The following is a 141,316-nucleotide window of genomic DNA, read 5'->3' on the forward strand; positions in this document are numbered from 1 at the left end:
AACAGATAGCAGTGGCTCATCTCCTCTTCAGCGCTCCACACAAACACAAACACAGCCATTGCCTCGGTTATAAATGTTTGCTGATAACCTTTAGGATTCCCTGAACAGCAAAAACTACAAATTCTCTCCCATTATTCATCCATGGAGGCCCATATTTATTGACATACAGATCCACTTGACGTGTGATGGTGCAATCTACTTCATAGTGCCTCCTCTCCCTCCTAATCTCAGAGGCTTGTAACAAACTGGTAATTGCCTCGGATCATGCGTCTAGATGTCACTTTAGAAATTGATGGCAGCTTTGATCTTTGATATCGTAACTGCTGTGTTGTGATAATTGGCCCTATCATGCCAGATGTAGTGGTGTGTATTTGGCTGATATGGACAGACTGCTAGTGCTGAGCCAGCTGTTCTGAATTTATATGCCTTAATCAAGCAAAAGACAATAACCACTCCGTTGATAGAGGATTATGGGGCATGGAATCACTTAACACCTCCTCCCAAAGTCACTATGCTTCATCCTTAAGGGAATAAGGGATGTCTGTACAACGTTTTACGGCTATCCATCCAATAGGTGAGATATTTCGGTCTGGACCAAAGTAGGGGACCAACCTACTAACCAGCAGACCAACTGCAGTTCATGCAGCCATGCTACTTCCATGGCTTAAAAACAGAACAATGTTAAAAAATGTGTAAGAGAGAGACCTTTAGACTTAAATGTTAAACACATTAAGTATTCACAGCGGTGACATTTTAGCTCAGATATTTTTCTTTTCATGTACTATGAACTTTGGAGATTCTAGTCTGCAGAAAAGTGGAAAGCAATGGAGTGTGTTGATCCCTTCAGACTCATCACGTTGCAATGCTTGAAAACTTTCACGAATGCCTACAGTGGTTGGTAGTGCAGAAAAAACTCATGTTAACATTTTGAGGACCTCTGCACTTTAAGTTATGCTGAAACAAACACGTTTGTTTCACGTTCGGTTCACTCTTCATTTCCAGCATCACAAACTGTGCAGAAAACCTGGACTATAGCCAAGTGTTTACAGCCGACTGTGAATATAATACAAAAGTTTTACAAGTTAATAGTTTTAAGGATTAGTCTAATCTTCTGTTGTCGCACTATTGGCTTCATCACAGCTCTGTGTATACAAACTCTCTGCTGGATATGTTTGTGTGTCATTATTGGCAGAGATCTTTTATTGCTTCTGTGAACCATTTGGACTTTAAAAAAAAAAATCGCACCCCCTGCTTTATGTGTCATTTGTTGTTTCATTTCCAACCCAACCAAATGCATTAGGGGGACCTATTAGGCAAAAACATGTGAATATTTCAGAGCATAATTAGAGCTCTAATTACAATTCATTATTCATAAAATGTGTGAACCGAACTGCAGTACTACTGCAAAGGTTTCAAACATGGACTATTTGGATCCCAATTAGAATATATATGATATTCCCAAAATCATATTGTATTACTGTTAGCACTAAACAGAGATAAGCTTGTATATTATTTTTACATAAAGTCGATTTTAAGAGCTGCGTTTATTCAACAAAGAATATTACTCAAGTTCTACAACAAGTTTACTGCAGTGTACTCAAACAACCAAACAAAAATGTAGAACAGCTTCGAAGTACTGTGACTGCATGCAGTGGCCACTTTCCTCTGTGGACATCTGCATCTTGCAGTATAGTAGTCTGTTGAAGCAAATTGTTCCATCTCTCACTCTGTGGCTTTCTCTGATATCTTCGGAACCCGGTCGTCTTTGTTGAGGTTCTGCTTGAATCATACTGCCTCGTCTCCATCTCTTTCAGCAGGATGCTGAGTCATCTTATGCATCCCCCTTTGTAGCTGCCGGGGTCACCAAGGCATATTTGCCAGTTTCAAATTGTCTTTCATTTTAAAATCTCTTCTTTTAGAGTTTGTTGCTCTCAATAGTTGCTGGAATAAATCTTCAGCACGTTGGTACATCGCAGGTCGGAGCTGCATGGCACAGTTGTCAAGTCAGGAACTCAAGGACAGAGAAGATTAGCACAGGCAGAGCCGCGACGGAGAGATCTAGCGTGCAGGATTCAAAGTGATCATTGTAGTATTTTAGAAACGGGTGAAGGAACGCCCTTCTTCAGGTTCTTGCTTCTCTGTTGGTCTGGATGTCCTCTCAGCCTGTGGACATACAGTATTTCTGCTCGCAGAGAGCCTTCGAGCCTGCAGACAGATAAACTGCCCGCTTCCCCTTCCGAGGCCTGACGGCAGGGGTGGGGGTTCAGAGGTCACCCTTTAGCGTCAAAGTCCAGGGTCAAGGTTCAGCGTAGAAGACAAGATAGAGGAATCCTCTTAGCTTAAACTTCTTGAGAAAGGGGGGCAGTTTTAAGGCGGGAACGGCATCACTCCCATATTAACCACTGTATTATTTTCATTTCATTTTTTAGTTTGTCCAGGCAAATAGTAAATTGAGAGTCTAACCATATCGTGCCCTATATGTTTATGAAGGCATTCTCTGGACAAAGTGTATTAGTTCAGATTGGGACATTTCAGTTTTATCAAGAGAATTCTGTGGATATCCGCTACACTCATATTCAGTCATTTTAAATACATGGGATCAATGCAAATCCCAGGTCTTAGACAAAATTGAAATTTGGACTGTCCCTGCCCACTCAGCCCTAGACCCTAATTACCTATCACAGTTCTTAGATACTAGTGTATAGTCAGAACCCCCTATCACATCCACCAAAATGTTTTATAAAATGTTGCATTCATTTCTCCTCCCCAATCTAAACTGGTAAAACAACTCTCACCCTGGTGTTTTTACTAACCTTCCAGGTGGAAATGATTGACAAGTGTAGTCAACCATGCAAGAATGTTGTATACAAATGCAACACTTGCCCCTTTGCAAATTCATTGGCTATGAATCCCATTAACATTCCCGTAAAGTTTCTGTTTTCCTTATTCATGAGCTGTGGATCGGAGTCCGTATCCAATAGAAATTAAAAATGTGATTCTGAGTCTGGGATTGCATCGCTGAGCTTGAGAATTAATAAATAATGTCTGGCAGTCAGTGCATAGGCTCTGTTTCACTTTTATTACACAATGTAAACACTGATCCCCCTCCCCATGTTATTTCAGTGTCAGCATAGTTTCTGAAAAGAGGGTTCTTTCATTAGTCACGGTGAACTCATCTATTCCCATATCATATTCATGTGTATTACACTATGTAGTCCTGTCATGAAGGAATTAAACAGACATATCTTCACATTGATTGAATTGGCTCCTAGTGTGCATCCTAATGAAATTGTAGCTTGTAGAGTGCGAAGCAAACTCATATCTGCACTCCTGCTATTTTGAAAGTTGATGCAGTGCAGCGTCAAGCGGCAGGATAATTTGCGTGTTCAGTTGCATTATGGGTAGCAGAACACCTGCACTGTGAGTAATGAGAATCTTGCCTAGAGGTCTTGCTGATCAGAGCTCAGCTCTTCACTGCTTCCAGGCTTTGCCCCAGGGGAGTCAAGCTGAGAAAGATCCACAGAATGCATCTGCAGAGAGCGAGCCAGTGAATAATGACTATATGTAGTCACTATATGTAGACAGCGCTTCTTTTGGATCATCGCCATGTTGCAAATAAGTAGAGTTGCATTGACTGACTTTGCACATTTACAGCTCCCCAAATGACAATGAGCGTCTTTACACAGTGACTGACCTTGATGCTGGAGTGCACAATTATACTTTATTACATTAGTCTGTGCAGGCTTAATGATTCATGGCTACTGATTTCATAGTGCTTTGTAGACCATTTGACAGTGCTGAGTTTTAGAAATTGAAAAAGTCTACGACGGAGGAGTGGCTATAGCAACTGAGGATAACTGCTTTTGTTTTAAATGGCATTTGGTGTCAAAAAGTAGAGTTAAGATTAGACCATGGCCCACACAAATACTAACAGAATGACAGCATGCTAAAACAATCCCTTGCCCCCTCTTGGCCCTGTCTTTACTTTCTTCTCTCCATAAATGGAAAAAAAAAAAAAAAAAAGTTGCAAACATCAAGATACCCACTTGGTACATTTTAGAGAAGGTCACATTTTGAGGGAATGTGGAGCAACACATACATCACAGATGCTATTAGTTTTAATATCAACACTTGCAGTCTCACTAATGGTGCATATTCAAAAAGTGGAGCAGTAGAATAATCATTGGGAGCAACATACAACACAAAATGTACTGATGCTCCCAATGGCAAATAGGCTATATATCATTGTCACCCTTTATGCTCCTTTTTTGAATATCCCATCTGCATTGCACACTGGTTGTAAAAGATTTGTCCCCTGTGGATTACTTTATTATTTATTTATGCTACAGTATGCATGGATTCCTATAGATGTCCGCTAGATGTGACTTAGCTGATAATTCTGTTGATCTGTTAAACTAGGTTAAGGAGACACAAGTCATACATTTGAGTTGGATCATTAGAAGATGTTGTAATGAAAAATGTGTTAACGTCAGTGAGAGACTCCAAGTTTTGTTTTTGGATGAGCAATATGCTTTTGGGGATTTCAATCTTTATTTTATTCAATATGTAATCTCATTTGAATCATTGGCTGCATATATTCTGCTGCAATGGTTCTGTTTTTACAGAGAAAATACTATCTCGGATACCCTTGAGCTCAAAACTCTGCAGTTGTGGCAAAAAGAGCTCAAAGATATCTCATCATAAAGTATGTAAAGTGATGAGCATAACTGTTGTGCTGCAGTACAATCAATTAAAATAGCTTGTGGCGGGTATGTTTTAAGGAGATTGGTGTACACAGCCATTACAGAGTAGTTATTTCCATTATCTTAAGTGCAAGTGATTTTGTTTAGGTCAGCATTTTTTGGGAAACAAGAAACATCTATTATGGGAAAATCTGCCCATATAAGCATCTGAAACCACAAACTCTAATCAGACATCATTGGTGAGGAAATTATGCGTCCGTATCCCTGGCATATCCCCTTTGCCAGGGATATTGATGGATTTTCTCCCTGGAGTCTTCAAGCTCTGCTTTCTCGTTTGGTTCAGGATTTATGCCGCTCCACAATATCCCCACTCTAGAACCGCAGTTACCCACTTTCCCTTTGTGTGCCAGAACTTCCTTGAGGACAAAATAAAGTCCTTCTCCATAATCTACCTGCACTGGCACATCTTGGGTTTTTGCTTTGGCAACCGCCGCAACTGCAGCCCTTCTAGCCAACCGGTACCTTGTTGTTTCCGTAGACCCCTAGACCAGCGAAGCCTGAAAGGCCCCCCTTCTTCAGCCTGACAACCTCCTTCTTATGCTGTCTTGACAAGCTCTGATAACCTTCTCCACAACTCCTAGTAGCACCTCGACAATGGAGGTTTTGAACATGTCCCACTTGGATTCCATGTCCCCAGCCTCCCCCGGGATGCTTAAACAATTCTTCTGGAGGGTTGGAGACCCAACAGACACGGGCCCCAGCCAGACTTTCTGGTTCACCCTCACTACAAGGTCTGTCCAGCAGCCTACCAGCTACCTGATCCAACTCACCAACAGATGGTGATCAGTAGAGAGCTTTTCACCTCTCTTCACCCGAGTGTGTCGTAGACCGACACCCGCAGAACTGATGATAGGAACATAAAGTAAATCATCGATCTCCCCAGACCCGCCCGGCACCTATCACTCTGGGCAACTATGGAAAGGTTAGAGTCCAGCCCCTCTCCAAGAGTGTTATTTCAGAACCAGTACTACTAGTGCAGGTGAGTCCAACTATATATAGTAACACTCCAGCTCCGGTTCCTTCCCCGCCAGAGAGGTGACATTCCACGTCTCTTGAGCCAGTCTGCAATAGCATGCGCCCGTCTCTGCCTTTTGCCTGCCGCCCTGCTCACAATGAACCCTAGCCCAATTCCTATCCCTACAAGTGGCGGTTCCACACTACCTATATTTCTGGCTGTGCCCCGCCTTGCCCCATGTGTCAAGGCGTGGACACCAGACGTACCTGGGCAAGCGCCCCTCCCTGGTCTTCATCTGCAATTATGAAGAAATAACAGATGTAAAAAGATGCAAAAAATGCAAAAAAGATGCACAGTTTGAATGCAGGATCTTCAAAGGCTGTCACATTTGACAGCTCTGAAAAAATTGCATTTAATATATGAGTAACCAGGCAACATTATTGCAACATTTTACATTAAAAGACATCCTTCTTGGATTCTAGAAACTCTTAAAAAGGAACAAGAGCAGTTGTACTCAATATGACGGTCCTTTACTGTCAGACACTTTAATAGATTCCTTTAGCAACCCTCCTTTGATATGCTTTGATCTCCCCTTTGACCAGCTGGTGTCCTAATCAAAGTTCTTCCCCACAACCACTACCTCACTTTTAGATCAGGAATAAATTTGCTTACCAAAAAAATCTGTAATCAGTAAAAGATAACTGGTTAGCAGCTGGTAGAGACTGAGTTGGCAAGTCACACTAAAGAATAAGCATGGGTCTTTATCAAAACTGAACCAATACTTCTTAGTTTAGACAGCTTGGTGGTACTCAACTGAAATATTACTAATATCCAAGCCTACTGCAGGGGTTACCATTTCTTAGTGTATTTTGTTTGTGTGTTCTTTTGGAAAAAATTAATCATACTCTCTCAGGTTTTCTAATTATATTGTAAGCAGAATGGGCATCTACTACTGTACTGGATACTTAATTATATTGTTGCGTTATGCAAAATAGAATTAAATTAAATGCAATTTTGTTATTTTATTACCCAGCATGACCCATAACATTCTGCTGCTCTGACAAAAGACAAGTGGGTGTGCCACAGTACGCTTTATAGCACAGATCGTCTCTATTCATCCTATTATTAGATAAAATAAGCATAGTGTATTGTAGGGGTCCAAACAAATGGTAGCAGTCTCTAATATTCTCTTTTATTATATTGCCTAGTCCTTTTTCTGACACACGCACATGCTCACCTCATTCTATTATAAAAAAGGTCTTGTAGGCATATTGTAAATTAGATTCCATTCAACAGGGAGAGTGAATTGAAACGCTCAGCTAATATTTCTTTTGATGATCCGAAACACAGAGGGACCTGATAGCCATCCATTGGAATCAGATTGTTGGACTAATGCATTGCATTAATTCTACCAATGATCCACTGGGCTCAATATTTCTTTCAAATATCCCATCCTGTTTAATTTCCTATATCTTTGGAGATTTTTGATGAGAGTCAGAAAGATGTCCACACAAAAAATTCTGTCACAAAAAAGGTACTGGTAGAGGGTTTGGTAAGATAAACATGCTGATGTTAATATAAGAAATATTAAATACAAGATATAATACATTTACTGATGGTTTAAGATCTGCAATTAAAGATGGTGCATCACTGGTTTGCCATGTTGTATGTTTGACATAAATACAGGTTTAACTTTGTATAAATGTACATTTCCAAGGATGTACCATAGCAGGTGCATAATGAGTAAAAGTAAAGTGCCGTCATGAGAGCAGAAGCATAATTTTGATCCATCCTAAAGATCTTGTTGGATTTAATTTCTCAAATACTTGAAGTATTGATTGGTTGATGTTATATATTTCTTTATGCCTTTCAATCACAAAATGTTTGTGTTACTTATCTTCCTTATTGTTACTTACTCCTTAACCTTTTGTCTTCCTCCTTTGTTCCAACCTTTCTGTGTGGTAGATACTGGTATGCATTTTATTGGTATTTATAAAAAAAACACAATGTAATTTATGTTTTTTAATCTACAAACAAACATTTGTCAAATACACACAAGAGTTTACCGACAGCCATATCAGGGAAACCTAGTAATGTGACAATATGAAATAAAACTATGTAGATAAGCACATCTCAGGCAATTCCCAAAATGTGGAGTGGGTGTAATGAGAGCAATATGGTGATGAACAGCTGTGATAAGGCCTATGAAGCGTACATCAATAAGGCTTTATTCGGCTTCTACAGCCTCTAGACATGCATTGGCGGACAACTTGACATCCACTAGTGTCTTTTAAGAGAATGATGGACATTATTACATATCATGCCCCATTCACTCTAATGTTCCTATTAATCTCCTACAAGCCTTTAAAATACTCTGACCTGGCATACACTAAAAAAGGTCAAATGGTAAATGTGTTAATTTAATGCAAATATTATTTTGTATCATACAAATTGAAATAATGTTAATCTCAGACAGACAGGTTAACCAATGAAACTGGCTTTTAACGATTAATCTTAAAGTCAGTGATGATAAGGGAGGTGATTCTGTTGGTTTGTGAAGGAAAGCTATCACACAACACATCTCCTGTTAATCATTGGAGCTTCTTGTGTGGTGCAATAATACTTAACACTGGCGTATCTCATCTGTAGTATGCTGCTGCATTTGCTGGATACATTATGGGGTTCATAATGTGGTGAGATGGATCAGGCAAATAAAAAGCAATGAATTTTATCTCCCATTGTAACAACACGAACATGGCGGGTGATGAACAACTCTCCCAAAGCTGTATGACCTTCGGCTACACTGAGATTGAGCCTGACATAACTGTGGATCACAACCCATCACCTGCTATTTACATTGGGCTTCACATTAAAATACCAGGGATGCTATGCGACCATAATGTCTTACATTCCACAACGCCCTGTCATCTGCAAAACAGGCAATTATTTTTCCGTAGTGACTGTTTAGCCGGGTATGCGGATATAGTATGTCAAACAAACAACCTGTCCCCTAACACTGCTCTAGCATGACACCTTTGGGGCTTTGCTTAAGAAGCAAATACATTGTCTGTTTCAGAGAAAAGATAAAACTGGTCTATGAGATGTCTATCAGGGAAAGAGGAGTGGAAAAGGGAGTGGAAGCTGATGTGTCTGTCAGGAATCAAAATCAACACCCTAAATGAGGGGGAAAAATTGCAAATTAAATTCACCTGTCAATCCACATCTGTGTGATCCTGTCTCCCTGTCAGTCTACATCAAGATTCCTCACAACATTATTGCAAGACTAGAAAAGGGGCATGCTAAGTGTATTCACACGTGTTAGTCTGCCTCCAGCCAGCTGTAATGGAAAAGAAAGATTTGTTTCCCTTTGTTGAAAGGATGCCGCAAAATGTGTCATTGCCTCCAAATCATCTTCTGAATTGTAAGATAGCGTATTATAAACGTGGTAATATATCTTTATCAGCGTATAAGTCATTCCTGACCTCCACATGCTCCCTCGCATGTCTTCCTGGTGCCTCAGATGTTGCTGCCTTTGTTTTTGTTACCTCCTTTCCATTTGGTGTCCCATATCATTCACAAAACCATAGGTTTAGGCAGTGAGCTTTACAAAAACAATGTAACCCTTTGTATCCTAATTGAATTATTTCGCTCCCTCTCCCTTTGGGGTAAAGTCACAATCACCCACATTATATGGTGAGAATGACAAGTGGCACATACTTCCAACCGGATGCACATCAGTTTTGCAGATATAACGTCAACCGCGTTGTGAATAGCGAGATCCCTCCTTGCGGTCTTTGATGGAAGGCCATGCAATATTAATTTCACAACAGCTGTCTGGGGCGCACCTTTATTTGACGTGGGCTGTCAGCCTTCTAATAATCTTCCTGCTTTTTGTCTCATTTGTGTGTCCCCATCGAGGTGCCTGTAATCTCCTTCATTATTAATCTCACAGAGCAGAAATGTCATGCCGGCAGCCTCGGTGCACACTCGGCATCATTTAATTCTTGTTTACCAGCCTTCCTCTTTCGCCCCAGTGAAGCCGCCCGCCACTGCCACAGCAGCATGCCTTCCCTAAAGAATAGTCTTTTCATTCTGTCAAGAGACAGAGAATTTGCATTGAGATCTATAGTCTTCTCCCTGACACACACCCCTCTTATCATTCCCCTAATGGATCACAACAGCCATTGTGCCTTGCATCTGTTTGTGTTAGTGTGTGTTTGGCAACTGTTTGTGTGAAGATACCTTTAGAGTCCCTTGAGGAAATTTTCTGAGCTGAATTTACCCTCTTGTTGAATGTCCTACTTCCTGCTCCCCTATCTATTTTCCAGATCCCCAGACTCTCGCCGCTTTAATGTGACATCACAGGGTTATGTACCTGGCCGGGACCCCCGGGTTGGAGTGAATACAGATGGAGCTTGGCTGTTTGTCTGTGGTTTTTGTGTCATTTATCATAGGTATTACAGATTGAGGTTGAAAAAAACTGGAGCAGAAGGTGATTGATGGAGATATAAGGTTTAAACAAGGAATATTACTGTGTGCTCCTGGATTTGAGCCTAGTTTTAGCCTCCATTCATTTTTTTTTATTATTTATTTCCACATATCTTATATGTATTATAAGCTGGACTAATCATAATAAAGTCCCAGCTGAACAGAAGGTAGTGTTTTTAGCTTCTGAACTGTAGCGTATTCCCAAGTGAAACGGAATATTTGAGCTGTGTGCAGTCACAAGAGGGATTTAAATTAAATCCTTTGCATTTATTTGGCCCTTTAAAAAGTGTGCAGGCTTAGAATGTAGTTGAAACGGAGCTACAGTGGCTCAACAACATGGATGTAAAAAGAGAACTGGACACATGGTTGAAATGACAGTGTTATGTGAAAGGGGTTAGAAGCCACAGAGAACTGTCAACGTACCCCTCAGCTTTAACAAAGGGTTTCAGCATCTTTTAGCTCATCATTTTGGTTTCAAGGCCCTCAACTGTATTGATTTGATTCAATCTCCCAACCTTCAATGACCTGGTTTCCAAACGCAGCTGTTTTTAGTAAAAATGTTCTAAACACCCACAGTGTGCTTCTGGACAAACACCAAACAGCAGACAAAGTTAGCGACTAGCTAGTAAACACTGAAAAGCATTTGCTACAGAGCCAGATTTTTTTCTCAGGAGATCGTAGAGATCATAGCAGAGCTAGAAGGAGAATGAACTGAGTGACTTTGATTAGCTTAGGAGGCCAGTAACACACAGCTGCAAATTAATGCTAATGTGTGTGCTGGATGTGTAAATAAGCAATTTGCAATATTACTTTATAAGGTGACAATATTTCAATGTTGTTTACAGCATGCCCCACTGCCCTAAGAAGGCTGCACTATGCACATTGATAATGAACCATTTCAGTAAATCAATTTTGTTCTTCAAATTTCTGAAACCACTGTGTCTGTGTCCACGGCCCGTGCAGACAGGCATGCATGTAGCTCATCATGTCTTTTTCCAATTACATGCCAGCTGTGCCTGTATGTTTGGCCTGAATCGGCTTTTGGATGAAAGTATGGCAACACAGCTGGTTGAGGTATGAACCTAGATTTCAGTTTAAGACAGCAAGCCTGCCTGGAGGTCCTAGAGGGGCTGAAAGCTGAGGTTGAGCATGCCACCTGAGAGTACATATGTATACTACAGAGACCTCTGCAGTTCATTGGGCCTGTATATTAGCACTCACCAGCTGTTCTTTCTTATATGCCAACTCCTCTTTTGTTTGCTGACAGGCTCATTGGCAGCTGCATGTTGGATGGGGAAAGGCACCTGTCAGAATTATACATGGGGCCTCAGAAGCTCCACAAACAACCCAACAACAGATGGGGAATGCTGAAATGTGTGTTTCAAATCTCTTACTTTGAAATGTATTATGCACACACAGCATTGGCACGTGCCACATAGATCTGGGAAATGAAGTTTGCACAGTGGCTCCATGAGGTTGATCTTTAGAGTCAAGCATCTGTTACTGAGTATACTGATTCTACTGTAAGCTATTTCTGAAATTCAAGAATCTCCCCCAGATCCTTTTTTTTTTTATTAGCATGCCTACAGTGCTTGAGCTGAAATGCGTGACATCACTCATGCCCCAGAAAACCCTCTGAAACATTATGATATGAGCAAAAAGAAAGTGACAAGAAATGTTTTTCAAAAAAATAAACATTTGCATGCATGATAAAAAAAACACCATAGATGGTTTAAAAGACAGTGAGAATAAGAAAGGGGGTTTCATTTCCTGTAATATACCAAGAAGATTAGGTGAAGCTGGTATCTTTCAGCTGACATTTTTTTCTTTATTTAACCATGATTAGTTCATGCAAGTCATGCACACCACATCAGGTGTCCATCAACTGACACAAACAATCTCCGGTCATGTTTGACTTGTATATTCTGGAAATATTAAAATCTTCTTGTGTCTACATTGCTAGATGCTGTTGCTTACTGCTTTACATTCACACTCTGTGGTAACTGTTTACACTGTAACTCCCATATACATATTGTTGTTTCTCTCTCTACAACCAGCCTCCAGCCTCCCCCTGTCTGGTTTCTTATTAACCATACTATCGCAGCATCTCCTCTGCATGTATATTCCATATCTCAATGATATGTGGACTGCAGTGCTCTGTCTGAAAATCTCTGGGGAATACAGTCTTCTTCACTCACAGTCTTCATTGAATCTCCGAATGCTGCTAGGCTTGATATTGGCAGCAATACAGAGAACAGATCCTGTACATCCAAATGAAACTGTATTGACATTCATACTTATTGATTTCATTTTGACAGGGCTTTTCCTGACTGACAGTTTCTTTTGATTTGGGTTAGCATTTAAAAAGATTCAGTATGCAGATCAGATTAGACATTTGAACCAACCAAAACTGGTAATTTGTGCACTTAGCTTTATAATTTGTTGTAACAAATTATTAACACATGCTCATAATTTAATGAATAATTTTTCAAGCAGGGTCTTGTTTTAATCAGCCAATTTAAAATTGATTTCAACCACAAGTTGATTTTTTTCTCATTGCATTCATTCATTTTGTTTATAATTAGCCTGCTGTTTTGTTGAATGAATGTATGATTCAATAAGCCTTTTTAAAAGGTATAATGCATCAGGAGGTGTCAAGCATTACTTCAGGTAAAAAGCTCAGGGGAGGAGTTATTAAGTCATTGCCTACTGACAAGGCTTGTGATGCTAAATGTTACTGTTAGAACAAAACAGTACACAAGGATAATCAGCACTCCCATCAATATGCAGATTTGAGTGATGTTACAGACTTTGAACCTCTCCAACTCTCAGAGAGATTCTATTCTATTACTACCACAACTCTATTTTTCATACGAAATACATGCAACTTGCAAGTTCCATAAGTTTATGCATACACACAATAATGTTTTGGGGGAGAAAATTGGTGCTTAAATTCCAAATGGTTCTTAAACCTGTCATAATGAGAAATACCAGAGGAGCTTCAATGTAATTAACTTTTGATGTGTATCCTGTAATTCCAATTATAGTAAATGCTCTCTATTCTTACTGTTTACATCATAAATATCTAGACTTGGCCTATTCAATTGGCGGCCCATGGGCCCCATTCGGCTCCAAATGGCCCATCATACAAAAATCGCCATTTTATTTTACGTGACCCAGTTCCGATCACTTGGTAGCTTTTTTAAAAAAGATCTGGCTATTGACAGTCACATTAGACACGTGCTCTACTATATGTGTCTGTGTGTGGGTTGCTAGTTTTTACTAGATTAATTTGCATTCGTTTCAAATTCGTCATCACCAAAAGCTTAAAACTTAAAAAGGTTTTAAAATAGGTCACTGAAAATGTCTGGCCCACCTTTATTCGTGATTTTAAAATCTGTCCCTACTTTCCAATTGAATAGCCCTAGACCTTAAGGTGACTGTCTGGGAGGCATTAGTTAAAAGCATTCAGTTTTCAATATTGACACAGCAGTGTTGAAGCTTGGAGAGAAAATATAATGAGTGTCCAGTTGTCTGTTTCGTTTTTTCTATTACTGAATTCATTTTCAGCTATTGCAAACAATGTGCTTTTATGCGTATTTAACACACATGTTGCCCCTCATATGCACCTCATAGCTCAATAAGAGCATCCATGCACATTTGGGCTTATTTGGGCTTTTACAGATAAATATGCCTTGCATGGAGCATTGATAATGAACTTCTCATAGATGCTTACGCCTCATGTTGTTATTCAATCTCTGTGAGAATGTTATGGAGAGAATACTCTGTTGGTAAGGCTTATTACAACACCATTATCCCATTAGAAGCCTCTGAACTGGGTTTGTTGACTGTGGATGAAAGAGAAATATTAAAGGCCCTCATGAAAAGATCTGACACTATTTTAACTGACTGCAAGACAGCCGAACGATACCTCTTACAACAAGGAATAAGCGCGGGAATGAAAATACGCCGCGAATAATGAATGTACTGAAATGGTGTGGAATAATGAGCCTTTTGATGAAGGGATGCACTATCATTTGTTGTCAGCCGTGGCTCTCAGACAGAGGCACTATTCAAAGATATCATCATTTCATTCAACCTGTCTATTCATATTCAGAAAACCCAGGAGGCGAAAAGAGCAGGGGAACACGTGTCTGAAGTAGAATATGCAGGAACACCATTGTCTGTAAGAAGCCAATCTTTTCCAAATACATTCTCTGTCAAATGACTCCGATATCAGGATGTAATGAGACAGATAGGCAGTTCAATAAAGCTCAGACAATAACCCAGTCGCATCTGATATCTAGGTAGGTATGCTTAAGTAAATATGGTAATATGAAGGATTTGATAATCTGATGCCCGCACAACAACAAACTCGGTCTGCTTTGATATTATCTGCATTGGAAGAGCCAAGATGCATCAGATAAAATGAGCAAAGCATTGGCCTATAGTGGTAATCCTTTGAAAGGTAGCATTGCTGATTCCACTGTGAGCCTCACAGATGGTCTGCACCTCTCCATCCCTGTGAAGCCTACAGAAAAACGAGCAGATAATGATAATGAATAGCCAGGTCTATGTGACTTGATTGCCCGAGCTGCTTTCATCAATACATCTAATAAAAGAGTCACACCTCCTGCTGGGATAGAACGGACCCGTGATAGAGAAACAATGAAAGAGTTTTTATCTTATCTGCAGCACAATTCAAGTCCTGTTTTCAGACACAGTGAAGCAGTAACTGCAGTAAAAAGATAGCAATTGTTTGTTAGTTTCTAATTCATATCCAGCAGCAGACCTTAATAAATATTCATAGGGTTCAATTATACTAAGGTAAAATATTTAAATCAAGTCCTTTAGGCCTTGGATCAGCTGAAAAATGTACTTGGGTGATAACAACTGGAGGGCATGCCAGCAGAGATTCCTGCTTCCATGGCCTTTAACAGAGATCTTACTATGCTGAAACATAGAGGTTGGATTAGCTCTCTCCATGGCAAGCTCAATCACATACTTTTATGCCAGCAAAATAAAATACAAATTGCTAGCTGATTTTGTTGTACCTATCTCTTTGGGCATTAAGAAGTGAACTGAATAGGTTAAAGGCTGTTTTATTGCCGGGAGGCGAATTTGGAGTCCTATACCTGTTCTGATATGTCAGCCAAGTCAGAAGCAAACATCTAAAAGATCATGGACCCCTTCCTATGTGGTCTAAGAGATAATTGGTACAATCCACCAATACTAGGAAAGCACAGTTGCTGTGATGCAATTCTTACCCTTAGTGTTTTAGGGGCACAATATGTTAGGACTTTTTCTACCATAACAAAAGTCAACTAATGCCCTCACTATAGACAGCCTTGTCACTCTATGCTATTTGTTGGACATTGTTGGATGAATGAAATATACTGTTGGGGAAATATAATTGTTTTGTGACTGGCCTCAAATGGACAACTTGCTCCACTCATTAGGATATACAGGCCCTCATTATGGTAAATACTGACACAGATGTCAAACTGTCTGCAAACAACAACTGGATTTTGTTACAGACCAAATCGTTAAACTCTTACCAGATATAATAATAGGGAATAGTGGTGACTGAGAGGTAAACTTCACATCATTATTCCTGCATTCAGTGAAAATAAGAAGCACAGAAAACTACATTTTGTAAATCTTAATTAATTCTTAATTTCAGTCTCATCATTGTGAAATCAGAAATTCAATTTTGTTTAAGAACATGGAATGTTTTATAATTAATGTTCATTTTTCCCAAAAGGAGATTTGCAGTTTGAAAGCCCCTACACTTGTTGCCAGTTTATCAGATACATCTAGCCAAACCTAATGCAGTCTAATACAACAGTTCTGTTGATTAAAATGTATGGTCAATTTGGGAGATGTAGTTTGTGGTGCTGTTGAACTGTTATGCAATACAATTCACCATTTTCACAACAACATCCTCCAAAAAAACGAGTTAATAAATGCCTCCCTTTCAACAAAAACGGAACAATATAGCCTTCATTAAGGTAGCATTTATTTGAACAACTGTTGTATCAAACTGCATTAGTCTTAACTAGATATACCTAATTAACTAGCACAAAGTGCACATCTGTAAACCTGTCTGACATTAATTCTGTATGCTACCTTTGAAATCCAAAACAACTGAAATCAGTAATTTTATAGGCCTCACTTCAAACTAGCAACAAATAAAGAATCAGCAACTTGTTTTTGGTGACCAGAGGAGAAAAACAGACAACTTACTGCTGAGACGAATTGCTATGTGAAGAGGTTTGAATGGGACTTTGAGGCTGCATGCTGGTTCTTCAACGGACTAAGTGTCAAAGAAAAAAAAAAAAGAAAAACCTGTTTGTGATTACTGGATATTGATGTTTGCCCATCTTTCTGTCCTTTATCCACAGCTTCCTTTAATTTTCCGGTAAAGGGCTTGAGAAAATGAGTAACCCATTGTATCTGAGCATGACTGTTGATGGTTAAGGTACTTGTCATGATGATTCATTGAAGTTAATTACCTTTCTAATCAATAAGAGGCTTTAACCTTTTGTGACCTCTATGTTGTTGTGATTCCATTTAAGTTAAACTCGGGGGAATATAAACGTTTCTAAGGAAGAGTAATTATTACATTCTCAATATTGACAAATTGTATTTCCCCTAATGCTGAAATGTCTAATGTATCCACAACAAAAGCAAAAAGCTACATATTAATTATTATTTAAGTCTATTTGATGAAGTCCATGAGGTAACATATCATAGATGCATGACTTCTAAGCATGCACAAATATATATAACATCACCACAAAGCTTATACTCTGATACCAGTACAGAGATCAGTGCATAATACTTAAAAGACTGAACACTAACACCATTCACAGATCTAAAAGTTTATGTTAACATCAAATAGTATCAATGCAAGTATCAAAAACATGACTAACACACTCTTATGCTTACAAAGGAAACGCTATCACACTGACAGTATTATAGTAAGCTAATTACTCACTATACAGCATAGCTTTTAAAACAACATCCAGCAGAACATCTGCACACATTAATTCACAAATACCACACAATCAACATGTGGCTGAACAACCAACTATTACAAAATAGCACAAATACCAAATTATTCATAGAAGGCTCTGTCCCTGCAAATGTGTCAGTGGACTGTAGAAAGTAACTGCAATTCCACAACTGCTTCTTTGGCAAACGAGATACAATTCAGATGACTTCCATAGCACCCACAAGAGTACAGCAAGAACAGCACACATACCGACACAGTAAGGCAAGGAGACATTAAGGTCGTTATCGGAAAAGAAACCAGCCCACAAAGAGATATACGCATGCAGACAGACAGAATATATCTCACATAATTCGACATCAAGGCCCGTTTTCTTTCCTGTTGAGATGAAGTCCATTTCCATGTCGTGTAAGTCCCACTGCACTGGTTGCTGTGACGGTTATTTTGTTCGTATTTTTGTAGAACTCCTCTTCAGCCCTGCTAAACTAGCAGTATTCAAAACACACAGTAAATTATATCATTACCAACACTGGAAAACAATCTGTCTACCTCGGGTTGACATTGAAATTATGTTAACTTTCTATTGGGGGAAATGGGGAAGATATGGCGGCGACCACATAATACATTTAAAGTGGTTGCTTTTTTTTTAATTGTTTGAGTGTTAACAGGAAAGACATCACAATTTGCAAAATTGGGCAGACAAGCAGCAACTGGCCAATCAGGAGGCAGCTAATGAACAGCAGGTGTTTGTGATAAACTCATCAAGGGGCTGGAAGGAGCTTTCCATGAGGTCATCAGATAGATAAGATAAGATAAGATAATCCTTTATTAGTCCCGCAGCGGGGAAATTTGCTAATCAGGGGAAAGGTGTAGTAAAACAATGTGTGATTGATTATACAAACAGTAGGGCTATAGTACAATCACATATAGACTCAGTGGACACTTTATTGGGTTGGCTTATAGCCCACAATAATATATCTACTTTTATAATGCCTATTATAATTTTAAGGTTTTTTTTACACTGATATAGAGGTGTTATTTTAATTATATGTATGCATTGAGGTCCTATTTAGTGGTGGTGTTGTACTGGATTGCTCTAAAGATAAACACCTCTCAATATAATGTAGTGCAGTACAGTACAACACCACCAATATTAACTCAGTTATAATAATAAATAAATAATTACATATATATACTTTTCTGTTAATAATACTTTTGCTTGTTAAATTTTACACGTGCTGGTAAATATTTTAAGTCTGGTCATTACGCCAGCGCATTAGTAGCAAAATGAATATTTCAGAAGTCAATTTTAAATCAGATTAAAGTCTGATGATGATTAAAAGTATTATTCAATCAGTAGCTTTCTTTGCGCTCTAGTAGGAATGTAGTTTGTAGGAGTTTCAGTTGCTCAGTTCTCTGCAGGATTCATTGCCATGGGTATTTAAAGTCAGTGTTGTGTTTTTAAGGTTGAAGAGTAGACCGCTGTACGAAGAGCTCCCTCCTTGACTATTATACTCAAGCTCCTCTGCACGATGTATTCTTTTTCAGGAGGGCCATTTGCTCGAGGCTTCATCGTTTTATGCACATTCTCCCCAGATTTTCCACACAGCCGTTTAACAGTTCTCTCTTTAATATGTCAGTTTTGTCTCCGGTTGAGATTTTTTTAAATTCATTCACCATGCTTCTATCCCCATTGGAGCATGACTGAGAGAGAGCAACACTAAGAGTACAAAAGAAGTACAAAAGGTTCTCTGGCTTGAAGGCATTTGTACAGAGATAACTATATCTCTAGTTTGAATTTGTAGCATTTGCTGCACACATGAACCAGAGAATAAAAAGGCATTTTATAGAGCAAATCAGTTTGCTGCGCGACTTTGCTTACTGCTACAAGGTAGTATTTCTATTGAATAATTGTGAGCTAAATAGATGAAGAGAAATTACTTTATTGCAGCAACAGATCGGTTGTTGAAACCTTGGACATTTTCACTATAGACACAGATTTCACTATAGAATTCCATGCAGATTACAGCGATTTAAATGGGGGGATATGAACAATTGCCAACCATAAAAGGTTGCATCCACACAACAATATCTCTTTTACTGGTATTGCAACTAATGATCAGTGATTAGAATTACAGCTTGCTGTAGAAAAACCATCCTGTGTTAGACTGAACCTTTGTTTGTAGGTTACATCTCCTCTTCATGTGGAGGCCATCTCAAAGACCAAACACTTTAAGGTCAGCTGGATCGTAGACTCTAAATTTCCCACAGGTATTAAGTGTGTTTGTCTGCCAATTGGTGTTAGCTCTTTGATGGATGGGTCACCTGTCCAAAGTGTTTCCCCACCTTCCACTTAATGCATTTGGGGATATGTGTAATTGAATTTCTAAATATGGTCTATTTTTCTTATTGCCACAAACCTCATGAAAATAGCAAAGCCACAGTAAATTGAATCTTTAAAACAATTATTGTCTGTGTACCCAAAACGTGATAAGGTGTATTCCTCATCTGATTTAGCGTATTGCAAAACTGTTGCACTGAAGTACCAAATGGTATTGATCTGCAGATGAAAATATTCTCAAACAAATACATTACTTACTCCTGTTTGACAGACGTATTCTAAAACCAACAACGCTCAGCTGTTTTAGGAAGGTATTTAACCTTTTCAAAGTATTTAGTTATGACTTGTTTTTAAAGATTCACATATTTAGTAGAAAAAAGTGGGCTGGGGACCTGGAAAAGTATTGAGAGACGAATTATCACATTGATGGTTTTGGTCTTTTTATATACAATGTTACCAACCTTTACCTATACCTTGACATTTACCAACCTTTTTGTCATAGAGAAAAATAAGTTGGGGTTAATGTTAGAGTGTATGGATTTTAGTTAATTTTAGTTATATAATAGCAGCCTTTCCAGTAAACTTTTTCAAGTTTTCATGAACAGCTGAAAGAAGAGAAAAACTACATCTGGGTTGTCAGTCAAGAACAACAATGCTGTGTAACACCATCACTTCAATGAATATTATATTCACATTTGTGGTATTTGTTCAGTCAATGGTATTTTATCTGCATACTAACAAAAGTGAGATGAAGTAGCTACTAATACTGTCGTAGTGCATTATTGCTGTATTACTGCTTTAGTCACATTATAATCACATTTTTGAATATGCGTGTAAATGTGGCCAAAGACTCTGCTGTCGTTTCACAGTAATAGAGGAAGTTTTCTATTCAACCAGTATGCATGTTGTTGTCACAGACTGCATGAGTGGCCAGAAGCAAAACAGAGAGAGATAGTGTTTGTTATTTGTATTCACTGTATAATGGAGGAGTATGTGGGGAAAAACAGGAGATGCGGACTCAGATGGGAGGATTTCTCCTGGGACACCAACTCCTGAATAATAATGACACACACTGACAATTGAGAGGAGAGGAGTGGTTTATGTGAACCAGCCCCGTCACAACAGAGCCAAAAACAATGGCATTTTAAGTAGAAGGGATTATAGCTTTTAGCCGTTGTGGCAATATTGGTTAATTCCCAGAAGGAAACATGGGGAGAATAGAGGTCTTGCAATTTGTGGATCCTCTCTTCCTTCACAACATAATTGCACAAAGTAAGTGGACAGAGGGGCACAGCAAGAAGAATGCAATTCTATGCCAAGAGTTTCACATTTTCAGTTAATTCTAACCTTGAAATCCATATTTAATTCTATTTGCTCATGAGTATATCTCCTCTCTTTATGTAAGATTGTGAATGATGCATGAATAATGCAAGTCCAAGAAAAATAATAATGAAGCCTCCGCTGTTGATTATTATCCAACTCTGTCTATTGCTGGCTTCACCTCAGCTGTGTCTTCTCTGCATTTCACACCTTTAGTCTAGCTGATGGAGATAACAATCATATGAATGATTGCTTTTAACTTGTGTGGAGTAGCAATCCAGCCTTCACTTGGAATCAGGGAAATAGATTGTAATATGAATCTCTAAGTGCTGTGGAAGATTAAATGGGACTGTGCTCTTTGTGGACAAGCCATATAAATGCCAGACTGTATAATTATGATTAGGATAAGGTATCTCCCCAAAATGTTAATTGAATTAGGAATTTGGATAGGGCCCTGAATAGCTCGCGATGAATGTGTGATGAATTAGACCTAAATCTATTGCTGAGAAAGGCATGTGCTGATTTTAATTTGATCAAAACCATGCGGATGTTAAGTAGATAGTTCTGTGGAGTTTTTTTTTTATTTCCTATCTCGTCGCATTCAAACATTTTCCAATGAAATTAAAGGAAAGTGCAGTGGAATGAAAGGTTGTTCAAAGTGGTAGCATGAAGCCAAATTATGCTTTTATGACTTTCTGAAAGAAGGCAGCGGAAAGCTTTTGAGGGAAAACTCTGCTATATTATATGTAATATATAATCAGAGAGAGTACTGTCATGTCATAACGCATGACAAGCCCGTCCAGGCTGACACCTGGAAGGTGATGTGTACATCTTTAACCTGTATTTCAATGAATTTGCATTTAATTTATGAAGGACCAGTCAGGTTTCCTCTTCTAATTAGAACTGTAGAATGAGAACTATTTTTCACCTGCGTGCTTTCTCATATCCATTACTGGTTGGTTATGAGAATGATCATGTTGCCAAACAAGGATCTTATGCAGGTTCTCAAACAATATTTACAATCCAAGAAGATCAGTTGTTTACTCCTCATCTCAAGGCAACCAGCAGCTCATGCTCATAGCACCGCTAAATTTCTGTTTTCTTTCTAATCAGCTTTACACAAATGAACTACCACACAATGGTATCACTACAACAGCTGTAGGAAACACAAAAACGTGCTTTGCTAAATCTCTTAATGTGCAAAAATGGAAAAAGCTGCTTGCAGCATAATCCCCTAATAGTATTGTTTTCAGAAATTGATAAAAGGAAAGGAAATCAGATCCCAAAGAAGTTGCATTAAAGTCATCCAAAGCATAGTGTTAATGTATTTGGATTTGATTCCCTATGCAAATGCTCAGCTGGAAACTTAAGTCTTAAAGTTTGGTAGTTTGTTGACATCTTCTTATGCCTTCAGATTCTCCAGAGGTGAGGTCAACAGACACTAATAACTTCCTCCAGGAGCTGAAAGCTATACAACCACAGTCTTGTCTGTTGTGCCTCTGAGCAGCTCCACTGGTGCACTTGAGGTGGAGGGTCGTACTCAAGACCCCTTTAACGGTGGTAATGAGGGGGTGGGGAAAATGCCGCCCTTCCTTTTTCCCCATCAAGATTTATCCTGCCAAAAATTGTATCGAACATTTCTTTTTTTTTCTTTCTACCTTTTTATTTGTATAGTTGTTTGCTTGGATGCTGGCATGGTGTAATAACCACATACCTACACACTAAACCTTGGAAACTTTCGATTATGTGCTGAGTGAATGTTGCTGCTTTTTGCTCATTTGGCTCTTTGGCTGTTTAGTGTGACATCAATTAGCCTACATATGTTTTATTCTAACAGTACGTGAGTTAAACACCTCAATATACAGTTAATTCTAAGCAAAAATAATGACACAAAATATTATGATACCAACGTTTGTGTGTTGTTAAGATAATGATTGGAAAAGCCTCCTGGATTATCCGCCAATGTCACACAGCAGACCTTGGTGATATGCAAACAGGATTAGAACGTAATCTTCTTATTAAATTGTCATTCACATGTTATATAAAGTCACAACACTTAAATCCAAAATAAATTTGTTCTTTATTAGAAATGTCACATATTACCGGCTTTCTGCATGGATTTGTTTTGTTTGGACTGTGAATTGCTTCGTCACTTTTGTCTAGAATGAAGCCAAGCACAAATAATTGATCTTGAATTGTTGGTTTTGTGTCAAATAGTGACCCGTTGATAACCTAGGTTTGAGGTCAAACAATCTCCCAGCTGCTATCTTAATTTGAAGTAACACTTTGAGACTTTTCATGTTCATCAAGTTGCTCCCAAAGGCTTGCCATCGGTGTGGACTGGATGTTGCATGAATGTTAGTGTTGATGTAAGTCTGATGGTGGCACCTTGCATGGTAGCCTGTCATGAATGGGTGAATGATATGAAATATACTACTGATTGTAAGTCGCTTTGGATAAAAGCGTCTGCTAAATGACTGTAATGTAATAATGTAATGTAATTTTACATTGTGTAACATCGTGTTGCTACAGTAAAAGTCATCAATTTATAAAAACTAAGCACAAAGTGTAAGTGTTTCACTGTGAATTGACTCAACATCACAGCTCTTCAATTGATTTATCTTAAACACTTCCATAGGTAGAATATTGAGTGAACGGAACACTGAATGGCTGCCGGGGAAAGGTAAAAGGAAATCCATGCATGCAGGAGGGAGATAATGAAATAGAGTGAAGTCGGGCCCTTAAGGCAAATACCAGTGACTCGCTCTGGGTCCCATGACAATCAAGATTTTCCCCATTAATTGAAATCTTGTTTTTCTCTAGTCATGATGGACAACTTCTTAAATAAAGGCAGTCTCTCCTCTCTTCTTGACTGTGTCGTTTCAGTGACACAGTAATGGCTGCTCCAGTTTGAAGTACTCTAGCTTTACTGTAATGTCTGTCTCATGTTTACTATTCATTTTATTGTTGATGTTTGATATGATATGTTTAAAGGACACAAAAAATTCAAATTTCATTTTGCTGAGGAAGCCAGTTGAGTTCAGTTGCTCTGGCTATAATACTGTGACACCAGAACATGGTTGGGGGAAAACATGTTGGAGTCCTTGAGGTGTTGGCAAGTTGGCATTGAGTTCTAACAGGTGGTAGAAAGTTCGACTCCACAAAATGTATTTGACTGATGGTTATTAGTAATACTTAAGTTATACCACCTGAGCCCAAAACAAGAGTACAATTTAAATATTAATAGTTTGATAATGATATATATATAATAATGCTTCAATCACAGGGGCCAATTTCTGCCTAACCAGTATTTTATATTATTACATTTTGCTGAATATACTATTGTACATTAACTACAGTAGAGGACTTTGACCTGTAATGGAGCATTTTTACAGTGTTGTACTGGTACAAAAAAGGGCTGCTTCAGTAAAGGATCTGACTACAATGTGGAAGTAGCTGTGATGGCCCTTGGGGAACACTTTTCTCTGGATGCTGCTCCTTAAAACCACAGAATATCTTTGACATTGATATTGCTGCTTGTTTACTGGATCAGAACACAGAAGCTGCTGTGAAATCCACAATCCAGATAAAAAGTCTTTCTTGAAAGAGATGAGGATTTTGAGGTATAGCTCACTTTAGAAAAATGACACCTGCTTCAGTCAATTAGTTTTCTTTATTTATGTCTAATCGACACTCACCTACTATCAGTCATTTCACTGTAGAATTAGGCCCGCAGTTGTTCCATGCGTGCATAATGGTTATTATGACTTACAGGATCTTGGATGAGGAAGCATCTCTGGATTTTGGTGGTCAAAGTGCCCTTGGAAATAATAAAGGGGTCTGAAAAAAAATTGCTTTCTCAGAGCAATTTGTGCTATATTCTGACTGTAATGCATATTCCTTGGTTGGAACCATAAAGCTTATTATGCATTTTGCAGCTTGGTAACCTTAAATTGCATTGTTGCTGTAATGAGTCTGATTAATCTATTTCAGTGTTACAAATGCTTCAGAGTGCAAGAAATAGAATGCTAAATTAGTTTGAGATTAGGTTTTTATAATAGGTTTCACATGAGGGGCATGTCTTTGTTTTTTTCTCCAGAAACCCCAGCTCATTTAACACTTCCATCGAAGCCAACAGTTCACGAGGTGGAGAGAGACTTGTGGTAAATTGTGGAGTTTGTGGAACAGGCCATTTAGCCCTGGGGATTTTCTTTGAATATACTTTCAACTCCAAATGAGAGAGTCTTCTCCCCTCTAAAACCAAGCTTGGAAATCCATCCATTAAAAAATGTGTTTGTCTTTGCCGCATTTTGAAAAAGTTCTCATTTGACCATGAAGGTTTTCTAGATATACAAGGATTGTCCTCTTCCGTGTCAGAGATAAATGCTTTGGCAAATCCATCATGTGTCGACGGCTGTCAAACTCTGGGAAAAAACAATTAAAGGTTCCACACACAGGTCGAGCTGCTCCAATAGTCAATGAAGCAACCTCTGTGTGTGGGCCCAGGGACGGTACATTCATTAGGAAATGCCAGTGAAGGAGGGATGTGGAAGACAATTAAATGACCTATAGCATATGAGGTTGAGGACTCATGGGACTGAAAAGATGAAGGGAAAAAGGCAACTGTTATGAAAAACAAGAGTACAGAACAAAGTTTACTCAGGTCACTGTAATTATTAAGCAATTAAAGCAGCTTGGGTCAAAACAGCAAATGACAGATTGTAATATGTAAGTCATTGTGGTGATAGAAAGTCATACAGGCTACAGGAGGTCCAGGAGAGCTTCAGTAAACAAACTTAATCTGTGAGCCAAAGCTAGCCCTGTGTCTTTGGCATGCCTCCCAAAAGTCAACAGTCACCCACAAAGACATAACCATGCATTAATTTGCATGCAAGCAGACAACACACACATTCTTGGCATTTGGCCAAGTCACAGACAATTTATGGCCACTGATGCTGCTGTCATGCTGGTGCGTGAAAGTGGATGCCCGTAATAGCCCGTGCAGTCAATCAGTTACCATGAATCACATGCTCGGCCCATTAATGCTGCTTGTCAGTGGTGTCTACAATGCAATCAAGAAAGTGCGGAGTATTGAATCATGGTGCATATTGTTCACTAACAATACTTGGCATTGCAGTGATTTCAACCAATAGTCCTTTAGCCCTCAGGCACTGAGATGCGGCTCATTGATGAGACACTTTATCAGGGGAAAAAAAGGTCAGTTCAAGTGATTGATACCCTCTTTTATGAGTGGTAATACAGATGGTATTACTTGTGCATTTTGAATGCTCAATCTCAATGACATTTGCTCCAACTGGGCCATAAAAAGCCAATATAAGAGTGAGACTGAGTAATAACGTCCTTATTTTTGTGTGTTTGAATGTTATGCATCTATAAAACATGCCATGCTATCTTGTATGTGACGGCAGTGGAGGCAAGAGCCCTTGGGGTCAATGTGGAAGCTCCTTGAGCTGTTGTTTATGACTGTTGAGTGAGAGGAGAGGAGCCGGTGCCCGGGGTATGGATTATTTGTTGAAACATTGATCCAGACAGTGTAGCTGTAAGTCTGTATGTCATTAATCTAGTTTACCCTTCTGTTCTTTGAAGAAGAGATACAATAATTAGCTTGAATGGGATTTGAATTACAAGTTTGGAAAAGTAGATCCAGAATTGCCCTCAAATGTGGCACAGACATTCACGTCCTCCTCAGGACGCCTTGTAATATCTTTAGCTCGATACATTTCTTTTAGCATTATTAGCAGGTCAAGATTTTTATTTGTCCAACACTATTGTTTACAAAAAAACACAACAGGTGACATTTTCATCAGCCTCAGCTGCGAATCGGTTTTAGTGCTAATTAGCAAAGGTAAGCATTCTAATTTAGATGGTGAACATGGAAGCATTACACCTGTTAAACATTAACATGTTAGCATTGAGATTTTTTGTATTTTGCCATGCTTACTAAAGCATTGCTGTGCCTAGTGCGACTGCATTCTCTTAATCTGGTTCCAACAAAGTTAAACTGAAATTAGGAAGAATCTTAATTTACATTACAGTCTATCAATAATTGTTAAGTGACAGGATGATATCCATACTTTACCAAAGGCACTGAACTAACGATTTCATTTCATTTCCATATGCATATTTCTCATCTTGTTCTGCTTACAGGGGCAAATTCACTTCTCAGCATGATTCTGAAGGAGCCATGCATGGGTAATGCCTAACGGTAAATTACATTAATTGTATTAACCCCTGACATATTAGCACAAAATACCTGTCTCAGCAGTGCTGGCGAATGTAATATTGATCAAAATGTTCAGTACTTAAATTATATCCTTCTGCACCAGGAAAGACAGAGAGCAGAGAGATAGGTGCAAAAGTGGAAAACAGATTTTACCTGGTTCATTTAACTGGAGATTAACTTCATACTTTCTTCCCATCCCCGCTCTCTTTTTGTCACTTTGCTCTGTTAATCAAACTGACAAGATGCATGACTCACTGTCAGGTTCATGTCTTGACTAACTATCAACTTGGACTCAAGGATGAATTGATTAGAATTGGTGGTAAAAGGTCAAAGGTTGAGGTCACTGTGACCCAATAAATACTTTTTTGGCCTTAAATAAATAATTCAGATGATAATTATGAATTTTACACAAATGTCTTATAGAATGAACAATGAAGTGACGAAATTTTGGACAGACATGGATGTAGACTACAATGGTAATTCTAGTTTATGACATAGTTTACTTTGACTTTTTGGACATTACTTTTTATAACATATAATGACATACTATACTATGACTTTTATGACATACTGTACCATGCCTTTTTTGTGACCTACTCTAAATGACTCCTTTTTATGACAAATTATGCTTTGACATTTTTATAACTAACTATGCTATGCCGTTTATTCTGACATTTTCTGATCTTTTTATGACATTTTCATGTTATTTTATGAAATGCTACACTGTGACTTTTAATTATTCTCAATGACATACTATTCTTTGTCATTTTAAGAAAACATGTGGTGTTAATATGACATTGATTTGACAAGCTATAATATTACTTTTTATGACATTTTTGAGGTATTTCATGACGTGTTTATGACATCTGTATGACATCCTATGCTATGCCTCTTTTATAACCTACTATACTGTGACTCTTTTTACATTTTCATGACATATTATGCTATGACTTTTTTTATGACATTTTATGACATACTATACAATGACTATATTGACATACTATACTATGACCTTTTTTTTTACTTTTTTTCATGACATTTCCAATCTTAAATGGTATACATACATATACATATATTTTTACATGTTATGTCATACTATACTATGCCTTTTTTTTTTTACATTTAATATGACATACTGTAGTTTGCCAATTTTTGATGTTTTTCAAGATGTTTCTATGACATTTATTTAACGTAGTATACTATGACTTTTTTTTAACTTTTATGACATACTATACTATGATTTTTTTAATTTTGCTGACATACTATACTATGACTTTTTTTAATGACATACTATACTATGACTTTTTTTAGTTTTTATGACATACTATACTGACTTTTCTTTACTTTTTATGACATACAGTACGGTGACTTTTTTTACTTTTCACGACATACTATACTATGACTTTAAAAGTTTTGATGACATACTACACTATGCCTTTTTTTTTTTTACTTTTTATGACATACTATACTATGACTTTTTTACTTTTTATGACATACTATACTATGACTTTTTTATTTTGATGGAATACTATACTATGACTTTGTTTTTACTTTTAATGACATACTATGACTTTTTTTACTTTTCATCACATACTATACTATGACTTTTTTAGAAGTTGTCATGTCCTGACAGAATATTTCTTAGAGGGCTGCAGTTTGATGAAGAGTATTAAATGTACGCTCTGAAAGAGAAAGCATTGAATTTTTCATTGCATCCTATACTCTGCCTTATTTTGACATTTCATAAGGTATACTATGACTTTCTTTAATTTACTATACCAAGCCTTTTTTTTTTTTTTTTTTTTTTAGGCATTTTTCTGACACACTTAACAAGACTATAACATTTTTAAGACATAATATTCACAACTTTTTTATGATATTTACTTATATATATATATATATATACTATACTTTGACTTTTGACATTGTTTATGACATGCCTTTATGACAAAGTGTAATATGATTTTTTTCGGTTACTTTCTGATCTGTTTATACATTTTTCTGACATACCTTGTTTTGACATTTTATGATCTTTTCATCACATATTTATGACAAACTATATAAATTAAGTATTTTCATGAAATACTATACTTTTTTATGATATTTGATTGATTTTGTTTGACATTTTTGACGTACTTTAATGACTTTTCATCACATTTTTGTATGACTTACTATTTTATTACTTTTTATGAAATTTTCATGACATACTTTATGATGCCATTTTTACTATTTACTATGACTTTTATGACATACCCTACAATAACTTTTTATGACATTTTCATGATATATTATACTACAACGCTTTTATGACATACGGTGCTTTGACTTGTTATGACTTTTATACATACTATCCCATACCTTTCCATGACATTTTCATGACATGCTAATAATAACATACTATACAATTACTTCTTTATTACATGAAAGTTTTTTTTATTAATTTATTTATTATGGCACACTGTACTATGACTTTTTTAGGACGTACTCTCCCATGCTATCCTATCACTTTTTTATTAACATTTTGTACCATATAATGTACTATGATTTTCAATACCATACTTTTTGATGCCTTTTTTACAACATACTATAGTATCACTTTGCTATGACATTTTTTATCATATACTATACAATTACTTTTTTATGACACAGTATACATTTCATGACGATGTTATGACATTCTTTACAAAATATTTTTACAAAGACATACTCTACTATGGCTTTTTTACAACATAGTATGACCTTTGAATAACATTTCTTATCATTACATGTTTATTTTATGACATTCTATACTATTACATTTTTTTCTGACATTTTGTACATACTATACATATTACTTTTTTATGGCACACTTTCCTATCACTTTTTCTGACATACTACAATATTACTTTTTTATCACTTAGTATACTATGATTTTGTATGATATTTTCTTGACATACTATACCCTGACCTTTTCTTGACATACATAGTATGACTTACTTATGACAAACTCTACAACTACTGTTTTAAGACATTCTTATAACATACTATACTGTGACTTTTTATCACATTTTTATGACATACTATTTAATAACTTTTGTATTCTTTTTTCTGACTAACTATACTATAAAATTAGAAATTTTGTATACTATGAATTTTTAAGTACGCTTTTGTTACATACCACACTTGGATTTATATGACATTTTTATGACATACTTTGAAAGAATAGCATAAGATTAGGAAACACAAAAAGTTGTGTCTTGTGACAGGGTGTTTCGGCAAAGTAAAGATATACAGACCCAGCCACATCTTCACAGGTCAACTCAATCGATCATCAGGGAGCTGCTCCTAGAATATAAAGACACAGAGCAAACACAAACAGACACTAACAGACACACAGAATGACACTTGACAATACTATGACTTTTAATGACATATCGCACTATGACTTTAATAACATTTTAATGACTTACTACTCTATGACAGCGGCCGGCATTATGTTTTTGTGCTGTCCTTCCGTATAAACGTTTGTTTCATTCTCGCTATATCCCAGAATTTGGCAGGAATGTCCACTTTGAATCAAGGATGAACTGATTTGATTTTGGTGGTCAAAGGTCAAGGTCACTGTGACCTCACGTCCATCCCATTCTTATAAAGGCGATATCTCAGAAACTCCTGAAGGGAATTTCATTACATCTGGCACAAACATTCCCTTGGAATCAAGGATGAACTGATTAGAATTTGGTGGTCAAAGGTCACTGTGCCTCAAAAAACATAATTTTGTCCATAACTCAAGAATTCATATGCTAATTATGACAATTTCACACAAATGTCCAATAGGATAAAATGATGGCATTTTGGACAGACACAGGTGTAAATTGCAACTTGACTGGTTGACAAAGGGCTACATCTACTAGGTAGTAATTCTCGATATCTATGAAAGCCTCAGCAGACCTTTTTCACTCGCACATCTCACACAACAAATATGCTCTCATCTTGAGCTGTGCAGACTGTCTGTGCAGGGGAGGTTAGCTCCGTCTAACAGGCGTTACTGCGAATTGAAGCGTTCCTTCGGGCTTCAAGTCGAGTGCTGGTTCAAACTTCAGAACGCAATTAAAATGGCCAAGAGAAGTTTTGTTTGAGGAAAATATAAAAACAATATTGGCCCTTGATCCAAAACTCAACATTTATTAAAAAAGAGATGGATCTAATTATTTCCAAAGTTCACGTATTTATCTCACAAACAAAAAGCTTCATTCAAAACCTCAACAGAAGGCTTGACAATAAAAAAAAAAGTCTATCGCAACCACTGGCTTACAGTCCATGGTTTTCCCCTACTGTGTCCCAGAATAGCTGCTGGGGTTATAGTTGTGTTATCACTTGTGGCCCTAAGAGAAGTGAGTGAGGAGTCAGCAGCCAGTCAATGGCATTATCAAACAGGTAATAAGGTGTTTTGGGAACGTGTGATTCACTTCAACTTCAAGGGGTCCTTGAGCATGCAGTTTTGTTGAACAGTATGCAAGATTAGCAGTGGACAGCCACAGAGATGCACACAGTTTTTTTTACAATAACAATGTATCAAATGACGGATAAAAACAATGAGACTGTGAAAGGGGTCACTCGTGGTGATGAACCTGGGTAATATATGACCCGAATCCGGAGCTCCCTTCAGTTTTACAAAGCTTCGTTTTGAGTTTCAGCTCATTGTTTAGCTGTCCAGCCCACAACTTTACTGTTTTGGTTCACTCCCACCACCTGCATAATGTTGTTTTCACCTGCAGCAAGCTGCAGTTTTCAGAGAAAAAGCTCTAGATCCCCACTGTGCACTGCCTGCTCAGCACCAAACACTGTCGAAAGGACAGTGTATGCATCGTTTTGTGAGTTCATATCATTTCTGCATCTGGTCCCAGATCTAATGCGATCTTTAAAGCAAATTCTTTCATCTTGAAAATTCTAAATGCCCTCTATAAATTGTTGATGTAAGCTCCACACTCTCCTCATGTTAAGAGGATGTTGATGACTTGCACTGCCTAATATTGCATAATCCTTACTTTGTGACCCTCTTTACTTTGTGTTGGGCCATTTGCCTCCGACTGTTTTAATTTATGCCTCAGCTTTAAATTGCTATTGAACATTACGGAGGCCAAGTGGTGCAAGCAATAACATGAATAATCTATTGGCAGTTCCTGTTAGAGCGAAAGAGAATGAGGCCTCCATCACCATTATACTCAGGGGAGTGAAACCAGGCAGCAGTAGCATTAGCCTTTCCCTCTAAAAACTGAATATGCTTCGCATATTGAAGTTGTGAACATCCATCTAACTAAGGGTTGTGTTTGACAATAGTCAATAATAATTGAATATTTCTCTGCAAACGTATAATCACAGGATGGTAGAAATAAATGGACCCCTTGTGTTTTTTGTGTAGGGCTTTTTTTGTTCACACAGCAAACCAACATATCCTTAACCCACAAAGTAGTACCAGAGCATCTACCACAGCGGGTCTCTATTAAATATATGAACCAGAGCCAACTCGTAAGCCTTCCTTAAAGCCATATACCCATGTTATTGCTTATTAGCTTAAAATACAACAACTAATAGCTTTTATGGAAATCTTTTACAATTACTGCTGGGTGTTTACTGGCTTCACATTTATAATCAAGACTTAGAAGTTACTTGTAAAACTTGTGAAGGGGCAGTTATTTCTTAAAATATAGAAAATGTTTTCAACACACACTCCACACTTTGTAATTTCTCAGAAAGAGAAATGCATTCATCTAACAGCTTCTTAGAATAGAGACCATTTTAAATTCATCATGCGGATCGATTGCCTATTCCAGGCACGTCTGTCAATCTGACTGTGAAATGAAGAGCCAGAGGCTACTGACCCAGACACATCAGCTTCTTCTCGGCGATATAACAACACTTTCTGAAGGCTTCACACTCGCACATTAATTTCATATTTTTATCTTGCTGCTTCTTTCAACGACATGGATCTTGTTAGGTTTTGCTTGGACTGAGTTGGCAACAAGTATAGTTTAGTTTAATTCCTTACTTTCTTTTTTTTGCAATACTCTTATTAGGTGTTCTCTAAATATAAACTCTAGCCAAAAATACAATATATTTACTTAAAAGACAACAAAATAATATTTAACACCATGTAACATTCTTCAGAGCTGTGTCACATAAAAAAAGCTGTTACCTTTACAATTCAAACTTATCACAAGCATATTTTAGAGAAACTACATACAGTGCATCACAGACACCACTGGAAATACTTTTAAAAATATTTATTTCCCATCATTTATATGATATATACATGAATGTCTATGCTGGTTTTTCAGTAAAATATTAAAATCACAGATATGATTTTCTGTTACAATCCCTAATTTCTCAAAAAAAAAAGTGCAAAATTTTGCTAAATCTGTCTATGAGCAGATGTCATGACACTTTGAGACCTAACTGCTCTCTCAGACATTGTTCCAGTTATAGGAAAACATGTTCATATTGGCAGTTAACGAATTTACTTAAACGCTAACACAGTGTACCGTAAACAATTTTTACCAAAGAATATGAAATGATAGCCTCATGTTAAAGTTACAAGGTAGACAAAAAAAGTGCTTCCTGTCACAGATGTCCAACAAGAATAAATACAAGTTTAAAGTTATCTTAACGAGAATCTGTTTTGTTCAGTGAAAAAAAATGATGATTACTGTGAAACTAACAAGTACCTAAAAACAATAACCCTTTTCCATGATATACTGCTGTGACAAAAACACTGGTACAAAACCTGTATGCAACATTATATCAAAACATCTCTAATAAAATAACATATTTAAGTACCCTGCTGTGTTTCTTTTTTCCCAAAAGACCTTAAACAACTCTTTAAAAGTGATTGTAGGTTCTTTCTCAAAAGTGACAGTGCATTTTACACCATGGTGAGAAAGCAAGTGACGTCAATCACAGCCGTGAAACAATCTGGAGGATTTAAAACTTTGACTATGACTCACATTATGGAGGTGTTTACTGGTGGAAAAAGAGGTCCGAGGTTATTTTACTCTTCAATCTTTGAAGAGCAGCAACAGCAAGTGAACCGTCTGGGTGTGTTCGTTATCACATTAGCATAGCAGAGGCCTGGACTACGAAGTGAGCTCAACATACCAAGAGTTTCTTTTGGTAATCTGGCTTAACTAACTAACTAACAACTGCGATCCAGCTAAACGGTCCTACGAAGCTGGTCATCATCTCGGTAAATCAACCCAGGGTTTGTGAGTGCGGTCACATGGCCAATGATCAACAAGCCGACTGTGTGAATGCATAAATTAGTAGGCTTACAATATCACTACCCCATCAAGAGCATGAGTGTAATTACATTTGTGTATTCAATTAAATTAATGTAATGCTTAGATGTAGTCTTTTAAATAGAAGACACTTTATTCATCCCCTTGGGGAAATGATGGCGTGTATGACAATTTTGGCCTTATACTTTCAGCTAAAGTTGTGAAACGGACTTGGAGCAAATAAAAAAAAAAAATAGCATGAATATGATATTTATGAATACAGTCTGCGGGACTGTAAGGCATAAATCTGCTCTACAACACACGGCTGGAACATCTGACAAACATAAATAAAAATATGATATGAATAGATAATAAGAGAATATATACTGATTTTGTGTGATTGTGGTCATATATATGTAATTTATGGTACTGCTAGATTGCTGCTAAACCGCCTGGTAAAATACAAGTGCTTGTTGCCTGGAGACCAAACATTTTTTTCTCTTTTGCCTCAGTGAAAATGTTGAAGAAATATCCATTCAAAATATGTTGTAAAATTTGGAAATTATAACATCTATCTTTGTTCAATAAATGGTGAGTTTGGACTTTACAATGCTCTGGAGCTATTGGAAAAACACAAGTCTGAAACAATCCTAGGCACCACTGTAATCGGATTCTACAAATAGTTTAATACTCATAGGCCTAATACAAGAGTATTCTAATGTTTATCCAATTTGATTGTCAACATGAATGATGCTTTGATTTATTCAGTAGAGTCCTACTTATAAGATATGAAAGTCTTCTTATGTCTTTGAATTATTATCCATTTATTTATTTATTTTGTTTTGCTTTGAAGTCCGTTTCAAACCGCCGGGTATGCAGCAGAAAGAATGAGGCTAAAATATTCTAATCCATGCTATAAGAATACATCTAAGCAACAAATTAATTAAATGGAATACACACATGTAGTCAGATCTATCATGTTCTAGATGAGGCTGTTATAAACCTTTTTTTTTTTTTTTTTTTTGCCAGCTGTCTTTTTCTGAATTTGGCGGTTAATAATGTGTTGCTTTCAACCTGGATTATGACTTCAATTTCTTCGTATTTGTGTAATATTATCTCACAATCCATGCACAAGGCTTTGATTGGTCATTAGGCGGTGCTTCTAAACAAGTTAATCTCTTATTGTGAACATTACCCGCTCCGTAGCAGCCCTGCAGTTAACCCAAAATCCCTAACCCCAAATCCTGCTCATTAGCACAGGCCCCAACTGTTGTGACAACAGTTCTGTGGATGGATTTCTTCTACGAAGCAGGTATTACGGACAATCAACCGTCCCAACATGAGGAGCCACCCTAAAGACTTTGGATTGGCTCTGCTATGTAGGTTTTTTTTTTTAGATATTGTCTTTAGAGATTGTCTTCAGTGTGCGGTTGAGACTGACTTGTGACTCTACCACAGGATTGTCAAACATCCAAGACTCTACTCCCAGAGAGACTAGACACTCATCATGATACCAACGATATCCGTGCTGTCCTGATCATCTTCTCTGTGTGACATCTTGTTGAACAGACATGATGCTCTGTTTTAACTTCTTCGTAAACAGGTGACTGCTTCTTCCACAGTAGGTATTTGTGGTGGTCTGTAGCGATGCTTCCAGCGGCTGAAGCAGTGAGGTCTCCATGTTCTCACCGAATGGGTACTGTGATGAAGAGAAAAGTGAGCACGTATTATATTTCTGATTTCAGAATACAGATTTAATCACAGCTTTGAACATCTACAGTTATGCGTCTTTGATCCTAGCTCCTCTCCTGCTCCTGACATTACTCGAGAAAGACTCAAAACATGTTCTTAAATCAAGCAGAGTTGTGTTTTAATTGTATACCTGTTGCCTGATGTGGCAGCCATAATGGGACAATAAGAACTGCATTCAAATGACAAGAATTAAGTGCCACATTTATCACTGTCACTTCAAGACAACAAAATGCCGCCTTTGATTCATAACTGTCAATTCAGAGAGTGTTTGGATGATGAATATCGGTTCCTACAACTATACAAGAATGGGCTCAGTTAGGCGTAACAGCAATGGTGAGAGCTACAGCTGCAGCATTCCAGATATGCTTCATTATTGGATGCTTTTGTGTCACCAAGTGAACAGCAAAGATAAAACTTCCAGCCTATAAGCCAGTTAATATAAGCAGCTAAGGCTTTTGATACGTACAGTATGAAACTTTTGTCTTTTTAATCGAGGTACGCCATTGTTTTACTGCTCTAGTAAATAAGAAGAATTCACTTTTTTTTTTACAGCATCTCATTTTACTATAGTTTGGCCGAGCATTAGGTAAGTCAAAGCACACTTTCTTTATTATCTTTCATATACTGCAACAGGCAATAAAGCACCATTAACAGCCGCCTATCGATTTTTATGTGGATGCTGCGGGTGCTTTGTCCACACAGCCATCATGATGTCTCAAACCAGCATCAGCACTAAAAATTTTACAACTCTTCTGTGGGCTTGGCTGCGTAATGGTAGCTCTCTTTATTGCAAGCTCCTCTGCTGGCTGAGTGAGCCGGGCTGACTAAGGAGCTCTTGGTGGGATGGAAATGAGAGTTTCCTCCAGAATTGCCTGCTCCAGGCTTTAGGATGCTGTCCTCAAAGGACTGAGTGGGAACAAAGTGGGAGGGGGGCCTGAGGAGCTGGAGCAACAGGAACAAGAAGCATGGATAAAAAGATTCAACAAAATATAGCTTATAAACAACAAAGGATGAAATGCTCTTCAGCTAGACAAAGCTCTTTTCTAATAAGCTAATTGTACTACAAGGCCTTGTACCTTTATTTACTCTATACAGGACACGTATTATGATCACTAATGACAAACCACAGCACTCCTCGGTCTACTAAAATCAGGTGAAGTCCGGTATTTACTGTCTTGGATGCTGCATGCGTGTTTGTGCTGTCGGAGAGACTGATGGAAGCATGAGGGCCGAGTGCCCCATAATGAAGCCCGCTCGTTTACTTAATGGCTGAGAACATTGCCCGCGCTGATAGTGGCCAGGCCGGGCCCCTTGGCGGTAATGGATGGAGACCAGCTAATGAGGCTTCCCTTACTCCCCCGATTGCTGCCTGCATGTTGACCGGTGTGCTGAAATCAACAAGAGCAGATCGAAAGGCGAGCGGCTCTCCGGCTGACTCGCTCCCTCATCGATGACGGATGTGTAGTGGACTTTTAACTATGAAAGCTGAAACGCGTACATAACGCAAAGGAAATTTGCCAGATGTCGTCATACTTTTTAAATCCAAGTTCCGTCTTTATTTTTAAGTGCCAGCAACGCACTGGCAGTGCTCTTTAGGGACGTCATACCAACTTAAAGACGGAAATGTTAAAGAGTTTACAGAAGGCGTAAAGATGCAGCCAGGCTTCACCAGCTGTTCCAAGTAAAATCAGGCCTATGCAAAAACCCAAGAGGAGGATATTAGAGGATGAGGGTGGAGATTATTGTCAACAAATCCGATTAAAAGACCAAAACAACAATGAACTGCTCCATCTAACAAGCATTCTCTGTGTTTCCCAAATTTGATATAGCTTATCCCTCTGTGCCATGGACTTCTATTGATGTCCAAAAGCTTTCAGCGTGCAACACAATTTCACTTGCTGTTATGTTTCTTCACTTCATCTTCTTTTAGCCTTTAATCTGACAACACCTAAAACAACCATTCCAGTGGCCCAAGCAGGGCGGGGCTGATTTGTCTGTTTTGGGAGAGCAAAGACAGGATGATGGAAATGTATAACAGGCTATTGATTAAGCACTGGTGGACGGAAGCTATTATGAGAGAAAAGCAATGGCCTGGAGTGCCTATTGATAATGTAATGACATGAAAATGGCTCACCAAAAAGTCTGGTGTAGCTACACAGCTGCGCTCTAAAGAAACAGAGGGACCAGAGAGAACGCATAAAAATGGTTGCTCCTCCCTTAAGAGTGGGCGGTATACTGCTTTCATCACAGTGACCAGTATCATGTTCAGCCACAACATTGATTTTGCAATATCCTCTTTACCGTGATGGACACAAACGTAAACACAAGGACGAGGGAGATACAACACCTGATGAACTACATCACTGCCACGCAGTTTATAATGTGTATGTGTATTTTAGCAGGTAAAGGCTGCCACAAAACCCGCCTAAGCCGCGTGGCTGCAGTTGCTAAACTGTTGCGGCTCGTGCGGGTGTGATGTCCAGACAGACAGCATTGATGCCAGCCGTTATCAGATAATTTGGTCTATTTTTGCTGATAAAAACCAGCCACACAGGCCAAAATCTCCAGATGAGACGCCCGCAGCCGAGCCGCACTGCTCACCGTCCATGTGTCTTTTGTACAGTTGTGGTCCAACAGTGTCCACGCTGCCTATTTTCAAACTTTTTATTGAAATGGGTTTAAATGAAAAGTTATGTAATGATTTGGTTTCCTCAAAGATGTAAATTATTTTAAGTGTAATGTTTTTCTCATTTTTGCAGTGGAAAAGAGGTGGAAAACTCACAACTCAAAACAACAGCATGGCTGTGACTAGGAATTAATCACATTACAATTACATTATGGGGCACGCTACTCCTTCAAAAATACGTGCAGATTAATACCTAATTTTCATTCTTATATTTGGAGCCAATAAAAACAACAGTTTTTTTTTATATTTTTGTCTTTCTTAAGTTTTGTTCCTTCACATTGCCAATAGAGTGAAAACTGGTAGGATCATGTTTTGAGTTGAGTATCCGTTTTAATTTTGTAATATTGTGATATAATACAGTCACCACAAAAAGCACTAAAAATGCTGTGATATAAATTTTAGATTAAGTTACCCAGTTAGCTGTGTCTGGAATGCTCTTAATAAAAACTTTTGGAAGACTAAATCTACTTCATACAATTATGGATTTTTTTGCAAGACATATGTTGATTGTGAACAAGTAAGAACCCTTGAGTCTTTTTATTTGACTGTAGGGACTCAGGAAAACCCCAGAGGTATCGTTAGAGAGGCTGTCTCTACCTTTCGGATGGCGTCGTAGACAGCTCGAAACGCAGGCTGCTTGTCATCATGGTAAACTCCCCTGTTACCATGGAGAATGAAGACACCTTCTTGATCAGCTTGTTGACAGTTGCTGCCATAGATGCAGTGGTCTGGACGGTAGTTCCACTGGCAGGGAAACACATATAGGCTTTCTGTAGAACAACAAGAGACATGACTGGTTAGATAAATATTGCAAATAAGAGGGTTTATTTAATAGGGACCAGTTACAAAGCCTAAAATATTTGTTTACTACATTGTAAATGTCCAAAACAACCAACGTCTTTCTACATACTAGTTTCTGCAAGACTTTTGCAGTCATACTGGCAGAAGGATGAAGAAAAATTTGTATGAATGCAAATAAGTCCTCAAGTCATATTAGGTACCTGAATTCATTGATATGCCTGAACAATACAATAGTAATATATATGATATAGACTTAACCACTGTCGAGAGGATGCTTTCTTCCAGGTAATGAGCTAGTTGAACTAGTAGCTGGCTGCTGTGGTACTGAAGCTCAGACCACCGCCTAACAATATTGAGAGATCGCCAACATCTGTTGGTAACTTTTTCACATTTCATTAAAGCTATTCCAACGCTTTCATTCCTAATGTCCCTACTTTTATCGTCTTTGTACAAAGGTAGCATCGGTCTTCATATGGGTTCCTCTCTGGCTTCAACCACATATTAAACATTGTATTCTCCATCCATGTCTGGTTTAAGGTTCTGCAATATTAAAATTCCCCTACTGAAGATATACTCAAAGATAATCAACAATAGGAAATTATCATCCGAAATAAGGCTGAAAAAAGAAACGCACATAGATGTAAATATCCATGGACCGGAGACACAGATGTTGCAATACCTGGAAGTGGCCGTAAGGCAGTAAGTTCTATTGTACACATGTGTAACACACCCCCAGAGCAAAAAAAAAAATTCCTACGACCATCTTGATTATTTTCAGTTAACACCTAAAGCATTCATTTTATGACCTTTAAAATCATATTCAAGACAATTTCATACCTTTAAGTTAATGGAATTTAAGATTTATGACAAAAGATAATGTTGTATGTGATTGCACAAACCTGGGTTATGGTGAAAGATGATATTAAGAAGGTCCTGGTCACCCCAGGTGATATTTAGTTTATACTTCTGGAGAAGTGGCATAAGAATTTCCTCCCACTTCAGTGCAACTGTTGTCATGTCATTCTAGAAGGAAAAATACAGCAATCAAGAGAACATTCATAACAATTTGCTTCAGGAAATCAAAAACCTGCAATTCTGCCAAATTAATCACTTAGTCAACACTTCACATAAACTCAAAGAAACAGTTGTCGAGCGAGTATGCTCATTGGGGCGGTTTATGAAAGGTATAACAAGAGTGACCTCAGCTGGTCAATCTTGGTGTTACAGCTACTCCTGAAGCCTCCTTCAGCATTCTCAGCTATTTTTCAATGTCTACATTTCACACATCTCAAGATGTTTCAATGACAAACTGAATGTAAAAATGTTGTTTAATATATCATATAACTCCATAGATGAGAATACAAATATCCACCATAGTTAAATGTGTAGTAGTGTTTGTATCAACACTGAGCCATACTTTTCTCATAAACATACTTGTGGACCTGGACATTTTACAATTTACATTAAGATGTTTCACACGTGCATAGAAGGATGCTTAGGGAGAGAACAATGGTGCTATGTGTAAATAATAAAATTATTATTTAACTATACCACGATTTCTCTTTAGGTGTTTTGGGTGGTACTATAGGGGAGGCTGTGGCGTAGTGGAGAGCAAGGTAGTTCTCCAATCAGAGGGTCGGTGGTTCGATACCCGGCTTCGGCAGTCGATGTGTCCTTGGGCAAGACACTTAACCCCAAGTTGCTCCCGAAGGCTTGCCATCGGTGTGGACTGGATGTTGCATGAATGTTAGTTAGAGTCTGATGGTGGCACCTTGCATGGTAGCCTGTCATCAGTGTGTGAATGGGTGAATGATATGTAATATACTACTGATTGTAAGTCGCTTTGGATAAAAGCGTCTGCTAAATGACTGTAATGTAATGTAAATGTAATGTACTATAGGTTATAAGAATGATGTGAATTTGCATAGTTTTAAGTCAAACAGCTTCAAATTTTCTTGGGGTTGTTGGGGATCTCCAAACGGTAGAAATTTGTGATGTTAAAATGATTGCTGGTACCAGCCGACACACGCCATCATGTGAATAAGGGGAGTGTAAGCACTTATGTTTTCCACTTCAAGCAGGAGATACACCGGTATAATACATTTGCAACAGCACAGAGCAACAGGTGACAGTAGTTAACGTGCTGCAAAAAACTACACACACACAAACAAAATCCTTCTGCACATTACCTTAAAAGATTTCTTTCTGAGGCGCGTCATGTTCATGAGCATGACCCCTGAGTTGACGCCTGTCTTGCCATAGTAAGGGTGGCGGGCAAAACGGTTGTACCAGCCGATGCGTGGCTCTTCGTGCTCCGGAGCCATGGCAGCTAAGTGGCTTGAATTGAACCGAGAAAGAAGGGCCCAGATGTCCTCTACTGGCTGCAGAAAAATGATATCTGTGTCCACATAGAGCAAGGAATCCACCTCCTTCAGGATCAGCTGGAAAACAGAATATCAAAAAACTCATGAGCAAATGTTTGCATAATGTGTTATTGTTACAAGTTATAAGCACGAAGGAAGGATGACTCTGGACCTACTGGCAGGAAGAGCCTCTGGGAGGCACAAGGTTTGAAGAGCTTCTTCCACTCTTTTGCATTCTCCTTGGGAAACGTGATGGGGTAGATGGTGTAGTTAAACTTGGTCTGAACTGTCCTGGGCCAGGAGTCCAGCTTTAAGAAAAGATAGCACAAACATTTTTTTTTACATCATTAATATCCACATGTAAGATTTTAACTTGCCAGAAAGTGACAACACCTGTGTAAAAAGAATACTTTACTGTGAAGACATTCATGCATGTACAATGACAGACTGTTTCTCAAACATGCCTTGAGTTTGCTTGCACAATTTGTGCAATGGTTGCAATAAGGCCTTCTTATTGTGATTCTCAGACAATGGCATAAGAGATAGTCATAACTGTGCTATTGCTTTAAGGAACCATGTAAGACCTGAAAATGAATACACAAGTTCATGCAAGTTCTGGTGTTGTAGAGGGAGAAACTTACAGCATTTCTGAAGGGGTCATGTAGATCATCCTCAGCGAAGATGTAAAAGTGCAGAGGCTTTTTGCTGAGGAGAACAGCAGACTTCAACATAGCAAGAGTCTCCTCTAGCCTGGCGCCACAGGCCACCACAGCCAGGTGACTTCTCCCATCACCATGCTCCTTGACTTCAGAGCCTGACCTCTCTCTAAGAGCAAAGACAAAGTAAAATAAAGCATTAATAAACCTCAGTTCTTATTCATACAACAGCATGGATACACTGACATTTGCAAGAGAGAACATAATGATGAAGATATCAGCAGGCTCAGCTGACTGGTGCTCTGCCCTGTAGGGTTGGAACTGTCAGTGGTTTTAATAAAAAGGTAGAACAGGACCATATCTCATGCTTTGTGCTGCCTCCAAGCACCCCTATAAACTCCTACTTTTAAGTTTAGAAATCATGAATGTAACTTGTCATTTCAGAGAACACTCTGCCAATTTCTAAATAATATCTCTGTAAACATGTTGGTATGGCAGGCCTACATAAATACGCAATAATAATAACTTTGTACAAGGCTCTAGTATTCCCCCACATTTACATCTGATGATGCAAGCATGGGTTAAACTTTAGCAAGACAGAAGTATGTTAATGAGATACTGGTGTGTTTAGTGGTGCGAGTGTGTGAATGTGTAATTATGATTGCAACATCCAGATTTCAGGTTAAAATGTAATGAAGTGTTATTTCCCCACATTAGCACTGCCTTTATGTACTCAGGATCATGAGGTGGCTTTACTCTAACAGCTCAAAGTGCTGTCAGTATGTGTGTTTCTGATACCTGCTTGTGTTTATGACTTCAGTCTCAAGGGCAGTACACTGCAAGTGCAGCAGTAGCCCTTCACTTTGAGCTGTCAATCTATGGAGTAGGGGAGAGGTTGAAGTCTACTGATTGTAAAGAACATTGGTATATATATATATATATTAATAGAGATGCACAAAATCAGTCATACCCAATAGATGATTCCAATAAGCAGTTCACTCCACACACATCAGCAGGCAGTCTCCAATATGGACTCCAGTAAGAAACTGAGAGTTTTTTACACCTGACAGAATAAAAACATGATCTTTTTTGGATCCTCAACGTTGAATTAATCTCTTAGACATCAAACATTTAGGGATTAAATCTGCCCTGAGCTACCTCCTAGAGTTAAGGTTAGGCAAGATAGCATTAGCATTGTGCAGATACAAATAGCTTCAGCAGGTCAATTAAGGCTTAAACTGTATTATTGTGGTCTAACCTTAACTTTATAGCAGCTGTCGTACAAATGCAGATAAAGCTAACCACTAGCTGAGTTACAAATGTGCACAGAAATGAACGACAGGGTGACATTGGATGAGCTAGCCATCCGGAGCTAACTACCTCTCCCGAAGGCCTGCCAGTCCTGGGTGTTTCCTGAGGAGGTGCCCGCTGTCATGACTCAGCCTGCCGGGTTCCCCTCGTTCCTTCCGGTCCCAGTCGTCTCTGCCCTCCAAGGTGGAAGCCAGCTGATTGAACATGTACAGCAGTGAGCAGAAGGTGAAGACCATGCACAGGAGGAATGCCTGGTGAAAGCATTGCATCTTGCGTTTCAAGTTGTATGCAAATCCATCTCAAGAAATGAGAAGTCAGAAGCCAAACACAAGAGCACAGACTCTTGCTGTTTACAGTTTCTCAGCCCCACCCACATGTGTTACACACGTGTGTTTGGTGTCACACAGGATCAAACATGATGGTTAACCATTTCATGCATAGAGGTCACTACAGTGGACAGCTGTTCAAATGTTGTTTTCTTGTGTGTATATTGATGGCATACTATAATAGCACTCACTGTAGTGGCTGATGTGCAACTATGCCATCAAAACCCATGCATATATATACATTACATTACATTACAGTCATTTAGCAGACGCTTTTATCCAAAGCGACTTACAATCAGTAGTATATTACATATCATTCACCCATTCACACACTGATGACAGGCTACCATGCAAGGTGCCACCATCAGACTCTAACTAACATTCATGCAACATCCAGTCCACACCGATGGCAAGCCTTCGGGAGCAACTTGGGGTTAAGTGTCTTGCCCAAGGACACATCGACTGCCGAAGCCGGGTATCGAACCACCGACCCTCTGATTGGAGAACTACCTTGCTCTCCTCTACGCCACAGCCGCCCCCATATACACAAGAAAACAACATTTGAATAGCTGTCCACTGTAGTGACCTCTATGCATGAAAGGGTTAATGGTGGAGAAAGTGACTCAGCCCAAAATCCCCATCTTCTTGGCACATGGAAGTGGTGTGAACAGTAACTACAGCAACCAGACCCTCACTGGGTAAAAGTACAGAAGTAACATCAACAAGCTATACTCAAAGAATCAAAAGTAAAAGTAGTGCTAGAGTACCTACTCATGTATAATCAGAGGTTGAATGTTGTTTGATAGTTACATTTTTACCTATTTAATAATGCTTACATATTTTGCTTGTAAATCTTATGCAAGGTAATTGGTTGTAGTGGAGTAAAATGTACAAAAAAAAATAAGTATCTCTAAAATGCTGTGTAGTAGTATTTTAAAGCTGTAAATACTCAAGTACATCAAGGGGGTAAATGTAGTTACTTTCCATAATTTCTTTTCAGGGACTTTTTCTTCAAGACACAACTACAGCCAGGGTGAGGAACATGCTAAAGCAAATCATTGAGGACAAAGTTATCTTCTGGTGAAGTCTGTGTCTTATTAACTGTTCCTGTTTATAATGAAACACTTTAAACAAAAACATATCCAAGTATCTACAACTTATTTTATTTAACATTATTTTACAATATAAACCATTCTATAGATTAAATCATGCTTAACTCTACCAAGTGAATGAGAAGCATACTTAGAATAATTATTCAATATTTTTACTCAAATGTTAGACGGTAGAAAAAAAAGAAAAAAATTATTGCATCCAATGGCATAAAATGAGGGCTATAGAAAGCCAGTAATCAACAGTGTTATGATTTACTGATAATGGAAAAGTGGACATAATGCTAAAAAAATGTTATCATGAACATAGAATGCCATTAAGTGCAAATAACGATAACAAAATTCAAGGATAAACTACAATTCTGAGATGACTTCCTCATTCTCTTTCATAATGCATCAAGTATTCTGTGCAGCAACGACCGACCCAGTGTTGATGCTGACGTAACACTAAAGTGTTAAAACACAAGTAGCCACAACACGTGGCAGAAATCCAGGGTTTAATGCTACAGTTCCTTTTTTTTTCAGTTCATCATGATCGTTCTTGTTCCAACAGTTCTTTGAGTTGAGCACACAGCATACGCCCTGACTCCTGAATTCTTCATCATCATGGGAAGGCAGTGAAAACAAAATACAGCCCCAATAGAGGTGAATGCTATCCCATTGGCATTGATAGTATTATTAATGCAAGTTTATTCTCTGGTTGAGGCTGTAGAGAGTGCAGAAGAATGGGTTGTGCCGACTGGGGAGTGTAAAGGTTAGTGAGTCTCTCCGTTAACCGGCGAGCCTTCCCCGTGGGGTGAAGAGCATCTGGAGACCCCTCGTTCAGTGTTATCAGAGCTTGAGCCACTTTGACTGTGTTGGTCTGCGGAGGCGGCACTTGTTGGAGTGGACGTGGGTTTGGCTTTCTCCTTAAAGTCTGTGATTATTACTGTCAAGTCTCCAACTGTGACCTCTAGATGCTGGGCGCTGCTCCTGTCTATGTTTTTTAACCTGGGCCTGGTGAGGAGACAGACAGAAACAAACAGCTTTAGAATCTGCTTGCGATAATGATATGTTGAGCGGCAAGAAGACCAAAGACCACTTAATACGATGAGCGATTTCCTTGGAAAACATGAATCATTTACCTCATCTTTTTATGGCTTTTCTTTTTCAGTGTTGATTCTTTATCGCTCTTGTCTTTCTCAGATTTTTCTTTCTTCTCCTTTTTGGGGAGATTGGGTGGTGCAAACTGCTGATTTGCTTGCTGTGCAACCAGCTGAGAAACAGGCCGTGGTTTTCTGAAAGAGACAAAAACAGCCAGTGGCCTTATAGTTACCTTCATATCACGGGACACATAAGTAGGGTGAGCATGTGGTTTGCACTGCTGTACTGTGTAACTATTCAATTTGACCTGGATGTCAAACGTTACATTATGTTTCCTTGATGGCAGAAGTAGAGGTGTAGTAACATAAAAGAGGTAATTTCATAGTGAAAGTAACATTTCTTTGGAAAGGAGAAATGATTAGTTAACAAATCTGTCTCAATGTCCACATGTGAACCTGACTACTGTATTAAAACCTACTTGAAAATGTATGAACCAATCCTTTTTGAACTATTATTCTGAAAGGTATTTAGGCACATGAAAAAATGTCCTCTACATTTTTTCCCACGCCCGACTGTATTAAACAATAGCCTTAACAATATGACTGGTTTAAGAAACTTAACTGCTTTTCTTTGATTTATTGCATGCATGGCATAGTCCTGGCAACATTGCACTGTATTGTTTTGGGTGTGCAACCAAACTGTAAACTGGTGCAACACAATTGTTACCATCTTCATGGGAAGCCCAACATATGGCATCCCGCCACTGAAGCAGTTTCAACAGAGTGCTGCAGGAATGAGTCCTATGTCCCGGTTATGAGTCAGCATTTTTTCACTTCTGGATCCTTGATACTGAAGTCAATGGGTTTTTCACTAACATAAGTTAAAGAGATTGAAACGTTTTGTTTTGACGATATAAAATATGTCAGTGAATACACCTCTTGTTCATTTTGAAGCTTTTACTTGTTTTAAAAATGCAGTTGCATTCATCAAGTAGACAAGTCCCTGGTTGTGTGTATTCATGCTAATGAGAACATGGTGTAGTTTGCTTATAGCTTAACGTTAGCTTTTAACTTTTGCTGATTGAACTCATGCTTCAAAAAAAATCAGGAGTATCATAAACTTGTGTTTCCCACTGAATTTTTATTCTGCATAATACACAATCCAATGGAATAATCCCACTGTGTTTTTGTCAAGGGAACCAGTGTAATGCTAACTTCCGTGGTTGGCCTACAAACACATCATCTCTGCAGCAATCAATTTCTACTTTCATCCTTTTAACTTTCCAAGTTTTCTAATTTCAAGTTTTCCAGGTCACTTTCTCCTTTTGTTTTAAGAGCATTGGTGAAAAGGTTCAGACAGACTCCCCTCTATTTTTGGCAAGTGAGGCCTTTGCCCCCATTGGTGCTCTCTATTTATATGCTAATTAAATAGTGGCAGACTGTCTGCGATACATAGAAAGCAAAAAGGGATCGGGACAGCGCAAGATATTTCGTGATAACACCACTGTGAAGTTAGACTGCCCAGATATTAGTCAATAGAGGTATTTTGTTAAATTCTACCCAGGATATGCCTTCACTGACCTTACTCTTTGCCAACCCTCTGGCTGTGAGTTACCCTTTTCCTCTTTTTTCTTTTTGTTTTTACACCTTTCTTGATATAATCTGTAATGTAGTCACACAGAGCATTTTTATTATGATACCCGATATGAAGTACTCTATGAATTCTCTCCCTCTAGCAAATACGTAGAGTTACTCTCAGTTACATCTGTAGTGGAAGTACTCAAACATACACTCAGTTGTAAATTCATTAGACTAAAATGACTGTAGTCTAATACAATAGCCTTGCAATAGCCCCTACCTTTCTGAATGTTCTCATGCTAGGATTTGAGTTTTATACATGTGTGTTCAATGAACTCTACGGTCAATGTGGAGGCTATGGATTTAAATGAGGTTTATTGTATTGTGTAATACTGAGTGTGTGAATACCACATTAAGTTTTTTTAAAATATTTTCATTTCATTTTTGTTTCCCTTAAAGTTTATCAAATTAGCTAAACTCCCATTTAAAATAATAAGGAAATGACCCCAATGCTACTGTATACTATGGCCCTGACGACCACCACTACACTCTCAATTGTCCATACAATTAAATCACACACTAGTGAAACCCTTTACACCAAAAAAACTAAAAATCAAACCCTTCAATGCAGATAAAATTAATTAATTATAAAAGATTAATTGCAAAAGCTAAAAATCAAACCCTTCAATGCAGATAAAAGATTAATCATAAAAGATTAATCATAAAAGATTAATTGCAAAGCTGTTGTAATGGATAGATCTCTTAACATTCCCCTCATTCCCCCCTGCAACTGAGGGTACTTTCTTTTTAAAACGTGCAATTAAAGTAGTGTACTGTATACTATGGCCCTGACGACCACCACTACACTCTCAATTGTCCATACAATTAAATCACACACTAGTGAAACCCTTTACACCAAAAAAAAAACTAAAAATCAAACCCTTCAATGCAGATAAAAGATTAATCATAAAAGATTAATTGCAAAGCTGTTGTAATGGATATATCTCTTAACATTCCCCCTCATAAACCTGCAACTGAGTGCACTTTTTAAATAAAAGCTGCAGTTCATTTCTCACCGGGTTGACGTTCCCTTCCTGACATCACACATCATGCACTTGAACGCCTCCGCGGTGTTCCTGAAGGTGCAGACGCTACAGTCCCAGCAGCCATCGTCGGCGGAGGGCTTCGACTGCCGCTTTGGCCTTCAGACAAAAACAAAACAAAAAAAAAAAAAACACTTGTGATAACGCCATATGAGCAATGAGCGCAATGATTTCAAAGAAAGAAAAAAAAAAAACCCTTTCTGTTTGGTAACGAATACCGGAACAGGAAAGACACGACTCTAAAGTTCTTATCTGCTCAGAAGTGTGTCATAGAGGAAATGGGAGATTTCAGTTCAGCTTGCCCCCTTTATTAAACCAGCAGCCAGCCGCCATGAACACTTCAGTAAAAAAAAAAAAAAGAAGAAAAAGAAAAAAAGAAAAAGCTCCATCCATTGACCGAGCTTTCTGTTCTCAAACAGCCCGATAAAGTCTCCATTCAAACGTACCTTGTGGGGCTCTTCTTGTCACCCATTTGACGAAACTTCGAGTTAAATAAAAAAGGATCAATGTGGAAAGAAAAAAAACAAAAACACGCATTTAGCTGCTACTCAGCTGTCGTGGAAACTCCTGTCGAGGGCGATCACGTGACACGGGTTCACCCAATCACCTTTGATGTAATCACAACACATAGAAGAGGCAGTGAATGTGACACAGCGTTGATGAAAGGTTTTACATCATAGGAGAGAGGAGTGCGCACCTAGAGAGCGTTCAATGAGGAATGGGGGGAGTCAGATGGACAAAGATGGACAGTACCAGTCAAAAGTTTGGACACACCTTCTCATTTAATGGTTTTTCTTTGTTTTTATTTTTTTCTACATTGTAGATTAATATTGAAGACATCCAAACTATGAAGGAACATATGTGGTATTATATTATGTGGTAAACAAACAAATGCTCAACAAACCAGAATATGTTTTATATTTTAGATTCTTCACAGTAGTTGAATGAGAAGGTGTGTCCAAACTTTTGACTGGTACTGTATATGAATCTGAAATGCAATAAATTGACATTAACATAACATAAACTTAAAATGAACCTATGAAGGAATAAATATGTTTCAATAGATAAATAAATACAAGAATTGTACTTGAATGAATGGCACTGATATGTCTTTACTTTACACCTCTGCTCCTCAACATTGAATCAAATGCTGTATTTTATTATTCTACTTAATTTCTTTGACAGCCACAGTTAGATACAGGACCAGTCAAAAGTTTGGACACACCTTCTCATTCAATGGTTTCTCTTTATTTTTATTTTATTTTTTTCTACATTGTAGATTAATATTGAAGACATCCAAACTATGAAGGAACACATATGGAATTATGTGGTAAACAAACAAATGCTCAACAAACCAGAATATGTTTTATATTTTAGATTCATCAAAGTAGTTGAATGAGAAGGTGTGTCCAAACTTTTGACTGGTACTGTATATGAATCTGAAATGCATTTATTGACATTAACATAACATAAACTTAAAATGAACCTACGCAGTGTGTTGATACACAAATAACCTCAAACAATGAAGGAATAAAGATGTTTCAATAGCCTTTAATGAGGAATGGGGGAGCTAAATGTACAAAGATGTACAGCACCAGTCAAAAGTTTGGACACACCTTCTCATTCAATGGTTTTTCTTTATTTTTATTTTTAAATTTTTCTACATTGTAGATTAATATTGAAGACATCCAAACTATGAAGGAACACATATGGAATTATGTGGTAAACAAACAAATGCTCAACAAACCAGAATATGTTTTATATTTTAGATTCTTCAAAGTAGTTGAATGAGAAGGTGAGTCCAAACTTTTGACTGGTACTGTATGTTATTTACTGGTTCTGTATGTAAAAATACTTTAAATGTGAAGCATGCAAATGAGAGAAGTGTGCCTTTAACAGCCAGATAACTACTTAAGTTAAGGGGATTGGGCAACAAACCTATTGTGTAAAGGGGAAAATATATTAATGTTTTAAGTTAATATAAGTCATTTATAGCAGAAAGCCATGACTTTGAATTACTCCCATGTTACAAGAAGCATACCATTATACAGTACCAGTCAAAAGTTTGGACACACCTTCTCATTCAATGGTTTTTCTTTATTTTTATTTTTTTCTACATTGTAGATTAATATTGAAGACATCCAAACTATGAAGGAACACATATGGAATTATGTGGTAAACAAACAAATGCTCAACAAACCAGAATATGTTTTAGATTTTAGATTCTTCAAAGTAGTTGAATGAGAAGGTGTGTCCAAACTTTTGACTGGTACTGACATTATACACAACATTTGAAGATTTAAGAAACTATAATACATTGTTATTGATTCACTTTCCCAACAGTATACCGCATTGGCCAGAATCAGCCCCACATTGACAATAAACAACATTAAAATGCTGCCATAAAATATAACAATGCAAGGGGGCATTTTTCTGTTCAATGCATAGACTGTACAATTATAATGAGTATTTCTGAGCAATTGCTACTACTAGATAAACATCTTGTAAACAAGATTTGTAAAAGTGTTTGATGTCAATTCAAACCAGATTTCTTTTTAGTTTAGGGGGTATGATTTAAAAAAACAAAACATATTTATTCTCATTATTATCTACCCAAGATCTTCCTTGTTGCCAGTGTTTTGGTACTTTTTGTAAAAAGAAAAAAAAACAAGTTTAATGAAATCTTAAGTAAAGAGGTAAAAAATGAAACACCATAGTATGGTTTACATTTTGTACTACCTTGTCATTTGCAAGTGCCTTCATCATTTCAAGTGTTGATTGTAGAAAGAAATGTAAATGACCTTCCACTACTGGTCGATACGAGAAATGTTGACATTCCCACCCTTCGCCTCTAGGGGGAGCCATCGCGTTGTTTTCCGGAAGTAGGTTTTTCAGCGAAGAAGAGCACACAGGAACATGGTACATGCTGGTGGTACTGTGGTGCTACTGTAGCTAGGATTGTTTTGATTTTTTCCTTTAACAAGTACACGAAGAGGGAAGTCTGGAGTGGTTTGGAGCTTGGCTTTATGTACACGTGTCCTTTAGCCGTACGAGAAAAATGTGAAACGGTATTTGTGACCAGGACCATAAAAATCGTTATTTTGGTGAGTTTCTTACGACTTCCTCCTGCGCTGTGATGCTAGTTTTGCTCATAACAGTGCTACTAGCGTTGGGTTTTCTCGTCCTAGCAGTGGCTCTACAGTCCCTGACAAAAGTCTTGTCGCTTGGGTACAAGTTGACCTTAAGTGCCCCTCAAATATATTTGTAATCAATTTTTTTTTACAAGAAATGGCTCATTTCAATCCCAACAGCTTTTGAAATAATGTTTTGGTTCGTTCACAGCTTGGTAAAGCCCACTGAGTCAGTTTTTGCAAAGGCAAAAGTCTTGTCGCCTTGTCATATGATGCACCCAATCCTAGATTACAGCCTCACCTGTGATCAATAATTGATCAATCAATTAGTGGGTGTGTATAAAAAGAACCCCAGCACACCAGACCTTCACATCAACTGCAACTTGACCTCTGACAACATGCCTAAGATTCACCCTGAGACCAAAGCGTTGATTATCAAGAGGCTGAAGACCAGATCCACTGCTGAGGTGGCTGACACCTTCAATGTGTCTCAGCGTCAAGTACAAAGAATAAGAAAAAGATTTGAAGAGACTGGAGATGTTTTTGACAAGCCCAGGTCCGGCAGACCCCGCAAGACAACTGCTCGGGAGGACCGTTTGTTGGCTCGAAAATCCAAGGCCAGCCCCTTTTCCACTCCAGCAGAGCTCCACCAGGCCTGGTCACCTCAAGTCCCCGTGTCAACCAGGACAGTTTGTAGAATTCTGTCTCGAAATGGCCTCCATGGTCGAATCAGTGCCCAGAAACCAGCACTAAACAAAAGGCAATTAAAAAAATGTGTGGCATTTGCCAAGGCCCATAGCCTGCTAAAAGGATGGACGCTGGAAAAGTGGCAGAAGGTGGATTTCTCAGATGAATCTTCGGTTGAATTACATCACAGCCGCCGCAAATATTGCAGGAGACCTACTGGAGCCCGCATGGATCCGAGATTCACCCAGAAAACAGTTAAATTTGGTGACGGAAAAATCATGGTCTGGGGTTACATCCAGTATGAGGGTGTGCGAGAGATTTGCAGGGTGGAAGGCAATATCAATAGCCTAAAATATCAAGAAGTATTAGCTACCTCTTACATTCCCAACCATACAAGGGGTCAAATTTTGCAGCAGGGTGGTGCTCCATCGCATACTTCCATCTCTACATCAAAGTTCCTCAAGGCGAAGAAGATCAAGGTGCTCCAGGACTGGCCAGCCCAGTCACCAGACATGAACATCATTGAGCATGTCTGGGGTAGAATGAAAGAGGAAGCATGGAAGACGAAACCAAAGAATCTTGATGAACTCTGGGAGGCATGTAAGACTGCTTTCTTTGCTATTCCTGATGACTTCATCAATAAATTGTATGAATCATTGTCGAACCGCATGGATGCAGTCCTTGAAGCTCATGGAAGTCATACAAGATATTAAATATGGATCTCACAGCACCACTACTTAATTCACTGATGTTATGCAACATATTTTTGTATTTGAAGTAAATTATTTGTTCAATTTTCACATTACTCTCCGTAGGTGACAAAACTTTTGTCTTGCCAAAATCTGACCTTTCTGTGTTCATTAAATGATCAATCTTTCTTCAGTGAAGCAAATTTATTTTAGTATATTAAACATAATTTGGGAGGGTTTTAGCTTTCATATGAGCCATTTCTAAAACCAATGGATAAATTAAAAGTCAGGTTATAAGCTGTTGTTTCTACAAAATGGATAAGTGACAAGACTTTTGTCAGGGACTGTATTATGTGGGGTCCCATGCCTCTCACTCATACGGATTGCTCACATTTTACAGCAGTCTTTGGATACTTTGGATAAAATGTTATTTAGTACCTGTGCAATACAAATACACTGTGCAACTATAGTTATAATAGTTTTCTGTCTGTATATATAATATTTCAGTTATTGTGGATTCTTTACTGTTTTTATTGCTTATTTATAATATTTTTTATGTTGTTTTTCTTTTACTATGTCTCTTGTTTGCACTATGACCTATGCTGCTGTAATCCTGTACATTTCCCCCCCTGCGGGACTAATAAAGGATTATCTTATTTTATCTTATCTTATTTTATAAGAAGGAGATGTGGAGTAACAGTTTGCAGAAGCCACCTTTTATAAAAAGAGAGCAGACTGATGATAAGTCACGTTATGTGGATGGTTGGAGACCCATTAGATAAGTGTGTGGGAACAAATACATTTTGAATGAAATATTTGAAAGTCTATTGGCTTAAGAACACATTTTCCTTGTTTTGGCTTGTCAGAAAGGACGATGTGAATGACAATGTTATGGGTGTAGAAATGTTGTCTAACTGAGGTCAGATTATGTATGTGTGTGTGTGTGTGTGTTATGACGCTCTAATTTTGGTTGTATATCTAAAATATTTTATACTGAGCCAGATTAATAAGGCTATACCTTTTCCCCTATTCTAGGTTGATCATTCTCAATTGAAACATTTTGCACAAACCAGACAAGGAACCCAAATCAAACCTTCCACAGTAAGTAAAAACAACAGTATTCTGCATTTTTTACAAGCACAACAATTAATAGTCGTTCACACAGACCTCAGCTTCTAACTGGACTCTTTTGTCTGCACCACTTTCTTCAGCATGCTGACATTTTGACTGCACATCAATACGAGCTTACTCAACATTATAGTGTATTTCCCTGTGCAAATTTTTCAACGTCTTAAGATGACAATGTTGGGGAGGCTTGATTCATTATCAGCTGTCTCTGCAACCTCCGGCTGGTTAGTTGATAACTGTCACTAGCCAGCCCAAATCTTAAAAGACCTGCTTTCACCACGGGCTTTCATCTTGGAAAACATCCAGGCAACGTAACTTGTGCTGGGCAGCTACGACGCTTGGCCAATAAGTGTAATTTACAGACTTTTGCTGATGACACGAGTAATCACCTTGGTGATTAAAAAAAAAGTCCTAGTTTCAAAATGCATATAGATAATATAACATGACTCTGTGACAGCATAGCCTATATTGCATCCCATATCCATTCAAGAAATGATTAGTCAAAGTTACTTCATAGCCGTACTTTGAACACATGGTCTGACCAATACAAAACACACTTTATTTTTTCTTTATAGTGGCATATCGACGTGGTCAAAAACCAATTAGAGATGTATATGATGAGCGCTTCTCAGAAATGGATTCAAGAGAGGTAAGTGAAGATTTTGTTTTGCATGGTCAAAATATATTAGTTAGATTAAGCCCCCCAGGATAATAAATGGTGAAAACTGCTGGATTAACAACCTTTGATATCATGATGCTGTTTCTTAAATTGCATCCTTGTTATCAGCTTTTTTAGACAATGGTAGGTATTTATCGTAGTTTTGAAGATTCATTCACTTTTTTATCTTTTGTAGTTATTCTTTAGGTGGATATCAATGCTCCATCCAATTCTAATGACATTTTTGATCTCAGTATGTATCATAATGCTGTAGACGCTGTTATCTTTGTCTAAATTAGGTAAAAAATCTATTATTTCTGTTGTGTAACTCTACAAACCAAGGTATTCAGTCAGCCCTTAGATTGCACAGACTAATCATAGGACATCTTTATTTTGATTAAGCATGAAATCATCAAGGAATTGAGGTACTGCTCGTCACACCTTGAATTAGTTTATAACGATGTTAATTTATTTCATAGGACTATATCATTTTATACTTTAAAATTTTGGTAATTCTTACAAATGAAATCTTGTTTAGAGAGGAGCTATATTATATTAAATGTAATATTTTGTCATTTCAGGTGACTAGCCATCGGGTGGTCAATATTGTTGATAAGAGGAGCCATATGCCTCGGCCACATATGGAATTTGAAAGAGGTTTTAATGATGACCAGTGGTATGATGGTCCTCGAAATTACCAGGATGCAAGAGAATATGAAGAAGGCAGTTTCCCGCCTAATGACCGTCGCTACTTTGATGACAACTCACATGGCAATTTTCGCAGAAATACACCACAAAATGTAAGACCAACTTGGTATTAACATTTTATAAACTATCATCTGGTTTTTTTCTGTTACAGGTCTGGAAACAAGTGTAAACAAGTGTAACTATAGCGAAAGCGAGTGTTGATAAATTGCTTTTTTTTTTGCTGATTAAATAGAAACATTAAGAAATGGCATACCATTACGTCTGTCTCCAAATTTAAGTATGTCAAAAAGTTAACAACAGAATGCTAAATTGCATATGTTTAATTGGGTTTCTGTGTTCTTTTTTTGTTCTTCCCCATAACGTCATTATGTGTCAATTGTAAGCAAACTTCTTCATCATTGTCTTTGCTGGTGTATTGCACTATATCTTTGTGCACTACCGACACTTTGATCAGAGGAAAAGGCTGTAACCACTGAATGGAATGTGTACTGCGTTCCTATGGGAACATTAAAGGGTGTTGTATTTGTGATTTATGTTTTCAGGAGGGCCATTACTCTCAACAGTCTTATGACAGAGATGATTTGAGGCACCATTTAGGCTCAAGGTAATTCATATTGATTTTTCTATTAATTGATACATTTTTTTGTTTTACACATCCTGATTATTATTTTTAGAATGTCAGTTGCTGCGCTGACATTTTTGTGTAATGCATTCAACTGCACACAAGGTGGCGGCAGTGCTCATTATTTTTTAAAACCTAAGTGTTATTAGCTTGCTAGGTATTTGATGACCATCATGTGGTCATGTGACTTTAATTGCATGTAATATCATTGAGAAAAGATGAAAAATCACTTTAAAATCTATTTGTACTTTATTTTATTACACATTGGTGCTTTGACCAATGCCTTGGCAGAAAATGATAACTTTGGAAAATATAATTAGGATGTTTCAATTATCTGTGACCCCACTGCTCTTGTGATAAGCTGAAGAGCTTAACCCCACACAGTGCCGCTAAGTCCAGCATCAACAGACTACTTCTACATCAACAGACACTCTTCTCGCCCCGGCCACTTCAACATACCAACAGTTTACGGGCCCAAGCTCCCCTATTCCAGGAGTCATACCAGGCTAGAGAGGGGGACAAAGGGCACTAGTGTCTACTCACACGGTCAAACCACCCCCTCCCACAAACCCTCACCCCACCCTGAGAGGAAAAACAGCTGGACCACTCCCTCCTAAGTCAAACACCCACACACTTGTCAGATATTCTGAGCAGAGTATGTCTCTTTTGGTCCTTTCTGCATTGAATTTACCACGATATTGAATTCATATTAGGTATATTCCAAGTTCCAAATTACCCTAAAATCTATCTGTTGATGGGGGTTTTTTTTCACACAAAAAGGACTGTGGACTAGAACTCCCATCACATGCATTGGAAGCACATTAGGAAAGGATGTTAAAAATGACCAGTATGAACAGGAGGAAGGATTGCAACAACCAAAAATGTTTCACTGTACATAGGGGCAAAAACTGTCACGACCCTAACCCATCCATGTAATAATGCTCCATCATTTCTATCAGAACAGTATAACAACAGTGTTTTAGTGTAAGTGGATGTTCGTGCTACAGCTTCTCATGTTAATAGGCAGCTGGTTGCCTCTTACCGCATCCTATCTCAAAGACAACGAGGAAGGAAGTCTGACTGTAAGTTCCTTTCTTGTTCTACAGTGGCCATGTTGACGAGGTGGCAAATATAAAATGTTCCCAATCCCAGCACAAGACAGAATCCCCTGGCTCTCCAGGCTCTGTAAGCCTGGTGGTCTCAGTCATAGGGAGTAATAGCGTAGCTTCTGTGGCTACGTGCGCTAACTCTAAAGCAACACTGTTACCCCTTACTGTGACTATAAATCAGGTTTAAAGCGTGTGGGATGAAGACCAGTAGTGCATGATCGTAATAAAGTTCTGCAGTAAAGGTATTGGGGACACACACTTGAGCGGTTTATTGTGCTCCAGATTATGAAATTAGTCAACTGCCTGATGTGGCAGCTCCAAGTTAATGAACAGGCAAAAAAATCCATCCAGTGAAGTGAAGTATTTTTATTTTCAAACAAGCCAAACAATTTTTTGCTTCGCGTAATTATTAAAGAACTCAAAGGGAATTAAGATGCAAATATAATCAGTTATTATTATTTGTTTTGTCTCTTGGGACCCACAGTTGTTTTAAGGCTTCATGACTCATTAAATTATTGCATTGTTCTAGTCATTTCTTAGCGTATTGACTCTCAGTATCAAGAGTATATTTCACACAGTATATCTATTTTTTGTTTTTTTCCCCAAAATAAATGACAAAACTCTTTCTTTCTCTATCCGTAGCCGTTTGATGTTAGTTTTGTACTCCACGGATGGCAATTTAGTGTTCGGCAAATGGCAGGCTGAGTCTTTGCTGCTTCAAACAGACCAGGAGTCGTAAAAGAGGTCTTGTTAGACCTGCTCTGTGTTTGTGATGTGGCTTGAGTTCAGGAAGAGGTCATAACAACCAGGTGCCTTAGGGTCATTTATACCTCTGGACCTAAAGGTTGTTGTCAGGACAAAAGCCTCGGCCTGGAAAATGATAAAAAACAAAGAACAATGACGTTTCAGTATTGCTGCTAGACCTATCATGCATCAGACGAATGCCTTATTACATAACATGGTTGAATAACAAAATTTGGTGACAGTGCTGTGTGACTTCAGCTTCATAATAAGGCGTACTCATGGCTCTGCCTACAATTGAAGACAGATAGGAGTGAAAGGAGACCAAAATTGGTCCAACTGTCTGCCAACTGTTGCATGTTCCAGAGTAGAAGATTGCCTCAATTCAACAAATTGATCGGTGCCCCACTGAGACCGAATTTAAGTCTTTGTGGTTTTGCCTTCTCTATTTATTCTGTTTCCATTACCCATCTGACAAGAACTTTTTATCTACCATAAAAAAGCTTGCAGATCAGTTTTGCCAGTGATTGCTATATTTTTTAAGTCTGTGTTCTCTTTTCTTCTATTTTTTTCAAGGAGCAGTGGCAGAAGTCGTCCTTATTACCGCAGCAGAGGCCGAGTGTCAGGCCCTCCTCTAAGGTCAGTGCCCTCACAGCCATACGGTGTTCCAGTTTACATTTATCAAACTGCCAGCTCTGTTACCAGGCAGGGCTTGAACTCAGGTGTCCAGTTCTGTTTTGACATAAATCTTGACTAAATGACTCTGTAAAGAGCATTGACCAGGAGGCTATTGTACTAATTGACATTCAAACACACAAATTATATCCAACTCGGTATGAACGAATATTATAATAGGTTACATTAAATGAATCTTCAAAACCGTCACGCTGCAAAAAGTCTGTTTTTATGACTGCAGGAATTCTCCGCCTGCCAAACGGGATCGCTCTCCTGGAAGGAGGGAAGCCCATCCTCCTGTAGCAGTCCGCGCTGGATCCAACAGCAGCAACCGGAGCTTCTCCCCAGACAGAGAGAAAAACTTCAACTACCAGCAGGCCCAGCAAAGGCGTAAGTATAAAAATATTCTATGGATCCTGAACATTTAAGTATACCGATTTGTTACAATCTTGCACTGTGATCAGATGAGGGGAGTAAAAAGAAGTGCTACCAGACGAGCTGGAACCGTTGTTGCGATATTGCATTAATTACATACTGACCTTAGTTTGTTGAGTCTAAGCAAGCTCTCTTACAAAACACATTTGAGTCATTTATGTCTCCACACCTAATCATGAATATTAATAACGAAACTGTGGTGTAATCGCAGTAATACAGAGGAAGAGAATACACAATTTTGTTCTATTTTCCATCTTTGCCTTTTAAATGTGTTGCAAAGAACTATCAGTGATGGACATAGCTGTCTGACCTCCTGCCTGAATGGATATGTATGACGTCCAATAACACAGCTCCACTCTGAACTACCTGACACTCTGTGATTGGCCACTTCATGCAAAACCTGAAGGAGCATAGATGTAGCTGGGAGTGCTACTGATTTGTAAATTCATACATATTGAGCACAATGTTTGTCCTTGCAGCTGTTCTATCCCTCTGTAACGGCAACAAAAAGGATCATTTTCTTACTTCACAAAAGGCATATAAAAGGTATAATTCTTAAGTCCAAAGGGATTAAGCCATTCCAGGTGAAGCATCTGTTTTCAGACGTGGTGTGTAATGTGAAGGGTCAGGGTGTGCTGAAACACGTTACGACGTTAATTACACCAACACACTTTCAGACGCTGGGAAGAAGGATGCCCTCGGTTTATTGGGGTGGTTTGGTTTTGTATTCAGATCTTGACCTTTTCTTCAGTTCACTCGTTGGCTTAACAACGTCTTCAAAATTACTGTGGCTCTGTTATTTTACATGCTTTCTTTTGTGACTTCTACAGAGTTTAGAACTTAAATTACCAACGTTGAGCTAATGAAAATTTTCACGTCTCATTTAGAGTGATCTTGCATAAGCAATATTATTAGTCTGAGGCAAAGTAGTGGGGACGGTATTTTCCCCAGTGCTTTGATTTCCAACACACTTAAACATATTAATGCGGTCAAGGCTCAGCTCCATGTCGTACCGCCCTTTTGAAGATGCAATAAAACTGTGAGAAAACAGTTGTACTTTGCGACTCTACTCCCATCTGGGATACTTATTAGGCCAACTCTGCAGAGTACACAAAAAACTGGGTTTTAGTGATAGGGTTTGTATAGTAGGCTTTGTCCTGCACACAGAAGCTGTATGCAATGTCTTCTTGCAAAATCTAGGTCTATGATGCTAACACAGGGGCTGCTTCAACATTGGCCCACCAACTGCAAGGCTAGTTATAAGGTTCTTGTTGACTCGCAGTAGTGGAGCAGTTGAAGGCCTTTGGGGTAAGAGCCAGTTTTTTGTTTGTTTTGTTTTACAAAAACTGGCTCTTAGTATTTGTAATGTCACTTACAGCGTGTTTCAAAGTAGATATAGTCGAGCCTCTGGAACCAAACCGAGTATAAAGGCTGGACTCTCACCTTTTCTGTAGTTGTCCAGGCAGTAAGTTTACATGCACATAAGTAACCAGGTCATATAGAGAAACCAGGATACTGTGGGTAGTTAAACATTATGTTTACATGCATTGTAGTATATGCAGCAGCACGTCAATAATCAGATGTCTCCCCTACCCCGATCTTATTTTAGATTTGATGTTTTCTTACAGAGAAAGCTTAGATATCCCACACAGCATGGAAGTGCCTGAATTTAATAAACAGTTAATCGTTCAGCAGTGGAATCCGACTTTATGTTAGTTTCAGTCAAACTTTGAATGGATTTATTTATTTTAAAATACAAGAATGAAGCGCTCTTTGCATCACCTTGAGTTCGCTTTCTGTGCTCTTTTTGTCATGCACATACATTATTGTTAAAAGCCAATTAGAAGCATGGTTACCCGTATAACATGGCAGAGAAATCTAGCCGGGGAGATCAGCTTTCTCTAATCCCCTACCCCAATTATGGAAACCAGGTTTCTCGTTTACCAGAAGGCACCGAGGGTGTGAGTTGACGGGCAGGTGCTGAAACTCATTAGCCCTTTTCCAAAACTGACAATCTGAAAAACACTATTTTATGCAACAGTTGGCCGGGTGTCCCGAGGTAAGATCTACTCTGCACTCTCCTTCCTTTGAGGCTGAGCTGTTATCCCCATTGGAACACTTACTGCATTAAGCCCCTCCGTACAAAGACTCTTTCAAGCATGGCAATTCGGAAGACCTATAAACACTCAAGCCTTTAGACATGTTTTTAGGCATACCCAAGCCTTAACACTGTTGTATGCCTCCATGAGCCAAACTACTGTATCTGAGCATCCAGTCCTTTTGGAGTCTTTGTGGGGTCCCAGAGAGAGCGCCACAGGAGAGCTCCAAAGTCTTGCCGAGGGACTCAAATTAGGATGGAGATTATACCTTGGCTCACTCTAATCACTGTGGGAGATGCCTTCTGTAATAACAAACAACTTCAAGTCATATTTGTTTCTTTTCTAGACAGATTGGAGCCAGCAAAGGACAATATTTCAATTTAAGCACAGCTGAACTCCTAGACCACTATTGTGTGGGAGGATCCAACAAGGGAGTATTAAAACGAAACAGTGATTTATACTTTTCAGGCGCCTCATAATGCCTTGGCTTCACAATTGCGCACAATGACAAGTGAGTCATTGTTTGATGTCCCACAGTAGAGAGTAATTGTTCCCCAGGGCATTTAGAAAAATACACTGTTTTCCAGTTATTAGACAGCGAAGTTGAACGAGCCGAGGAACGTGTGGTCCCGGACCCTTTCCTGATTTGAACCGGGGATGCTGCAGTTTACTTGGATTGCGTCCCAGCTCACTGACCCACCAGGAGGCTCCCCAGGGTGCTATTTAAATACAGAGCAAAGTTACATTAAAGAATGCTGTGGTCACGCTCACCATTCTTGAGATCAACCTCTTTTTTTAATTTTTTTTTATAGCTGTCTCCCCTTAGTCAGATCTTTTTTTTTTTATACTTGCTTGTTTTCTCACTGTTCCTTCATGATGCCTTCTCCATAGATAAACCCAGCGTGCTGAAGAGCCACACTCCCAGCAGCTCTGTGGAAGAGACTCCTCACAGCTCTGGATCTTCAAAGGTAAAACCAGCATCTGAGGGAAATTTTAACCTGTATTGCTTTTACAAGAAATAACGTTAGAGGGGGTAAAATAAGAATAAAATAAGATATGAAGTCACCACACCTCAAAAGTCTTAGTGTGTCCTTGAATTAATCCAAAAGAAGAGTTTTTAAACAGTGTCTTTGACTTAATCAGCTGTATTGTAGTGACAATGTAACTCTAAGATTCAACAGGACAGTATATAAATGTATAGTACATGCGTAGTCTATGCGACAAAAACGGGCAAAACCACCAGTATGGTATAAAGTAAAGACTAAAATAACATAAAACGGAATATGCTCTTTGATTTGTGTACATTTAAGTTAAGTTTTAACTGTAAGTATAGCTCATCTCTTTGTGTCAGCGGGCATTTACTCTGATCTTTGGCTGTAAGGATCCTTTAATCAGAGAGATGTACTGTATATGTCACATCCTCTCTGTTTACTGTTGACATGCAGCATGCATAATGAGACATGTAGCAAAACAAGACCTCAACACTCGTACGAGGAAAAAAAAGAGTCGTCTCTATTTGAAGCTCTTTGAAATCAGAACCAGCTTTCTAGACCTAGTGACCCCCAGTTCTAACCCCTTAACCTTTGGCCCGCCAGGAAAAAACTCCAGCATCTGTAGCGGAGACGGAGGAGGTGGTGGCTGCCAGCATGGAGCCGAAGCCCACACCAGAGGAAGACTTCAAGGCCCGCCGGTCGGAGGCCATTAAGGCTAAGGCTCTGGAAATTGAGAAGGTAGCAAGATTTTTCTCCATGAAACGACCTCACTTCTGTTCATTCTCTCAACTCTCCATAATATAACTTGTCCCCGCTGTCTTTGTTAGATCGTAACCTTTCTCCATTCCTATCATTGGGTCTATCAAACACCAGCTTTTACTGAATTTTAAAATTGTATTTTTTTAAACTGGAACAACTACTTCCTAGGCAGGGAACATATACACACACACACACGCACACACACACACACACACACACACACACACACACACACACACACACACACTTATACAGAAATGACAGCCAATTTTCTTTCACTTACAACTAAGCCAAAGGAAACGCTAAACGAAGCGGGAAAACTTACGTACGTTGAATCCGTTTTTTTTGGTTCTGGTTGTAAACATTTACAGTTGCCTGAGCTTCATAATTAGGGAGAAAATAGCTTTGTTCTTGTTTCAGGATACTAGAATTCATTAAAAAAAAAGTCCTGGAACTAGAGAAACAGCGAGTGGAACACGTAGACGTTTCTCACCTCATTGGCATTTGTAATCATGCCATTTGTTTCTTGTTCAACCTTTTTTGTTCTAACATGAAGCTGACCCATGACTGTTATTCACAACACTTAATATCCAGACTCAAAGTGGTAACACAGAACATGTGCAACTGTCAGGGAGTGTGTCGGTTGGCAGTTTAGAGGGAAACTAAGAAACATTATTAAATAACACAAATAGGTTAGATTGAACATAGTAGCCCCAAAACTGATGTTCCTATGGGTTCACCTTCCTGTGTTGTTTCTCCATGTTGCATGTTTGGGCCTTACCCTGCTCTCGAGGTGCGTCACGTATCCAGACAACCCTTTCACACTGGTTTTTATGATTTGGCTGTGAGTCAAGGGGTTGACAAAAGAAAAAGCTGTATAATTGTGCCTTGGCTTGCTACACGTAATATTTAAGCTATTAAGAAACATTTTTTGGGTGGCGAGACGGAGGATAAGTCAGCAGAAAAGTCCTTAGCACCTCAGGTTGTGATGCCTCTTGCGGCCTGCTATTTGGAGTTGCACTCTTTTCCCTTCTCCTTCATCGCTTTGCACTACAGTACCACTTATCTGTTCCCGTTAAAAGCAGGGCAGGAATTGCCCTGCAGGATGCAGGTGGCCCACCCACAGTGTGGTGCGTCTCTTGGCGTTAGCACACACATGCTTACCCTGCCCATTTCCAACTGCTTCTACAGACGTGGTGAGAGGCAGAAACCTCTACTGTGTCTTTACTGTAACATCTGCCCCGGGCCTAGTTAAACACACACCGATCCATCGCCGTGGATGGCCAGACTGAGCAGATCGGGTAGTGAGCACAGCAGGACCTCAGACCACATGGTTTGAAGAAATGGCTCCAATTCAAAGCATTTTGTGTAAAACAAGCACGCAGCATGCACCAAAATAAACCACTCCATCCTTTTTTTTTTTATCTTTCCTAAATGGGCCATTTGTCTGATCAGCACAGTCCTAATAGCCCTGTTAGCATGGGGCCAGATTATTTAGAAATGGATTCGTCACAGCAGCAGAGCCCATTGTTTTTTCGGCCAAAAGCTTGATGTAATGCATACTTCGCGTGGGTGTTTCAGGGTTATAAATGAAATCAGAAACCACAAAATCATTGACACAGTAAACATCCCCGCTTATGACATCGCTTGTCATAAGATGTTTCAACAATGTTACCGGGGTAGAGACCAGCATGCAGATGTTTTTGTAAACCTTGTGATGCAACAGATGAGCAGTGGAGCAATTCATCAATCCTGGCACTAACCGCAGAACACATCTGAGCATGTCAAATTACAATAACAACAACAACAACAACAACAAAGGAAATATCCAGTCAAAACTGGGCTTGGTGCCTGGGAGTGATTTTCAGAGAAGTCCATTCATCATCCCAATCAGCCCAAATGAAACATATCCATTTCAACTATTAGCCCCTCCATCGAGAGGTCCGGTTTGCAGCTTGAGTGATTAAAATGGCTCTCTTAATATCCCCTAATGTGTACCAGCCCTCAAGTCATTACCCAACTTCCCTTATTATGCAGGACCCCTGCCTGCATCAGTGCTCATTTGAACAGAGCCTCGCTAAATGTCCATGCGAGCGCCTTACGTATAATCTCACTCAAACCCCCAACTCCTCATTCCCCACCCGATACCCGTGCACCCTCCTGTCAGTATTTGCTCAATTTGAACCTCCACAAACATCCGATTTGGGCAGAAGCCCACTTTGTAGGGCTCCTCCTTTAGGGCCCCTAGTGTTGCTGTTTCTCTTGGGGCTCCAGCCCGTCCTGTGTGGCCCCCTTAGTATCACGCTTGCAGATCAGCTCATGGCTTCCACTGAAGTGGGGGGTGTTGGATTTTTTTGGGAAGGGAAACCTCCCTGCAACCTTTTCTCACAACACACAGAGCACGCTCAGGTCAAAAGCACCCTTCCTGTTTGTCCAAGTAACATGGAAGCAGTTTTTTACAAACATAGCAGGCTGTTTGATTGTTCAGTGCTAAATGTGGAGGGATGCTCGTCATTTCACTCCCATTTATATGCATAGTCATGCGCATGGAAGCACATGGAAGCTCACAGTCATCTAAGCTGCAGTACCAATAGTTACTCTGTCTGTATATATAATATTTGAGTTATTGTGGATTTTTTTACTTATTTAATATTCTTTACTGTTTTTACTGCTTATTTGCTTATTTATAATACTTGTTTTTTTACTATGTCTCTTGTTTGCACTATACTCTATGCTGCTGTAAATCCTGTACATTTCCCCACTGCGGGACTAATATAGGATTATCTTATCTTATCTTAATAAGGGAAATCTCTTAATTTGAGTTCATAGTTCATGGCCCCTCAGTGGTGGAATGAACTCCCCACTGACGTCAGGACAGCAGAGTCGCTGCCCATCTTTCGGCGCAGGCTGAAAACTCACCTCTTCATGAAGTACTACCCTGAGCCTTCCTCGTAGCACTTATTGTATTCGTAGCAGTTCGTTGCACTTATTGTATTCGTATTAGTTTGTTTCTGCACTATACTTTTGCTCTGGTTTATGCTCTTAGATGCTTGTTTAAGAAAGGAGATGCACTTATGACTTCTGGTGACTAGTAGTTCTCTTGAATACCTATGTTGAATACACTTATTGTAAGTCGCTTTGGATAAAAGCGTCTGCTAAATGACTGTAATGTAATGTAATGTAATGTAATTATAAGGCCACTTTTTCCAACCCCGTTCCCCAAAGCTTTATAGTGTGTAAAACTGTGTATACGGGATATAATGAAGTGAAAATGTAGTCACTGTCAACAAAGGATGTCGCTTGGGAAAAGCTTTGGAAGGTCTTATTTTTAAGGAGGCAAACATAATCAGCTGTAGGTGATTAGAGAGGAACTGCTTTGTGGGACATACACCACATGTTGGTGTCTCATTTAGCTCATGTTTCCTCTCACATCCTCAAACCTGGAACCGATCTTTGCCTCTTATGAATAATTCTCACTTAGTGGAAATGTTTAAAAAAGGAAAAATTTGGCATCTAAGAGGTAGAGGTGTGAAAATCCACCCATGTAGTGTTAACTTAAGATCATATGAACTGTTTAAGAATAGCCTGTGAAGGGCCTCATACATGTACAGCATGTAGACAGAAGGAATCCTGTGTTGTGGAATGATGTTGACCCTGAGCTCGGCTGGCCACACGTGTCGTGAGTCTCTCGCTTCCCTGTGGCCGGAGCTGAAGACTATCATTACGCGGGGGCCGCGAATTCGCTTGACATGATCTGCAGACATTAAATCATCAGCGTGAGTCCAAACGTCTCCCACAGTCTGGGATATTTCTGTCGGAGTTTACTGGACTCGCCTTCCTCTGTGTGTTTACAATGCGTGTTGCGATACAGTGATGATAACCTGTATTGTTGTAGTTTTTTTTACCCTACCAAAAAATGTGATCCATTTTTCACTAGAACAGGAGCAAACCTTGTGTCAATATCATGTCCAATACCACAGAATATGGGTTAAGAATGTGCTTATGATCAGATAGGAATGCATCAACTATCTGAGCATTCTGTAGCTAGTTCAGCATGGGAATTATCAGGGGTAGAGAGTGAGAGAAATTCAATTAAAAAAAAAGAACATGAAGGAGAGCTGAAGTGATCTATCTAGCTGCTGGAGGCATTTGACAGCATGCAATTAGCAGGTAGAGCAGAATATGGAGAACCTTAATCTTCTCCCTCTGTGTGTAACTTTATAATTTCTCATAACCTTATTTAGCCTTCTTTGGTCCTTGTGTGACGCACAACAGGTACGCTGCATAGCCTCTGTTTTTAGCCTATTGCTTGAGAACACAGTGAGTGGTTCCCATGTGGCACATTGTTTCCATCATTATTGTTCCAAGCTGAATGTCATAGTATTTTTGTTTCTTTGACCTTTGCTGTGTGTTTAAAGCACCACCCAGCAGAGTTCCCTCCCAGGTTCTGATGGATAAGATCATCTTGATACAGTCCGTCATTGGATTTTCTTTCTTTTTTTCCCTCAGTAGTTACGGTTACACACAGTTCAGTAAATCTGATATTACAGACTTCCTTTGGTCGAAACCTTCATGAAATGATTACCATTTACAGTTAAGTCATGTGGCAGTGATATAATGATGTAATATACAAACGCTCTCTTGATCTCTATACAAATTGATGGATACACGATCATGCGTTAGCCTAGATACACATTATATAATGTGTATCTAGGCAAGGAAACAGCAGCTGGGGTTTTTACATTTCCACATAACTGACAGAACCCTGGAATACAGCCGTCTAATTGGTTAACCTCACATTCTGCTCAAGACTGGACTCTGATTTACGTTGACAGGCAGCATTTTTCTTTTCAAAGTTAACAAACCTGATGGTTTTTTGGTCTTTTTTTTTTTTTATTGCATTTAACAGATAATTAACGTTTCATGAGATACTGTCAACTAATTTGTGTTCTACAACTAAGACCAGCACAGCCCACATTCCTAAAATGGTTATGGGGTGAACATGAAAAGATATACAATTCCGCTTAGGAAGCTGCAACCATTTAGATAGAAACTTAATGGTTGCTATCTTAATGCAACCATTAAGTCATATCTCCTTTTACTTCAGCAGGATTGATACAACGTGACTGTTTTCCGTCTGATGAACTGATTACCTACAGCTGATTATATATTAAAAAAAAAAAGCATATTCTGTAAATGTATATATTTAAGAGAGGCAATAGTAATTGGATTTGATTTCTTATTTGTAGTGGCCAAAAGAGTGTTTTTTCTTTGGCCACAGAAAAACCTTCTGTCTTCTTCGGTGACTCTAATTTGAGGGGAGAGGTGATCTGGGCTGCATAAACTCAACCCTGTAGGACCCCAATGTCCCAGACTGCTCCCTGGCAGGCCGGTGGAGCCCTAAACATCTAGGGTGGCTTCAGTGCAGGGCCCCACATTTAGCCTTTTTTCTCTCCAGGTGATAAAGATGTTGTGAGCTTGCACCTGGGGCTCTAATAAAGGACTTAACAGCCGTTTTTGGTCAGCAGTAAAATGTGAGAGGGATGTGAGTGCTTGTTACAATGCGGTGTGAGAGAATGCTACAGCACCAGTAACATATTCTGACACCTCATGTTCCTTTTGTTATGGGCGGACATGCACTTGAATGGGCTCACACATTCACACACCTGTTTCATGGAATTCACCAATTTACCAGAGGTGGGTTCATTAAGTTCACAGTTAGGCGTTGCTATAAGAGCCGGTCTGTAGTATTCAAAGAGCTTTCAGATAGAGGTGCTAACTTATTTGTGAGGTCAATTAAAATGTCCTTTTGTATTCTGTTCATTCTGTATGCAAATATTTGTTCTATTTGCATAAAATACAAACAAATTCAATCATATGAAATGCTTGGTTGGCCAAAGATATTTAAGAAAACCAGACTTCCAGATTTGTTTTTCAGCCTTTAGAATAATGGTAAACATGAATGCAATTAAACAATCATTAAACGCATAAGTACCCATTTAATTTATATTGTCGAAATGACATGTACAAATTCTGAGGGCCTGGAGGACAGACCGATCTGTAACGGTCCTACAAAAATGTTGGACTTTGTTTTTCTACACTATGTACTTCAATGTTATCTTTATGGACATTGACATTTCTAACATAATTGTTTTCTGTGCAGCATTACAGGAAGGACTGTGAGACGTTTCGCACAGTGGTGAATATGTTGGTGGCCAAGGAGCCCAGTTTGGATAATGTGCTTCAGGCTCCACTGGATGAGAACCTGTTGGAGATCAAACAGCGCTGCCTAGATGCCCTAAGGCACTTTGTGAAGGAGCTGGACGAGGTATTACAGCAGACGGACACCTCAGCCTAAACCAAAGTCACAAAACACTGAAATGGGGTTTTTTTTCCACTTGTTTTAATATTCACATGTATTTCCCACTTGCTGATACATAAATAGGAGGTAAGAAAATAATTGTTCAAATGGTTTTATAGTTACAGTAAAATGCATATAGTATTATGAGTAAAAACAAAGCTTCTTGTAGGGTGAAGTGCCCAAGATACTGTTTCTGGGAAAGTTCTGCATTTTTATCACGAACCATGTGTGAAAAACCTGTAAAATATAGTTACTTTCAGTCGATTACATATAACATTTTAAATGGATATAAATTAAATATTTACTTGGTTTTATTGTTGAATCCTTAATGGAATAATGAAACCACCTTCTACTCAGTCTTTAGTGATAAGACATGTATTGTCCTTCCAGTAACTGTATTTCTTGCAGATGAGGCAGCACATGCAACTAAAAAAAAGTACTCTTATCAGTATTGAAGGGGCCAACACCATGTGTTTGTTTCAGTGCAGTACTATTTTATATATATACAAAAAATGCTTTTTATACTGTATGTAGATTATTCATTTTTTTTGTCTTTTTAGTTGTCAAACTTCTTGTGAATATCATCCTTTCTTAATAAAAGCTGAAGCCTTGAAAAAAGAAATGTCTTCTTTTGTTTCTTCCACCCATTAAGTACTTTTGTGCAGGAAAGACGCAAATTACAAATCATGATATATAGATACTTTTATTACAATTATCATCTATCTTAGCCTTATATTCCAGTTTGTACATTTATACAGATTACAATGATTTGTTAACAATACAGTGACCCATAAATACACAACTCAACAAGGCCTTTTAATACACACAGTGTTTCTCTCATGTTAGCGCTGCACAAGCCTGGAAGAAAACACATTTGAAGAGCTTGGGTCAGAGTCAACATGTCAATTTCTGACAGCCTCATGGCAAAATCGCTCTGTACTAACTGCCAATAGTTAAATGTTAATGGCATTTTGGTAGAAAGCATGTCGTCAACTCAAGGGTATAAAAATAGCCATTTGGTTTGTTTTTTTAATTCTACAATATATACATTAATATCTTAACTGTTAAATAAAGACAGTTTAGATGGTGGTTTATAAATATGCATTACTCTAAAATACTTGACTTTACTGGCAATGTTTGCAATGCTATGCAGTCACCTATGAAGACTCAAAATAACTCTTGTGTCTAACATTGACACCTTGGTAAACTGAGTGCTGTGAAACATTTAAAAGCAAGCAGAGTGTTATTGCATTTCAAACAGTGTACATGAGAGGCAGAGGTGAGTGGCAGAGCGTTGTCCAACGCTAAGGATAAGAGAGTAATGAAAGTCTATGAAATGATACAGTTTTTCCCCTTGTGCCCTTTCTTCTTTTTGGACTTAGTCCGTAGGCCATAAGGAGGAGAGGACATCCCTGCCACAGGGCTGGGCAAGTCCTCAGTGTAGTAGTGTCTATGTGGCCGGGGCTGAGGGATGGGCTGACCCAGGAAAAAGCCCTCTTCCTCAGAATCAGAGGAGGAAGAAGAGCATGTGGAGCACCAGTCATCATCATCCCCATACAGCTCCAAGAGCCTCCCCATGGCTTGGCCCTGTAGCCCGTAGTCTGACATGGCAGCAGCGTTGGGGTGGCCGTGGAGGGCTTGGTGCCCCTTTGGGCCGAGGGCGGTCCCTCTGTGGTCGACTTTGTAGCACATTTGGGCCCTCTCCTTGGGCAGAAGGTTGAGAGCATTGTCCGAGCGAGTCTTGCGACTGCGATGCCTCCTGTGGTGGTGATGGTGGCGACCAGACTGAGGCTCCGGGCCCTGCTCCTCAAAGTGGTACACTCTCCGGCGGGTCCGTTCACTCATGGGCGGTTGGCGCACTGGGAGATCGCAATAATGGCCGTTGTCCACCACGTCATCAGAGAACTTGACTTGCTGCGGCCTAGATTGTGAACGTGTCCTCCTGAGGGCAGGGACATGAGGTTTGGGTCTGTCCGCTGGGAGAGGCACCTCCTCTTCTTCTGGGACATTTCCCTCCGCCTCCTCCTGCTCTGAAACAAGGCTCTTCAGGGAATTTGCACTTCTGTGTAGCATAGAGGAGTTGAGGGTTCCCATATTGCTGCTTTTATCACAGTCTTCTGTCTCCAGTTCATGGAAGCCTTGCAGGGAATATACCAAAGATCTATCTTTACTATCACCATCTACTGAGGTACCTGGAGAGAAGAGAGAACAATCATAGAATGTTTGCACATGGAATCAAGACTCTTGGTTCATAACACAGTCATTGCCATCTCATAAAATATTATTTTTTAAGATGTGATGCATCATGTCACAGCTACTCACCAGTAATATTGGAGAGTGCCAGTGAGTCCATAGAGTCTCGAACACTCTGATCTGTCTTCTTGAACTCGTCTGTGATGCACTCCAAGGAGTCAATAAACCATTGTGGCTCCCCTCCTTGGAATCCTCCTTCAGCCCCATGATCCAGCTCCAACTCCTGGATCTTCCTGCTGCTCGCCGGACCCGGGTGGCTACCATAGGCTGAGTCCCCTAGCCCGTCCTGTGACTGGGCCCAGTACATGTCAGCCTGGTACTTCTTACTGGCCAGACTCCCCCTTCCTCCAACACTGCCAGTGCCAGCTTTTGATGTCTCCTGCTTTGACTTGGAATCCTTTTCAGCCATCCAGAAATCTGTGGGTCTGGAGTCATTGGCTTGCTGGAAGACCCCATGTTCCCCAAACTTCAATAGCAGCTGAGTCATGTAGTCTTCATGCTCAGCCCACTCCTCCTCCTCCTGGTCCTCAGGTGCCTCGGCCTCCTCCCCACGTCCCCCCAGAAATGCTCGTCAGATAAGTTCATGTGGGCAAGCTTGTTGGTCAGGGTGTCCTCAGCGTTTCCACTGAAGCCGGGGAACTTGTAGTTAACGGAAGGGGAGAAGAGGAGCGACTGTCGGCATTGGTCTGCTGAGCGACTGCTCTTGCCCATGCGCACACTGCGCCGGGATTCACGTGAGCGGGCCGACTGGAAGGCAGAGTCGGAGGAGTCGGAGGCATGCACGTCTTCCCCGAGACTGCAGGCCTTGGAGCAGTAAATACGGCCCTGGTGTGGCAGGAAGGGGCAGCCCAGAAGAGAGCTCTTACACTGGGCACAGCTGAAGCAGCCCTCAGTGGCATGCCAGTGGAGCCCATCATAGGTCATCTGAGCATGATCGACACCTGGAAATTGGGATATGTTGAGTTGGTTAGCAATACTAACATCTAGACAATCACGTGTTTTATTTTGAAATCTAGAAAATCATCATCTTACCAATGTGTTCCGCACAGGCCTCACAGTACTCTGCATAGAGAGACTCAAAGCAGCCACAACAGTATGGTCTGCCGTCCTTCATGATGTAGCGCTGACCCCCCAGGATTGTCTCACATTCAAAGCAGGCGAAATGCTTCATGTGCCAATGGCGCCCCTCTGCCTCTGTGCACTCATCAGCAAAGATAATCTGTAGACATAGATGTACGCTCGATAAAACCAAACTGCCAGCTTTTGCATTCCTGGCTGTCATCGGCCCATTTATCCATGTTGGATTTATTCATGACAGTGTAAAACGTAAATGAAATGTTATTATTATCCCAGTGTTATTCTGAACGGCCATAAACGTCAAACTCTGGATGTTTTTCCTTCACTACATTGTTTTGTCTCAGTATTTCAGTCTCATGGTTTTACCTCATCGCAGGCGGAGCAGCGTGGTTTTAGTAGCTCAGCATGGTGCCTTCCACAGTGGATCTTTCCATCATGGTAGAAGTAGATCAAATCCACCAGCAGTTCGCTGCATGTGGAGCAGGCAAAGCATGCCGGGTGCCAGCAGAGCCCAGGGCCCGCCCTCGAGGAAAACACTGCCATTTCTCCACCGTTGATCTTTTCACCACACTGCAATTTGCAGACACATGGTTGATTATAACATCCTGTAATGACTGTAAATATTCTGTCATAAAACAATCTGAATCCTGCATAGGTGATTATATCTATCAGACAACTGCATGGACATAGCTTTGGCTTCTGGCCCATATATGCTCCTAATGTAACACAAAGCCAAGCCCATAGAAACTACACTGGTAAATAACTGCAGTCCAAGAGTGGCCTTTCTGTTTCTCTTTCCTGACCAGTGTATCATATGAGGAGATATGTTTAAATCAACTGCAGTGACTTTGAGTTGGTTTGACAAGGTTTATGGGCACCCTCTGGCTGCTCAATAATCCTTGTAAATACTAAGTGAAACACTTGTCATGAGCCACTCGAAACCACTCAACAGTAATGTCTGCATGGCTGCAAACCCAGCTTGTGTTTGGTATCTCTTAAATAGCATAGCTGGCACGGAGATATTTACTTCAGCTTTCCCTCTGGGTTCTATCTTAAACTGGACACATACAGTACATTAAGATGTACAGAGGACAGGCATTAAATCTTTTTTAGTACTAAGGTTGACAAATGCTTTTGGGTTTTGGAAGACTATAGCCTTGACTTTAAAACAACTTTGTACCACCACAACTATCCCAGTCCTCTCCACAGTTGTAAATGATACATGCAAGTCAGCGTACTTACATGCTCACAAATGCTGTTCAGAAGATTGCGGGGCAGCAGTTTCACTGTGCCCCTTCCCAGTGCTTCCTTCTTCCTCTGGCCACTGAACATAAGTAGCTCCTTCTTCTCCTCCTCACTGAGGGACTGGCAGTAACGCACCTGGGAAGGAAAGTGATAAGTTATGGGTATGACGGCCAATTTCAGTATCACACATTTTTACATCAATGACTGGGATTCCTTCTTTTAAAGGTCTAATACGGAAAAAAGTGCTGTGGTTCAAGTGACCTTTTCATATTACCCATATTATTCATATTACCCCTTGAAGGACCCAATTGAAAGACTGTCGGCCACTAATAAAGGTTATAAACTTAGGTAAGTGTGAGAGAGGGCAGAGTGCATACCAGAGCATGCTGAACAAAGGCAATTCTTGACCCCTGCTTGCCCTTCCTACACCCCCTACATATCTCCACCCACAGTCCCTGATTGAGAACATCATTTTTACAACAGGCCTTTTTGATGTTTCCCAAAGCCTTAACAAGAGGGAAAGCAGACGTTTACACAAACAAGGCCTGTGTTTAGAGTGAAATCAAGAGGACGGGCAACAAAAGAAGAGAGACAGCCAGGTCGAAGCTGTGGTGCCACTGTGGTGGTGGCATCACATAAAGCCTCTTTCAACCAGCGGCCCTCTCTACCGCTGAGCAGTCCTCGTAAAAACCACTGCTATGACAGGAATCCTGCTGGGTGGGGTGGGGGGGGCTCCCAGCAAACATCATAAAATCATCAAGTCAAAAGTCACATTGTGCCCACATTACACACGTCTACAAGATCGTGGAACAAAAATCCCCCAGTGTGATGTCAACGTGAATGCCAAGGGCTCACATTAGTGGGATGGCATTGAGATGGTGAGGCTGTTAACACCGTGGGTTTGCGGGCAGATACGGCCACTCAAACAAAAATGAGAGAATAAATCTTTTCTGCAGCCGTGGCTTACATGAGAGGACCCGCTGGGGTGAGTTTTATGATACTTGTATTTATGCACATGCACACAATATATTCTCACCTCATTATCATGCGGTGGAAGTTGGTAGAGCAGCTGCTTGATTCTAAACTTCTCTCCCGGACTGCTCACGTAGGGAATCTTATCCTCGGGCAGACAGGAGAAATATAACTGGACCTGGAGAAAATCATGGCATTGAGTAAGAAGATGAGTCATAGGTACTCAGGACACTGCTGAAAAACATTCAAAAAATCTAAATATATCATTGATAATGAGGCAAAAACTTTTTATGGTTCAATGAATCCACACACAAGACAAATTAAATCCATTCCAATTTATTTATCTTCAAGAATGCATGGTCATCAATCTGAACATATAGCTGTCTCTTTGGTTCCCCAAGAGTTTGAGCTATTTTTTTTTTTAAACCCATATCTTCATCCACGGAATTGCAGCAATATATTATTATTATGATGTTGGACAGAGCAGCCCATATTTATGAAGACAAGGAACCAGAGAGCTGACACATTAATGTGTGATGAGACACATTCTGGGACGACTCTGTGTAAAATGTATGGAAGACTGACTTTGTGGAATCAAAGTGTTTGCTTGAGTTTCTCCTAAGCCCCAAATCAGCTTTATTTTAAACGCACAACACGTATTATGATGCCCTTGGGTGATGGCAGAATCATTCTCTTCATAAATCTGCACTAAACAAGTCAAAACAGGTCAACAGGTCAAATCAGTTTAAAGGTTGTATTTTTCCAGTCATATGCTTGTCTCTATAGGGACAGGACAAAGCAGCCTGTCGCTGTGGCACTTTGACCCTTGGGGCTGACAACTGAAAACTAAACTTTATGAGGGAGGGGCTATTACAGCCGGCCAGATAAAGAGGTGGGATGTGCTTGTCTTGTGTGTTGGGGAGGGCTTCCTGCAGCTTTGGCCGTCTAGAGGGGGGGGTAACAGCAATTTACCCTGACAATCAACCTAGCGTTTGCACCCCCCGCCATAAATTATGCACATTTTCATGCTGCTATTACCCCTCATCCAGCTCCCGAGGGGCTGGGGAACAGTCAGCTATCACCCAAGCCCTATGTGTGTCTTCACTGTAATGATGACCCATAATACATGGCCCATTCAGGGCAATGGCTGCACTAAAGGCATCACAGTTGACCCATGCACTTCTAAAACAAAAGGCCCTGAATGTTAAGGAGTTAAGGTTCTCTGTGGCTGCTAACCCATCTTTTTTCGCCCATCTCCCCCCCTCATTGCTTCCATGTGTGTTGTTTAACAAGGGAAGCCTGGTGGAGAGAGATGTGGAGGGGGAGAGAAACAGAGTAAGAAAAGTGAGAGAAATGAGGAGAGAAGAGGGGGAAAATGCAGCCGATTTGGGAAAAGTGCCACATCACACTGGCTGCCCTGCGGACACAACTAACAGCCCTGCCTGTGATTGTGGATGAGAAGGCTTGTTAAAAGACGGCCCCTCCGTTCCTGATCCTGCCAGCAGCAGTCGGTGCGACCCACCAAGTCCTCCTCTTAACAGATCTCAGATAATCGCAAGCAGACTTTGCCATACCGCAGTTTGTAAATAAAAGTACACACATCCTGCCTGTAAGTGGCTGCCTGGTAGAGCCTGACAAGTCTGCCTAAAACAAAGGGACCAAGAAATATGTTGTCGGCCCCATAAGTGCCATCCTCCTGACACTCTAGGTCAGTGGTTCTCAAATGGGGGTACGTGTACCCCTGGGGGTACGTGAAGGCACTCCAGGGGGTACGTGAGATTTTTCAAAAATATATTTAAAATTAGCATCCATTCAAAAGTCCTTTAAAAATTGTTATTTAATAAATATTCAATAAAATATAAGTGTAAGTTCATAAACTGAATTTAATGCAACAATGCAATCGTCAGTGTTGACAGTTTAATAAATCAGACACTGATGGCAGAGCTTAGTATTACATCTTTTTTTCAACCAAAAATGCTTTGCGCTGGTTAGGGGGTACTTGGCTAAAAAAGTATTTCACAGGGGGTACATCACTGAAAAAAGGTTGAGAACCGCTGCTCTAGGTGGTATGTCACTCAGAGATGAGCTGAGTAGAATTTATCTGGGCCAGGCAAATGGGCTAAAAGGGAAAATCAGGTCAGATCTGTTTTTATTCTATCAGGAGGATACACCATTATTCACGATGGTAAGGATTTGTGAACCAATGAAATAGGCACCAGAATTTAAGAGAATACAATTACACAGTAAGTTTCCTTTCTAGGACAATTGATTTAATAAAAAAATAACATTAAAATTAGTCCATTGAATGCAATATTTTTCTCACCTGTTCAGGCCTAAGGCCAGGTGGTACCCAGGCGTACTCCTCCAGCGCACAGCCTGAGTCATCGTCAGAGGTGGAGCTCCGCTGGAAGCCAGAGGTCAGCTTACTGACTTTGTGCTCCATCATCAAGTCTCGCTGGCGTGCCCCGCCCTGGAAGCCAGCCGCCGACACTGCCGCACTCGCCAGGCTCATCAGACTCTCTTTTTACTAGACAGACAAAGCAAAAAAATGGAAGGATGTGGAGGAGGAAAGAAAGGGAAATTGGGGTGAGGATTGGAATAGGGAGGATGGAGGTAGACAAGAAAATGAAATGTTGGTTAACAAGCTATTACATCAACCAATCTCTACATAATGCTATCCTCAGGCCATCTGATCCAGTCATCTAATGTCAGAGCATTCATCTAAATGTTAACCACCGGCTGAATCACACCATCACTGTGTCTTTCATGAGCCCACACCCCCCCCTCGAAAGCCCATTATGGTATCTGAGCAAGCTTTTCTTGGGTCACGTCTGGTGATGAGTCTACTTCATAAAGGCACACTCATAAATAGAACTATACCCTTTCACTGCTATTGTGGTGGCAGTTAAACATGTGCCCTCCTCATGTGGCTTTTGAGGATATAAAGGCCATTAGGAAATTCCCAAACCTTCAAGAGGTGACGTCCGACCTCATTATAGTGACAATAACAAGCAGTTAGCTATTCATAAATACACGGCAAATTCAGAGTCGCTCACATGTACGCCCAGCTTTGGGCAATGTTGCACGGACCTCACATTCCTTTCCTGTACTGTAATTCAGTGTGCCATCAACTCCAAAGCAAGAACAACACCAGACACTGGCTGTTAAATCTTTAGGTTTCGCCTTATCTGTGGAGCTTGGGTCTGAATGAGTCATCATTCAGCCTGTTGAGGTGCTACGTCATACTTTGCCCCAAGCGGGGACACCTTATGGGATCTGATGGAGGCTTGATCAGTTGAGCCTGAGGTCTGTATAAACACAGGCCTGGCCTTAAGACAGGGCCACCATATGGGGAATGTCCACAAGCCTGGTCTCTCCCTTCATCTCCCCTTTTTCTTTGGACTGTTTGTTTTCCAACCTGCTGCAGCGAGTGTCTGATCATCCTTTCATCTTTCAGAAGGACAGAACAATGCCAGACAGGTGAAGTAGTAGAGAGGGATGGATGGAGGGGGGAGAGGGATGGATGGGGTCGACTGATACTCGGATGGACACTCACAATGCCACATAGGGAGAAAAATAGAGCAAGGAGATCAAAGACTGTCACAGTGTTGATCTATGTGTGTGGTGGCCAAAGACACTCATGTTTTTTCTTTACATCCGCAGAAGACATGGCTGTACTGTTGTAGTAACAGAGACAGAGACAAAATAAACCAGTGCTATCTGGATAAAATAAAAAAAAAAAAGAATGAATCAGTCGACTGATTCAGTAACATCTGTTTAGTAGCTATATCGGCTAAAAAGCCGCAAAGCTACTGGTCATACCAGACCAAGGAAAGCTGTAGCGGCAAACTTACAAGACTGCAAGTTATAGGTTCCTTTTGTTCTTTGTGACAAAATAAAAAAGATCAATTTTGTGAAGCAAATTAATTCAAAAACTAAATCTGTTAAGGCCAATTATGAATTCCTAGCCTACTTTATTTGCTGTGCTACTGATGGCTTTGCAGGACCAAGCAGACATGGAGATGATGAATGTGTGTCCAGTTGTGGTCATCTCTCACAGGCCAAGGGCTCTAGCTGAGATCAAATGGGAGCCCAGCCAGTGTCCAGCAGCCTGGCCTTTACCCCACCTTCCCCCCCAAAGCCTCTACCCCCTATGGCCGGCAAGGGCACCGAGGGCCGCGGAGAGACAGCTGAGAAAACCAGACACACTCGAGTGCAGCCTTTGAACACCGGCGTGACAGTGAAGGGGCCTGAAAATCTGCGCTCTCTCCTGGAATGATATATTTGCCTGGCTGCCCCCGGGAGCGTGCGGCTCCTATGCACACATGAAGAGGGAATGCACACATTTATGCTGAAGCTAACACTGAAGCAGGCGTGCGGACTCATCGACACAGGCTACCATAGGCTAATCTGGTCCACACACACACACACACACGTCCAGCAACTTAAACAACCTGTCAGAGTACGCGGTATGCTTGTCATTAAGTGACAACTCTTTCTGAGATAGTGGCACACCAGCCCCTCCTGTGGATGATTAACTGCCGCACACACGGCATGACAGGCGAGGTGGCTACTGGCTATTCATATCAACTCATCTTCCTCAAGGACACTACTGTTTCCTCGCCGCCAGCGACTGGCACGCACTCCTCTGGCCTGCCCGAAGACAGTCGAGCATGATGGATAGTGGTGGCAGAGGAATCATGTGTTTTTTTGGGGGGAATTTGTGCCTGCGTTAAACCACAAAGTGTCAAGTCAGGCGGATTGGCTTATGACACGTCCCATTATAACGCCTCTGATGACCTGAACAATGGCGGCTTTGTGAAGGAATCCACTGAAGGCTTGTTCCATCAAGAGCCTGTTTATCTCCCTTAAAAAAAAATGTTCTCCTCCTGAAGATGTGGCGTGTTATCTCCTTATGCATGACAGTTAAAAGCCCTCAAACCCAGATAACCTGTCTTCAGATGAGGGGGGGTAGCGAGAAAGAAGACACTCTCTTGTTCTATTCGCATCTATTGACTTGCAAATGAGACCAAAATAACCTGCAAAAATGTGGCCTTGTTTGAGAACAGCTTGGGTTTCACGTGGGAGATAGCTAACTATAGGCAGGTTCAGTCAGGAGCCCAGAGACTTTAACTTCACAGCCTCACATTTTATCAGCCACAGACTCACTCATGCGCCACATTTGTTATAAAGATGTTTGCTTTCACATGTTGGCCAAGTCTCCAGGAGGATGTCTCACACAGCCAAACCTGACTCGCAGGAATGTCAGGCTTGAACTTAAGCCAGGCTCGCAAAGACACATAAGAGATGTACATCGCTGGCTGTAAGGCAGAGCGCCTTTTTCTCATACGACCACATCTGCTTCCATGCTAATTTTTCCTTTAGATGTCATGCAGTTTATTTCCTCCAACTTTGCCCAGAAAGCTTCTGTGACTTTTTGAATGACAGAAGCAGCGAGCCAACAAACTTATTCATGCTCATGCTGACTTGCCAACTCACTGACTCATCATTTGTGCTGGCTTTTTACGTTTTTTCTCCCAACAAGGGTTCTCGTTTTTACATCTCCCCCTTCTCAACGCTCCACTCCCCCCCGCCCTGCCCTCCTCCCACACTAGCCAGACCCCTGTAGTCCTGAATGTTTAACAGCCCCTCACTCTTTTGTAAAGGCGCTTGTTAACATGGCTTTGGGAGCTGTGGGCCAGCATATCTGACTGATCTGCCCACAGAGGGCCAGAGGGTGTGGGGGTGCTATCAGAGGCCAAAACAGGGTGACGTATGATGTATAAAAAAGTTAATGTGTCCACAAAAGAGATGAAATGTAAGTCAAGGCAGGTGAATGAGGGAAGCTGGAACACTTGCTCGCTTTGAATGTTTTTCACTGAATGAAGATTTTCAAAACATCCCACAAGATGTTTGGAATGAATGCAGTTGACTGTACTCTAGAAAAAAAAGTGCACAGTGACTCCAACAGTCTCAGTCTTTCTGAGTTGCTCAGAAAGTTTATATTCCAACAAACTCATTATAACAGGGGCTCAATGAACAAGTGGGTCCAAACTTGGTTCATTCAGGAACAAAATAGCAGCTGATTTGTATGCACCCTTAAAAAAAACACTGCAAAGACTCTGCAGTTTGTGTTAACTACAGTTTAATGTTATTTATCACTTTGTGAAATAAAAACCTCTCACAGGACCGCATACTGTGACAGACCAATACATATAGCCGTCAGTGACATTTTTAAAGATTATTCAACAACACTTTAACCAGAGTCCCCCTAAAATCCAGACACTGGAACATTGGATTAACAACCCTTGAGAGAGTGCACAGGGAAAATAAGCAGCTTCTGGTCTGAATTACTGTCTATATTCCTCTAGGAAGTGGAGGATGGACAAGTACACAACCCAACACAGTGCTCTCTGTCAGTTTGGACCGGCCCAACATGTTTAACTTGGCTCCTGTGAGCACAGCGATGCAGGATAGGCTCTACTTAAAGAGAAAAACAAGATTTTCTGTTCAAAGTCCCTGCTTACTTGAGCTTGAACTCAGACAAATCTGTTTTAATGTCTGGAGAGATATGACTTAACTTGCAACATTTTATTGCTCCCTGCTATCCCTGTATACAGAAATATCTTCAAATGACAGCCTGTTAACTTTTGGCACAAAAGTGATCCAACAAATTTACAAACTTGTCAAACTGCAGGCCAGATCAGATTGGTTTGACAGTTATAGCCTAGTAAATCAGCAATGAAGATTACACTCCTAATCGAATGATCCAATAAACCAACTGACCACCATTAAATTGAGGACTGAAATACAACATTGCCGATGTTCATTCATGGATTTTCTGTCTGCAGAAGATTAGAATCCAATCGGCTTGAAAAACGAAAAGGTGGAAAAGCTGCTAGCAAATCTGATTGCAACTGACAAGAGACCCAGAGAGGAGCTCGGTTTATGCAGCGTTGAGGTGCTACATGGCTTGAGTTTGGTGAGCTTATTGAGGCCTCCTTTCACGACCGGGGGAATGTTTTTCCAAGACCAAATGGATGGGAGTGACATCCCCGCAGTGATCTTCACTACGGAGACCACCTGCATGCGCTGGCCTGACTGAACTAAGACTCAACACACACACGTGCTTCTGTCCCATAGCAGACATCAAACACATTTACCTCCCAGTAAAATCAGTTTGCATTATAGGGGACTTAAAGTCAACTCTTTGAAAAGTGGCGCCCTTCACACTTCCTCAATGTGAAAATGTTCATCTGAAGGCAGATTTTTGACTCAAGCAAAGATCAGTTGATGCACAAAACTCCATCTATACATGTGATGTGCTGTATGTCTTGTAAATCATGCAAAACACATATTAATAATTGAACCACCCTCCCATTAAACTGAATAATCCAAGAGATTTCATGTACCAGTCCTAACCGTACAAATCTGCATTAGAGTCAAAGAAGCAGTTGGATGAGTCAGGATGAGGTATGGTGCGTCAAACATCTCCACTTGTCCAAGTATTTTTTTTCTTTAAGCGTCACTAAAGAAAGCACATTCCTCTTAGAAAAACAGATTACATCTTTAGTCATTTCCCTGTTGTTCTTACCTCAGCGTAGACCAACTATCCTGAAGCGGCCAGGAAAAAGGGATCTTGTCACCACTATATCCAGACCTAGTTTCTTCTTCAGCCTCTGGCCTCCATTCTCTATATGCAAGATCTTCAGAACTCTAATTCCAGAACAGAAGCAGTCAGCCTTCTCTACCAGAGCTGTCAGCACAGTAACAGCCCATATCAAAGCTAAGACTGTGGAAAGTCAGCGAGATGTCTGTCTGAGTGCGTGGGAGAGAGTGTCTGAGAGGGGTGTGTGCATGTGCGTGTACATGGAGGAGCTCAACCAGATGGTCATCCCTCCCTTCTGTCTCTCACCCACCACTCCTCCTCCTCCTCCCTCCCCCAACCCAACCCTCCTAACCTCAGCCCGGCCCCCTTAACCTCCAGAGCAGCCAGTCACGGCAGGGTATGGGAGAGCGAGGCGTCTCCCCTTCCACTGACCCACCTCCTCGTACTTCAAACACATGCTTGCAAATGAGAACCACCGCTCACAGGAACTGCGCTTTTAAGTAGCACATCAGTGATGGCAGCGCACGTTCTACCACACTGACCGCCACATCTCCACGCAAGCTTTCACAAGACATTCTTCGTTCTCCTTCCCTATCAACAGCTCAAAGATGTGGAGAAGGTGGTGAACATTATAGTCAGGCTCTGCTTTATCTGGCGCTAAAATGTCACCAAGTTACAGAGAGCTGGTTGCTTACTACATCTTTATGATTACAGAGTGATTGTTGGATCGAGTGAACAAAAGATGCTTTATTTATCCCGCTACAACATCCTGGCTCAGCCTCACATAAGCTTTCTCTCTAACTGAACATGATGTCAACAAATCTAAAATAATCCAGCTATCAGACTTTTTATATATAATTCACAGAAGGGCTTTACAAAGAAATTACTTTAACCACAAAGCTGTAATTATCTGTTTAACGTTGTCTGAGTGAGGGTTGAAATGTCCAACTTTGTTCAGCTCAAATCTGTTAAGTCATTCAAACTTAAAGTCTGCAGATACTACATGTTATACATTTCAGAGCTTAAACTATTTATCCATCAATTGATTAGCCTGATGACAGAAAAAAAAATCTATAATTTTGATAATCAATTCATCATTTTTCGTGAAGTTTAAGGCAAAAACTGGCTGGTTAATTTTTCTCAAACATGAAAAAAAATCTAACATTAAACATCAAAAAAGAAACAATACTACATGTCTATTGTTGGCTAATTTACAAGCTTTCTGTTTGCTTTTATAATACACAGGTAGAAACTTAAGTTATTAACATGTTCTATAAAACCTTAATGTACATATCCGCCTGTCCAGTAAAACTCCCCGGGATGCTGACCTCTACCTCTCCTTCAACTCTGCAGGAATGTAAGAACGTGATTATCTCCATGTTGCCTCAGAAAACAAAAGTGACCGGTTCAGGTCAAACTCTGGACAGTTGCACCTTTTGCATCCTTTTGTGGTTGTGTGGTTGCAATGTCAAAGTGTTACTTTCTCCCAAAAGGACAAGTTTTATATTGTTTCTAAGAGAACTAAAAAAGTTCCTCCGTCCTTCTGAGCACAAGGGTTAACATACTTTAAGGCTGTAATACAAAGCAGCAGAGCACTTTACTAGGAGGCAAGGAATCTGTTAAACAGCTAGAATGGCTTTCTTTATTAACATTTTAGAAGCTGTTTAATTTTGTGGGGATGACGTCAGGATGTAATCCTGTGAACTCAAACACATGCGCGAAGCATTTACACTGTGGGGTGTCTAAGTGGGGCTGATATAACAGGGTTCACAAGGGTCAGTACCGTTATGTAGCAGAAGCACTGAATTTGTCTTCTTCACATTCCTCGAAAAGGAACAAGAACTACATAATCTTTGATTTACATACACAATTCTGCCAATGATTTGAAGACAAATCCACAGTATATTCAAAGCTACTTTGCTCTAAGTCCACAGTCTCCTTTTATCACAGCTCATGTCTGCTATGATGAGCTTGGTACAACAGAACATCATTGTCTTCATGTTAACTGATCAGAAAACCTTCAAGTAAGTAAAAAGGAAAAAGAAGGGTGAAAAAAAAAGGCCCATTCCTTGTTTAGCACATCTTTGCATGACTGACAGCATTTGACTCCGCTCGCCCACACACCTCACTTTCACACCGTTATGTGTTAAAGTATCACAGCGCGGGTGGTGAATGGTGTCTGTCAATGTTATTTAATTTTTAAAAAAAAAATGCAGCTTGGACAGTGTTGATGAAAGTTAGTTTATCCAAACCAGAAAAAAACATGATTGAATAACTTCTTGACTGATATTGTGTGTGTTGCACTTGCTGTAAGAGTGTCTGGATGTGCAGACAAAAACCCATTGTAGCAGCCAAGGCCAGGGAGGAGAGGCACCCTTTCACAGCAAACCTCAGGCCTTTGTGTTGGTCCAAATGACTCTGCACCCTGCTCCATTAGCAATTCTTAGAGGGGAGGGACAACACAGCATCCTGCCTTTGGGAAGACATTCATGAAATGCAAAGCTAAGATGGTAAAGTAATCTGGACAAAAGTTGCAATGCCTATTCATCAACGCCAGTATGAGTAAACTGATTTTGCCAGACGTCCTTAAAATGTAGAAATCAAATCAACTTTTTAGTGAATGCAAGATTTTGCCACATTTGAACTTCTTGTCATTTCAAAGTGAAGTAACAGTTCAATAACAGGTTTAAAAGTTCAAGAAAGGAAGCAATTGCGGATATCTTCAAAGTCCACATCTTACAATGAAATTGCAAAAGAGAATCACTGGCCTTTGACAATGAACTTAGGTATAGACGGCTGTTAACAGGCATCTGTGGATTGTCTTTAGTCTCTCAATCGGGAACCTGCATGAGAACAATGACATCCTGAGCCTCACTCTGAAATGTCCAACTCTATAGTTAGAGGTAGCTGGCTGCACAGTTCAAGGTTCGCCTCAGATGGTTGAATAATATAAAGTTGGACAAGTCATGCATCCCTGACCTTTGACCTTAGAGAGCACCAGATGACCTATAAATCTATGGCCCCGGGGCTTTACAGCCCATTCCCCTGTCATAGCCACAACGACCTGAACAGCACCTCACACCTGGTCTGCACCTTCTCACCGCTGTAAAAATGAGAAAAAAATACGCCCTGTGCTAGCGGCAGGGTAGTCCATGACCAGCATGCCCTGACAATGACAGGACAGAGACGATCACCATCAGTACCAACGCCCCACGATAAAGCTGCATTCTTCTCTGGTCCAAACACGTCCTTGAAAAAGGGGACCCATAAAACAAAGAGCTGAACGCTGTAGCTAACAGACGAGAAAGCATGTGATTCCCATGTGAAACATTGTGTAGAGATGGACAATAGCATGAATTAAAATTTAAAGTAACCTGTTTAGACCAGACTAATTTGAGTCCCATAAATTGGGGTACCAAAGGGGGCAAAGGGAAGGTCAGTCTCTAACTCACCGTCATTGACGACCATTGTTGAGAGCAGCTCTCACTGGTGTGTGAGCTACCTTATAAAAAGTAGGCATTCTCAAGGTTTAAATGACTTGCCAACGGTTATTAGCAGGACACAGGCAAAAACAAAAGACTCAGTTATAAAGGCCAATAAAACCCTATCACTCTACTGTAACAACAATCCTTTTTACGCCTTGAAAGAGGGAGGAAAAGGTCAACTGGTGGAGCAGTCAGCGCATTGATATTGACTTAGCTAGATTGGCGCTGACAAACTCAGGTCAGACTGTGGGCTTGTTAGCCCTATAACCCTCACATAACCCCTTTTACTGTTTCACTCTGACACATTGGAGGCAGCTGAGGGCAAAGCTTAGATCCAGGCTTAGTTTCAGACTAGAGACATTTGTAGAAAATTAAAGACAAATATCTACTCACTCGACACTTGACCTCACTACAGATCATGTGTTTCGGTGAATACGAAAAAATCTAAATGAAAAAGGGACAGGATTCAAGATTTATTGGACTGAATTACTTCTGAACTTTTCAACTCCATAACAAAAATAGAATTTTCTGACTTCACAAGAAGGAAAAAAAAAAAAAGATCACCATACTTAAATCCTGAGTTCATAAGCTGCCTGTGTTTGATTATTAAATTACAGAACGTAATGCTAAATAATACCTGTGAGTTAAATGATGTCAGTTCGGCCCTGATTTCATGGAAGAAATTTATGAACATTTTATTAATTTCTGCTTTATTTAATTTGTTGTAACCCCTGTTGTGTCATGTATGATGTAATGCAACATGAATGTCCAGTTTGCATGGGGTACCCTCTAACACATGACACAACACATCTCTGCTGAACAAAGCCTGTCGTCAGCACACTGCTTGTGTCTTCACTTTATCAAAAGTACACCGCTGTCTAACTGCTTTGCCAAACATTGCGGAGATGTACGATTGGGACAGCCCATATTTCACCCTCAATTTGACACCCTCTCACCTAGTTGTAAAAGCCGAACCTCATTGGGAACAATAGGAAGTGGAGCGACAGAGCTCCTGGGGCTGTTAAAGGGAGGAAGCCCCTTTATTTGAGGACACTATAACTCAACAAAAGCCTGTGGCTGTCTACACACGGAGCGGGCCGAGGATGAATGGGCTGCTCTAACACCACTCACTTGCACTGACAAAAGCACTGGATCAGCAAAGGGCAAAACATATCATGTGTGGTCTCTGAAAAACTGAGAATAAATTTACAAAACAGCCCTTTAAACAAATGAGTTCACCATTTCATTGTCATTTTTTCTATTTCTTTAATGTCATTTTAAAATGTTCCACATGACACACTGTCAGGTTTTCATGCCATGTGAAAAGGTTTGATCACTCCTTTTCAAACAGCACCCTCTCAATGTCCGGCTTCAACACTTGCGACCTTTAAGACTTCACTAAATTTTTAGCTTATGACCTCACACTTCCAGAAAGTCTAACTCACACACCACTTAAACCTCGCACCTCACACATCTGGGCCTTTTCCCCTCACCTTTCCTTGAAGTTCAACCATATATCCTCCGTACGGCTGGAAAACTATTCCCTGTGTGTTTCCAGCCCCGGGCTCAAACGGACACATGAATGAGACCGCCGTAACAAAACAGCCAATACTCGGGCATGAGTGCAATGAGCAAGTCTTGTAGAAAGAGAGGATGCAGGTTTATTTTTTTGGTTTTATAGGGAAGAGAAAGTTGGCTATTCCCACACGTGGAAGCATTTTCCTGAGCCGCACGGCTTTAAAAAGGCAAACCACGAATCCAACAATACTCTGAAACAGTTAAGAGTTGCTCAGTCAGGATCCCACTAATGATTAACATTCCTGGAGAAACACTCCGTTACAATCTTTTTAGAGCGTTCTAATTAAACACATGCTCCAGTGCCACAGCACAGAGGGAACTGTGACGACTGAGAGCAGGGATGCTTCTTTCCAGCTCTGCTTAATTGGACACAATTAAAGTCATTAAGGTGGTAGTAAAAAACAGCAGAAAGAGCAAAGGAGAGGCCCAATGATCTCCTATTTAAGGCTCCCTGTTGCTCTGATGATTTTGACCCTTTCACCTCCTCACGTGACTGTCATTCAAAAGTACAGGAAGACAGTCTGGACCGTCTCTTTCATTAAGAGATGTCCGACTGGAGATTTACTCTTTAAGAATGTATTGATGCTGGTTTTATGTATGTGTCTCTATGTGTCTGTATGTTTTCATATTTCTGAAAAGGTCACAGATTTGTGTGGAGGTCCTACATCTTGGGAGGCAAATGTATATCTAATTATCTATGCATCTGTTTGCCACATTAAGTTGGCTTTTTATGTGTTCTTTGTGGCTTTGACATATATTCTTTGACACTTGTGATGTATTGGAATTTCTCAGCCCGCATTTCCTATTTGCTCTCCACTATCCACTGCAATTAAAGCATTAAAAATGCTTTTAAAGCATTAAAAATGCTTTAATTGCACCCCTCTAAACTAGGGATGCACTTATTCTCCTTTTCAGCAACAATACTGGTACCAATTTAAATATCAAGTGCCAATCCAAATACCAGTGCTCTCAAATTCCCAAATTTTAATTCTGCATACCTCACTGCGTGGTATTAATTTATTTAACTTTCTTTTGATTCTATGTGAGATAACAGGAGAATAGGGATTGCTGTGACACAAAACACTTGATTTGATTGCCTTCCATGACTGAATTAATGTTTATACTGCCAAAAACACTTCATTTTATAATGATTTTTTACAAAGAACTGCAATAATTGTGAATCCATCACATCAAATCAGTTCTATACCAGAGCACAGAAGCTTGTCAGTGGAACATGTGTGTGAGCTGAGTGTGCATGCTATGTATTGTATGTGTATTCAGGTCTAATGAGATCCAATCTGAAGCAGTAGAGAGGCTTCACTCAGTTTATCAGATACACAGACCAGACATGGGGTCATTAGGGCCTGGGATCTGTGTGTGAGTGTCTATGCATGTGTGTGTGTGTGTGTGTGTGTGTGTGTGTGTGTGTGTGTGTGTGTGTGTGTGTGTGTGTGTGTGTGTGTGTGTGTGTGTGTGGCACAATGTATGTGTGCCATGGAAAAAAGGACACAACTGGCAGCCTTATCACCCCCCCCAATTAAGGATAGCAGTCCCCTTGGGCAGAGCTTATACTTAGAACCCTCACATGTAAAACGCCTGTTTCTGTCTGCATCAGGGTGTTATTTTTGGAGCTGCTAATACTGAGGTCACTAATGACACCAAACCATTTTTCAGTCAGCATAGAGGAACATATGACAGAGTGTGCATACACGCTGTGAGTATTTGAAAAAAATAACAACCCTTTCCATAAAATTTGAGAGGCGTTTGGTTCAAGTTTTTATTCCTTCTCAAAACCATAAAACATTCTTGCCCTATATGGTCAAGTGTGGGTGTTTGGACAGGGCGCACGCGCACAGATGTACACATCTGGTGAGCCACTGCTCTTGTTTTCTTTGGGATCTCAGCCCCTAACAGGAAGACAGTGCAAGCATAGCAAACAAAAGCCCGGCTCTTTGAACCGGCCGCTCACTAGGAGCTGCCGTCAGGTTGTTGTGGCCAAACGAACTGTTTCTGTGTCAGCTCAGTGGGCCCATTGTGGGACTCAGGCTGCTGCTCTGCAAGACATGTCCTCAGTTGGCCTTTGTCAATATTGACCCATCTGCATCTCATCCTACAACATCGACCTCTACTGTGATGCGTTTCCAACTGACAATAAAATGTTCTCTCTGTGTGAAGAGGCAAATTAGATTATAAAATCCTATCTCCTGTGATAGTAAATTTGGTAATAGCAGTCCGAACACGTTGTAAATTTGAGATAGTGGAGGTGAAAGAAAACATTTTACAATCCCTCCTTACTTTTAATGTTACTAATTGACAAATGCATTTAAATACAGGATTTGAATAGAATGTTTGATAAATATAAATAGACAGAAATGTCTGCTAGCAAAAACTCGATAGGAAGTTATTCAAAATGAGACTTCCTGAATTAATTGATAGAGACAGTAAGACAGAGATTACATTTTGAGAATGAATTATTTGTGGCCAGGGCTAAATAGTTTATTTTAATTTAAGTATCCTCCTTTTTATTTTAAATCTATCTGATCTAATCTTGGCATTTTTCCAACAATGAAAACAGATACCAAAATATGTTTTATACACTTTATTTTGAGTTGTTTTAGCTGGCCTTGCACAATTTGAATGTTTGCTATAGATGATTGTTGGGCCATATTACTACAACTGGAGGGATTTACATTACGGACGTGCATTCGTAATTGCATCATCATGTTAGCGGGCCTCCTTCTTAGCATGACATTACCTTTGCGTATAACAACCGTCTTAACCTAATCAAAACACATGTGCCAGTTATAAATTTCCAGGCAGCTTCACTTCCTGGTCTTTATATCCAGCCGTATCAATGTGCAACACTGGAGCAAAACTCATTTACTGCTTCAGATGAAATGGGAAGGGGTCTAGTGTTTCATCATGAATGTAAAGCATATGCTGTAGAACATATCTGGTGGTATACAAAGCACTCGCTATTGTTAGATGTAAGATCCCGTAAAGGAATTATCTTTGAATTAGCTCACATATAAATAACCTCCATTGAAAAACAAAGAAAAGAAGAAATTTGACTTTAAATCTTTTCCAGAGAGAGCCGGAAGTGGACATGGTATTGATTTATTGCTTTGTGTCCATTTTAATATTCTTACATGTGTTACATGTGTTTTAGGAGGTCTTTTAATGAGTTATTATGATTAAATCAAGCACTGCATCATTTGGGGAATAAGCCCAAACTCTTACATTGTTTCCAAACCTAATTAATTAATAGTGTAGTTAAATTTTAAAGGATGAACGTTTTAATGAGGAAATGTTCTGAGAGGAATGTTCCGGCAGACATCCAGAAACTGTCCGCACTGTCTGTAACTGTAACCTTTAAAGAAATCTCAGGAAATACCTTTGTTGAAGTCCAAAAATCCCTTGCCCTGCGGAGTAGATTTTTTAAACCCTGTTGACCTTTTCCATATCATCCACACTCGATGACTCCACCCCTGTGACAGTGCCAACAGGGAAGGAGGAACAAGAGCCGCAGGAAGTGGAGTGGGGGGGTTGTGTGTTTTGCATATTTCCAGCCGTGGATCCGGAAAGCTTTGCCTAAATCCCCTGTTGTGTGCCGGGGAAATGAGCTGGGATTTTTAATGACTATCTCAGTGTAATATGTTTTCTTTTGCTTCTAGGCCTTGATGCTGTGATTGTTTGGATGGAGCCCCGTAGATGAGGATGACAGAGAAGAAAACATGCCCTCCTGCAGGCGGCCATGTTTGTGTCAGGTTGGTGCAGATGAACTTTCCAAAAACTCAATCTGACATTTGGCATCCCTACAACCATTATCCCCCTTTATCAAAGACAGACATGGCGTTAACAACCAGTTTTGTAGCGCTCTACCCTGGTTATTGCGCAGTACTCATCCAGAGCATCATGCCTATACATGGCGGTGATAATGAAACATGTGTGTCAAGCATGACTTTCATCATCGTGGTGGTCTGATGGTTAGTCTCGCAATTATGCTGTGTGGTTACCAGAGATCTGCTGGGCCATTCAACTCCAGTGTGAGAGCCAAAGCCGTTTTCCTCTAACATCATCCTGCAGCTCCTAATAAACAGAGTTGAGCCTGGAAGCGCTAAATCACTAGCTACCTTTAATCACTTTATGCTTAGCATGTGGATCCAATGTGTGTTACTGCTGCAGGCACTGACTCTCATACATGATGATGTTTAAAAGTTACAAGAGGGGGGGGCTGTGCATGGCCCAGACAGCGGCGTCCACGGTGTTTACACCTATCTATACAACTGCAGCATAACAGTGCCCTAAATTTGACCATCCAGGCCACCGTCCATTCAGCCGTGGGCCATGCGACCGCAGATTAACGGACCACCGGCGTTTTAAACAGGCCGTATTTCATCCAGCCTCCTGCCAACCTACCACAAACAGTTTACAGTCAAATGCGCGTGGCAACCCGACTCCGTGCCACATCTCCCCGTCCAGAGCCATGAAAGACTGGCCTCCTCTGACAGCTCCTCACAACACACGGGCCCTGTGCTGCTCTGCTTTTAGCCCTGCTGCGGTGAGCTGGACCACGTCTGGGGATAAAAGGCTGCCAGAGTGTTTGGCTTGCAGGCGATTTACACGGACGCGAGGGTGATTCATTCTAGCTTTGCACAAACAGGCCTCTGTGTACATTTCGCTGGTACTGGGATTTTAAATCAACAGTGGGAAACGTATACACACGGGCACTGGGACTTACATTCTGCTCAGTCACACTCAGCTGGGTGTCCTTCTGTAGGTGTTGGAGAGCGTATGCGTGTGTGGCAGTCATAAACACATATAGGTGACCACTTTGTCTCTGTACATCTGCCTTTCTCGTACAGACACGCCACCACGACATGCCCCACTGTTTATGTCTGAGACTGGCTTCATGACTGCGATTTGTCTCCACCTACACCACTCTTGATGTGCACTAATGCAATGGCTCACAAGAATGCTAATGTTATATCTTGCTTCTCTAGTTAAAAAGGTAAATTATGGGGAGCGAGTTTTAGATCCTCCAGTCTACATGCATTTTGGTGCTCAAATAAACCATAAACATATTCCACAATGAGCACTCGTAAACATCAAGTTGGCAGAGGAGGTTTGAAACTGTTTCTACCTGCTGTGTCCATGAAATGCATGACAAGGCCTGCTATTGTATTCCCCTGTGCGTTCACATGCAAATCTAGAACAAAATGCTCTTTAAGTCTTTTGATTCTATTAGTGGCACCTTTGAGTCACTGCGGGGCTTTGGAAATGATACACGGACAAGTCTATGAATAACCTAATATTCACAGAGAATTTCTCACCTGCAGCAGAACATTGAAAGAAAGAGCTCAGCTCACGTCTCCCGTAACACAAGCCTCGCCTTCAGATCATCTAAACATTAAATAACGGCAGCTGTGGTGAAGCATGATAAGCAGAATGTTGATACATCCAATCACAATAACAGTTAAATCATTGATTGGTTGGTTAGAATTAGAATTAGAATATTGGTATGACAACACAGAACTTACAGTTCTGCATTAGATGCTGGGTCTTAGATGTATGCCTTTAGTTTGTATTTGTCAGTAGTTACAGTGACAAATAGTTTAAAAATAAATTTAAAAAGTGTGTTCAAACAGCTGTCCTCACACAAAACCTTAAAAGTTTCACAATAGCTCCCTCTCGGTTTGTGAATCAGTTTAGGTTGTGATGACAATGCTGCTGCTGAGCTTCTGCCTCCAAGGCGTCAACCTCTATTCTAGCCACTAGGTGACACCACCACCTTGGTTCTGTGTTCTCTCCTCCCTGCATCTCTGTTTACAACACTCACACTCTGTATTTCTTTCTTTAACTTCTTCCTTTTCTGGTCAATGTCCACAGGATAAATAAATATATAAGTGATAGGATGGTTAAGAAAAACTGTCATCATGGATGGTAGTGACCATGTTTCAAAATACCCTCTGGTGCAATACAGCAATATTTTGACCTGGTGCGTCACACATGGAATTGCTGACATTGTGCAGAACCTGCAGTCCCACCTTTGTACTGTCAAGAGCTAAAAGGTATAATTAAATTAATTCCAATGTGTTATCCTGGACTTCCTTAAACCACTTCCACAATCTTTTCAATGTGTCGAAATAAAGACCATGGCATCTCCTGAGTTTGTCCTCTCACGTAGCTGTCAGGTTTCAAGTTGAACTGTCCTGGGATCAGCAGTGCACTGTTTTTGTCAGCTGTGGCCATAGTGACAGATTTCAATCCGGCCTGACTCTGCGTTCTCTTGCACTCGGTCTGAGCCAAGTGGGTCTGTCACTCTTTCAGCCCCCAAGAGGGCATGCACGGGACTTAATGGCTTAGGGTGATGTTTGCTGTGCTCCAGCGAGAGCAAAATATTATCTTAGACGGCCGTGGGTTAAATATAACGGTAACTGCTCTCCCGTGTCTTGTAGGTTAAGCACTTTCTATCACAGCTGAGAATGGAAATGTTTGAAACTGGTGTGGTGTGTCATTGTTCTCCAAAGGAAACGCTTTATGACATGTTTAGCTCTGTGAGAGGTCCACAAGGAGTGCTGAATTCACTCAAGCAGCGTGCAGGGTTAGTTTTTTTATTTAAAGAGCAGACTGCACTGCAAAAATGTCCACCCTAATAAATCTATAAGGCTCATGCTCAAGTCTTCAAACCAGTTTTCATTGTTTTAGATAGAAGAAAATGCAGAATAATGCCCAACGAAAACCTGACTCAAGAATTTTCTCTCAAAGTTGATATCTAGTATAAACAAGTTACCAGATGGGTTCACTTACTTTAATAAACATTTCAGGACTGAATCTAAATGACTCCTCATTATGGATTTTTTGGGTTGTTGGTTTTTTTTCCAGCTGGTTCAATTTTTTGGTCAAGCCTTTCCCACCTTATCCATCATGTTTGGAATTGAAGAAAGTGAGAGTGACTTCTCATTCTGTATGTGTGTGTGTGTGTGTGTGTGTGTGTGTGTGTGTGTGTGTGTGTGTGTGTGTGTGTGTGTGTGTGTGTGTGTGTGTGACCACATTCTCCCTCACTCAACAGCGCTCCTGACAGCTATGGAGTCCTGCAGTGGCGGACAAGCAGCGGTCATGAAGTGCCGACCAGTTGTCACCAAAGTGACAGGCGACAGCTGAGTCCATACATCTGGAGGCCCGGGGGACTCCCTCTCCCCACCCGTCCCACGTCTCTGACTTAAGTTGTGTTTCAGCTTTAGAGAAATGAGGTTACACGCAGGGAAAGTCAAAATGTGGAAATGCTGCGTAAAAGCGCAAAGCAGCATTTGGAAGATCAGATAGTTTAAAGCCAAATTGATGACTTTTTTTGGGGGGGGGGGCTAACACAATATGACCTCGTTTGATTATAAATGTGACTGATGGATGTGGCATTGCTCAGGCTATATATTATACAAAAACACTATAAAGGTCGACATCTACCCCTTTCTCCTCACCTCTGCATCACTTAAAACCCTTTTTTTCTTTGCGTAAAAAAAGAACCCAACAAATAGACTGGTGCAATTGTAGATAGTGAAAGAATTTAAAGCCAGTCTTGACTCTTGAACTTAAAGTCCCCCCCCCAAAAAAAAAAAAAAAACTGTTAAAAAAACACCAAAATGACTTGTTCCACTCACCCCCAAAGCGTTCAGCTGCAGTGAACAGAGTATCCAGAACCAGTAGTCCCGAAGTGAGAAAAGCGATTCACGCTGCGTCTCATTGGCATAAGATGAACAGTCCAGAGAGGGTGCACCACTGTGCCGCAAAGCTGAACCCAGAGCTGTGCAAAGCGATAAGCTTCAACTCCAGGCTGCAGAGAGAGAGAGAGGTAGAGAGAGGTAGAGATAGAGAGGGAGAGAGAGAGAGCCTGGTCTGACTTCACCCCGCTGTCACCACATCTCAGTCATTACAGCGGCGCACGGTGTGCTATGGTGCTCCTCTCGGCGGTCACAGTGAAATGACATTAGCGTTGCTCCCTGCCCATTGGCTTAAACAAAGCAGCCCCCACCACAGTGTGGAGCACGTTGGAGCACAAACGCTCCTGTGGGTTTAACTCCTGCTGCTGCTGCTGCAACGGGCCGTCCAAGAACTGTTTGCGTCATTTAAGTGCTTGAAAAAAAACTACTAAGTGAGTTAATCTTCCTCTGATGCCTGCATGCTGCCCTTAGCTTTATATGAACTTTTGCCTATATCTGTCTGTAAATATAATATTTCAGTTATTGTTGATTTTCTACTGTTTTTTTATTGCTTATTTATAATACTTCATTTTCATTTTTATTTTTATCTTGTCTTTCTTTTACTATGTCTCTTGTGTGCACTTTACCCTATGCTGCTGTAAATACTGCAAATTTCCCACACATGACTAATAAAGGATTATCTTATCTTATCTCTTATCTTATCTTATATAATGAACCAATAAATACTTTGTGAACATTAAAATGTAAGGTTTCTCTTTTTCAAATATTAAAAAAACTCCACCAATTCTTGTTGTTAAATCAGAAAGACTTTGTTTCTCACCACCTATAGAAATATGATCTTTTTTTGTAAACCTAATGGTCCCTCTTGCCACCAATATGAAATGGTCACAATGTGCTTTATGTTCTCTCACACAGACTGTGTAACACTACTCCTATTTACAGTGCGCAATGAAAGGTAAGTCTATATGCATACGCTGAAAAGAAGCTAGCTGTCTATTGAGTTAGACAAAATAATCTGGGATGATCAAAGATTTGAATAGAATGGCCACCACCCATAAATCAGTGCATGATGCATAATACGATAGTAAGGTTTGGCACGGCATTGAAAATCAGGCAAAAGATCATGTTAGTGGCACCATCATTTGTGAGTGCGAAACATACTGACAACCTACTGTAAAAACAACTTGAATACGATGTTTGAATGGTGGACCTTTAAAGAACTCTCTGACCTCCTGTGACCCAGTTAAGGCCTTTACATGACATGAAGAGTGACACTGCGCCCCTAAACAACTCAACCAAATCTAGATCGTGTGTTGTGTTTGAAATCAGGATCTGACGGGGTCTTCTGAATTCTGCCGTCTCCAAAACATGAGTCTTGAAACATGAAACATAGATGTGACAAATGCATCCATTTAATTCGCGTGACCTTTGACCTTCGTGGCTCTTTTTCTCACCGGAACAGACGCTACATCTGTGACTGACCTCGGTTACGACCCGGTGACCGTCACATATCTGAGTGTGCGAATGCATCTTAAGTAAGAACAGGTTTAGAGAGCTCAAACCTGTCAGTCATTCTCTACACAGACCCTGGCATTAAGCAATGGAATATATTGCAGCTCCAGGTCTTATATGGACCAGATGGATGAACGCTACTATTTGGTATCACCCTTCACTGCAACCACTTACTGTGTATCATGTTTATCAGAGCTGCAGATATGAAGATAATTCATAGAATCCAAGTAAATCCAAATTAGGTGTCACATGAGTGGCACCTCATTTAGATTAATCCGTCACCTCACGTCATAAATGCCAGTAAATCGGACAGCTAACTAATTTCTTTTTCTTTCTTGTCTTATTGTAGCATCCAAGTTTTAGGAGATATTTGGCCTAAATATACTTTATAAACTCATTTGCATAGTTCAAAACTACACTAACAATAAGTCTAAATAGGATAGGTAGCATTATATTCAGGTGAGGAACATAAGTTACAGCACAACGTCTGAAAGGAGGACCATGAAACAAATGGGGTGTGCATGTCAGGTTTCTGTAACAAATACCAAAGCAGATAGATATCATTTCAAACCACTGTTTATTTTGAGAAGCCATTTTGCCTTAAACCAGAACGTTCGACTGGCTGGACCTGAATGTTAAAACTTCTCTCGATCACTTATCTTTCCCTCGTTTGCAACTCGTCTGATGAGATATTTATGGCGGCGTTGGAGGAGAAACAAAAACAAGACTTCCCAGCAGCATCACTTACGTGAATTAGGACCGTAAAGATGCTCGGCATACTTTCCAGCGTATGTCTTGTTTATGTGGCATGTGACTTTCCACCATGATTTTAATAACATAGAACTTGATTCTGATTGCTGTGTATCAAATGTTATCCTGCTGAATTGCTGAGCATTAGGGCCTTAAAATGGTCAACAAACCAATATAATTTTACCGTCACAGCTGTTTCGTATTCGTTGTGCTGGGTGACAGTGAATGTGTTGGTTAAAGAGCCCTCAAATAAGATTAGGAGCTTAAGGCGCTGTAACCCCTGAAACAGGAGCTCACCAACAAATCTGCCTTAATTACAGAAGATGACGTTGTCTTCTGTATAAGTGCTATTTACTGTTTGCTTGTATATCCATCTAAGGGTGCCATGACTTCACACGTTTCTTTGCACTCTTCTGCTCCTGTCTTCCTGACTTCAATGGAAGCTCTCTTCTATTAATTATTAAAGGAAAATCTCTAATGTGGACCTATGTGTTTTCAGCTGTGCAGAAACAGTAATGGAGCATTTCTCAAAGTCAGGCCACTGACTTGGAGACCCAGTTTTACAAGCTTGTGGGAATTCTGCAATCGGCTATAGTGAATCCCATCAGCATATATTGTATACTCAGTGGTAATGCATCCAGTTGAGTGGTAAACAGTGACATACATTCAGGAACACATGTTTTTACCACGAGTCTCTATTTAGCACCTCAAGTCGCCAACAGTAATGTAGTTATAACATCGGTTGCCAGGTTGAGTGAGGACATTTGCCTGAGTGTTTGTGTGGTCTTAATTAAGCGGCTAGCCTTCCATGTTTGCTCTACTTTTTACGTGTGGCTGCATGTTTGCTTGGGCCCAGGATGAATTAATATGAAGCTGCATGTGTAAAACCAAATTTCAGATTGTTAGATTAGGATTTGACTATGCAAGCTCCTCTAGCCTACTGGGCTATTTGCATGTTGGAACATATGAGATAAAAGAGGTACAGATTGAAACTGCGTCTGCCCCAGAAACATATTCCATACACACATTTCCACGTAATTTCATTTTTGATATGCGGTAATTGCTTGTTGCTGGTAAATTACTCCCAAAAAGAGAAAAAATAAATCCACATTGAGGCTTATTTAAACAATTTAAGAGGGGTTTCTTTCTCTAAAGGGATCTTGTTTCTTTGAGTTTACACAGGAAAGCTCTAGTCCAAACAAAGGCAGGAAAACAAACAAACAAGGGACTGGGGCTGAGGCTGATGGCCGAAGGCAAAGGCGGGACCGGTTGACACAGCAGCTGGACCTCTTGACCAGTCACCTGGCTGCTGTCCATGCTCAAACACTGGTGACCAATTAGGGACCACTGGTCAACTCTAGAGCCCCAAAAGGCCCAAATTTACTCAGTCTGTTGACTCGATTTGTTGTTGGACAGCTTGTCACAAATTGACAAATGGGATCACATTACTAAAACAATCAAGCTAATGCATGAGCTGGAGATAGAGCGATTGGTCTCCACTGTTTCTGTAGAATTCCAAGAAGAAATGCTAAAGCAGACTTTGGTGATCAAGCATTCTGTGAATCCAAGGCTGTTATAATTGTAATGCCGCACGTTAGCTTTTGTAGTCTCTAATTGGCTCTTGCTCAAGCTCTCCTTAAATAACTACAAACAGCCACTGAAACAAGAGAAGGCTTGTTTGCTGACAGCATGCTAATTATGGAATTGTTACAGGATGGAAGTAGCAACCCACTGCTCATGGTCGTGTCATGATGTTTGCTGGCCTCAATCCCTGTATCTCTATTTGGGGTTTGTTATCATTGTTTGTAAATGGTCTGCAGGCGGGGATGTTATTATGTTACCAGGAGGGAACACAAGGGGATCCTTCTACCATTTGGTAGATGCTTTCATTTTGCCAGAGCACATGTCCCCCCTGGGTCCAAATTGAATTCCTTACGTTAGAGATCTTTAGTAGGAATAGTCAAGCAAGAAACCTTTTTGCAACACTGCAACGTGTTTGTTTTACACTTCAGTTTTTGTAGATATGACACATTAATAAGTGAGCTTGTAAGTGTTGGTAGATGGATTTTGTTATCTTTATTCAGAGCCAGGCTAGCTAATTCCCATTTGTTCCAGTCTTTATGCTAAGCTAAGCTAAACGTCCTCCGGCTCCAGCTTGATGTTTACCATAGAGCCATGAGTGTGGAATCAATCGTCTCATCTAACTCTTGAAAAGTACGTGAATAATTGTATTACCAAAACTATTATGCACTTTCCTATTGAGGCTGCACAAGAACACAAGGGACGCTTTAATTCACATTGGGCTGAGAGGCTCCTTTCAGCCGTTATTCAAAATTAATGTATTTTCCTGCCATCGTATCCGCCATCTGCAATCATACTTCTACTTTTCTCCCCAACAGCCATTTATGAAAGAGCTGCATCCTCGAGAATGTTTGAAATAAAGGTTCCACTTTTTGATTTAGCTGTATCCTGAAGGAAGTTTACATATGCAATAATCCTGCTACGTGAAGCCAATACTCTTTAACAGAGTAATATAAATAAGGCTTTGTGCAACCAAATTATGATGAAATAACTGTTATCAAATTAGGTGGCAAAAAAGTTCTAGTGCTGGTTTAGCATATACAACTAGGCCCTTTTCCAGAAGTTTACCTGTCATATAACCAGCCAAACTCTATTAAATACTTGGGCAGAGGTGGTGCTTCTGCATCTGCTTAACATGACTTTGATCTTTGGCCAATTTGTAGGGCTTTATGTTTTGGTATTTCAGCCGCAGAATGTGTGTGTGCAGGTTAACGAGTATGAGTGAAACACTAGTTTGTAGACTAGCCGTACACAGTGCTCTCCCAGTCCAAGGCACGCTGACTGAGGAAGGTTTGTGGGCCTCTAGGCAGGAAAACCAGCGAGCTGGGCGAAAGACATACACTGAGAGGGTTTGACCGAGCCTTGCGATCGAACAGTTCTGGTTCAACACATTATCTTCTCTCCTTTAACAGTTCGTTCTGCTTCTATGTTTGTGTGGGCGATCTTCCCTGCTGAATTTTTACACCCCTTTAAATGTTATGCTTCAAACATAAATTGTCTGAGCCCAAGACCCTGATGTTTGCTGGTCTCCGTAGCTTTTTTTCCTCCCATCTTTGTGTCCTCCCTCAGCCTTTTATTTTTATCCCAGACACTGCAATGCTTCTGCTATTAATTCCCCAGCTGTGGATAGAAGCTCCTTTAGGCATGCTGCATTCCCCAGTCCGGTCTTCTGTCGCCTGTGAGATAGCGCAGAGCACACAACCTGCACTACTTTTAAGATTCCTTATGCTACCCAGATAAGGGACACAAGAGGACTTCTGCTTTTCCTCTGCCTCTACTTTGTTTTTGTCTCTCTAATGTCTTCCTTCCTCTTCCCTGTCTTCAGTAAGGACCACTGATGCTCCTGTATTTGATTCATCTTCTTCTCCCTGTCTGAGTTTTCAGACCTTGTCCAATCACAACTAGCACACTGGCCCCGGTGTTTGGTTTCCGTATCACTGTTGGTGGCTCTTTGACACCCTGCTTTTCTGGCACCCCAGACTGTAACCGACACCTCCCGAGGGATCTCTCCCCCAGCAGTTATCCCCTTGTCAAAAGAACTTTTGGAGACTGACATAACACTTCAGGCAATAGTTCATGAAAAGATATACCCCAAGTGTGTGATTGCATGATTGCAACTCCAGGAGAGGAACTGATGAAGAAATTTACACCATTATATACTTAACACAGGCTTGAGATCTGGTGTGGTCAAGAGATGCCGCCTGGGAGCTATTTGTATAATGTCTTACCCTGCTGTATATAATCCCCTTTCAGAATTATCCTCTCTTTACTTGGCAATGGAAACCATTTGCAAAGGGCCGACCCAGTGGATAGTGTCTGTTTCCCTCATAAGAGGGTCTGTGCATCTTCAACTGCAATCCTGTGCAGCTTTCAGCAGCACTAGGCTGTAATTTAATGTGTGCCTGTGGAATTCAGAGTTGGGTCATATTGCTTCAGTAAAATACCATCAACAGCTTTGTTCCGCCACAAAAAAATACATTAACAAAATGAGGTCAGCCACAATTCTGGGCGACACTTTACGTACTACCCATTACTTTTTACAGACTTGTTAGAGGCTGAAAAAAGGCCAGATAACCAGATTTACAGCACAGGTTCAAGTATCAGCATTAGCAGGCGTAGGTTCCTGCATTAAACTTCAACTTCAACTTCACCGTGATCGTGGAATTTGCTCTCCGATGAAAGGCGTCTCTCCATGCAAGGCTTTTATGTGTTTTTTGTAGATCAGTATCCTGAGGATCATCTACCTGGGGCTGCGCCAGCACAACTCTGTCTGCACTTCTGCCAGGCTGACAGGCTGATGGGGGAATGTTTTTTTTTTGGGGGGGGAGGGGGTTGGGTGTCTTGGAAAGGTAGTCTGAGGCTTGAAGGAATCGGCATCATTCCCTAAATTCCTTGGAAGGCAACCTGTTTTGGAGGAAAGTGTTTCAATCGGAGATGCTTGCTTGCCATTTAGTTTTTTCTGCAACTCTGGAAAAACTCCGGGCCCCTGCTTTTTGCACCCCTTTCTCCCTCTCTCCCTTCATCCCTCCCTCCTTCCAACCCTCTGTCCCGTGGAAATGCGCCATTGACAGATCTTTATCAGCAGCCCCATCCCTGCTCGGGCTCGCCGCTCGCCTTTGTTTTATTTCACCGACCAAGCGCTGAGCCAGGATGAGGGATTTGTTTGCGCTTCCCTCTGCAGCTCTGCAGCCCTAATGTGAAACTGGTGTATTTGTGGTCGTGACAATCCTTTTCCACTCCACGAATGTTGCTCTGGATGATAATAACATGGGTCCGTGCCTGGGGGACAACACAGCGTGGTCAGGGTCAGCCGCAGATGGTTGTGCCTGTGGAGGATATAAACAGCGGAAATGTCAAAACAACCCTCGGACAAGTTAAAGGAGAGGGAGCAAAATACTGAGAGAGTGAGACAAAAAGGGGGTAGAAAATGTGCCAGTGAGCACGAGTTGAAAACAGATGGAAACAAGCATAACAAAGACGAAGACTCTAAATATAGCACATGTTAAAGACAAGAACTGGCCGCTTGTCCTTGTTGGTGTGATTATATGGTGGTAGTGAATGGAAAATATGCTGAGCAGTATATAAAAACACAAGGCTGTGGGCAGGGGGTGTCGCCTTTCTTCCCCCTGGGCTGGGGACAAACAGGCTGGATGAGTCTCCAGAGAGGACCAATTCCACTCAGGACCCTTAGTAAGGCTGCAAAGCTTCCAAAGGTTGGAAGAAAAAGTATTAATCTATGTCAGCTCTCTTTATTGGCAGCAACTATGACGCCATATGTGAAGCATGTGTGGTTGCGATTTATATACCCTAATATACCCTAACTATATAATTAACATAATCTTAGCACCAAAACAGGCCCAAATAAGTCACTTGAAGACAGCTTTTCTTTAACAATCTTCAGTTACCTTTCAAAAGGCTCATCCAATTTGAACAAACAAATGATGCTGCCGTTTTTTCGGATGAGGATTCTCTCCTTGATTGACCTCATGTCAGAACTATTAAATATAAAAAATGTGCTGCTAAGCTGTCTGTTTCCTTCATAACGGTCGAGTGCCTTTCTCATATTTGATTGTCGAGAACGCAGTGTCCTAGATGTGCTTTTGCCAACTAAAGACTGAGGACCAGATGCTTGATTTGAAGGAATGAGCCCAGAATAGAGATGGGCGACACAGTCCATCGCACAACCATTCAGTCTCCGTCTTATTGGCTCGCTTTCAACACTCAAGGTGGCATCAACTGCATGACTCGCAATGTATCCTCACAAAGACAGTTTGCCTGTCAATCAACGCTTTCCTAATTAGACACACTGTATCTGTGAATGCCGTCTGGTTTCATTTGAACCAAAAACAACGATCTGCGTCTCTCACTTAGTTAGAATTTAATGAGGTGGGGACAATGAAAGAAAGCTGGACCATGTGCACGGCTTCTGTGCTACTCTTAATGACCCAGCTATTACTATTGTCACAGCACATCATTACCATTTCCACTGTGTGATTTCTATTGTACACTGTGCTCATTAAAAGTGTCACAGGAGAGATTTGACTTCTTAAGCCTGAAATAAGCAGACTTTGAGGGACGGATCTCTCCCATTAGCCCAGAAACAGGATTTCCCCCTGAGATCAGCCTCTAAGAGCACACACTTGACTTTTTGAAATTTGGAAAATAATCCAACACCTGTGTTACTTGATAATTACTTGAATCTGATATCCAAAGAAACAATCATTACCTTTGATCTCACATGTGTTTGTGAATGTGTGTTTAGGTGTTGAGAACCCTGTTAGCGTACTCCATTTTTAAGGTGTAAATGGAACGTCTTGTATTGCAGGTGTCTTCACAAACACACACACACACACACACACACACACACACACACACACACACACACACACACACACACACACACACACACACACACACACACACACACACACACACACAGACAGAGTTCGGGGTCATGCTGGACCATTAACAGCCAGTCTTCTGTGACGTTCGGAGACAAACACTATTATAATATTTATGACTCATTTTCAAAAGCTGCCATTGCGGAAAATTAGATAAATGTTTTTTAGGGGAATGACATGTGGGTGACTGCGACTGAGGAACAGTGATGGATTGTGACTAACTGGTGAAATTAATCAATCAAAAGCTGGTTTTATTTTTCCACACTGAATATACTCATCGGTGCGGCTTGGAACAAAATGGCATTGCTTCAGAGAAGCTGCTTCAAATTCTCTTCAAACAGAGCTGATTGTGACTGTCATGAAGGTAACCTAATTGTTGTTTCACACATTGTTGTTTTCACACTGCAGTTTACTCAGTATGGGTCCAACCTTGACAATAAGCTTAAAGTCAAGGTGAGTCAGCATTTACATGACAAGTCTTTTCGGTTGCACCTTTCTTCAGGCAACGCTGCTAAATTAGATTTGCATATCAATTAAAACAATCAGAAAGGGCATAACGTGTTGAGTCACAAAAAAGTTAAAAGAAAAAAATCAAGTTGTGCAGCATGACACATTACCTGGGATGTGAAAACATAACGTTCCTTCTTGTGATTCAGATCAAAACGTGCATGTAATATGCTTATAATCCTGGATGGGGGTTTGCTGTTGGTTCTAAGAGCCTCAATGTGATGAGGTAAGTCCTGCTGTAGTATTCCTGCAAGGCCTTTATAGAAAACCCAGAATTTCTACTCACATTATCATACATACAATTCATTCAATGATATCAAGACTGCAAGTTGACTGCTGGTTCAGCCAGTTTTCATTCCTAGGGCGTCAAATACTTACACTTTGTCACGACCCTCTGCGTCTGATACCAACGCACAAGGCACCCCTTAGCGTCTGTATGAGACGCACCAGGCTTTCAAGTAACTACAAGATAAATCCATTTCATTATTGTGAGACGCTCAGGGAAAATGCAACAATAGGAGATAGGTGCTGAGTTATTTTGAAGTTACGTTTGTGATGTGTTTTTTGTACTTATGTTACACTGTTTATGTTTTACTTATTTTACCTAATTATTTTAAGCCCAACCATGATGTCTTCCTAAACCTAACCTAGGTGTTTTGTTTGATTTCACAATGTTAACCAAGTGTTTACTGCAACATGCGCTGTATAGTTTCAGTATATGACGAGTTGGAAAGAGAACGTGTTATAGGGTCACAAAAGTGCTGGTGTCAAGAAGTAGTTTAAAGGGACCCAAAAATCAAAAATACATATTTTTCCTCTTAGCTGTAGTACTATTTCTCACTCTATATTGTTTTGGTGTGAGTTGCCAAGTTTTGGAGATATAAGCCGTACAAATGTCTCAAATATAATGGGACCGTATAGCCTTGAAAAACTCAACAGCAATGTCTCTTTCCAGAATTACCAATTTTCTCTAGATAATCCACATACCTTGTTGTGAGCTGTTTCATGTAGGAACTATGATTGAAAGAAAACAATCTATATTGATGAATAGCACTATGGATAAGAGAGTGAACTGTCCCTTTAAGATAGTCTCATGTGTCCTCTGACAATTAACAGAAATCTCACATGCTCACTAACTCTTTGCCCTACATTCCCACATTACACACTGCGTAGTTGTAGAATCAAACTTCAAAAATCACTGACCCTGAGTTTTTTTTTATTAGCTCGTCATACAAAAGAGGCAGCAGCCGCTTGGAGATCAGTTATTGCAATGTCTGAGGAGCTGTCATGTTAACAAAAGATGTTGCCCCTCAGAGGGTGTAGCATAACCTCTGTGTATACACCCCTGTCAACTGCCCTCTGTCTCTTGTTCAAGTGCTCATCCATCAGTTTAACCCAACACTCCCTCACTGTCTCCTGAATAATCAGAGCAGTGTGGAGTGATCCGAGCAGCCAGACGACCAACAGCCGCGAGCAATGGAGAGTGTCATCACTCTCCTTTTCCTACTTTAGGCGTGAGGCATTTGAGACACTGTGCTATGGATCATATGTGTGCTCAGTCACACACACACACACACACACACACACACACACACACAGCAGAGCCACACACAAAACTACAGCTACACACTTTCAGGTCAGCGAGGTGACGGTTGGAGTGTCGGAGCTGTGTCCATCACTGCGGATATAGTCTGTCACCATCATAATGGGTTGGGATTTTACAATATGCCTGCAAGAGAGGAAAGAAGAGCTCTCTGCAGCTCGGATGGAGGACGCTTGTTTAAGGGTGCACATTTTCTGCAGGCACTTTTGATGAAGACAAATTATCCTCTTTCAGCCAGCACTGAAACAGCAATTGAGTTGGACAATGGGGCCGATCAGGCCAGAATGAGGATATAAATACAGGGTAAACTAGGAGCATAATTCATTGTCAGGCCATACATATTGTTCTGGGTTATATTAGGCAACGGTTTATTCCAGTGAGCGGGGGCCAAGATCACGCTGCAAAAAATATCCGTCTTTGAAAAGGCACGTATTTTTTTGAAAACACATTTGATCACCCATTTTGTCATTTGCTTGAAGGGAAACACTATTTTTAAACTCAGCCCTAAATAAACTCACTTATTTGGATCTTTTTGAAGTCCTAAAAAAGTAAAGCAAAGCAGTGCTGCAACTGAGCGTCCTCACACTGGAGCAGGAAGCTGTAAAACTGTGTTAATCAATGATTTTATAATAACAATGACTATGTGCAATGTGAAGTGAGTTGCTTATAGTGACAAACCAATGTTTAAAATGATCAGTCTGCAGTTCTCTTAGTTTTACAGTGCAGTTTAGAGTCTTTTAGCTCATTGGTTTGGTTTTACAGCCCAAAACTTTGCTGCTTTGGTTCACTCTAATTGCTCTTATTTACCTTATTTCCAGCTGCAGCGGGAACTTATTATCATTTAGTCATGTCTGCTAAATGTAAGTAGGCAACGGATTGTTAACATGTTAGCCATGAGTTCTGCTGCTCAATTGACAATGTCATATAATTCACACATTGGCAGAATGGCTACAGCTAAACTATGAGTCTTACAAAGTGGTTAGTTTCAGTTTATGACAATCTAAGATCTTAAATAAAGGGTCGACACTGCCAACACTACAGTGATACTCATGTCTTAACAGTTGCTTAACAGTTCCTAAGAAGACTCTTCAAGTTAAAGCCAATGTGAACGGATATTCATGACTTCCCTCCAGGGCAGTTAAACTCTGGTGAACATGTACAATGAGGCATCAGAGGAAAAACGAGACTTGTTCGAGTCTGTTATTATGGTGGTGCCACAGAACAATGCCAGACAGATGTCACTGTGAATGAGACAAGCTATGATGAGAAGATTGAAGCGGTGTCATGAATGACATAGTTTCTTCAGAGACATGAGTCACTCTGCAGACTGTTGTTTCTCAGACTCAGCCATCTGACTGGCTCCTTTGCCCGAGCACCATAGCTCTGGACTGGCAGGGTAAAAGAGTGAGTATGTGTGTGAAACAGAGAGAGAGCCAACAAGAGAGAAAGGAAAAGGTGACTGTGTCTGAACGTTTTCACTGTCAATTGTTCATTCTTCCTGTTGACTTAACTGCACCATACTGTGAAGAAAGAAATTACAAAAAAGTAGCAGCTGCTTGCAAACTTTTGGAAATTAGTTTTTCAATGAATGAATAAAAATGTCTTTTGATGATTAAACTTAAATCACCCCTGCTGCGCCAAACCCTCCAGGATATATCTGGTTGTCCTCAATAAAATAAATATCAAGTGCATAACGCCAAATTGGAATAACAAGAAGGTCTGACTTGTGCACGGAGGATTTACACCCTTTTGCCTGAGCAAAAACCACAGCTGAAATAACCCAAAATGGTCCAAACCCTCAAGCAGTCAGTGCCCCTTTAAGTGGTGCAAAAAAGAAGCATGAATTATATGGAACATTCTCTTCTAATGTGCTATAACAGTATGACGAAGAAGAAAAAAAGGCAAAAATAGTGTCACCCTTGCAGGAAATGACGAAAATACAGCAGTATATTGAATTAATCTACTATTCAAACACAACTAAAGGAGGGTTTTGTTTGTACCAGTGATGCTTGATTCAATCTGATCTTTGTCAGAGCCTGCAGCCTGTCCACCAGCTGTGTCCAAACAACCCACACCCAACCCCGCTGCCTGTGTCTGGGAGCATCGACTGGAGCTGGAGGTGGTGGGAGGGAGGAGAGGGTGTGGGTCATCTCGGGGTGTACCAAAAGCTCCCCCTCTCCACGCTACAGTAACTTCTGCTTTTGACATGTGGAGGCCCTGAACTCATCCATCCTCCCCGACAGCTCAGCTGTTCATACAGACGGGAAGGTAGACAGATTCTGAGTAGGCCTGCTACTTTAAAGTGAATATGTGACACTTTTTTCATTTATATAAATGTCTTTCTTGGCTCAGCAAGCCCCTGTAACACTGGTAGTAACTATTGATTCCCATACCCAGCAGTAAAACTGTTTTTTTAAATACAGCTCGCACGTGTCAAACTTCAACAACATAAAACGCAGGAAAATGGAGTCAAAGTGTGGTTATGCAAAAATACTAGAGCAATGACAACTATTCAACAAAAGTGTCATAGTGGAAATACACTTTATTTGTAGGCAGAACAAATTCCTGAAACTCTTGGTTTGGTCACTCTTTGGCTGTCTTTACAAAGTTAAATAAGCTATGCATGTTGAGCGATAAAAGGGGAGCAATAATAAAAACAATCCTCAGTCTGAAGCTGGCTTGTCAAAAGTTTCGTTCCACATCACACAGATCCTGCCTCGAAAAGGAGCCATGGGAGGGACTGAAAGAAAAACCTGGAAGAAATAAGAGAGATGTTGCACTGCATATTGTGTATCTTAATAGATGTGAGCGCAGCGAGCTGTGATAAGGGACCATGTCTACTTTGAGCAGGGAGAACAGGCAATCCCTGCTCAGGGGCCTGTGCAGCATCTGCAGCCAGACACTAATATATGACTACGAGAACTACGTTGACAAATTGAATGCCACCGATGAGTAATGGCAAGAGACTTTTAAAAGAGAGATTGTCAAAGGAAACTACGGACTCAATTGTTCCAAAATGCACTGGTGCATGTACACAGTAATAGAGAGGGGGTGAACCTAAAATACAAAATGCCAAATTTCTGCTTTGCATTTTACTTATTTGAAGGCAGAGGTTGCAATTTTGGTGCTGCAGAAAAAAACAAATGCAGCAAATGTGTTATGACTCTTTATTTTGGGAGAAAATTACTGTGTATGTTGCTTAAAGCTTAGGTAGTTTATTTTTGCAACATTTTGATGCAAAAATCTTTTGAAATTCTAATTACATCACGACAGCAATCAATAAATCAAATGCTTCCCACAAAAAAAATGTCTGTTGCGGACTAGACGACTTTCCTAAAGTGGCTGTAGCCAATATTTTTTATGTTAACAATGTATCAAATGGTAGTATTAGAACCTGGTGACAATGTGAAACAAGTTGCTAATAGTGATGAACCTACAGATAATTATCCACTTGAATCAGCAGCTCTTTACGAAGCCTTAAAGCAACTTTCAGCTAATTGTTTCGCTGTCCAGCTCACCACTTAACTGTTTTGATTCTCAGTCAATAGTATCGTTTATAACCACAGCAGGAACCTTCTTTATTTCTATTATGTTTTTAGGAAAAAGGGTCTTAGAACCCTCATTACTCTACCGGCTCAGTACCAAATAACGAAGCTAGACATACGAGAGGGGTATCATTCTTTTCATCCAACTCTTGACCAGAAAGCAAATGAGCATATATTCCTTTAATAATCCCACTATACTACTAGCATTGACTTCTCCTAAACAACTGGATACACACATGCCTTCAGACTATGTGTATGGTGGCTACGGATATTCTGATTTAGCACAGGACCATGTAGTGCAGACACCCTCCGGTCATGCATTTGCTAAACATACATGGTGGCTTTGTCCCTCTATAGTGTTTGACAGTAGTCTTTCAACGTCTTTGTAAACTATGTAAACACAGAAAGTTGTGACTGTGAATGGGCAACATGTAGTCTGAGTCCAATCTCTCCTCACACTGGGATCTGGGGATACTGTATTAATAACTGCAAAGAAGCAAAGGACCACGCTCAGCTTGCCTAAATGTGCCATAATAAACTTTCAGTCGGCTGCGTGCTGAGAATAGTTCAGATTTTCCCAACACCTTTACCCCCTGTCTGGCGATGTTGAAGCCAAAAACATAGCGAGGGGATTGAGTCATATGGTTTCACTTTGAGGAATATACTTTCCAACATGCGCTCTGAAAAGCTCCTGTTTCCATTTTTGTAGGTGTGGTCTTGTATTTAGGTCACAACAGAACTCAAAGGGGAGGAATTCCCTGTGTGTTCATGTGAGGGAGGGTTTTAATGAACTGTACAGTGATTGATATGGGGCGAGTCAGCTTACTCTGACTGCTTCATTTTGGGAACAAAAGATGCTTAACTGAGTACATTATACTAAAAACAAAAAGAGGGAAAATCTCTAACATGTCTGATCATAAATTTGATGATATTCAGGTTGAGAAATCAAAGGAAATCTGTGTTTCAGAGCCAAGATTATCCTCATATAGGAAAGAATTTACACTAAACATGCTCAACCCTTCATCAGGTTATCATAAGCTACATACCAAATAGTTTTTCATCCGTGCAAGAAATGCACGTGTGGAGGACGAGGGTAGATGATCCAAGACTTAGGGCCAGCCAGTGTTCTTGCAGTCCAGCCAAAGCTCCCACTCATACCCCGGGACAGCTTTCTCTGCTGAATGAAAAGGATGCTTTATGGCCTCTGGTCCTGCTGGGTTTCGGCCAGTCATGCACGGCAGCACTGTAGATTATTCCTAAACAGAAGACAGCAAGCCGTCTCATTGAATGAAAGTTGGTTTGTGAGTAAGTTTGTTACATTATACCACAGTCTGGGACATTTAAAAGTACCCATTGGTTCTTGTCTGGTGAAAAATGTAGGATTTTTTACCAGCTGTGACAGCAAGTGGTAAGTATTGTTTCCACCTTTTGAGTCTGTGTGTGTGTCATCATGAGGATATGTGGTCCAGGAGATTCCTACTGTAGCGGGAAATACCACAGAAACAGTTTTGAGCACTTTGGCAGGAATGTATACGTCTGTCTTTCTGTGAACAGATTTTCTAAACACAATAGCTTCACTACCATGCAAGATGCAATCACGAAACTTTACAGGTGTGTATTTGAGATTATATAAAGGCAGAGTTCAAAGATGGGTGTGGTCCGAGCAGGGCGCAAGAAGTGGGGGGTAGGAAGTGGAGAAGGGGCCATTGCCACCCAAACACTTTACACCACTGGCTGGAGTTGGCGTTGTGGCCGGTGTCTCTAGTTTCTCCTACATTTTTCATGGAAAGGGAGTGATTTCATTACTTCATGACTATTCCAGTTCCTAATTTGTCATCCTCTGAACATCACCTTGTCGGAATGCTTACCAAACCACGAAACTCTAAGCAGATGTTAAACATGTTGCAAAATGTATCAACCCATCTTTTAGCTTCTCATGAGAAACAAAACATCATAAATGTTGGCGTCAATTCTTATTGTACCGGATTGGATACAGTCAGTAGTATTGAGTATTGAGATATTTTCTTGTTAGTATAAGTATTCATTTTGCAAAATGGCCTCATCCAGAGTCATGTATCCAGTTATATAGTATACAGATTATTGGGTGCAATTATCTGTAACATTGCGAAAATGATTGCAGCAAATAAAAAGCGCAATATTTCCCTAATGCAGTGGGCTTGAAATAGTAAGTATCTCGAATTGTACTTAAATACAGTTCTTGTACTGCCTAGTTGGTAATTATCAAATAAGCTTGAATAACGTTTGTCACATTGTTACCCCTGTACCATTTGAAGGTTTTGAGCAGCATGAGCAGTTTGCTGGGATGTTTGTGCATGAGTAGGCACTTTTCTGCGTGTATGCTTGTGCTTGTGTGTTAGTCAGAGCCGGGTGAGTGGATTAGGTCTGGTCTCTGGCTCTCGTCAGCACATGCCGGACACAGCGCTCTGAGGCCCTGCATTCATTCCATGTTGTTTTCATTCCCCCACCTTTGCTAGGTGCACAAAAAATGTTTTCTCAAGACTTCACATTCCAGCCCCCCCCCCCCCCCCCCGAAAAAGTGCCAGCATTTAGTTTTACACACACCTGGATTGTGGCCTTTCATTTGATACCCAACATTTTTTCAATTATGCAGTAGACCCCCAAAAAAATGCACCATTTCTTCTTCTGCGCTAAGCCGTTTCGGCACACAGGCCAAGCAAACAAACTGTAGGTGAAGCTTGATTAAACACATATTTCCTAATCCTTCATTCATCAGAAAATCTACATTTATCTTGGCCATTAGCGCGGCTGAAAATAACTGCTCGAACATGATTTTCACAGAGAGGCCCTATCACTCTGTTAGCACTGTAAACTGTAGCAGGAAATATCAAGGCCTGTAATTACAGTCAGATACAGAAGGTAAGGACGTGAACAAACATTCCTGATCAGAGTGCAGCCTGGATGGACGACACACGAGACTTCCTCCAGTACACATTCATTTATTAGCTTTTCATTAGGGAACTTTCCCTCGGTTTGATCCTTCCCCCAGAAAAACCAAACAGATTTTCCAAGAAGCAATTTAAGGTTCTCTGCTTCTTTTTAGGCTGCCCCGGGGTTGGAATTTCAACCTCTGCTTTCAGTGTAAAGCTAACAGGAACACTCACCATAACACCATGACCAAACACTCTATAAACACACATCATGGTTTCATCAAGTGCGGCGGCATAACATTGTTCCACGTTGATGCTAATGACCGTTCGATGGACTTTTGCTTTGATCCAGATGACATCCTTTTGTCATTCTGGGACTGGGCAGCCCACAGGAAGCAGTTGGCATGCTCTGGCACATCCTGTCAGTCTGGCTCGCAGCTCTGCAGATGGTTTGAGCTGAACGTGTTGTGTCATCTCGCAGACCTTTTACCGGAATGAGGCTTGGCTGAACACCTCCTGCCCTCTGCAAACCTTACCACCATATACTAACCGTCTACAATTATATTGTCATTCTGTTTGGATTTTTCGGATTAGACCGTATTGCTTTTGGGAAATTTCCCTTATGCATCTGTCGGTTTTATTTGTGTGCCTTTTTAATCACACATTTACGTTTTTTTGCACAGATATACAATGTTGCATCTGGACAGAATTCAGATTTTGAGTCATTCAATATTTAACAATGTGAGAAATATTGTGGGTTTGGTTTGGGTTTATAAAATGAAGAAAACTGCAAGCTTCATCAGCCTCACCCTTTGGAATTGTGGGTTCATTTTGACCCTCAGATTTACTTCCATTGCCAGTTTAGGCACCACAAATCTGCCAATTCAAACTGACCTGGTTTTAAACTCTGCATAGTAGCATGGTTTTAGGGATTGCAAAGTCAGTCTATCCATTGATATCCAAAATTTCACACAGACATTCATGTTTACCAGAGGATGATCTGTACAGACTTTCATGGTTCCTTAACAATGTGTCTTCAGATGTAAAATCCTTTACGAGTAAAACAGTTAAATACTTATATCTCACCACAAACTTGTGAAAAGTCAGAAACAACTCAGTGTGTAACCGTGTTGTCATGTGTTTGTGTTATACTAGCATATTTACTGAATGTTTTGTACGATTGCTGGTGCGATAAAGGAGTAAATGCCTTTCCATATCATATTTCCACAAGCATGGATGACTGTCTGTCTCTGGGTAGTTGCCCCTATGGCACCCCGGATCACACAGACGACCTCATACCAGAGAGATGCGCTGTACTGACGCAGAGCTGAGATTCTAGCACCACACAAACAGCCCTGAACAGGGCAGGCTTTCAAAACAACGACGCCAGTTCTGTTTCCTTTTACTGATGGTGTGATTTGCGTATGAGTTGTCTCCACTGTACCAGAAGAAGGTTAAGGAGGCTACGACAGCCAGACCTTAAGATTACACAGCATATGTCTTCTTCCAATTGTCTCTTATCTCTAATTTTCAATATATTTTCTCTCCAAGCCCGAGTGTGGTCAGATTTGAGTGTGGTATTGAATAGTCCATTTGTGGGAGCTAAAATACATACCTCTCTTGCAGGATCTTGATATGATTCACAGCTCAGTTTCCAGCGGATATGTGCTAGCACAGTTTTTGCTGGAGCATTGGCATTGAAGCAGGAGGCCCCGCAGTGCTTTGTTGTGGTGGGAAGCAGCGCCGCTATCCTAACAGAGATCTCTGTCACATGGATTTCGGACAGCAGAAAAGCCAACAAGAGGGGCTTTCATATGAAATCCCCGAACTGGTTGCTACTGTACCAACGTACTTCCCCTCTACCTTACCCGGCGGAAACAGATCCTATCTTTCCTTATCGTCGGGGTAACTTAACCCATATTTATTTTATTCCACCGGTTGACTGTTTGCAGAGGCAACAATGTCTTACATCATTAAATCATATGAAAAGATAGAGAGAGATACATATTGTAACTCATAAAAGCTGAAACTTTCCCACACACCAAGATACTGCACCAGGCACCACAACACATTATGTTAAAGTTTGGGCTTATAGCGAGAAGAGAAAAACAAGCTAGGTCTCCCTTTAACAAGAATACATTTCAAACACACAGTTGGCTCCATAAGTTAGACAAGCTGTTGAAAGCAAGCCGAAGGCAAAAGCGGGCGGCTCAGAATGAAGGTGAAATGATTACGACCGCACAGACTTTGGCTTGGACGAGACGGGTTTTTTAGTGCCAAGAACAGCAACTCAGCCGAGGAAACAAGATCATTCTGACACTCTACGAACGAGTCCCCTGCTCTTGTGGAACAAGCTATTTACTGACCAACTTTAATCGAGAATAAATTGAAGCTTTACATGATTGTAACTTGGATGAACACAGTGCAATACTTGCATAACAAAAGTCACTGGAAGGGATGCTTTCCCACATGTTATTCTCCCATAAAGATGAACCCTCTACAGTTTTGTCAAGTGTCTGCTCTTGACAGGATAATATCTAAAGCACAGACATGAGTTTGAGCGGTTTCATAAGGGCTCAGATAAACATCATGATGCTGGAGTTGGCTCGACTTTCAGTCAGCAACACTCCCTGAGCAGACGCAAGAGAAAAGTTTGACCTCCTATTAAGTTATTTCAATGTTTCTGCAGTGTTGAACACGTGAAAGGGTTGATCTTGTTGCTGCCTTGATGTTTGTGTAGTCCTGACTCCTATGGACACAGAAGCTGATGTCTCCCTTCTGGCCCTTGAGGCATCTGGCTGGTTCCCAACCAGTCGTGGAGGGTCTGCCCTCACAGTCACAAGGTTCACCACTCAGTGAACTCAGTGCCTAGGGGTCAGGGGCCAAGAGCCCAGGGACAGGCCACAGCCTCGGCAAATGACAGTTATGCTTTAAGATCATACTCAGCAAGCTGATTTGTGAGGTTTACATAGGGCATGGGCGGGATTGTCAAACAACAATGTTTATGGCCCAAGTGTTTACCTGTGCTCTGCCCCTAGAACATAATTTATAGCCTTTCATTCTTAAACTACAACATACAGGATATTTAACAGCAATGACAAGAAGTTTTAGGTAACTAAGTCACAGAAAAATTAGAAAATATTCCCATTTGCGGAACAAAAACAGCCTCTTGAATACACAACAGCATTTATCTCCAGGTCGTGAAAAATGCCCGTACTGTAAAGCTTTTAAACTTATTCAAACTAGCTTTGGTGAAAAGCTAATTATCTTTTAAAGAGGGACCACTAAGTGGTCCATTGCAAATCTTGTCAAGGCTTTTTGAAGAGCTCTCATAATGCCTGTTGACCCCAGGGGTAGAGTAAACATTCCATTTGGCCTTCATGACTCGCCAGTAATTACCCAGACTGCCCCAGGGCCTTGCTCGCTGCCTGGCTGGCCGGCTGATTTTACTAGCAAGCAGATATACAAAGAAACATACATGCATTTCCTAACAGGTTTTCCCCACATTAATGAATCAAGGTGCATTCACGAGGGGCTTGTAAACTCACCGTCATAAAAAACAGACTCAAAGCAGAAAAGCAGCTTGTATGTGTTTTAATGGATGTGTTCAGAATTTTTCATTGTTGTCCAACTATCCACAATGTTTTTGCATGAGAAATGTAACCAACCCAGATGTGTCAACTCAGTGAATTGCAGTATTGGAGCTTCTGTGGCTCCTCACATATATTTATTAAGGTGTGTTGGCCGCTGCAGGCTGCTGTCGGTTGCAGTCTGACAGCCTCAACGCTAGATTGACGCACTGACTTTCTGCCCATGTGATCACACACTTTCTTGCACACACACACACGCACACACACAGGTCTGATTGTCCTCTGTCCGGCTCCACTCCCTCATTATCTGTATAACTGCACGTCTGAGACCTTTTGCTCAGTGACCAAGTCGCCACAAGGCAGACAAACATCCCAGCCACGATAATTCACCTTTGGGGCATGCATATGTTTGTCTGGCCTCACTCATTTGGTTAAGATGTTGATCCTGTTTGCATGTTCATTACATTTGGTGGAAAACTAAGGAGCCTTTTAATACTCAAATACTATATAAATTCAAATTAGCGTGACTGTAATTAAGTAAAGTTGTGCCAAAGCACGTTGTCCAAGTTTTACACAGTAAGTATAATCTCTTTAGGACTCACCTATTTCTCACCTAGCTATGTGTACGGTGATGCTTCTACATGTCTGTGTGTGTCAAGATTGTGACGCGAGCAGGTGATTCATAGTGGGGGATTGAAACAAAGAATGAATGAACCTGGAAAGATGATACTGAAAGTCTGGATGGCCACATTAAAAATGCACTGAGGAATTCAGTTTTTGACAAAGCAGGGCTGTGTGGGAAATAATTATGAATTTGCATAATCTGCAAATCTAATGTCAGATAATTAATGTTATGACGATGACTCCAACATAAAATGTTGCAAAGACCAAATGAAAACATAAAATCCTTAAGGAGAAAAAGAAAAAATGAAGGATAAATGGTGGCATAATAAAAACCCTTAAATTACATGTGATTCGAGCCCCCATTACAAAAAAAACAACATCATCCCTCTCACAAATTTCAGCCAATCAGAGTGAACTGATCTTCAGCCTAAATGGTAAATGAATGTGTTGTTAGCTTGATGGATGTGCGTTTCCTGAGAGCCAGCACTCCTCTTAACATAAAACCATACATCATTTTTAATTGGCTGGGGTAGACTGGAACTTGGAACGTGACAATTAAAATGTAAAGTCCCCACAAATTAGCTGCTACTGCGGCAAAGCCCCACAATCCCGTTACCTTAAGTTCCATTAGTGGTTTACTAATAAACTAAGCATGTGTAAGCCTTTAAGTATATTAACTATCTGTACAGGAGCTGGAAAAATGTCTCTCCAATAAAGGGAAGAAAAAGAATGGAGTTTAATTCCTTGTTAGATTTGTGTTGAAACGTTATTCATAAAACGTTTAAATAAGCTTAAAAACTCTTCAGAATGGATGTCACAGTACAAAGTCATGTCACCACGTAATGTAGCAAGTGGTTTAAAGGGACTAGGAGAGGCTGCTGAGCTGAATGCACTTACTGTTCACTGTTTACTCAACCGGTCACATGGCTAAATCTATGCAGGAAAAAAAAGGCACATTACTGTTTCCAGACAAATTAACCCTAAAATTCAGGTTAACAGCCCTCAAGCGTAGGAAATTCCTGCTACACATGCCATGAGGAACCCTGTCGTTTCTGCGTTTGCCACAATATACATTCTGATCTGTGCTGTAACGACCTCTGTGAATGTGATCTATAAATTTAAGGGAAATTAAATTAAATCAGTCGTTTAAGTCTTACAGACCTGGGAGTTTCTACGGTGTCTGGCAACGTGTCAGACATTTGACATTTCTTATTTGGTTGAAATACTGAGCCACACACATGCATTTACAACCCTTTTTAATGGAACGGCAATGAAAAAGAATCAACTGCCTGTGTAAAAGTCTAACATAACTTTGTGTAAATCATATCCGTTGTCTGGTACAAAATTGAGAGGATAGAAAAAAGACCCAAAAAATATTGCAGGGACTGGTTGTGCCACATTAGGGGTGTTCCACAACAAAGATATTCCTGGAGCTTGTGTAGAAAGTCTGATAGGGTGGATTTTCCATGCTTGTGTGCACCTAGAGTCTGTGTAAATAAAGGGAAAGGGCTGGTAGGGATCTCTCAAGGCTGTGCTCTCTCTGCTCAGACCTTATAAGGAGGCTCGCTGATCAACAGAGCAGTCGCTGGGACATTTGATCCACAGAGACAAATGGAGAGCACTTGCACTGGAAACAGTGGGCAGACCGTCTGGGGGAGGGGGAGCTATCGTGGTTAACCATCCTGAAGGTATCACTGACATTTCTTAAGGCACTTGCCAGTAACTTTAGTCGGATTGTGTGGAGGGTTGACTGCATCTGGAAGATAACATTTTTTATTAAATAGAGTCATCAATGGAGATATGAATCATTCCACTGTTATTGTTAAAAGAAAGCTCAAAAAAAATCTTTCTCAGCTGACTTGGTAACATGCAGGATCAGCTTACTTTGGCCCACAGGCAACAGTCGCTGATTCACTGAAGCTGCCGGGATGAGAAGGTGCTGCCAATCTCACAGTGACTTCAAGATGAAAGGGATGAACATGTTCATTCTGAAGAGCTGTTGACAGCAGAACCGACTTCCAGGTCAGAATAGGAAAGGATCATTCACGGGGTCCAGACCTTTGCGGTAACCATCAGGAACACAGCTGGTCCTGGGAATTCCTCCCAATCATCCGCCGTCACTTACCCCATCTAGCAAGAGCTGAGTCAGCTACATAAAGTGGACACTCCCCTTACTGCCAACCACAATTCCAGACAGTTTACTGTTATCTCAAGCTTACACCATCAATGGGAGCTTTCACAGTCTTGGATGATTGCAGGGTGGCTGTGACAGCCTACGTGAGGGAATTCTCAGGACATCTGTTTGTGAGAAATCGTCCTGTTGGTGTTATTATCTTGGCCGTATGTTGAACCTGAGAGAGTGACAGTGAGAGGTCTGATCATGCGGGGTCTCAGGTGGCACAATGGATGCGAAGTAGTGAGAAAAGTCAAGCAAAATGTGGTGGAGGTAAGGGAAGGGAAGACCACCGATTGTGCTGCAGTGAGGCGAAACATTAAACATTTGCTCTGTGGGTTCACTGCAGCAATACTTCGAAGCAGCTCAGTCGAGTATTCCAGCTTAGTGACCCGGCATCCTTATCAGCGAGTGTGCGTTTTGATCACTGATCACTCAGTGAAGCCCATCGCGGGTTCCACATCATATGAGCCCAAGGGGGTGAATACCTGTGATGCAGAAACACTCCTATGACAGGGTGTTAAGTGAGTGACAGTGCTGTGGTGCAGCTGTGTGGCTGACAAGTCCAGGATGCAGAGGCAGGTGTGAAGACTAGACCACCTACAGTTGGAGCTGAGAGGACAGTGCAGGTGTACCAAGACTTAGCAGACAGCTCCAGGTCGTGTGAATTCCTCCCATCTCCTTCCGCCTCTGTTTCTCTGTTTCTGTCTTTACATCTCTATGTAACACCTAATTATTAAAATTGTCTCCAGATATAGTATGTGGGTAAATAGCAGTGTTTCCAAACAGTTTAGAAGTGTGACCCCTTTATGCAGCAGGGGATTCACTTAATATCACTTAGATTGTAATTATAGGAGCGGGTGAAACCATTCATATAACTTGCGAGTTGGAGATATTGGGGATTTTGGCTACAATTTCAATTTAGGGACTTTTGGAGCAAGTGCTGCTAGCTACCATCATTGGAAAAGAGTTGGCAACACTGGGTTGGGTTTTTCGGTTATATCATTTTTTTAAATCTAGCATTTTTTAAATCTTGCATACTCTAGTTTTTTAAAATGACCAACCCTAGCTCTAACAGGCATTACCATGAATACTGATCTATTGAGTGAAACTGTTGTAGTTGCAAAGTGTAGGAGACTGAAGTTGTTCATTGAGTGGTTGGGCAAGAAAAGTTTATTTAAGAATAGGGAAAGATCGTGATTTTGGTCAAATGTTGATAAAGTAAACACATATAGTGTCTCGTTTTCCAAGTAAATTTTGAATTTTTAAGTTTCCAACTTTAACCAAGTGCTTTGAGTGTCCAAACATAACCACATGAAACGTAAATCGTGCTTTAGTTGCAAGGGGATATTGAATTGCAAGAGTGACAATTGTATAGAACAAAAAAAGAATTACATTGTCACTGAATGTTATGTATTATCTTAGACTAGAAAAAAAATCCTCATTATAAAAATATAATTCAGGTGGGATTACAGTTCTCTCAAAACATATTTACTGTTGCAGATTAGTAGTGCAAGCGTAAATTCTAGGAGACAGGGTTAAGAGGAGACGGTTAAAGCGAATGGGGATCAAAATAGATTAACAATAAACAACAATGAATTATTCTGCCTTGTAAGGTTTTGTCTCATTTATAGATTAGAAAGTCATATGATGTTTTTTTTCCAGCGTAAAGCCCTGCTCTACCCTGAAGTTGTGATTTACACAGCGAGAGGCCCCTCAGTAAACAGAGGGAGCAGACGCACTGCTCAAGGGCTCCTCATTCATCTCGTCATCCCAAGGACACTGACAGCTGGCCTTCGTGACGGGACAATGAGTCCGAGAGGAGCTCCAGCAGAGAGACGCTGGCTAAGGGCCCTTTCTGACTTTCTCTCTGAAGGGGTTAGAGTCTTAATCCTCCTCCATTCTCTACGGAAAAAGGATTAGTCAGACAAAGTTAATACGCACACCTTCAGGTTAGGGACTAGAGGAAGATCCCTGCTCTGCGGCTGCCAAGCATGTCCGCTGTTTGCGAAAAACATGCTGCCTTCACTGCCCTCATTGGCTGAGGCCGTTCTGACCAGAGGGTGACCACCCCCATTTCAAAGCCCTTTATGTAGAAAGAACAGATTGTTTGACTTGTCCCTCTGCACTTTATGCGTACGCATTTTGTCACCACTTAACCCCTTGAGCTAGGTCATGATTGAGATGGAATTTGCATTCATTCAGCATGAAAATATTGTAAGAGTTGTGTAAACAAGTGCATAAATAGCGTGATTTCACAGCTCACACTGCTGACCCTCAAAGCGGGGTTTGTTTGCCGCTGCTCAGCAGTATATAAATATTCAATTGCCTGTTAGCCACGGCTGCTGCTAATCCTCAGCAGAAGTCGCTGCCAAGTTGGAACATATTTGAGGGCAGCTGGATAATAAATCATAAGGTCTGGAGCACAGAAATATACCAAAGAGCTGGCTGTTTACGCCTTTTGTTCTGGAGCGATGATGGTTGTGACAGCGTGCTCGTGAGACAGGACAAAACCCAACAAGAACATCAGGCTCTATATGGACCGTCTCTGCTCTGAAGCAGGCGAGATGAAAGAAGAACACCACTCATCACACAACAAAGCATTTATTGTAGAAGGGACAGTGTAATATTCTTAACATAATCCATATCTGCTGTTATTAAAGATGCTCATAGGGATGTTTTGTGTTTGCATTTGATAATCCTAGAGTAAATCACTTTGTTCACGCTCCAAAAACAATTTTTGATTTCAACTAAAAACTGAAATAGAAAGAAATGGTGACTTTTTTGCAGATTATTAATTTTTGCAAAGTTTAAAAGTATTTTTCATGAAAAGTTGTTTAATACTCATTACCGTGATTTACTGTAGGAGGCATCAGCTCTGCATTGTCTATACAAATGTTTAAGAAGCAACCGTTCATTTCTCTGTTCTGTGTTATTTAGATGTCCACACCACAATGGTCATAAAAACCTTTTGCGTGTTTTTATCAAAAATCAGAGAGGCGGAAAATGATTACCATTCAGAAACACTTACAGGAAAATTGCATGCTCGCTGCTCTTACTTTTACTTTTTACTGCACAATAATTCACTCAATCTGTTTATTGGCTTAAGCAAGTGGATACTGGTATGTTGTGTAAGTGAAAACAGGTGTGGAGTGCTGTGGCTGGTATGGAGACGTACACTGTCTACATTATGTCTGTATCTATGCATGAAGTGTATTTCACCTCTCTTTCCCTATCTACTGTAACTTAATCTCTCCATCTATTATTGCTTACAGTACACTGCTCTTTACTTAGAAACTTTTGGGGGGAAATTGTTTGATAATCTACAACCTTCACCAGCGGTACTGTAGATATTATGGGACAACTTTGGTTTATGCGACACACTTAAACCCATATTCCACAGTGAAACCTTGTCACAACACTCAGGGTATTGTGGCATATTTGTGTGACATTCGGAGTCGTAAATTGGCGCTTGTGTTCACACCACAGCTGTCAATCATATATCAGATAGCCAGAGAGTGAGCATGTGTTTGCTAAAGCGCTGTCTTCTTCAATAACATGTTTACACTGTGGAAAGGAAAATCTATTGGGCTTCTACAGAAAACTGGCTTGTGTCACTGAAAGATTTGTGATTGGTGAGCATTTTTAGAGATTTAGATAATTGAATGCAGGAAAGATTAAGTTTCAAACTTTGAATACAATGATTCGGGTGAATGTGAATGTTGCCTGTCAGCACTGCTTTTTCCCTTATTTATACAGTCACAAATATTTCCATCTGGGAACTGCCTGGTAGGACCCATTCCTTCTCTGTTCTCTAATAAAAAGCTCTGCTGAAGCAGTTGAAGGTTGTGTCACGTTTTCGAGGCCACCTGACTGTATGGAGAAAGGAGAGTTTCCCTATTTCAACACACTGGCACTCACTTTCTAATTAAACGTGTAACTTTAATTTGACACTGCATTGTTAGCTGGTAGATCAGTCAATTGAATATACTCCACTTCAATTTTTGCGCTGTCCACTGACCCTCTAAGATTGTATTGGGAATCATTGTTTGGCTAAAGTAAAAGAATTGTAAAAAAAAAAAAAAAAAAAAGACTATATGTTCAAAAAAGTCTACAACCAACTCCATTACTAGAAAAGCTCAGTGACTGATTTTATCGGACAATACTAGAAAGTAATGACAAAATGGTAGATATTGAAATAAGATTATTAATATTATGTAAGAGTCAGCATTGGTGGGTATCGTTACTGGCATGCAGCAGGTATGTACATTTACTAGAACACTGCACATCTTATAGAAATGGCAGGCACGATCATCATCATTTTCCTCTAAAGAACACAACATGTACTGGCAGATAACTTCCTTTATCATATTAATCATACTTTCCCTGAAATTGTGAGTCATAAGACAGTATTTCTGACTCATTAAACATCTTGAAAGCCAAACAATCAATTCAAAAAAGCATTGGCGCCTTTTTAAAAGAAAAAAATGTTGTTTCTCAAATCCTAACGGACAGATTTTCCTCTCCATCTATATACCTTTGTTTTACATTACCTCGCCAGGTATCAGTGGAATCTATGGAATGGCTAAACGGCTTGTTGAAGTTCTTATGAGATCGCCTTCATCTATCTGTAATCCCACTCAGATAACATGTGTCCTACCATCTCAGGTGATATAAAGAATAGCTCCATTCATCATGTCAGTGAGAGGGATTCTGTGTAAAGCTGAGAAGTCCCTCTGCTGACCACAGTATCTGTCATTGGTCATTAGGACACGAGTGGCAAACCAACATGGCTCAGATCCAGGTGGGACTGGATTGCTGATAGGGCCGAGCAAATTCCAGCGTTCTGTCTGGCTGAAGGCACCGTGCGGGATATCAATAAAGTTACTGGAGCTTTGCAGGGCCGCTTTAATCCACAGTGAAACCAGAGCGGCCTCTGTCACCGAGCCTTGTTTATTACTGAGGGGCTTAAGGTATTGCTAGGTTAAGAGCAACTTTGATCATGACTGCTGGCTCCTGGAACGCACAAAGGCTTGAGCATAAGCCAAGGCAACAATTACCAGCCGACAGAGGGTCATTAGGCAGAGGGCTGCTGCCCACGTTCCAGACACCCCGACCCCCCAAAATCCTGACCAACCAGGACCTTTGATAACATCAAACTTGCACCTCTCTAAGCTTTGCCACAATCACGCCAAGCAAGGCAGCCCAAGTACAACTCTGCTAGACACCACTGAGCTCCAGCATTCGCCACAACTAAAGGAGAGAGGAGTGGCCCAACAGGAAGTGTCCAGGGTGGGCCAAAGTGGGAGGCAGTAAGCCTCTGGGTGGTTAGGTCTTTGGAGAGCTGCTCAGATCTGGTTCAAATGTGATGCTATCTCTCTCCTGTGCTTTGCTTTAATGTATTTAGCTCTTATTGATTTTCCCAGGGGAGAGTCAATTGCCCCAAAATAGCTGCAGGTTGAGTTGTGTTATTGTGGATTTATTACAGATTTACTGCAAATGTGATAGTTATTCTCATCCCCAGATGATTCTCTCATTAAACTCTAATTGCAATGCCTCATTTCTGTAAATGGAAGATAACACCCCAAGGGTTGTTAGTGTGTTGATTTGTTTATTTTTTGTTATTTTAGGAGGATATGAGCTCTATTGTATTACAAAATTTGTTGGAGTCATTGTTATAATAGTCCAATTACATAATGCAACTTTTAATGTTGAAAAACACAATGACCAAATATGGTCATGGTTATAATTCCATCATTTTCTGGCTGAGTAACATAATTAAAGCTGGATTTGTACTTGACACATCGGAAAATGTGTATTGTAGGTTTTGATTTATAGATCAGGTTTAACCTATTGATAGCCCTGTAACACTACACAAATGTTTTGAAGATGGTCATGATGTGCTTTAATTATTTACCCAATAGCGTGTTTCATTGTCACTGAAAAGGAGAAGAAAGACTTTCTGCAATGCATATCCTGTGTTTAAAAAGAAAAAACAGTTTGCCACAGATCAGGTACACAGATCAAAAAGAGGAACAGTGTAGCAGATAAGTGTGAGAGCTAATAGCAGTGTTTATTTATTATTTATTTGTTTATTTTGCAGGGACAATGCACACCAATCAACAGTCAAACTGTAAGTGAGCCAGAGTTAGCCAGAGAGGCTAGTTTTCATCTGCTGTCCCTGGCCAGATGTTTGAAGGCAGCCTAAAATTACAAAATTTCAAATAAAAATAGAATTAAAATGCATAGATAAACAGACAGTAACGTATAGACAAAACCAATGCACATATAAGCAAAAGCAAAGTGTACTTAAGACACTAGAGCAGTGCAGACATAACAGGCTGCAGCATGCGTCAGGCAGAACAAACACACCTGCAGTACAAGCACATATATAACACTGAGGCGCATAACATACACATCAAAATGGAAAATAGCAACACTGAACAAGATAAATGCACATATAGGCGAAACAAGCAGGCAGGACAGAAATTACATCAATGCTTGCACGCCGAATTGGCAAAAACACATACAAAACATTCAAACATAGCCTTAAGGAATATATTCCTTAAGGCTATGTTTGAATGTTTTGTATGTGTTTTTTGTGCGTATGTTTGATGGCAGAGCATTCCACGAATATGCTGCCTTCAAAGAGAATGTAGATTCAGATTAGCTTCTCTCCAGTCGGACCTTGTCACAGCATCTTTGCGACCGAATTGATTTGCTTAGAGGTAAGCTTCAGTTACACACATGCCGGTTCACAGGCCATTCTGAGCCTTGGAAAGGTAAAAAAAATAAGAGACAAGTTTGCTTAAAGTTTACTTTCTGGTCGTCTCCAATCATATGTGTGTGACAGTCTAAATTACAGCATGAAATCAACAAGCTGACCTTTGACCCATCTGGTCCTTTCCGCCCTCTTGACCTGAAGTAAACTAAGGCTACTCACCAAATGTCTGCAAGGTCAGAGCAGGGTCAATGTGCCTGTAAACATGGAAGCGGATAGGATCGCAGGGCTGAGCTTAAGAGCCCGATAACATTTGACTTTTATTAGAGTGGTGTGGCTCAGGCCACTGATTCACTGGCTCTCAGTCTTAATTCGCTGGGTCAGGACACTGAAAATCGAGTGAAAACACTGCTATCCATTTTAATGTTCTGCTTCAAGATTAGTTTGTGCGAAGTAGAGAGGACTGGATCTTAAACTGCCACCAGCTGTGTTGTGTTCGAGACATCCTGCCAAGTTTTCTTGCTAATCAACCAGCCTATGGAGCATGATTCTTCTGTTAAATGTGCTTGTGTAAGATATGTAGTCTCTCATAAATCTCTTAGTCGGCCATCAAAATTCCAACTCAGCAGTGTTTGTTAGTGAAAACGCAGCGTTGACATAATGAACAACACTCCTTTTGGGTCTGATTATGCCACAAAATGATTCAGTCCCTAGAATGTTTTCCACTCGCTCTGGAGTTAGTGCATTCAGCTGGCCGAGCATCATTGATCCCCTTAAAACCAGTTATATTGTTCACATCAACAGGAAACAAATAAGCAGCAAGTGGACCGACAGTGTTTTGGTTAAAATCAAAATGACTGAGATGACTGGCAGGAAATATGTAAATAATAGCTCTTTATTTACCCGGGTTTTCCACAAAAGCCACAAACAGTTGACAGTTTGGCAAAATTGGGATTGACAGCGGTTCATCAGCGACTGCATGAATAAACATCTTGGAATAGTTGTCATGTCCGGGGTAAAACAGGGGATTTTAGTTCACATAGATTGAGGCATGAAACAGACAAAGTGCTGATCTTCCACTAGTGTGTAAAATGATATCCTCCTACATCTTTCCAATGCAGAGTTGGTGGTGTTCATTGCATCCTGCCCTCTTTCTTACCCAACCTCAAAGAATGGCCTTTTGGAACAGATATAAACACTAGTTAGAAAAAAAACCCTCAAGTCTATAAGCACAGACTCTGATACTGCATCTCTATTGAGGTAAATTCTAATTAAATCTATTTCCCTTTTGTGCAGATTTCATGCAGAAAACATTACATCCATGGTCCAATGGTCCGTACCCCTTGGTCATAGTTTGATGCGTAGCGCCACTTTGTGCGTAGCGCCCCTTTGTGCGTTAGAAAGTGACGCTACGCATCAAACTATGACCATCTGCTATGTCCGCAGTAAACACATGGTTATTGTTGATATATTCATTTGTATATGTTTAGGCAATAAATCTACTTGATTAGGTTTTGGAAAAGATCATTGTTTGGGTTAAAATAGGTTACGTAACGTAACTTGAAATAACTCCACGATGAGTTTTGTTTTAACACAGGACATGAACAGAAGTTTCCTGAGTGAAGGTCCTGTGTTGGTTTGCTCCATCCATGCGTCCATTCTCCACTCCTAATCGCTCGCTCTAAGCAGACAAATCACCCTTAGTACTACGTCACCAGACTTCCGCAGTACTTGTGTCATACATAGCAGATTTACATTAGGGCCAGCTGAAAGCCCGATGCGCCGCATACAGATGCTAAAGGACGTCTTCTCAAAAAAAGTATTTGACGCTCTGGGAATAAGACTGGGCTGGTTATTCAGCCCAGTGGATGAACAGCTGATTTGATTGTGGTTCATCCACTTCCTACAACCACATCTCACAAGCTCCATATTCTGTCGTCGACACCACCACATGGAAAGACCTGGAGTCCTAGCCAGTACAGAGGCATTAGCTTGCAGTGAAGTATCCAACAACAGTTTGCAAGCCTTTACAAACATGCCAAATTTGATTGCATTTTGAGTATCCTGAGAGCGGCAGTCTTCAACACTGTCCAAAGAAAAACACCAATTTACTTTAAATCGCTCTACGGGGATTTTGGAACTATAAGTAATATTTTCTCAAGGCTTTTGTGAATGTTATCGTAAACAAAGCACGCTGAGAGTTTATAAAACCTCTGCTATCCCAAGATTATCCTTGAACTCTGTTACCTGTGGTTGGTAAGCTAGACTTGGCCTTGCCTGACACTGCAATAGGTCATATGACACACATTGTTGGCCTTTATTACATTATTATTCCAGATTAGAGAGGGATTTCATTCATTTTCTGTAATGTATTAGTTTTTTACTATAAATGGCCAATGGCATCCAGATTTTATTTACCTGAATCTAAAAAAATCTACTCCAAAACAAACTGGAGTGTATTTTGTTGAGTGTCTGCAGCTACAGCAAAATAAATTGCAAACGTATATTTTTTCCAGGCAGAAATGTTCTGTGTTGCTGTAGTGAGCTTTCTAAATGATGCTTTTCTAAACAGGGGATTTTTCTTTGTCATACTTTCCCTCTCTCGCTATCTCGCTCTCTTTTGGCAAACGTGCAAAGTGAAAGTGTAGCATATCATGAGATCAGCAATGGTTCCAAGGCCTCTGCCCCCATGGCATGTTCAGGCTTTACAGTGATACCTCACTCTTATCTGAGACAACGCTGCATTCCACTGCAGTGCAGATGTAGTCACATTATTCAACTCTCCATCGACAAGATTTACAATTGTGTTCGCTATCTCTGTGATTTGTGGGTTCAATCCACTTTGAAATTCTCCCATTTACTGTACCTCTGTTCCTTCTGGCACAGCACCTATTTTTAGGTCCTAAAAATTGTAAGTGCTGAGTGAATGAGCCAGAGACTGAAAGGCTGGGAGGTGGAGTTAAAGAAAACAGAAGTCAAAAGTTTTTTGCTTCATGCATAGTAGCAGCCACCAAGCTTGTAGACCAAATCATAAAGAGGTACAGATGAATTTCACTGAGCACCTTTCTGGTTTGATAAGCCCTCAAGGCCATTCATTGATTATAGTAGCAAGAGTCATATAAAAGCAGTTATGCATTAATGTCATTAATTGGAGTGAGCATAGCTCAGTTATCTTTGGGTTCTTGTCAAATAGCCCTTGTAGTCATTTGTAGTCTGTTTTCTTTAGATGTTTTGATTTTGCAAATGGCACAATTTGGACTGTAGTCTGTACTGCCCTGGACTGTAGTTGGACTACAGTTTTCTCAAACAGGGCTGAATGGCAGTTGTGAACCTTAACATTTGCACCCTTTTTGAAATCTTTGTTTTAAAATCCAATATATTTGAAAAGACTAAAGTGGACATTTGATCTTAACCTTGCACTTAGGTACATCCACCAGTGCCACCTTAAAGTATTATGCTAGTACATCAGATTTGTTCATGTACTCCAAAAAGCAAATGGGAATTTATTTTTTCTGTTGGGCCAAGGACCAACAAGAGATCCTCTTTCATGCCATTTATGCAGCCAACTGGCTCTTCCTCCGTCTTTATAACTTTATCCACCAACGAAACACAGAAGCTTCAGTATTCAAGGAATGTTTGGCGGGCTTGATGCTTCAGCGCGATTACAACCCATAAGTTAAGGAGCACGAGGATTACAAGGAACTGACAGAATGGCCTTCTTCCTGCATTTAATTAAATCCCCCTTTTTCTGTCTCTCTTTGTATCCACAGACAGCCAAGTCTGTGCTGCCAGGGGCAGGGCACCACACCATGGTGCGGTAAGCTGTTTAACCTACATGAAAGTGTCACGGCCGAATAGAAAGGATGACCCCTTCTTTCTGGTCACCATATCCTTCTCAAAAGAATTATTAATAAGTTAGGCTCTGTGGTAAATGAATCTCTGGTCTGCTAAGATAAGATGTACTCTACAGGAGACCTTTTGATGGCTTTGTGGGTTTGGTGATGAAAATTTTATGGGATACATCAAAACGCAGATTATAACGCAGCTTTTCTGAGAATATAAATCATTTTAGACCAAATTATTTTGTGAAGTTTGTGTGTGTATTTTGGTTTGAGTACATTAGAAAGGTTGATTTTTCACACCCAGTATTAGATGAACTAAAAACTGGATTCAGAATGCTGGGAATTTTTATTGGCCTTTATTTATGAAGATTCATTTGGATTTTCTGGAACGTTTGAAATATCTCATTGTGGAAACCAATTATAAGATAAGATAACATGCTACATTTTAAATATATAATCTTGCGATGTCAGTTTGCCAAAACACAACATGAACGGGAAAGCCTGGATGTCCTCCAGCAGAAAGATTGAGAGGGTTAGATGATGATGAACCTGATACAAACTAATCTCTGGAAAGGCTCCATCCTTCTCGTCCTCACATTAAAGAGATGAGAAGACATCAGCCCGACACTTCAAAGCACTGGGAGGAGAACAATCACTTTCAGAATTAGTGGTTTCCTTTTGGCTTATCCTCTTTGCTGAGAATTTCTTGAATGTAAATAGCTGTCCGGCGGATTTCATCAGCTCGGACCACACCCTACCACCGCACAGGCCAAACTGTCTAGTCTCACTTAAATCCCTGCAACCTTATCACCAAACCAAGAACAGTCTTTCTAGTAATCTGTCAGATTCAACTGACAGACATGACTGACAGCTTTATCTCTTTGATGTGAGTAGGTTTTTGATCTCTTGATCTTTTTTTCCACATCTGAACCTACTTCAAAGACTTTAAGCTATTGAAAGAAGGTGGAGAATATGGCATCCCGTATTCATGTGACCTAATCCAAGCCAAGCGGAGGAAGAAGAGAGGAAGGAAGCCTGATAGATGGCCTTACATACAGACGTAGCTCAAGGCATTGATAGACTATTCATGCATTCAGACAATTTAAAAATCTGTCACTGTGTTATATAGCACACACACTTATGTTTGTCTTATGATCTGAGTGCTCTTTTGATGATTTGTGCACATCTAAAGCTTCAGTAAATAGTTTCACTTTATCACTTATCTTCAATAGCCTTTATGCTCACATAAATTCACAACTAAGATATCCCAATTCAACTTATTATTTTAAAACAACAATTAAAGTTTACTCTAAAAGATCTACCAAGATCACAATCATGTTTCATGTTGTAGTTTGTTTAAAGATTAAAATTAGCCTTTTACATCTGGTGATTCCATTGATGCTTCAAAAATCATAAAAGTTGTGTTCATTTGTGAACATTATCTTGCTGAACAAAATGTGTAAGGATCATAATGTTTGTTTGCCACAAATCTTATTTTTTTGCAAACACCAAACTACAGTGGAAAAATCCCATTGCCTTTTTGTTAGGGGAACCTCTGGGTTGGCTGACAAAAATACATCATTCCTGTAGCACTCTGTACACAAATTTGAGGGGTATCAATCTTCTTATTCAACTCAGCTCAAGACAGCATTCAAACTTATTTCCCAAAATGTAAAACTTTTCCTTTCAGTAATTTAGTTCATATGAATCAGACTCTGATTATGTTATGTGAAAGGATTAGTCAATTCCAAGTCCACAAAACATTTCATCTCACAGCTTTTAGCCACATTTGACTAATTTGTTTGGGTAAACTGGAAAGCACAGACAGTTTAGTTTACAGCTTTCCCACTAAAACCAACTCAATGCATTGGTTAAACTCAAAGAATTTTGTTTAGAGGGGGTAAATGCATGTTTTAATTGCAACAAATTGCAAAAAAAACCATCAGGCTAAGGTTGGGTTTGGACTGCTTAGAGTTTGGGTTGGTTTAATACAAGGTCTCTCTGCCACAGTCAGTCAAACTATCAGCAACCCTAACCAAACTTGTATTCCTACCAAATGCTTCTAACTCTTGAGGTCTAAAATCTATCTAATCTTTTGACAAATTTCTTCTCTGTCAAAAGTGAGGCATTCTGTCTCAGGTCACCCACAAAGAAGAAGCAGTGCCTTCAAACTACCCTCCTTTATAAAATCCACTCCCAATTAGTGGGCAGGTGTTTGAAATCCACCTGAAAGCCACCAGGTGTCACTCATTTTTACTAATGAAACAAGCTGTCGTGAGCTTTAACTGTCAAGAGAGACTTAACTCTCAAGGATATATAGAAAATCTCAAAATGAAATTAAAGGTTTTACTGAGCTCATACTAGAGCCTGCCTAAATCACACTTTGACTTTTAGCTACCTTTCCATTTTAAAAGAGCACCAAAGACCTGAAACTCCACTCTTTAAAGAAATATCAACAAATGGTGTCATTTTTCCAAACTTAAATGTGATGGTATAAACTGTATAAGTTACAGCATGACAATTTTGAAGGGATTTCTCAACATGTCTGACATTTGACATTTAAGATCCAAAGATCTAATAATTGTAGGTTGTCAACATGATGAAAATTGTCCATTTGTCATTGCACTTAGTCAGGCTGCTATTCCTCACCTCCAGCTGTACAGTGATTTACGGCCCGTTACTGTGGCTGTTTTGACCAGTCTGACACACACTAACTGCATTTTAGCTTGTTCAACACAGTAATTTCAACAAAAACAGAAACTTTTAATCACAGGTTTCCTGATTTATATCATCAAACCCTTTATCAAAAAAACGATCTTTCATTTCATCACTAAAAGTGCTGTTGTGTGTTTTTTCTATATAAAGTTCCACACTTTGACAGAATTTATTTGCACGTACATAATTAAAATAAATGAAAGATCTGATGGATATTGCTCAGTAAACACGTTTAAAGTGTGTTGTGTAATATACAATTATATATAAGCAAAGCCATTTAATTAGAAGAGAAGGCTTGGGCTTTTACTTTTACATTTTAAAAGTGCAGAGCAAGAGGAATAAAAGGGTGGATGAAAGGAACAAAAGTCAAAATCACTGTGCAGAAGAATGTCCTTTATTATAACTTCAGGTTTGGCAGCATTGTTAACACACAGGAAACAAAAGGAAAGTACGTGGAACAAGTGGGATGCTTCATCTGTGGTGGATTACCAGTCATTTGGTCATAAAAGCATGATGCAGAACACAGGATAACCTTCAGGCTAGTACAAATGATGTAATCTGTGATGAAATCTTAGAAAACAAGTGTTTGTTCATTCGCCCCAGCTGTTGAACAAACCTTGTTTGAACAGAGTTTCTAATGTTGACTTTGACAAACCTTAAACAGTCTCTGTTAAATCATTTTGAAGGGATTGTTTTGGTATAAACTTACATTTGGAATGTATCTTTTCTGATTGGACTTAATTATACCCAACTACATTAACTTAATGGATGGTTATTTATGTCCGGAGCTTATGGTCAGCCACAAAATGTCTCACTTAAATATCCTCCTCAGTTTTCATTGGCTAGTAAGGCACCAGAGAACAGATGCCCTGCAGCCATACAAAAAAGAAAAAGGGGAACAAAAACAATCCTTCTCAGTTGTTTAAACTTGAACTCCAGCAGGCTGATGGGAGGTGGGTTTCGGGGTCATCGGTGCCAGAGTGATTCCCCTCTATGCAGTGCCTCCCCGCATACATCAAAGATTCTCAGCATCAGCAGATAACTGGTCAACCCCAGTGAGCAGAAACAGCTGGGCCAGAGCAAAACAAAGATGATATAAGCGTCTTCCTCCTCGGTGGCGTCAACAATGATAAGCCCCAGCCTATATTGTGTTTGAAGCGCAGTATCCCCCCCCCACTACCACCAGCACCACCAAAACCAGACAATTTAGAGACCCATGTAATGCAAGAGGAAATATAAACTGTGATCTCTTGAACTCTGTCAAAAGTAAAAGGTCTGGCATTTGTCTCTTCAACCATTTTGGGGAAGTAGTGGGAGTGACTTTAAGTTGCAGGGACTGTGATCTGTGAAAGCATTTAAACATGTCCAAAGGAGGATAGGGGACATACTATAATGGAGCGATGCAGGATGAGATGGGACATAAAAATGATGTCCATTTGAAAAGATTCCTCTCTTGAGCTTAAAGTCTGACAAATTGTGTCCTTGTTCTTCTGTAGCATGTGTTAAAGATATGGAGAGCTCATTTTACATTATGCATCATGATGAATACAGCAGTGTCATTGACACACAACAGTACTCTGGATCATACTTAGGCTATACTTCCTGAAACAAAAAGCGAACAAAACTCTTAACATGTGATTCTGTTTCTCAAATCACTCAGACTGAGCAAAACGGTACAGGCTGTGGTGAATGCAGACCTTACATATGGAAAGGACATTTTGTTTTTAAAAGATGAAATTTTCCTGGACGGTACCCAAGGTGGAGGTAAACATTTTCGTGGGATGTACAATTTCCTTTTGGATTAAGCTGAAAGAGCTCCAGGCCTGGCCAAGGATCAAACTTCAGAGGTTGCCAGGAACAAATGTGGTAGCATACACGAGATATTTACTTTTTCAGAATAGGAATAAGTTGTTATGGTCACCTAAGTCCATACCTTCAGCCCTAGTGACCAGGGTTTGAAGGCAATAACAGTTTTGTCCATTATCACTAGGGTTTAAAACAAATGACAAGGTTAATGGGATTGAGCTTTAAGGAATTATGCCGGATCATGCAAATGAAAAGGCTAATATGAATATTGTGTGCACCAGTGTAGGCTGATGAGATTACTTTTAGTGTTGGATGGTGAATAATTGTTGTATGCTTTCCCTATAATTAACCCTGTTCACTTTGGATGATCTGACTCGAGTGCACCTCCACTCAGAAAAAAAATGTATATCTTTGGCCACATTTTGCTACATTTTAAATCTGAGCTGAGAGTCAGCCTGAGAGTGTGATTTCTTACCTAATTTAAAGTAACGAAAACAAAAGATTCAGTTTGTCATTTTTCAATCTGTGAAATAAATATCCGGTAATAACTTGCTGATGTAATTACTACGTTGGCAAGCTCTGTGGCTCTAAGAGCATCGGTGCTTGAACCGCATGTGTGAACTGTCCAAGGACGCAACAGATAAGGTTTGCCGGTGCATTGCAGACGGATTTCAAATATGCAGCATGCTTAATATCTGGAACTGTTGATGAGCCTGTCAGAGAGCTACAGTCAATGAATGCAAGACACGAGTTAAAGCCTAACTGTGCGAGCTATGTGTTGCATTTGCAGTTGTTGTTATTGGACCTAGGGCTTTGGATGTTTGCGTAAATAAACATATCACAAAACACAGAGACTGATGGGGGTAATAAAAACGTATGGGAACAGGCTTTTGTGTGAACACGTATGTCGGCGATGACATCAAAACAGGCATGACTGCGACCGTGTCACCTCTCACTTTTGTTTTCATGATAAAACCTAGTTTGGAGACCTCACCAGGGATCCTTCCTAGTATAAGATCTTGTAGTGTGTGACTCCCTGTTGCTTGTGAGTCATGTAATGTGAAAACAACCACTTCAAAACTCCCGACTCACAGAAAGCAAGTTGTGTATTGTGAACAGTACAGCGATCTGACGACGTTGAAAGTCATGTGGTGTGAACTTGGCTTTTGCCTCCACCGAAATCAATAGATTTTGATTCATTATAAATGTTGGTGTGACCATGGCCCCATAGGAAGCATCTGTTCATCCACATCAAAGTACTTTCATGGCTCCGAGCGATATTACTGTCCCCGATTATATTGACTTTGGAGAGCAGGAGGGGCCACCCGGACACCCCTTTGTCCCCCAGGCCCATCCAGAGCCACAGCCACGTCTGGTGAAAGTGTGAGTCAGGGATCTCACAGCCAGGCTGCTAAGCCTCCATCTGGGCCCCTGAATTAAACATCAGCTAGGCAGACAGGCACCCTGCCGGAAAGCTTCAGGGACCAGGAACCGGGGCCAATTAACCCATGCCCGATCTATTCAGACCTTACTTTGTAGCCAATTAAGAGGGCATATTACAGAAGGGGATCAAACGGGATGATAAAACGGTTGGGTTTGACTTGACATCAGGCAAAAAGCGTAACTGATTGCATAAAATCATAGTGTCTGAAGGGGAGCCCTTGTTAATGATCGCAGTCATCATAAGATACACATTCAGAATGCCCTGCATAATTATTAATACTAATTAGGTCTACTTGATTTATTGTTTCCCTAAAGCTTCCAAGAGCACCAACAATATGTGCTGTTAGTGATTTGAAAGATAACTGAGCCCTTTTTGTTAAACCATTGCAAACTAAAAATGGAAACTATTGCCTTTGCATCAGGCACTATGTCACATGATGCCACTATGGCATCAGACACAAGTTTGCCTTCACTACAGCTTGGTTCCCTTTTCTCCATCTCTGAGGAAATACTTCTGCATATGAGGGGAGGACAGGAAACACAGCAAGTGACAGGAGCAGAAGTGAACAACATCAGGACAGTTGTTTTCTTCCCCTATTGTACCAGGTGGAGATGATCACAGACGTGGCCCAATCACAAGCTTCCAGTCCAACAGCCCGGTGTGCTGCTATATTTCACAATAAACTAACTGTCAAGAAAAAAAAAAGTTTTAAAGAGGAGCTATGAGGTGGAAACACCAGTTTCAATGGATTGTGAATGGGAAAAAGATTTGTAGGTTAACATGATGCAGACTGTGGCTCACTAAGCTTTTACGGAGTGGTGGAAGTGGAGGGTCCCCAAATAATATGTCTAGGATTTATCTTCTTACTGTGCAGGCTGTAAGTATTAGGACAGTGATATATTAATATACATCGTTTTGGCTCTTGTCCAGCACATTGAATTTGAAATGAAACACTTGCTATGAGGCTGTGAGTTCACTTCACATTGGATGAACATTGTAGAGCATTTTACATCTGGGAGAAATAGAGAGGGGTTTGTTTTTCTACATGGTTTATCAGATATGGATGTAAAAAAGTAAAAGATGAAAGTTGGCTTGCATATAAAATTGTATTTCAAAACACAATACACAGGATCACAGAGGTTAAACAAAAACGTCACGGTAATTATCAACTTCCTAATAGTGAAAGTGGGGTTTTTTGTGTGTTAAATAAGAACCACGGACAAACGGTTGATGGGAAGATGGACCATTATTTAATGGCCTATTGTATAAAAAGGAATCAGATAAACTTTTCCCAATGCATTGGTCTTTTGCTGGACACAATTGCAGTGGATGCTGGGACAGGGAATGTAAAAAGCAGAATTTTTAAACTCTTCCAGCTCACAACTGTCATTGCATTTAGATGTACGTTTTTGTTGCCAGGCCCCGTATTGCAAAAATATGGGAAAAAAGTGGAAAGTTGGGAATAGACACCTTCTTTGGCTCAGGGTCAGCTGTGATATGAAACACAAGCACACCATATGTCTGCTCTGCTTTTCCCCTCCATGAACCTGCTGCTTTCAGCTAAGCACACGCACGTGCACATGAAACACGTTTTCTTATTTGTGAGCTTGCGGGGAAAATTCTCGAAGATATAATCTTTACAACATTTGTAACTAGGAATCCATTGCATTCAGCTCTCAGTACGCCCCCGTCATCAATCCATTCCCTCAGGGTAGGAAAAAATGTAATGACGGTGAAACTAAAAGAAACAGGTGTTCGTCTTGCTATGGGTCTCTTTGAAGGTGCTGAGGGTAACAGAGAGATTGTGAATCACTGCTAATTGCATGAAATTACAGTTGCGGGGTGTAAAATGAACTCGTTCTTGTGTTGCCATGAATTATAGAATGACAAGGGTATTTCTAGACGTTAACTGAACAATGACTCTGGTTTACTGGAAATGCTGGAGGGGATTTAAAAAGAGCTTACTGGATTATGATGATTGAGGTACATTTCAAGAGCAAATTATTTGATTTAATAACGTGAAAAAAATGCAAACTCAGTTTCAGATCCAATAAATTAAAAAACGAAAATGTGCCACTTGGAGACTTGTTGGATTAAACCCACAGAGCCAAATGAGGTCAGCTGGGTTTGGCTGCAGCCTTTGTTATGTTTGTCAAAAGTAAAACACTGTCATGCGGCTTTCTGTACAACAGCTCTTCTCTCAAGAGAAGATTTATTGAAATTATTTAATTACATTTTTAATTGACAGCATAGCCCCATATCTACTTACCAAATACGCATACTCTCTAGTTGAGTGGCTCAACTTGAGGCACCGAAACAAAAGCATTCGCAACAGATATTTAGGAGAGGTGGTGGCCTCTCATTATTCAAATGCTTTATCAGAGAAGGCAGCCCTGACTAAACCGATTTAGAGTTGACAAATAAAAGTCATTTGTTTTCTTTGACAGGCAAAAACCAATAACCAGGATGAATAACGCGAAAGCCAGCAGGGAATTATCTGACTGATGATAAATCTTGTTACTCCTTTCATAATATTTCAGTAACTTAATATACTCTGTATCTTAACTTGCTGATATATTTAACTGTGTATTGGTGCCTGCGTTCTGTTTGCAGAGCACAGCATGTGGAGTTATTCATGTTGAATAATTCATCATGAGTTATTCACAAGAACAGACTGAAATTATATATTTTGATCTATATTCTGCTCTTACTTTAGCCTAACCCTAACCCGACCCCTTTTCTAACACTTTTCACTTTTCTTTATTCTATTATTCCATTACCGTTATTTTTTCCTCGTTTGTGGTTTAAAAAACCCCAACAACTCTTAAATTAACAAACCAAAAACAGGATATATATATAAGCTACATTTCACAATAGAGCAAAACTCCCTCAACTAGAGTTTTACAGGAGTTGAAGACATGTCATGTTGTTTCAGTGGTTTATTTAGCAATGTTTTGACCACAGTAGTTTTGCCAATAGTTCATGTTTTTTGAAGCGAATTGCAACATAGGATACATATTTCTATATATATATTTCTGTGATTTCTTCACCAGGCAGAAAATATTAGTTGGCACATGACTTTGACAAAGCTTTTTGTCATCTCTAGAGAACTGAAAGCAGACTCTTGACTAATACAGTTTCCTACCCACTCAAGATTCACTTCTCTTCAAAAGGGCTCGAAGTCTGTCATCTATGTGCCAGTTATATTCTGAGTGGCTATTGACAAGGCTGCTTCTCGACCAGGACTTATAAATTGAAGATTACCTAAGGAAGGAATTCATAACAGTCAAGTGATTTTTATACGGATACCTAGATCTACTCCTGTATATCATGGCATCTTTTGCTGCCACACTTGGTGTCATCATTCTGTCGGGATTCATCGACCTCACAGCAGCAAACAAGGACACTTGTGATCTTCATGCTTTAGTTGGACAGAGTCTTACTCTTCCGTCCGTCTTTAAGGGACTGGCAAACTCAGATGTGCTGAGATGGACTCATAATAGCACGATCATTTTATACAGAGATAAAGGCAAGGTGACTGTTGGAAAGTCGACGGACATATCTGCAACTGGATCTCTTTTGCTGAAGAACCTAAAATTCTCAAGTGCAGGGGCTTACCAGGGAGATGTGCTGAATTCCACCGGTACGCTGGTTAAAACATGGACTGGTCGTCTCTGTATGATGGACAAGGTATCAAAACCTCAACTCACCTACATGTGTGACCCAAAGTCTAGTGCTGTTAATCTAAATTGCCACGTTGCTAATCCTCAGGGTTTGGTGTTCTCATGGACACTCAATGAAAAGACCTTAACCAGCGAAACAAGACAAACACTGAGCATTTCACTGGCACAGCTGCAAGCGGAGAGGAGCTTTTCATGTAGTGTGGCAAACAAAGCAAGCAGCAAGGAGAAGAGTGACACTGTCCGTCCAACATGTAAAGGTCCACCACCACCAGTCTGTTTCACATCCAAAACTGTTGTAGCACTGCTAGCAGGAGGAGCAGGTCTGATTCTGTTCTTGCTCATCATAATCATCGGGTTATGTTGCTGCCACATACGCATCAAAACCCAAATGCGACGCAGGGATGAAGGGGAGATGAGGATGCTTTCTCTAAACAAACGAGAGCCTGACTCCATCAGCCCAGAGTATGAGACTATGCACCCGAATGTGGACTCTACACCCAATTCTTCCCCTGGAGACTGTTACATGACTGTTACTCAGCCTGAAGCTCAGACGGAAAACAGGCCTGCACAGCTAGCCACAGCTGCTGAAGGACTACGACCTTCACCTGTGCCGAAGCCGAGGACGAAGAGCCCACAGACACCAAACATCTGAATCAGCCTCCCTCTCTTACCATCCAAGGAACTTTTAAAGACAAAAATGCATTTATTTCTTTTAGCTTTATCCATCCATCCATCCATCCATTTCCTTCTGCTTATCCGGGGCCGGGTCGCGGGGGCAGCAAGCTAAGGGGGGTCCTCCAGACGTCCTTCTCCCCAGCAACACTTTCCAGCTCCTCCTGGGGAACCCCGAGGCGTTCCCAGGCCAGACGAGATATATAATCTCTCCAGCGTGTTCTGGGTCTACCCCGGGGCCTCTTACCAGCTTTTAGCTTTATAACAATTTTAACCTACACTTTCTTTATCTCTGTAATATTCGAGAATATATCTATCATGACATGCTGTGGGCCTCTGACGCATATTTTGAAGCAGTATGATCTTTATTTACCCAGCAACTTTAAATGGTAAATCATGGCTTATCTATGTTGAAGTTTTGTTGTTATTTTTTTCAATTTAGCTTTTATAGTGGTGGGGGTAAATGGTTGGTGTGGAATATAAAATAAAAAAAAAAAAAAAAAAATGACTGTAATGAATATAAAGGGGACGTAGCTGATCCACATTATGATACAGGAAACTATGCAGGAGAAATTTCAATACAGATGTATCGTTCTTATTTGTTAACGTTACTGGTAATCTTATCAGTTCTATTATGTCTTCTCTGCCAATGTACTTCTGTCTTATAAATAAAGCAATTTCCTGAAAAAGAACATAGTTTTGTGTCCAATATTTGATATTGTAGATTAAAGGATATGGGTGGTGATATTCTGTTTATTCTTATTGTTAACAAATCCAAATGAAAAAGCCAAAAACAAGCAAATATGTAGTCTCTCTTCTAACAATCTCCTTGTTTTTTTCATAATTGTGGGACAAGAATGG

General features: G+C 40.3%; 5 protein-coding genes across 8 annotated transcripts; 2 read left to right on the plus strand and 3 right to left on the minus strand.

Annotated features, from left to right (window-relative positions):
* Positions 1 to 35,377: 35,377 nt before the first annotated feature.
* LOC129108259 (glucoside xylosyltransferase 1-like) lies at positions 35,378 to 44,304 on the minus strand. 2 transcript variants are annotated; one of them, XM_054619983.1, is made up of 8 exons: positions 44,018 to 44,304; positions 43,608 to 43,700; positions 42,623 to 42,806; positions 42,158 to 42,289; positions 41,808 to 42,059; positions 40,518 to 40,641; positions 39,415 to 39,587; positions 35,378 to 36,078 (listed from the first exon to the last, which is right to left on the minus strand). In XM_054619983.1, exons 1-8 carry the CDS (start codon positions 44,215 to 44,217, stop codon positions 35,917 to 35,919), a joined length of 1,320 nt encoding a protein of 439 aa, XP_054475958.1. In that variant the 5' UTR covers positions 44,218 to 44,304; the 3' UTR covers positions 35,378 to 35,916. The 2 variants fall into 2 exon arrangements, with proteins under 2 accessions (XP_054475958.1, XP_054475959.1); XM_054619984.1 differs by lacking the exon at positions 43,608 to 43,700.
* Positions 44,305 to 45,491: 1,187 nt separating this feature from the next.
* Positions 45,492 to 49,669, minus strand: LOC129108436 (YY1-associated factor 2-like). The gene is made up of 4 exons (XM_054620245.1): positions 49,593 to 49,669; positions 49,120 to 49,245; positions 46,508 to 46,660; positions 45,492 to 46,379 (listed from the first exon to the last, which is right to left on the minus strand). The coding sequence occupies exons 1-4, from the start codon at positions 49,616 to 49,618 to the stop codon at positions 46,139 to 46,141; spliced, it is 546 nt and encodes a 181-aa protein (XP_054476220.1). The 5' UTR covers positions 49,619 to 49,669; the 3' UTR covers positions 45,492 to 46,138.
* A 2,348-nt stretch (positions 49,670 to 52,017) lies between these two features.
* Positions 52,018 to 70,541, plus strand: LOC129108339 (periphilin-1-like). Of its 3 annotated transcripts, none has more exons than XM_054620111.1 (10): positions 52,018 to 52,250; positions 54,689 to 54,754; positions 55,357 to 55,430; positions 56,021 to 56,239; positions 56,690 to 56,751; positions 59,196 to 59,258; positions 59,536 to 59,684; positions 62,720 to 62,796; positions 63,424 to 63,558; positions 69,743 to 70,541. In XM_054620111.1, coding segments are annotated over exons 2-10 (975 nt in total). In that variant the 5' UTR covers positions 52,018 to 52,250; positions 54,689 to 54,753; the 3' UTR covers positions 69,938 to 70,541. The 3 variants fall into 3 exon arrangements, with proteins under 3 accessions (XP_054476086.1, XP_054476087.1, XP_054476088.1); XM_054620112.1 differs by having other exon boundaries at positions 59,199 to 59,258; XM_054620113.1 differs by having other exon boundaries at positions 59,202 to 59,258.
* A 132-nt stretch (positions 70,542 to 70,673) lies between these two features.
* On the minus strand, positions 70,674 to 95,978 carry prickle1a (prickle homolog 1a). Its single transcript, XM_054620055.1, is given in 9 exon segments — positions 70,674 to 72,132; positions 72,263 to 72,751; positions 72,754 to 73,134; positions 73,226 to 73,412; positions 73,637 to 73,840; positions 74,513 to 74,650; positions 75,552 to 75,665; positions 77,811 to 78,014; positions 95,818 to 95,978. Coding segments are annotated over 8 exon segments (2,565 nt in total). The 5' UTR covers positions 78,000 to 78,014; positions 95,818 to 95,978; the 3' UTR covers positions 70,674 to 71,269.
* Positions 95,979 to 139,320: 43,342 nt separating this feature from the next.
* On the plus strand, positions 139,321 to 141,133 carry LOC129108774 (T-lymphocyte surface antigen Ly-9-like). The gene has a single exon (XM_054620688.1). It carries the CDS (start codon positions 139,431 to 139,433, stop codon positions 140,433 to 140,435), a length of 1,005 nt encoding a protein of 334 aa, XP_054476663.1. The 5' UTR covers positions 139,321 to 139,430; the 3' UTR covers positions 140,436 to 141,133.
* The last annotated feature ends 183 nt before the right edge of the window (positions 141,134 to 141,316 follow it).

This window comes from Anoplopoma fimbria, chromosome 19 (genome assembly GCF_027596085.1).
Source record: "Anoplopoma fimbria isolate UVic2021 breed Golden Eagle Sablefish chromosome 19, Afim_UVic_2022, whole genome shotgun sequence".
NCBI classification, from domain to species: Eukaryota; Metazoa; Chordata; class Actinopteri; order Perciformes; family Anoplopomatidae; genus Anoplopoma; species Anoplopoma fimbria.

Coding starts and splice junctions, on each gene's coding strand:
- LOC129108259 (XM_054619983.1), bottom strand. CDS start 44,217: ATGCAATGCTTTCACCAGGCATTCCTCCTGTGCATGGTCTTCACCTTC. Junction 43,701..44,017: donor CTGGCAGGCCTTCGGGAGAG/GTAGTTAGCTCC, acceptor TTATTCTGTCAG/GTGTAAAAAACTCTCAGTTT. Junction 42,807..43,607: donor TTATTGGAATCATCTATTGG/GTATGACTGATT, acceptor CTTTGCTCTTAG/AGAGAGGTCAGGCTCTGAAG.
- LOC129108436 (XM_054620245.1), bottom strand. CDS start 49,618: ATGGGTGACAAGAAGAGCCCCACAAG. Junction 46,661..49,119: donor AGGAAGGGAACGTCAACCCG/GTGAGAAATGAA, acceptor TGTCTCTTTCAG/AAAACCACGGCCTGTTTCTC. Junction 46,380..46,507: donor AAAAGCCATAAAAAGATGAG/GTAAATGATTCA, acceptor TCTCCTCACCAG/GCCCAGGTTAAAAAACATAG.
- LOC129108339 (XM_054620111.1), top strand. Junction 55,431..56,020: donor CAGAAATGGATTCAAGAGAG/GTAAGTGAAGAT, acceptor TTGTCATTTCAG/GTGACTAGCCATCGGGTGGT. Junction 56,752..59,195: donor AGGCACCATTTAGGCTCAAG/GTAATTCATATT, acceptor ATTTTTTTCAAG/GAGCAGTGGCAGAAGTCGTC.
- LOC129108774 (XM_054620688.1), top strand. CDS start 139,431: ATGGCATCTTTTGCTGCCACACTTGGTGTCATCATTCTGTCGGGATTC.